Here is a 144,179-nt window from a genome sequence, read left to right on the forward strand (position 1 = left end):
ACCATGTGAGTGCCATGGCATATTTTGTTGCTTCACACATAAAAGAGGGTGTTCCAATCTTTAAAAAGCATTTGTTAGAAAAGTCAGGCATTTTTCAGTCATCCCCATTGTGTTTATGGAGGGCTTGTGGCAGCTTGCAGACATCCTGTGTTTCCACCCAGGGTAACAGGATAGCTGACAGCAGAGATGGCCATCGATGAGATCACCAAGAGTTTCCTCTTATAGTTTCTCTTGTTCACTAGCTGATATTGGAGAAAACATGGTTACATAAAGAGATGCAAACAAAATGCGTCAAAGGCTCATCATAAAAAGATTTAAAGGCTGTATAAGAATTGTTGCTAATCATGACAATTAAAGAGCATTCAAAATACTACAAATAAAAATATGAAATAAAAAAAAAAAAACCTAAAATGAATAATATAACCTCACATTTATCTGTATGTAAAACAATTGTATGGACATTGTATTTGCACATTTTACAAAATACTAGCAAAACTACTGACCAAAAAGTATTATGATGAGTTATTATTGGCTTCACAGATAATACATGACATTGTGACCAGTGTTTTGAAAGAAATGCGTTATCATTTTGCGTTACTTTCTATAAAAAAAAAAAACAACAACAAAAAAACCGAATTGAGTTATGTAGTTACTTATTATGGAAAGTAATGCGTTACTTTTGCGTTACTTTTCTCTCCTGGGCTGGGCTTGTTGTTGCTTGGTTGTTTTTTAATACCAATTATGTTTAAATTACAAATGTAAAGGCTCTTTCACACCAAATGTGAAATGAATAAGCCTCAGGCTGAAGGAAACATAAATTCACACCTATACAGAAGAGGGCACAGTTAAAACAAACCTTTCTGCTGCCATTATGGATTACAGAAGAATAAGATGCAGGAGAAGAAAGTTCAACACTCTTACTTCAGAAATAAAAACTAAAATAGAAACAGAGATGTGATGTTTATCTAAAGTCATTTTTTCTTATTAGTGTGGATGAATTAGATCATTGAAGGTCAACAGCAAAGACATTGATTAATAAAGTGAGATTAAATACATAAAGTATATTTCCGCAATTTAACATTTAATTAATGCAGTTTTGCGTAATATTCTGAGTTTGCATTTCACCGTTTTTTTGAGGTATACTAAATCTGTTTTTGTTCACGTGAGATGACTAAATGCATGTTCACATTTAGGGTACGTTTCCACGGCAACGATATGCTTGAACGGATACGTTTTTCCTATTCGGCGTACAGACAACACCATTGTCAAAACTATCCCGATTCACACGGATCCGCGAAAACGACTAAAAATCCTGTATTTTGCTTCCAGGCCATTAGATGGCGATGAAACACTATAGACTGAACACGTAATACTATGTGCATGACGACATCGTCTTCAGAGATTCGCGTTTTTGTTGTTTACACGGAGACCGTTTTCAAAAACTTGCACTTTGAAACACGTTTTCAAAAGTTTGCGTTTTCATGCACCCAAAACGCCGTTTAGTTGAAAACGGTGTTGTGTAAACAGCCCCTTAGTCTAGAACTAGTATGATCATGTTCATACAGCGCACGCAGCGTCTCTGCACTTACTCACGACTTCTCTCAACATGGGGACAGGAGAGCTGTCAGTAATACATGTGAATTTAAAGTAACTTATTTGGAAAAAGTAACTCTTAAAAGTAATTAACTACTTTACTTGTTACTTGAAAAAGTAATCTGATTACGTAATTCGCGTTGCACCCCCCCCAACACTGATCCTGACAATCTGAGAAGCAAAACAATATAGAGAGTTTAGAATTAGCTTTTCTCAGTCACATTGTTTAACCTCATTGCGTGTGTAATTGTGCATTATAATAAATAATGAATTGACTGGGATTCCTAATGTGTCCTGTGTGATAGTGAGGTAATGGACGATGGCCACATCTGCTTCAGTCTCTGTCCAGGACTGTGGCAGGTACCTGTGTCTTCATCTGCCTCTCTCTGCTGGTCTTGACCACCGTGCTGTGGATCTCTGCTTCATAGTCCCTGGCCTTCGCCCTCAGTTTGGCAATGCTACAACAGCGGAAGTCCTCCGCACTGGACACCTCTGACCCGTCCTGATCCCTCGACCGCTGAAGCACGTCGCTCGCGGGGCTGTGAATAACTGATGAGGAGGGTTTGGGCCAAGTGGGGCTTCCTCTGTCCTGTTTCCTGTCCCAGCACGGGCTGTTGCTGCTGTGGAGTTCAGGAGCTGTGTTCCGGCTGGACGACTCGGTCTGTCTGTCGTCACTGTCGTGCTGGCCGCACTGTTCCCCAGCCTGGCTTTGAAGCTTCATCTGTCTACGCATTTTAGCCCTGCGGTTTTGGAACCACACCTTGAGGAACAATAGAAAAAATATATATAGACAATAATGTCTTTTTTTTTCTTTTTTTTTTAGATTATATGAGCTAGATTAAATTAAGCAAATATTCACAATATTAATATTGCATAGTTTTCCAGTAAAATAAAACAATTAACATTCTTAAGGCAAGATTTTTTTTTTTCTTATTTTAAGAATATTTAGTAGAAAATAAATAAAAATGACTCATTAAAAAAGCATTAGGAAAACCAAAACACATTGATACAATTAAAAATATATATACCTTTTTTTCTTCAGTTTTGTCTCTCAAATAGATTTTTTTAATTTGATAAGTTTTTAAGTCATTTAAATATATATATATATTTTAATGCATTTTAAGTCATAACTCGTTAAAAAAAAATTCCCAGTTTTGCTTGTTATTTTAAGAATTTTAATCGAAAAAATATCAAAAAATGACTCAGGAAAATTAGTAAAATCAAACCTCATAGTGTAAAAAAAAAAAAAAAAAGACTTACATTTTTGTCCCTCAAGTAGATTTTTCTTATTTTATATGTTTGTCAATTTTTTTGTGGACACTAATATTTGTTTGCTCTTTCCGTTTTGCTTTCCTGAAGTACATGGCTCAAAGTAAAAAGTCATAAAGAGTCATAAAAAAAAAAAGACTCAAAGTATATGTATATATGTATATATGTATATATGTATATATGTATATGTGTATGTGTATATATATATATATATATATATATATATATATATATATATATATATATATATATATATATATATATATATATATATATATATATATAATTGTGTAATACATATATAAATAATATATTAATTATTGTATTCTTAGAAATTTCTAAAATGTTATGTCATTGCATCTCACTGAAAATGTTGAGGAGGACAATGCATGCTTATAATTCTGTGGAATTAAAACAAAACGATAAAGAAATTACACTTCTCAGCAGTGGTTCAGAGAAATATTTAGCTATAATATTCATATAACTGCCTGCATCACAACAGTCAAAGAGAGTATTGCAAAGTGACCTGCACTCTGGCCTCAATCAGGTCCAGTCTGAGGGCCAGGGCTTCTCTCATGAAGACGTCTGGATAGTGAGTGCTCTCGAAGGCCTTCTCCAGCTCTTCCAGCTGCCAGCTGCTGTAGTTGGCCCGAGCTCGCCGCTGCTTCACTGGCCGGGGTTCATCTGGAAGCCACATCGCAGCCACCAATTAGACAATTGCCAGAGGCTGACAAGGAACTAATGGCTCTAGATTGGATAATTAGCGCAGCGTTCATTAAGCCCTCTTCAGCAGAGCCGGATAATTGATTGTTAGTTACGAGCTGTTAGCCAATCCTTTGTAAACATTTTGAATCCTATTAAATACTGTAAAATGAGGATGGACAATTATGAGAGAATTTGATTCACAAATGGCCTCTCTTAATAAAAGCTACACATATGCATTATTAAGAGCAAATCACCTAAATAAATATACAACACCCATTCTTTCAAGCTTTCCCCCATACAACACACCTTATCTCAAAGGTTTTATTTACATATTTTATTAGACATATATTATTTGTATATTTTGTTACACAGCTCTCTGGAATAGTTGATTCTGATCAGTCAGTTACGGTTCTGTGGTCAAATATTTATTAAACTGTATAACGGATTGCTGTTGTAGGCAATCAATTTCCTAAATGTCTCTCATATGACTGTGGCCTCTTTCGTCGTACATAATAAAGTGATTTCAATGCTAAATAAATATTTCATGTACATATCTATTAATCTTGTAGCAAGAGGAATAATGTAAACCCTCCTTGTAACAGGGTTTATTTTGTGATAATGACAGGCAGATTGTACACACACATATATATATATATATGTACACTAATATATATATATATATATACACTAATATATATACACACATACATATACATATACATACATACATGCATATATATATGTATATATATGTATATATATATACACACACATACATACATACATAAACATACATACATACATACATACATTTTATATATATACATACATGTATATATATATATATATATATATATATATATATTATATATATATATATATATATATATATATATATATATATATATATATATATATTATATATATATATATATATATATATATATATATATATATATATATATATATATATATATATATATATATATATATATATATATATATATATATATACACACACACTCAAATAAAAGCTTCACATAAAATATAAGATGTCATATTAGATGTTACAACATAAATGACCAATATGGTTGCATTGAGCTCACCGATATTCTCAGCATGGTGTCCTGCAGACTGAGCGGCCAATAGCAGAGCCTGTTTGCAGGGCTCAGGGTGCAAGTAACTGCGCAGGAGCTCGTAGCTGAGCAGAGGCCCGGGGATGAGGATCTGCGGAGAGCTCAACCTTCTGGGGAACGCTGGGAAGAAGTGTGCAGCCGAAGAGTGGAAGACTGCAGAAGACAGAGGAGACAGAGGAGACACCAAATGCCCAGTGCCAAACATGGCCCAGGTTCAGCAGGTCCTTTTGGTCCAGAGAGAATTCCAGAAATAGACGGTCTAATGTATGTATATGATGAACGGTCTTCTTTATAGGCGTTGGAGGGTTACAGAAGAACAAACTAGAGATCCAGTTGGAAGAGAACTTCTTAGAAGACCTTCATGGCTCCAGAGTCAAGACTACTTTTCTCACCTGATTCAGGTGTGAGTCCCACCCTCTCCCTGAGTCACATGACTCACCTATGACTACTAATTCAAGTAAAACAGGGCCGGGTTTGAAGGAAAGCACCCAATCATAGGGGACCATTGATTCCATGCTTCATTTAAGAGGTTTCTTCAGCATCACTCTTAAGGAGCCATCCACAGTGACACCTAATGCCTCCAAATCCACACCTCGGCTGAAGGAGTAAATGAGTAATATCCCCCAGTTCCATTCGGGGAGGAGTATATGGAAAGACCTGTCATTCTGAAGTATTCCATAGACAAGTTTGGGCACTCTTCAGCTTCTGAGTTCGCTTATTAATATGACAAAGCAGACATTTGGAATTGGAGTGTGGTGAGAAAATGGGGGGAAAGCACCGTTCTTGAGCTGCAAACACTTTCAAAGACACGTACAACCGCCAACGAGACCCGTTTGCCGCTCTAGCTTTGCTGTCTGTGTAGTCGTGTACGAGGTTTAGATTTAACAGATGGATATTAAATCATTAAGGGAGAATCAAAAGGTTCACAGCTGAGGAACGTTCAGTAAGAAAACCCAATACAAACAGAGCTTTGGTTGAAATCTGCAGAGAGAGCAAACAAACAGCCTCTGTTTACACAGTAAACACATCACACTAATTGGCCCACATAATTGACATCCATTTACAAGCCCATTTGCAGCATTTGGGTGTTTGTATGACATTCATTTGCGATACAACATGACTAAATGAAAAAATCCTTCAGGAAAGGCTTTGATGAGTTTTTATAATCAACATGCTCGTCTTTGGCGAAAGCGTTTTTCCCTATGAAATGGAGAATGTGTGGCATCAACTGGGAATTCTGCTGTCAGATTAAAATCCACCGCCTTTGTTTCTAAAGACGTCTAAGCCTGTTATCTCACTCAAAGCCTTCTTCACATTAGGAATAAGATCACCTGTCTAAACAAGGTGTATTGTTCAGTCCTGAGCTAAGGACAGAGTTCACTAATAATGGTTTTGGGTCATGGATCTCCGGTCTTTGAAAACAGATCACTTTCCCAACTAAGACCAAATTGTACTTAGAGAGGAATGCCACACTATTCACTACAGCGCGTCAAAGAATTATACACTTTTCATGTAGATAATAGAGAATTGTTAAATGAATAGTTCACCCAAAATTGATTCTGTTAACATTTACTCACCCTCATGTATTGACTGCATGCCATGAACACAAAAGGTGAATTTCTGAAGAATATCCTCTTTTCTATAGAATGAAATTTGATGAGAATTGAGGGTGTCAAGATCCAAAACTGATAAAAAAAAAAAAAAAAGCATCATGAAAGTGGTTTATGACTCAGGAGTTCATGAGAGAAGTAGTGATGAATCAGCTCAGAGCATCCAAATTAATCAGTGATCCAATTTGCAAAACTAGCATGAATGATCCTTAAATGCTGGACTACATAACTCAAAATCTGAACAGATTTTAAATACACTAATTGGCAACTTTGTAAATGGTTTCAGAAAGAAAAACTGGGCATCATTCAATAAAAGACCAGTGATCACACAGTTGTTCAGAACACGACAAGCTCACGCAGAAACATGCGCCATATTGCTGATAGTCTGAACTTTAAAAATCTGAGTCTGTGCCTATCATACACTCCGCCTGCCCAAAATCTTCAAACTGACTGACTTTCAGCAACTAGTGTCCATTCTTCTGGTTGTATTAGTAAACAGTTCACTGGAAATAAAAATCATCGGCATGACAACTAAAAATGTGATCTGTTATGACGTCAGAAGACCCAAAACACGGTGCACAAGTCAAACGGACTTCATGATAATTTCCTGCAGTCTTTTTTGAATCTTAAAAACTACAGGCAGACCAGATCTCCATAATAATCTATACATTATTTTAATATTCTACAGTGTCCTATTCACTGTAATCGCTACCTTAATTTTTTAAGTACAATCAACTTGGATGTTTAAGTAATTTTAACTTAAATTACATTAAACTGACTTAAAAAATGAGTTGAATCTTGTATAACTTATAAAATAAAACTTATTTTGATGAGTTAAAGCAATGTAAAAACATGTTGTCATAACTTATTGATCATATTTTTTTTGACAGAAGTGTCATATGTGGGTGAACTTCAGAAACGACTTGTCACAACACAATAACGTTAAAAAAAGAGGCTAGTGGATGACTGATAACTTAGAATAACATAAATTCTTCCTGTTTCAGACATTCGTACTGAAAGCAGACAGCATCACACTCCGGACATCTGCATCCCTGTCGCTGATGGATGTGCGAAGTGTTGTCATGATCTCTCTGAGAACAAAACACAGGTGTGTGAATTAATTCCCAGGAACATTTCACCTCACAATCATCTTTATCCACCCTCTATCCGCTAATCAGATCAAACTGCGGAGAGATTCAAGAGCTGTCACCAGCATCGGCGCTAACCGCTAATCCTGCGCTAACTTTGATCAGATCCAGACATCCACGGTACACAGCTGGGCCGATCTTGGTTGAGTGAGTCACTGACTTTAAGGCCACAACAGCACAGGAGGACAAAAACTCTTCATGCAGCTGTCAAAACATCGAGGGATCTAAGTCCTATACCGACCTGCTTTTCTCATTCTTTCAGAATGGTAATTATTAGAGAATGCTCGCATATCCTTTTCCACCAACAATCTGGCAGGGTTCAAATACATCTGGAGATATAGAAATGCCACTTTTATCTGAAGCGTGGGGCATCCTGGGGTTACATTCCTAAGCGGGGCAATGGTGAAAGCTTAGAAATCACTCCTTGCTGGCGTTGAACCTACAAATTTCAAGTTGCCAGCACTAGTAACCACTAGGCCTAAATAAAATTGTATATGAAACCAAAAAAGGAGTCAAAGAGATTTCAGAGCCATTCCAAGTTAATTGAAGGAGGCATTAGGGCAACAATGGCAGTAGATCTTGCAGGCCTTTATTGATCTTTTCGACTCACACTTGTCCGAGACTCTGTGCCGTCATTTGAATACACAGGGGCTTAACAACAACTCACAGCATCAACAATGGCTCAAAGTGCTTCTGGGCTTTACTGAAGACATACGAGGAGATTGAGTTTTCTTTAAATCAGACAGAGGAATCAAGACAAGAGCGTGAAAATTCCATTGAGGGTGAAGTCCCTAAAGTCAGCGGTTTTAATACGGAATCCTAATTAAAGCAAATCACTGAAATATTAGATGGGAAATAGACTGTCTGAATGGGTCGTCCAACATCATCAAACAATAAACAGAATATACTGTTTGATAGGCTTAATTCAAGACACCGCTTCCCATTTCAAATGTTTCTTAATGTGGCATAAATTCTCTTGATTGATATATTTCTGATGCTGTTTATAATTTAGAGGGGTTAATTGCTTCTACAGCAACTGGAAATGATTCCTGCATTAATATGTGGCAGGATTGAACGTCTTGTTAAAAATTCAAAGAGAAAGGTAACTCGCTAAAGAAAATTCCATAGCCATATTCTTTTATTTGCATCCTATCCCAAAAATGAAGTGAATATAAACGTTTCTCAACTAGTTTTGCTTCAGGACCAAGATTTTACATCGGACAACATGTGGCGTTTTTTTTTTTTTTTTTTTTTTTTCAATAATCAACTAATAATATCTGTATACCATTCAAAAGTTTGGAGTAAGAAGATTTCTATTTCAAATAATAATAAAAAAACAATTCTTGAAACTCTCTGCTCACAAGAAACACTATTGCAGAAACACAATTCATTGCCATTTCCAACGGGTTTCATAATCATCAGAAAAGTTTCTTGAGCGTTATATCATAATTTTAGAATGCTTTCTGAAGGATCATGTGACACTGAAGACTGGAGTAATGAAAAGTACAGGAATAAATTACATTTTAAAATACATTCAAATAGAAAACAGTTATTTTAAATTGTAATAATATTTCACAATTTTACTGTATTTTTTTTAACCAAAAAAATGCAGTCTTGAACATAAAAATGTCCTTTCCATCTTATATCAATCCACGGCCTCTGATATCAGCTTTGAAGCGATCAAATTCTCCTGAGGATATGCCAGCACAGGCTCTTGGAACAATGCATAATAACATCAATACTCATTGGAGTGACACTTAAGAACACACAACACCTGAAACACTAAACATGATGGATGACTGTCCCCGAGTCATGGGAAAATGCCTTCATTCACAGACAAAACTGCTGTTGTACTCATCCAAATCCAAAGTGCAAGTGAAAATTAATCCATTATTTGAGTCACTAAAGTTACAACAGGATGTCGTTCCCTTCATTATGCATGCTTTACAAATACTAGGCTTTATTAGTCATGATATGGCCACATGGTCTGGTCATTATGGTGAGCCAACTGCAACCAAAAAAATTTAATCTTACCTATTCAAACAAAAATCACTATGTGATTCTCAACAAAAAGTGATATATAGGCAAGAATATTTTAGTCATCTTTGGTAACTGTATCTCCCAGGCAGTGAGCTGATTGCTTTAGTCCTGGATCACTGGCAATGGGATAAACCTGAGAGCCCAGGCTGCTTTTCATGTCAAAACCTTCAAGGGGAGCGGCCGCGATCCAAAAGCAATCACACTTTACACTTCAAAGCGCAAGGGAAAAGGGAGGCGAGAGCCGGTCCACATTTTTTCCACGCTAGCCAGGCACAACTCATGCGTGGAGGAAGAGGAGATGATCTAAGCGAAGGAGCTGTTGAGGAACACCGAGCCGACAGGTGTGCACAGACAGGTACTGGCACATCTCGGTCCCTCCCAAAGGTGAGACACAAGCAGTGCTTCACTCCTCTCTGCTCCACTGTGGCTCTCTACATTTATTAGTGGTCACCTGCTGGTACTTGTGGAGATTTTGCTATACCAGGGCAATTAATCATGATTAAAAAGAGTTTCTGCAAAAACAATAAAAGTTTGGGAATGTGTTACAGAGTGGGACAACATTGTCAAAACAATCCCCGTTCACACGGATCCGTCCGTGCCAGGCCAGTAGTTGGCGATGTCACTTTGTAAAGAAACACTACGCGCCTATGGACTGAACACGTGATGTGCATGCGCATGACGTCACCATTTTCACAAATTTGTGTTTTTGTAGTTTACATGGAGACGATAACGCTACCGTTTTCAAAAACGTGCACTTTGAAACCGGTTTTCAAAAGTTCGCATTTTCAGGCCCCCCTAAACGGCATTGTCGTGTAAATGAATGCCAAAAACGTATACAAAGTTCAGTTTTTAGTTAAAAAACAGTGTTGTTGGGACCATTAGGGTAAGAAAAGTGAAGTTAGCGCTTAAAGGAGAACTCCGGTCAATTTTAACATTTTTTTGTAAATTTGGAGTGCTGTCAGAACAGAGTACAACGACAAAAATCGGTGTTGCCTACAGCGTGTTATCCTCTTTTTAAAATTTGCACCCTGTTGACTTCAATGGGGCAAGTTTTAAACCTGCTTTTAGCCTCTTAACATCCTTGATGTGTCATTACAAGTGGCCAGCCATATTGAGTGATTCCTTCAGAGTGAACACGTGGTGAATCTGACTGCAGTAGATGTGAAAGATATGAATAAAAGTGATGTTAATTCAGCCAGCGCACATACCTGTATTTACATCCTGTTTTTGGTTGAAGTCCTAAAAGCAGGTTTAAAACTTGCCCCATTGAAGTCAACAGGGTGCAAATTTTAAAAAGAGGATAACACGGTGTAGGCAACACCGATTTTTGTCTTGTTCTCTGTACTGACAGCACTCCAAATTAACAAAAAAATGAGCTCAATGTTAAAATTGACCGGAGTTCTCCTTTAAGAAAATGTTTAGCATAGTTCATGAAGAACCATAAACATCCATAGAACCCTTCCATGTAGCTGAAAAGGGTTCTTTAGATTATTAAGAAGAAAGAAAAAAAAAAAAGGAAGAATTTTCCACTGAAAGGTTCTTTGGAGGAACCAAAAATGGTTCTTCTATGGAACCGCGGTGGAAACACCCTTTTTGGAATCTTTGTTTTTAAGAGTTATCCGCTACAGGAACAGAGAACCATCATGTACCTGACAAATACTATAACAAAGTTAAAACACAACACACTGCAGCTGTTTTACGGAGCAGCAAGGGCATGCCTGATGAAAAGGTTAGTGATTATCGATGTGTCAGTGGCTCATCACACTCACTCCTCACTCACACCCCACCCATGCTGTCACTCATCTCCGTTCCGCCCCAGCGCGAGCCAGCCTGGGAATCTGACCAAAAGCACAGGCAGTTATAGCGTCTGAGCCGATGAAACTCCACTAACAGCACTTCTGAAAGGAACCTGGGCTACGTGACACCTTACAGGTGCAATTAAGACTGATCAAGCACATCCAACACAAGAAAAATGACGGTGGAAATTGACTAGCATCTCCAAGGAAATTAGCGTTAAGTAGTCATAACACAGAAGAGACAATTATGACATCTACCCTTTACGCACAAATCAAAAAAGTACAAATTTGAACAAGTGTTCTGACAATTAACTGACAGCAGGGTGTTTTTTTCTTTTTTTTTTCTTGTCTAATTTATCACAGAATGTGAAGGTTAAGATGAATGGCAGCAATTTTCTTTGGCACAACAAATCAAAGCGTTTGTATGATTAGAGTAAAAAATAGGGCCAACATTTTTTTCAAGTCAATGAAAAGAGGTGTTTTTATCCTTTATTAAATGTTGACTCAACCTTGTTTCTATTTGTTTTCAATAAGGTTTGCAATTTGAAAACAACAAAACTAAAGTCAAAACAAAAATGCCTAAAATAAGCTTTTACCCGGTAGAATGAGATGGTTTCAGATCAAATTATGGTTTGTAATTGATAATCTTTTACGCTTAAAAATGTTTTAAGGTTGATCAAAAAAAAATAAAAAAATAAATAAAAAAGAGTCATCAGGTAAAAGTGATCTGTGCTTTTATTTGTTAAATGAAAGGTAATGTCAATTTGTTAACTACTTTGTTGACTAGCGGACATGCATTTCATTTAACTTGTCATTTTAAATAACTTTTGCAAATGCAAATTTAAAGTGAGACCCTTAGGGTAAGACTTAGTAAGACCCTTATTAAATTTCCTGTAATTATTATTTAAGGGTTGTTATACACTATTGTTCAAAAATAAAAAAAAAGGTCAGTAAGATTTTTAAAAAGAAATGAATACTTTTATTTATCAAGTATGCATTAAACTGGTCAAAAGTGAGAGTAAAGACTGATAATGTAACAAAATATTTCTATTTTCAATAAATGCTGTTCTTCTGAACTTTCTATTCATCAAATAATCCTGAAAAAAAACTAACTTTGCAACTACAAGTCAACTTCTATACAAGTCTATTACTTCTATTCCAAGTCTACTAATACTCTTATGACAGTTAGTTGACATGTAGTTGAAAAGTTTCTTATAGTCAGTAGAATGTCTAAAGTGGACTATCGAAGTAAAGTGTAACCCAATAATATTTCACAATATTACTTACCAATTCAGACGTATCTATTGTATAAGACGTCTATTTTACTGTAATTCTATTTCATTTGTCTGTCATTATTAAAATGCATAAATGTAGTTATTTAGCATTTTAGCATGTATTAATGTCACATTTTCTCTACTTTACGAATTTTCACTTGTGCTATAACAGCAGGGTTTCTGCAGGTTAAATTTAGGAAAGTAAAGAGAAAACAATACATCGATATGTCTTCTAAATGTAGTGTAGAGAACACAATGAGTTGTATTAGCAACATTTCAGAGCTTGAAAATAAGACTTTCAACAAATATCTGTAACTTTTTAATTACGTTTACAAAAAAGTAGCTTGAATCTGCTCTTAACCACTAGATTATGGAAATAACTTGTATAAATGTTCTTCCTCAGTATTTTTGTCAACTATCTAAAGATTCTTAAATCATACATTTACTTGATACAAAATGACATAAAATATGAAGTCTGAGAAATTGGCCAAACTGAAGTGAGTTTATGATTAAAACAAGAACAAATGTCGACCAATGGGCTCAGAAAAATCAACTTAATTTAAAAGAAAGCTTTCAAAACTCACATATATTTGATCTTGTTTTAAGCATAAACTCACTTAATTTTGTTCAGTTTTTCAGACTTCATTTTACATTTGCATCTCAAGTAAATGCATATTGTTTTAAAGATGCTTACATATTTGTATCAGAAAACACTTTTTATTTGCAATGTATGCAACATTTAATGCCATGACTTTATAAATGTAAGACTTTCTGCTATAATTTAAGACCCTTTTAAGGTCTTAATTTGAGTAAGAGTGAATTAAGACTTTAAGACCATTTTAAGCCCCAGAAAGCCTGTATAAGTTAGACAAATGTTTGTCTGTTTATTCTAATAATCCTCCTGTACATGCTAAACTCACGTATAACTAATTTAGCTGTAAATGTACACTGCTCTTAAGTGGGTGTGGGAGGGGGGGGGGCTTCCTGTACCTTATTTGTGGAAAATACCAGGCAAAGTTAAAAACACAGAAGAGATGAAGATTCACAAATTCCACTTATATGACATGTTAAAAGCAGAGCAGAGAGCATGAAACTGAACACAGGAAGAAGCACCTTTCATCAGGCGGACTTTGCCGCGCTCGCTGAGAGCCTGTCAGTCCTCCAGCCGCCAGTGCGGGCATGTCCACCGATCGCCCTCTACAAAACACAGATAACCCGCTTCCACAGACCCCAGTGTAACCAGACACCGCACACTCACTCTCAGCCCGGGCTCTGAAGAGCCTGCCCTCATGCACTCTTCAGACAGGGATCTTCGTTCTGTGTGATTGAACAATTACCGCCACGGTTAATTTAGCCGTGGCTGAGATCGGCTCTCACCGGCATGCCGGCGCGCTGTTCTCCCTTCTCGTCTCCATACAGATGAAATCTGTGACACTGGACAAGAACAACTTGCACTTTCATGGCAAATAGACTTTCCATCACAGCATTCACAGCATAGCTGCGATCTGTCAGGGATCAAATGTGAAAGGAAGGGGGGGAGGGGGCAAAAAGCACAGACTCACTCATTTGCAATCATGCAAAGGAGAAAGATCACAGCCTTCCCCTATTCTGCTATGGAAAGAGTTATTTTACAAACAACACCAATCTTGAAGTGTTAAAAAAAGAGAGGGAAACGAAGTAAAACAAAACTAAAAACTATTTTTGGAGCATTTCAACAACTCATTGTTTTATTATTCAAAGCAGAAGACAAAACTAATTATGACAGGCTTTACTCCCACAGACGTGAATATTACTAAAATACTTTTCATTATTTGAGGAATTTCAAGAAATTTGAACGTGGAATGCAATGTCTGAACAGGATCAACAGTGCATGACACTTCTGACTCAAAGCGAAACTCTGTGTACTAACATGTTTAAAGTGACATCTATGTCGTTGCCTCCATGCGTAAGACCTTCATGGATTCTGCTATCATGGAACTGGTGTCAATCTGACCGTAGATGCCCACTAAAAATGCCTTATGGAGGAGAATATCAGCATGTTCTGGGAAACACAAGACAGAGATATTTCATTAAAATCAAAGTTGAGCACTACTGACAACATCCATGGCATGCAGTCCATTATCACAGATTTACACACATATACCTAAATAACATACTTTGTGCACAGAAAAATGTAAATAATCACTTTAACAAAACACAGGTTGCACATTTCTGCTTAAAACCATCCGAAACACCCCTACAGGCCCGTTCACATCAAGGATGATAATGATGAAGATATAGTTTTAAAAATGCTTCTAAATATAAAAGAATGGCAGTCCACATCAAAACTGTAACGATATCGTTGGAATCACTATAAGAATGATTTTTTTTCAGCTGATGAACGATAAAAATATTGACAGCCAATCAGAATCCTTCCTGCTTTAAAGAGCTTGAGCTTTTAAAGCGATAGACGACAAAACTGAAGCGCGTGCTTATAATAAACAGAACAATATCATCTGCTGGTGTGGACGCTACTATAGTTATAGTTATACTTTATAGTTGTCATTCTTGGTTTGAACGTGCCTTAAGACTTCCACTATAAATGTTTTTAAATAACGTAGTTGTGACCCTGGACCACAAAACCAGTCACAAGTCGCACGGGTATATTTGTGGCAATAGCCAACAAAACACTGCATGGGTCAAAATTATCAATTTTTCTTTTATGCCAAAAATCATTAGGATATTAAGTAAAGATTATGATCCATGAAGATATTTAGTAAATTTCCTACCTTAAATATATAAAAAAAATATTTTTTTGTGAGTGAATGCAGCACAATCGCCAATAGAAATGGAAACCTTTAAAGGCGATTTTCTCAATATTCTGATTTTTTTGCACCCTCAGATTCACGATTTTCAAATAGTTGTATCTCGGCCAAATATTGTCATGTCCTAACAAACCATACATCAACGGAAATCTTATGTATCCAGCTTTCAGCTTATGTATAAATCTCAATTTTAAAAAAATGTGGTCCTGGGTCACATGTGTCAAAAACTTAGAGGTGAGTCAAAAAGAATTCAAGGTAATCAACAGCATGTTGCCAATAGAGCTTAAATCGTTTTGTAACCTGCAAAATTCATTTAATAAATGCAAAAAAATTGAAAATTATTACAACAACAAAAACAATTCTAGTGGTTTCTTAATGAATAAGGTCATCGTCTATTTGTGTACCTTGACAGAGCAGCACATATTCAGGCAGGTTCCTCAGGGCCGTCTGCACTACATCAAAGTTGCCGCTGCCCAGACAGTACATGAAAGTTGGCAGGAATTCAGCAGCCATACTAGAGTTAACAAAGATAATGGTGAGTGTATTTGCACATGACATTTCGATTTAATAGATGTAACATACTTCCCTGCAGGCATCTCACCTGGGGATGTTCTGGATGCACCGCAGGGCCAGACTGAACGCCATGTTGCGGCACACTTCCTCAGGGGAACTCATCAACCTCTGAAGATCATTCTGATAATACATGACAAGTTGGTTGTACTTGTTAAATCTTGCAATTTTGAGTACAATTGTGCAATGTACTTACAACAAAATACTGAATGATTTCTGGATTTCTTTTGGACTTCTCATCCACTTCAGTCAACCCGTCAAACACATCTAGAACAAAAGAAAAAAAGAAAAACAGCACATCATTTAATACATTAAATCTAAACTATATATATATATATATATATATATATATATATATATAAATATAAATATATATATATATACACACACACACACACAGTACTGTGCAAAAGTCTTAGGAACGCTAGTATTTTTCACCCCCCAAAAAAGTTTTTGAGCCAGTTATTTATACATTTTACTGTAGTGTCAGGGTTCATACACATTTTAACCAATACTTTTCCATGACTTTTCCATGACTTTTCCAAGACTTTTTGGCACATTTCCATGACGCCTATGTATTCCTGAAAATGTCAGTCGACATTATAAGAATAAAAATTTGTGTTAAAATTTACCCTCAAAATTAATACCGTACATTAGGGGTGCGCAATATTGACAAAAATATGTCTCGATATTTTCAAAATTTTTCTTGATAATAATTAGATGATATTTTACTGATTGTGTTTTTGTACTGGTATCCTGGCCGGTTTAGGCCTGTTGTTGACAGCAGACTCACGAAGATATTCATATTTTTTATATTCTATGCAGTGGTCAGTTCACAGCAGTGACCGAAATCAACATTTTTATTAAGGGGCAAAATTTGCCACATTCATAGAATTTTGCCAAATTCTAACATTCAAATTAAATTATATTAGAATAACACAGTACGAATGTCAAATTAAATCATTGAATTAAAATCCATCCTTGCAGTGCAGAGGTGACACAGAAGTGGCATCAAAACTGGCATTAGCCTACTATATTTATACTTCATTTACAATTGCATAAATAAAGCTATTCAATATTTAAATGATTTATAATTTTAACTTTTTAATTAAAGGATACTTTAAACATTAAACTAAAACCACCAGTAGGTGGCGGCAAGTCACTGTCTTAATAAGCGAGTTATTGGAGTCATTTATTCAACCGATTCGTTCAAACGGCTGATTCATTCAGAAAAACAAGTGATTGTTCATTGAATCGTTAAAATGATTCATTCAAAACGCGGATTTCATTAAATAAATAAATAAATAATCGATGTCTGTTGGACTACAACTTTATTATGAAATTCTCGTCGGCGATATAAAGTGAAAATTGACAATATTGTGTCCAAAAAGTAACTCGCAATGTTAACTTTATTGTTAATTTAACTGTTGTATAAAATAAATAGCACATTTGCAATTGTGCAAAGGAAAACGGCACTCTTGCTCATGTGATATTCTAATATAACAACATAATATGATATAAATATAAGACAAAAACTCATTTGGGGGCATAACTGCACTGACACATCACGCAGTGAAAGCAAGCATGAGAGACAAACGCGATGTCAGCTCGCACTCGCAGTGCCTCGTACATAGTTAAAACAATGATTACAATATCATCATAGTTCATAGACAACATCGCACACACTCCTAAGAACATATAGAATGAACTCACAATTGAACTGACTTTTACTCATTTTCTTCTCTCCTCTCGCGTGCAGGAGACAGACGTAGGCTAATATTCTGCGTATCGTTTCACATGCGGCCAGAGCAGCAATCCTCTTTCCGCTACATTCTCGACCCACCGGTGCTTGCAAAACTTTAGCATGCTCGTGCCACTTTCCTGCCATTTCAATTAAATTTCTGTCAGCACCGACTTCGCCTCAGCAACATCGCAACAAGTGAATCGGAAGTGAACTGAACGTTATGCCGCCCGAAATAAGGACGTTAAGACAACGCGAAATATTTTTTTTATTAAACAGTTTTTGTATTAATCACATATTATGCTGTGTTAAAAAAAAAAAAAAATCCATGACTTTTCCAAAACTTTCTGGGTCTTTTTATTTTTCCAAAACCTTTCCAGGCCTGGAATTTGCATTTTTCAAATTCCATAACTTTTCCAGGTTTTTTCAAAACGTACGAACCCTGTAGTGTGTCACATTCAGTTTGCCATTGATTGCAATAATCCAGTGAGATTTTTGTGTGATTACATGAAGAAACAGAAAAAACTGAGACAGACTAAATCCAGAAGAACTGCGGGAACGTCTCCATGATGCTTGAAGAAACCTTCCTGCAAAGCTACCTGAAAAACTGTGTTCAAGTGTACCTGGACAAAAGCTTTTTTTAAACGCAAAGGGTCGTTACACCATATATTGATTTGAATTAGTTAATAGAAGTTAATTGATAAATAAAATCTATTTATGACATTATTTTTGAAAGCATCCTCACTTTACAGCATTTTTACACAAGTGCCTAAAACTTTTCACAGTACTGTAGTTTTGAAGGAAGGTTTCAATGGAGACATTGCCGCAGTTCTTCTGGATTTAGTCTGTCTCAGTTTTTTTTGTGTTTCTTCATGTAATCACAGACGGACTCGATGATGGTGAGATCAGATCTCCAAGTGGATCATAGCAGGTTGTCAGACTCCTTGTGCATACAAAAATTTCACTGTATTATATATGTATATATTAATATTCATATACAATTTCTTTTTTGTTTTATTATTATTTAAAAAAAATCTGACAATATTAAAGAATATATAATGCATAAATTATTAAAAATATTTAATTATCTAAGTTAATATTTAAATGTAATTTCTTTGGTATGTTTAATTTATATTTTAATGATGTTGTAATAAATATTGATGGAACAAGAAGAAGAAAATTATTGCATACCTTTCTAAATTTAAACGAGTTTGTTATCATTTTTTATTTATTTAATTACCTTTTTTTTTTTTTAAACCCTGTCTTTCAGCTTCCAACATTAGTGTATTACTCGCTGCACACTTTACTGCACACTCCACAAAATTCTTCTGAAAATATGAAGAACATTCATGATTTACTGTGGGCCTATCTACCTCAAGGCAGCCCGCTAAAGACAGTATATCAGGAAGCAGTCTGGAAACGGTTTTATTTCTCTCACCCTCAATTGCTTCTCCTTTGGAGATCTTCTTCAGGCATTTAGTCATGTCGGCTGCAGTCAGAGGTATGGAGGCTGAGATGTTGACCAAAGAGAGGGAGCCTGAGGACGAATCCTCTGCTGAAATACAAAGAGTGAGAGGCAGGCTTCGTGAAGATCATCTCACATGTTACTCTGTCTCCTGTGATGTGAGGTGTTGGAGCCCCTACCGTCTCTGTCCTCAGCAGCGCTCTCAGAGGAACCAGACTTCACAGGCAGAGTCAGTCCGGCGAGCAAAGATTTGAGCTGCACCAGGTCTGGATTCTCAGTGGATAGTCCCCTGAGAGAGAGGGAAAAAACACAAGGAAACTCAAGACAAATAAGTTACAAAAAGAAAGTCAATTCGCACGGTTTACTGTGAGCACACATTTAAAGCGGGCGCACAGAATATACAGCGTGAATACTGAATTGAGTTCTCTTTCATGTCTTTTTGCGCTTAGACAAATACACACTAAATTATTCCAAAATATCCTTGTAAACACAGTATGTTTTGTCTTGAGTCAGGGGTTCTCAACTCTGGCCCTCGAGATCCACTTTCAGGTAGAGATTAGCTCCAACCCTGATCAAACTCAACTGCCTGTAGCTTTCTATTAATCCTGAAGAACTTGATCAGTGTGTTCAGGTGTGTTTGATTAGAGTTTGAGCTAAACTCTGCAGGAAAGTGGACCAAGAGGGCCAGAGCTGAGAACCCCAAAAGTGAGCGCAAACAGTTGAGAAAGAAAGCACATGTGCATCAGTATATTGGATCTGTGCATTTTGTCTTAAAGTGGCAGCAGCATAATAACCCTGCTGTCGTCTGTGTCCTTAATCTTAATTAAACAACAAAATAAATCTTGACTGAACAACTTTTGTAGCTTTATTAATGATTCATCTATATTTTATTTATGAAAAAGAAAACTATGCAGTGTTATTTTACATTTGATTACACTGATTTCAATTTCTGTTCCTAGATTTTGATCTGATTCTGATCTGATTTTGTTCAGTCTGTTGTATTTTTGTGAAAACCATTAGCAAAATTTCCTTAAGTAAGTGTTCTTCAGGCCAGGGGCTCTCAAACTTTTTGGGGCCTGGGACCCCTTAAAGGGTAGAACATTTTCCATGATTAAAACCAAATAACTGGTTTAATGATGTTATAATTTTCCCAGGGTCCCTGGAAAATGTTCTACCTTTAAGGGGTCCCTGGCCCCAAAAAGTGGGGACAATACACTTGTTATAAGGCCAATTCACATTGCATAGACAAACACCAACAAACAAGTTTGTTGGGTTTTGTCTGATCAATGGCGTTGGTCAGGGTTTGTTTTCACCTGGCTGACCATGTTCAATCCGTGTTTGTTGGTGTCTGTTGTGGCAGTGTCAACATATTTTTCATAAAATTCAACTGCCAACTTATTTGTTGGTGTTTGTCTGTGTGGTGTGAATTGGCCTTTATGGGTGCAAATGTTCCCCTGTAAAAACTATTATTATACAGCACAATTTTATAATTGACCTTTTGGAAAATAAGTAGCACCTGAGTATGTCACATCGTTGTTGTGAGAAAAATTTTGATAAATTAGGCAATATATAAGGCTATTACATTCAACACTAATGTAAAATACCCGTACTAACAAAATGTTTACAAACATTAAAAACATTTAAGTTCCCCTCACTCCAGACCCAGACGATATTAATCCGCTTTAGCTATGTTTATATTAGTCTGCATCAGGTCAGTAACTAGTTGGCATGTCTATTGTTAGTATCAGATTAATAAAAGTTTAAATGTGCTCATGTGAATAGCCTTTATATAGTTTTGTTGTGTTTGTTTTATGTTTGTTATGAGAATAGAAATTACTTTCTTTTCCTCACCAAAATTCCTCAACAACTTGTAAAATTCTAAAATAACATTCGGAGGTAATAAAAACTACTACTTAAATAGCATTCTATGCGTGCCCGTCAATCAACATTAGAGCTTCACCTTCAGCCAGAATAATGCAAGGATGTTAGACCTCTGCCAAAAATGTATCAAATGTTCAGTGATTAGAATAAAAAGCTTACAAAATGTTTACAAAATTAGAGCTAAGACCCAGAATCTACCCAACCTAAATTTACGGTCAGTAGTCACTACTGGTGGCATTCATTACAAACTACTTTAAAGCCTAAACAAATTTATTTAAACTAGCGAAACTAAAACAGGCGTTGGGCTTCTCTCTCATTGGGCGTGAATCCAAATGTTTCCATATATTGGATTCCATGTATTTGGATGCTAAACTGTTATTTATTGTTATATAAACAATGATTTGAACTTCACTCATGCCCCAATATCCACATAATCAGCATCCTTCACAAGCGCAAAAATAGTTTTGGAATAATACCAGTGCGACAGTAATGCAGTGATCTATGCAGCCTACATATTACACAACACACAATTAAAATTTGTGAGCCGAACAACGGTCTATGATTGGTTGACAGCAGTTTTAGTTCGATAATGATAAATAGGCTTAGATGTCCAGTCAGCAATGCTGGAACTGATATGTTGTGTGTTTGCGTGCACGTGTGACACCAGTGCGATCACTTGGATTTTTTCCTTATAGCAGCTGAAACAACTTACAATATCCTGTAATTTATGGTCATACAGATAAGAGTAAAACTTTAAAGGGTCTGTTTTTGTGTTCATTCAAAATAACAACACAACAATCAGGATGAGCTTCTGTCGTCTCGGTCTCTGTGAAAAGGAGTGCGTCACAAAAATGAACTGAAACTCAGTGTATAGCTACTTGTAGCACAAAAATGGGAAATACGACTATAAAAACCTTTAAGTGTCTAGACTACTTTTAGCTTATTTGACGTTAAATGCATTGGGCTATATAAATCACTTTGGAATAGAAGTTGCAGCACGTTTCAGGTCTGCGGACCCCACTTTAAGGACCGCTGCTTTAGGCTGCTGATTTTAGTTCTGTAGGCTACTGATATTTATTCATGGTATTCAGATGCAGCTTGCAAAAAGACAGAAGAAATATGTTTGATAATTCAAATTAGTACCTAAAAATCAGAATCGATCATCAGAATGATAATCGGAATAGATAAAAATGCAAACAATGCCCAAACCCAACTGTGAGTATTTGATAATGCAGAAAAGAGTGACGTGAACCCAAAAAAAAAAAAGCTCTTACTGTAGCACATCTGAGTGTTTCTGAAGGAAAGGCACAGCGGATGCTGCATCATGGGTTATGTATTTTTGGATGAACTGCACAAATTTGTTTATGATCGGCATACGGGATGATCTTCTGAAGTTCTGCAAGAAGGTTACATGAAAATGCTGAAAAAATATTCCCACAAGATTCTTTACAATTAGCTTGTATAGTTTCATTACGGCAAACTAATATTAATTTAGCAGATAAGCAAGTTTGAGATTGCAATTATAGTGATAAGAACATTTTCATTATCAAAAATTAAATGTCACTAAGTATTTAACTTAATGGCGTGTTAAATAGAAGAAGTGATAACTGTGGTGCAGCATAGTACATTACAAGAGGAGGCCTTTATACCTGCAGTACTTTGATAAAGGACAGCAGACAGTCCTGCAGTGCCCTCTGGTGGTCAGAGAGGAAAACCAGCGGCTGCAACAGCTCCAGGACAGCCAGAACATCACTGAAGAAGGTCAGATGGGTCTGCTGTCTGATCTCATGCAGGTTCAGATGGATGCGCCCATGCAGGAGTGCAGCGATCATGGACAGGTGTCTGAAAAACACAAACAGCTCTAGTATGTAAACCCTATTTACTTTCTTAATAAACGTCACTATTTTTATTTTACTGTCCGACGCGCGTTCACGAGAGCACCACGACGCATGCGTGACCTTGTGTGCATCTTCCTCTGCCTGTAGGTCAGAACGCCAGCTCCTGTGTCATCACCACGCGCATGCGTCCTGGTGCTCTCGTGAACGCGCGTCGGAGACTGATACAGAAGAGAAGAAATTAACAAATAAAGTAGATTTTTGGGGGTTTTTGGCGCACAAAAAGTATTCTCGTCACTAAGGTTGAACTGTAGTCACATGGACTATTTTAACGATGTCTTTCCTACCTTTTTGGGCCTTCAAAGTGTTAATTAAATAGCTATCAATGGAGCCCGCCCTGAGCCATCGGATTTCATCAAAAATATCTTAATTTGTGTTCCGAAGATGAACGAAGGTCTTACAGGTTTGGAACGACATGAGGGTGAGTAATTAATGACAGAATTTTAATTTTTGGGTGAGCTCTCTCTTTAAGCATGTGAAGAATTTTTTTTCCCACGTTTTAAAACAATTGTTTTATATTTTTTCATCAAAATGTAATAATTTTCTCCATTTCAGAAATGACTTTTCTACATGACCAAGGCTGTGCGAGCAGGGAAAATAATATTAATCAATTATTTAATACTTTTAAAATGTTTAAACCTGAGTAGAAGCACCGGGTGAGATACGGCCAGTTTCCTGCAGGCCAGATTGGCATCAGACACACGGTTCTCAGCTGATTTGGAGTCTCCCGTGTCAGCTAGCAGAGTGATGAGACGATGCACGAGAACATCCAGCTGAAGGTGCACATATAAACACAGAAAATAAACTATATAGTATTAGTCTTTCAGCTGCTGTTAACAGGAAACTCATGGCATGAGGCGGTTACCTTGCAGGTGCTGCCATCTGCTGCCCCCTCAGCACTCAGGGTGGCCTCTGGTAGGCGGATGTGTTGGATGACCTCTGGGAAGTGCAGGTAGATCTGCAGCAGCAGCGTCTGACACCTCTTACTCATTATACTGGAAATATCACACATTTGAAAACAATAAATACTTAATAAATAAGTACTTAACACAAGAACATTTTTTTTCCCCCAACATCAAGAGTATAGGTTAAAATATACATGAATGTGTAAGGTCCTGTGACTGACTTATATTTCACTTCTGCCTTCACAAGTTCCCTTTAAATGGTCCTGTGGATTTTTAAAACTCAATATGAAGACATACTTTTTTAATGCATAAAAAAACTATACTATTAGAGATTAATTATAATTTAAATAATTTAAAAACCACTATTAAATAAGCAATAACAATTAGATTGGATATATTATTCAAATATTCTTAAAATATAAATATAATAATAATAATAATAATATGAATTTTTGACTTTAACATCTATTATAGTTATTAATAAATAAGCAAAATACTATTTAAAATACTTTTAGACGGAGAATAGCATGCCACACGGCAGGAAAACTTTCTAAATTAATTATGACATAATACTAACTTTATGTATTTTTTATATTGAATATTAATACTAATTATTATTATTATTGACAACTATGTATTAAATACATAAGAAGTATAGTACATATTAATTATATGACATTTTTGGTCATTTTAACAATTATTATAATTATTTATAAAATAAAAAAATAGCAAAATATTTTTTAAATAGTGTTTTGACTTATTAACAACTATTATATTTCTTAATTAAATTCACAAAATACTGTTTATAATACCGAGAAAAGCATGTCACACAGCAGGACAGCTTTCCAAAAGTATTTCATGTCAACCATACAGAAACCATGAAGTCATAATTGCTTCATGCATACTTATATTGATGATATAGTAATTATAGTATATTAATAATAATTGTATTGAGAATGATGTATTAAATAAGAATTAAAATATTAAATATTTTGGGCCATTTTAACAATTATTATAATTATAAATTTAAAATTAAGTCAACTTTCCAAAAGTATTTTGGTCAACGAGAGAGATTAACATGGTCTAACTAGAAAAAGCAGCCAGTACCAATAACAGACTTTATTACCAATAGAAGAACAAACTCATAACTGCTTGTCCAATCAAGCAAAGGCCTTCTTACCGACAACTTTGTTGCTTAATTGTGGTTTATGCCCGCTAATCCGCTGTTGTGCTCACAAGCAACAGATACGGAGAATGCCAAACAAACACATGAGCGTTTATCCCACCAAACACGCGCTTTACATGCCAGTATTACTCGAGCCCATTCTCGACCATAAGACAGCTTAGCTAGACTTAAAAATATCGTATTTCTGGGGGTAATTTTTTGTCCGACCTTGTCCAAAGTTTTCTCCCCCTCATTAAGGGGGTTTAATAACCAAAGGCAAATTCATGAAAGGAAGGGGGGCTGCCACCACAAAGAGCCCCGGTCTGATCTCTCTGACAGCCCCAGTCTGAGCTGCGACTCACAACAGAAGCCAAAGGAAGAGCTGGAGCCTTAATCCTCACGCATTCATTATACTACACTGAGCTCTCTCGAAGATCACAGCGCTGAACGACTTCAGCTGCCTCTCATTTCACACCACAAGAACTAATTACAGCTCTTCCCGCTTTTGTGCCTGATGTAGTGCATTTCTGCTGTACGTAAAGCAACGGCACGGTATCACGCACATCTATCAGCCTCTTTAATGGGCTTTTTAAAGAAGAAGTTCAGTGCTTTGCGATGGTGGTGAGTGTGGCCGAGTGTTTGGTAACATGGTACAAACCCTGACCTCTGTCTAGCACTGTTGTCCTTGCTGTTTTGGAGGGGGGGGGGGCTTTTACATTCACTTTTTCATAGATAATTGGGAACATTGTCAGAGCAGAAGGCAGCAAGTTTTCTTACAGGATAAACTTGTACGTGGCTTGAGTCATGCGTCCTTCACAAAGATGGATCTGCTTGATTCTGATCTTCTCTGATGAGTCTAGTTTTCAGCTTTGCCCAACACCTCCTTCTGAAGTATGCATGGTTAACCTGGGAAGAAAAGCTGCTTCCTTCTGTTCAGACAATGTTCCCCAATTCGAAGGATTGTTTTTTCTCAAAGGACAATGCTTCATGTGACTGACTGATATGGAGCATGCCAAGACGCATGAAAGCTGTAATTGGAAATCAGGGTTATTCCACCAAATATCGATATTTTGAACTCTTCTGAAGATAAAACTTTAGTACTGTGTTATTTAAAAATGTATAAACTTGTTTTCTTTGCATTATTTGAGGTCTGAAAACATGTGTTTTTCACCAGTTCTGCAAATAAATGCTCTAAATGAGAATGTTTTTTAACTTGAAATTGGGAAGAAATGATGATTTTACTCAAACACATAAATAGTAAATCCAGAGAAACTGCTGATTTTGCAGTGGTCTCTTATTTTTTCCAAAGCTGTGTATGTTTTATGTGTGAGCGCCACAATGCAGCAGCGCATTAGTTTAGGATAGCGATCAAAGGCATAGTTCACCCAAAATGTTTTATTTTGTCATCATTTACTCACCCTCAAGTTGTTCTTGTAGTTTTTTTCTCCTGTTGAACTCAAAAGAAGATATTTTGAAGAATGTTGGTAACCAGACAGTTGATGGACCCCCATTGACCTCCATACTATTATTTTTTTCCTACTATGGAAGTCAATGGCTACCGTCAACTGTCTGGTTCCCAACATTCTTCAAAAACTCTTCTTTTGTGTTCAACAGTAGAGAGAAACTCGTACAGGTTTGGAACAACTTGACGGTGAGTAAGGGTGGACTATCCCTTTAACTTACGTGTACAATTAGCTGTTTAAAACGTGTATTCACCCGATCAATTTTGAGCATCCAGATGATATAATCAAACATATCTTGTGGAGCTCTTGAAGTACGCATTTATTTGCCAAAAAGTGTACTTTAAATATTTATTATCCTGTTGCGCCCTCTACAGGCCATGCAGGATATAGCACAAACAGCCTGTGCAACTCCTAATACAGACTCGAAGGATGTACCTGTCTCCCCACTTCTTAACACAGCTGATGAGGTACTCGGAGACTTTCTTTACATTGTCCAGGTCTGAGTGGAGACAGCTGTGCAGGAGGGGCAAGCGGGACTGGAGAAGAGAGCAGGAGACCTGGTCCAGAGCGCTCTTAGAGGTGGCTGAGTCACGACAGCTCAGCTCTGACTCAGAAAGGATGAGGTCCACCAGACTTATGAGCTCCTCAGAACACAGCTTTAACACAAACTGCTCTGTGCGCTTCTGCAGAGAAACAAAACACCATCTTACACACTCAGAGCCAATATAAACTGATCAAAATATACAATCTGTAGCCAAACATTACAGTTTAGACTTTTGGACCACTACAAATTAAGCTTTGGACTGGTTAACAATATAAATAGTCTTAAAGGGAGCATATTCTATATTCTTGCACCAACAATTTAGTTCGACATTGAATACTCTCCTGCTGGTCCTTAAAATAAAACCGTTGATGCTACTGTACATTTAAGAATGTAAAGATGTAACAATGTAAAAATTTCATCTGCAGGTTTCCGACACCTTTTGACTAATTCATTTCTTTAATTTTTGTTTTCAATGACATGAGGCGTTTAAGCTTATTTCTAGAGATTGCATTCCCAAAAGAAACTTCTAGCAGTTAAAATAATTTAAAGTCGAGCATCACCATGTAAATTACATTCCCAGCTGTTTCAAGACTGTGGGAAACCTATCCCTGTTATGGTTGTCTAAACTAACTACCAGCAATCTTGCCAAGCTGCTGAATAGGTGTTGATATGTAAATATATTCACAATTGCAATGTAATATTAACTGTGATCAAACCTGAGGAGTTTTCTGATCTCGCCCCTGCCAGATGCGGGGAATGTGACTGCAGGCCCACAGGAAGTCCAGAGCTGAGGTTGGGTCCAGTCTGGAGATCAGATGAAACACAGTTACACACGCAGAAGGTGCGAGAACAAAAAGAGCGGAGCGTGTTTGACAAAGCCGCTCACCTCTGCTCTCTCTGTTTGTTGAGCAGAGAGCTGATGCACTGATGTAAGGTGCTCCAGTTGGACTGGTGTGTAAGGAGGGCCAACAGATACGGCCTGTAGGAGGGGGCCACACTCACACCGCTGCTTTTAACCTGAGACAGACAATGAGAAAGTCACACTCATCTCATATAAAAGAAGCAATAGATCGCAACAGCAACCTCCCACTGTTTCAGTTTGCTTGGATCCAGTATTACTCCCATTCATTTTCTCTGTATGCATTTCACATTCCATTAAGCCATGAGCAAAACAAAACATTTGTTTTAAAGCGAAATATCGCAATATTTGAAAAAAGGACAAGACTTATATTATGTACTTATGAGCAGTGCTGGGGTAATTTACTTTGAAAAGCAATGCATTACAATATTGCGTTACTCCCTAAAAATGTGAATAACTATGTTACTTGGTTACGTTTCAATGAAAGTAATGTGTTGTGTTACTTTTGGTTTACTTTTTCTCACCTGGCTAAGGCTCGCTCTCTTCCAGGCCTTCTTTTAAATGGAGTAATGCATTCAACAATTTAGACAATATAACATACACCTTCATTTTCTTTTACACATTTCTTTTACTCAAAACACATTTAAAATAGTATTATATATAATTAGAATATATATTATGATAATTTAATAGATTATTAAAGTTGAAAGTGTTGTTACTTTTGTACTTTTTGTCTATTCCTGCGCACAAATGAGTGCACATGACTACATTATGGAGAAGAGAGAATTTTAATTTAGTAGTTTTAAACATGTTTAAGCAAATTAAATAAACTGAAAAGTACTGTGCAATTGTACTCAAACTTATATTAACCTGTTAAGCTGCAACCCCACTTTTGAAAAATCCCCAGAAATGACATACCCAAACTGAAACAGATACAGTTCATGAACCCTTTGTACTAAAAGCACAAGTATGATCTCATTTGAAAGCTGACACCTGGCAGTTTATTGTAAATGTAGAATTAATTATTATCATAATGACAAAAATTGTTATAAATAGCTTCAAAGTTTTGTAAAGTTATTAGAAATTAATTTTTATGAAACATCCTCATGAAAATAAAATTGAAGTTGGCACTGGAGCAATCTAGAAATGCACTACAGCTAAAGCCACATGTCTAAACATTTTATGTTTAAAATCTGAAGATAATAAGTCCAAAACTCTGTATTTAGTTAAATGTTTTTCAAGACCATGTCATGTGACTTTATTTTGATTTGACTCTAAGATGCTTCTGATGTTTATTGCCATCTTCTAACCATCTATCCAGTATATTGTCTCTATTGTTTTGTGGTGCAAACGAGCCCCATTCAGTCTCAGTCTCCCCCTGCACACATTCACACCTCTCCAGCCTGGTTATGGCTCTAAATATGCATTTCTTTTGTCTGCATTATAGTTACTAACGACTGGCTATTCACATGCTATTCACAGGGTTTCAGTCCCTAATTTATTTTCTCAAAGTTCACCTCACATTTTAAAAAAAGAATAAAGAACATTCTTGAATAAAGAAACTCTTAGTAAGCATTCAAAAAAACATAAGTATAACTTCTAGGTTGCAGGTGCACCTAGGGCTAGCTAGCATGTTAGCTTAGCACACCATCAATACACGACCATTTATGAGATTAAAACCATGTTTGTGCTCCAAACTTACTTTTATAACGCAAGTGGAGTATTTTAAATAATCTTCTGTGATCTAATTTGGCTTCAGATAAAAAAATCAGACAGAAAATATACTATTGTATACTGTTCTGCACAATGATAGTCTATATAGATTAGCATTACATTATAAATATAATCTATTATTATGAAAATACCTGGCATGTCTTGAAAAACACAGGTAACTCAAATATCATTGCAATCATGTTTATTATCTTCAAAACATCTGTATCTGCATTTTACAGCGCGAACTCTGTAGCTTTGTGTGTATCAGTGACGTCCTGGAATGTCACATGATCATGGCTCTTCTTCATGTTCAATATATGGACAATTATTGTGCATATAGCGCCCTCAGCCTGTTGGTATGGATTGAAAACACAGTATCAGAGTATCCAATCGCTCATAATGATTACATCGACGCATTTGGGTATAAATTCAATAAATATTATTCCTGTCTATAGAAATATGATGTGAATCTATGAGAATATATCAATATTTCTCCAAATCTGCACATTTTTTAGCTAAAGCCCTGAGGGACGTTGTTTTGTGTATCGCTGTCATGACGACAGCACGGGAGTTTTTTATGAATGAAAGCGGCTGACGCGCATAATTCATATCAAAGGTATCGACTCATTTTTTTCATTTCATAACTCCTGACACAAATTAAGAAATAACTGTCGCTATAAGTTTCTCAGAATACAATAGTGGTCAAATACTGAAACTTGAGTCTTATATCTTTTTAATGATGTATAGTTTGTCGAAGTATAACATTAAATCTGATAGTAACTTTGAGCTATATATATAAAAAAAAAAACGCTTCAGTGCGCCGACGCACTAGTGAGGCTTAACAGGTTAATATGTAAATTTATAAAGTATATGCATTATTTTAATCAAAAGTAATCTGATTACATAAAGTACATTACTTGTAATGCATTACCCAAACAATGCTTATGAGTGAATGAATAAACTACTTGTGCCATAAAACATTGAAACCATTTATGTAATTGAACTAGCCTGTATTTCATATTTACGAAAAAAAGAGGAATATTAGCTGTACACTGCTTTTTTTTTTTTTTTTTTATCTCTCTAACAAGGAGGAAGACGTGTCATTTGCACCCTCACATGTACATATTTAAATCTGTAGCCACACCCACGTGATCAGTTTAAGAGAGAGAAACAATTTTACCTTGTTTTGAGCAAAAAGCAGCTTCTGCTGAAGATCCGAGCACACAGAGGTCACCTCTGGGTCGAGCAACTCCAGCCAGTCCACCAACAGCCCTAAACACGAGCCAGGCTTCTTTGACTCAGTCCTGCCAGGGAGGACACACACAACCGTCATCAACCCAGAAAATACACAGTGTTTCCGGCAAATAAATAATACACTAATTAAGTTAGTGATTCCTAACCACTGGCATGTGTACTACCACTTAAAAGTTTGAGGCTGGTAAGATCTTTTCTTTATGTTTTGTAAAGAAGTCTCTTATGCTCACCAAGAATGCATTTATTTGATAAAAATACAGAAATAAAACCCAGTAATATTGGTAAAATATTATTACAATTTAAAATAACTTTTCTATTTGAATATATTTTAAAATTTAATTTATTCATGTGATGTCAAAGCTGAATTGTCAGCATCATTACTCCAGTTTTAAGAGTCACATGATCCTTCAGAAATCATTCTAATAGGCTGATTTGATGCTCAAGAAACATTTCTTATTATTATCAATGCTAAAAACAGTTTTGCTGCTTTATATTTTTGTGGCAACCCTGATACACTACTGTTCAAAAGTTTGGGTTAAGTAAGATGTACAATTTTTTTTAAAAAAATCATACTTTTATTCAGCAAGGATGCACTAAACTGATCAAGTGCCAGTAAGGACATTTATGCTTTATATATTTCAATTTCACATAAATGCAGTTCTTTTGAACTTTAAGAATGTGTCAGTTTCCACAAAAATATTAAGTAGCAAAAACAGTTTTCAAAATTGATAATAACAATTAAATTAATATTTGAACATCGATAATAATTGATAATTATTGAGCACCAAATCAGCCTATTAGAATAGAACAGAGATTTTAAAATATTTTTAAATAGAAAATAGCAATAGCTCTTTTAAATTGCAATACTATTTCACAATATTACTGTGTTTACAGTTTTGTTGATACAATAAATTCAGCCTTGCTGAGCATAAAAGGCTTTTTTCAAAAAAGGTGATCATAATAATGGAGATTTTTCCAGTATAATATTACCCATATTATACTGGGGGGGGAAAAAAAATCACCATTATTATGATCAAAAGGAACACATTTCTGGTTTGCTGTTGATGAAGGGGTACTTGAGTCTTTACAAAAGCCAAAAAAGTTGTGAAACACTAGTTAACATCATAGAGTCACACTGCGTATGATGCAGATTTGGTCTCACTGTGACTTACTATGGTAACTTTGGCTGTTCGACAGGGATATATAAAAAAAAAATGAATAAATCGTTAACCCAATTTTACTGTGTGTTCCTTCCCCACCTAGAAACAGTATCCCCAGCATACAAGGAAGGAAATCTGTGATGAGGCAGCGTAGAGTGACTCATGGTGCGCTTACATTTTGGAATCCACCTCTATTTTCACCCCTCGTTCCTCTGTTTCCTGTAACAGCAGTGAGATCACCATGGCAACGGGACCCGCTGTGTTTCCTGGGGTCCCATTCTCCGTACCGATGGTCATGAGCAGGGATAACAGCTCCTCTAGATATGGAGACTTCACCTCCATGAGGCCCTGCAACACTAAGGCACACAAGGTTTTTGTTTTATAATATCGGCACTCTTGTGAAACACACATGAAAAACAACCCATCGCAGCCAATCCCACATCGCAAAAATGAGAACTACCACACGCTTTGCTTCTAAGTAACCCTGCGTCTCTAGAACTCCAGCCCCACCACACTAACTTTCATGAGGAAGTATTTCAAAAGTACACCCTGGCCTTTGGAGCCGTCGGGACGTAAACAAGCCCTGGAGTGGATGTGTGGCCCCGTGTGAGGTTGTTTTTGTTTTGGTGAGGTTTCAGAGCAGAATGTTAAAATCATAAAAGAAACATTAAGGACAGCGTGAGTGATGATGCTGGTGCATGAGTCAAACGCTGCCCTCCGGAGAGACTGACTAATGCTGGCAACCACTCCAACACCAACACACAGAAACTTCACTGCCTCTGTAGAGCTGACTTACCCTTCGGTCCTCGCCTGTTAGCCTTACGTTTGCCACAAACCAGTTCAAAAATATTTTCCAAAGCATTGCTATAAGAGTACACTACGTAGTTCCCAGAGGAGCTATAATGAAAGTTAATAACATCATACAGAGATAAGTGCTGTGTAATGTAGGCCGCACAAAACATTCAAGGGATTATATCATATTTTTTTCCCCTCTGATGTCCACTTATGTTCCTAAAGTTTTTCTGGGCCACAAACAGTCATGATTTAGTTTCTTAAGACCATTTTACACACCCTCTCTAACTCTTAGGCCTGTTTCACACCTCTCGCATGAGGCAGTAAGTCACGCTGCAATGAAACTAGGCAGTTGACGCATATGTTTAAGAACTTATTTATAATAAACGTTGTGTAAATGCTTAAAGGCTTCAAGTGAAATTGAAAAACAAACTGGTGCAATGTCATTTGGAACAAAAACAGGCTAAAACAAAGTTAGTTTGATGCTCGTTTCGGGAAAATTCTAGGTTGGTGGTAAACACCTTCGAACCACCATTGGTCTGTGGCGATGATATAATAGATAGGTGTGGCTCTGAGGCTTTGCCTTGCTCAACGTGGAATCTTCTCTGGTTCATTTCTTCTGTTCAGTCCACTGAGGTCAGAATCTGAACTCTCCCTCATTTAGCCTTCAGTTCTTCAGATATTTAGAAATAATAACATCTAATCTACTTCCTCTGAACACCAAAAACTCTTTGTAAATGTGGACAGTCATATGTTCATGTATTCAGTTTGGAAAGAGTAGTTTTGGCAGCTTAGTTTCAATAAACGCACTTCTTGGATTTGGGAGAAAGCTGTGATTTCTAAACATTTTAGTATGTTTTCTCAGTACAATGAACTCTCTAATTTTAAAAGATCACAGAAAATTTGATTACTTGTGATATGACCCTTTAAGTGAGTACCGGAGGACCCTGGACAGCTTAAATACCTTTTCGTATGAGTTCAGGTTCAGCGTTGCATTTTTCTCCAGCTCTCAGAGAGGCAATAATGCCCCTCGCTGCCACTTCAGAGTCTCGTCTGTACGCCAGTGATTCAGCCAAGTGCAGAAATCCTGTACGAACTGATAACACAGGACACAGTCAACACCACTATCAAATGACTGTATTTTCTGACCTGATTCAGCTAGTTCAGTTGTCAGTTTGAATATGTGCTTGCAAATGTGACCTGCAACAGCCTAAAATTCAGGAACAGGAGTGACTCACCATCTGTGATGCGATGTTTGTGAGAGTACTGAGCTGCCAGAGATTTCAGCAGGCTGTGGAGTGGCCCCGTCTCTACCGCAGAGTTCTCCAACCACGTCAACATCTGCACAACGGCGTTGAAGAACAGCGATGAGAAGCCAACGTCTTGAGACACCAACCGCTAGAGGAGAAAAAGAGAAGTAGACAGAGTGAGCAAGCAAAAGGAAGCACCAGTGAGGATAGTGAATATGCAGGTATGAGTAAGTCAGGTGCCTGGTAAAGATGGAGTTGGCGCAGTAGGGGACAGGAGATCGTATGGCTGTGGTGCATTGCCATGACCAGGGCTCCAGCGTGGGTGGAGTTTAGAAGGGCTGCTAAGGCTTGTAGGAGTCGTCCGGCAGCGCCACTCTGCTGGATGTGACCCTGCCGTGCCCGCAGAACCTCCTGGGCCAGGGTCTGCTGCAGAGATAATGACAATGGTCGAACCGGAGTCGGAGGCCAGCGAGGATCCACCTTCAGAGGGAAGAGCTAGACGGGGAAAGAGAATCGTCACCATCACAGTCAAGTCAAGTAATAAAGATCTAAACTGATATTCATCACTGGAGTTGAATTAATGAACAACAGAACAACATTTTAATCACAACAATGAACTATGTGATTCAAATGTCTCAATCTGGGATTTGTCAGTGACACTGTCAGTGAGGGGTCGTGCCATGCAGAGTCTAAAGGGCCCAATATACTTCAAGTCAAATCAAAGACTGAATGGGTGTGACATCACTTTGAACAAAATCTGTCCAAAACAAAGGCATTTTAGAGTTAGTTTAGGTGATTCAAACAGCTTGGCTTCCAGAAAACTTCACAAACCAATGAAGTTTGTTCTTGTATGTGCGGTTGAGCTTCCGGTTATCATTTTTGAGTGCTCTATGTATGTGCACTGATCAATGTTTATATATGAATAAAAGTCTAAATTAAATCTCTTCATCATATAAAGCAACCGTGTGTCTCTTCAGAAGACTTGGATTAAACAGCTCAATTCATATGGATTACTTTTAGAATGTCTTTATGTACTTTTTAAAGCATAACATTTTTAGTGGAATGGACTTTAAATGGAGGGACAGAAATCTCTCAGGTTTCACTCAAATATTATTTGTGTTCTGAAGATCAACGAAAGTCTTTTGGTTTTGGAACAACATGAGGGTGAGTAAATTACAGAATTATTATTATTTATTTTTTACTATCTTTTTAAAACTGATTCAGTATTTCTTAAACATTTTGACAGTTTTAATCACAATCCAATAATGATATTGTGATGTATTATAACACCTTCACATACTACTGGAAATTTCCTAATACTTCCCACTTCTGAAGTTGTAATTACGAGCTTGTTGCATTCAAGTGTTTTGATGTCAGAAAAAAAAAAAAAAAACGTGAATCATGGAGGACACCAGGCTTATACTTGCCTTATTGGGGAACTCGTATTAAAGCAGAAATGATTTTTAGCATCCCATTCATTGACTATATAACAATATAAAAATTCACCCTGCTATCTAGTCAAATACAGGCTATTTTCGTTGCGTATAAACCATACAATATGCTTCAAATGATTTTGCATATATGTAAATATGCACTACTTAAACGACAAGACAAGGTGATGTAGCTGTTGTGGAAAAAAACTAATAAAGAATACCATTCACAGCAGCAATCGTTCTCCCCATCACCATGTTCAAAGTTTATGGCACGCCCAACTCGGAAACTCGGTTATCAAAATTATCTCTGAGTTTCCCAGTAGTAAATACGACTTGAGAGGGCCTATATGTCCAATTCTCTACTAGGAAACTCATATTTACGATAATTCCAATCGCATGGGAAGGCAGCATTAAACCATCAACAAAATCTAGATTCATCTCAAGAAATCTACATCATGTTATGAGGTAGTTGGCAATACTTATCCTTAGAAGAGAGTGACCCGGAAATTGGCGAAAGAAAGGGAAAATGTGAACAGGACAGACTGCGTGCTGGACTAAGACTGACCATGTCAGATTATCATATTATTATTAATAACATGGTAGAATTAAATCTTGGCAGGAGAAAAAAAACCCTCTAAAAAGCAGCATAAGTAGTTCAAAGTGAGGTGTCATACCTGTAGTAGGATCCCAGTGAGATCATCCTCTGGGCCGATCGCTGGCACCTGACTAACTGCTCTCATCTTTACAGAGCCATGGGGCGTTTCAACGGTAACCTTAGCCCTGTTCACCTCTGAGCTGTCTGTAACACATCAGATTAGCAAAGGAGTCAAATGAGAAAAACAGCACCATAATTCCCTGCTGTCTTAACCCTTGGTGTAAGGCATTCGATCCTGACCTCTGCGTGAAGGAAGTGAAGCACTGAGCAAACTGTGAAACGTGTGTCCTCCCGTGGCTCCTCTCTCATGCTGGACTTCTACTAAATGAGCCATGTAGTCTAACAGATAAGAGACATCCATGATGTTAGCATCATTTCACACACACTGAATGCCGGGAGAACAGCAAATGAAAGATCCTCACTCTTGTCCATGATGTTCTGCTCCAGTGTCTGGGGATCGTGGGACACGGCCTGGTCCAGATACTGCAGCAGTTTGCTCATGCTGGAGACGGGGATCCCGAAGGACTGGACGAACAACAGCAGCTGCGTGGGCTCCAGATCCTGTAGGGCTGCAAATGACAGAGAAACCCATTCGGACTTGTAAACAAACCTTCGGGGTGTGACGTCGGGGTTTAAAAGATACTTAAAATGCAGTAATATTATTGATTTGACTGCACTGACACTGTTGGATGAGAAGAAAACTGGAACTGAACTGAGCTGAATAATGACACTTATATGAACCCAAGACTAAACTGAATAGAGCTGCTCATAGCTCAAATTTAATTTGTCTCAAATTTGATGAAGTTTGCATCACTGATTCTGTTATTTTACTGATTATTAATGTGAAGCTCCTTTGAAAATCTGTATTTGTATAAAGTGCTATAGAAATAAAGCTATACGACTGTTCAAAAGTTTGGGGTCAATAAGATTTTCTTTTCGACAGAAATTAATACTTTTATTCAGCAAAGATTCGTTAATTTGATCAAAAGTGACAGTAAAGACATTTGTAATGTTGCAAAAAATTTCTATTTAAATTTTTATTTTATTTTTTTACTTTCCATTCATCAAATAATCTTTATTGAAGAATACAAGATATCTATACCTGCATCAACCAATCGGGCGACCTCAGATCGGATCATTCGTAATTTCAGCCAATCTGGCAAAAGAAGGGCCTCCTCAGACGTGTCAACCAGGAATGCAGTGGGAAGGGGCTTTTTATCAGGAAACCAGATATCCAGCAGTATATAGAACTCACTTTCCCCTAAAAAACACAATCACAGTAGCTGTTCCTCCAAGTACAGGCAGAATCAATCTCCACACACGGCAACAGAGGAGACACTCACCTTTGGGAGGTCCCAGTGTGAGCAGGATGACCATAGCATGGACTACCAGAATGTGCATGGTGGCTGTTTCTCCTGTGGTCCATCGCAGGAACACTTGATCCTGAGACTCTGACTGTGATGTTTAAAATTTGGTCTTTAATCATGTGAACAAGCAAGCAGTAATATGAATTTCCAGTTCAGTTAATAGTTCCTTACCCAGCTGTAGAGGTCCTCTCCCTCTTTTGTCTTCCTCATACGACGGATGTAGGCAGAGAAGATGGTGATCAGAGCGGAGAGAACGGCGTCAGACTCAGGTCTGCAGGAGTGCTTGGAGAACAGGCAGTTCATTATAGTGGAGCGTTCCACTATCAGGCGAGCTACATCCTGAGAAGAGGAGAGACGAAACAGGTTAGACTAGAGCTTTCCTCAGACAGATAAAATGCTGTAGGTTTAGACTAACCAAGGCCAGGTCATTGTGGAGGGACTGCTCCTCCACTGGTGCATGCTGGGATAGGTAAATCAGGTATGCACTGATGGTTTGAGGATCGGTCTCCATGTGAATGGCCTGACAAAAAAAGGAAAACCACACAAACATAAGCTGATCAAAGTTACCGATATTGATATTCTTGTAACTTTGTAGCTAGACTGACCTGCTGTAAGGCGCTGGCCGTCAAGCCTCTCACGCTGTCAAACAGAGGCAGTTTGGGGAGGTCTTGAAGGAGCCACTGGTAGCCTGGCAATAACTCTGCATCTCCGGAGTCCTCCTCCATGAGCTGATCCCTCTCCTCTCCATCTCTTAATCCTCCCTCCGTCAGCACCAGAGACAAACCCTGACACACATCACAATCAACAATCTTATTATAGCATCTAAATGAACCAAGCACTGGTGGATGTTTAATTAAGTCCGCACCTTCATGGCCAGCACTCTAGAGGCCACTTGAGAAGAACTGAGACGGCGCAGGAAGTAGTCCAAGACCTCGCATGTGGTCTGTTCATCAGCCTTAGGACCCAGCAGAAGGTCCTGCAGCCGCCCAAGAAGCTGCCTCTGTTTCTGCTGCCTCTGATGGGAAAGACGAGGAGGGAAAAATACAGTGAAAACGATAATATTGTGAAAAAAATAAATAAATAAATAACGTTTTCTATTTGTATTTCAAAATGTTATTTACTCATGTGATCAAAGCTGAATTTTCAGCATGATTACTCCAGTCTTCAGTGTCACATGATCCTTCAGATATCATTCTTATATGATGATTTGTTGCTAAATAAGCATTTCTTATTATTAACAATGTTAAAAACAGCTGCTTAATATTTTTGTGGAATCCGAGATGCCTTTTTTTTCAGGATTCTTTGATACAAAGAACAGCATTTATTTGAAATTGAAATCTTTTGTAAATGACTTTACTGTAGCTTTTGATCAATATAACATATTCTTGCTGATAAAAAAAAAAAAATCTTAAATTTTTTTTTTATGGTAGTGTATATATTCAGCATCTTTGCCCACCCTAACAATTTTCCTACAGTAGGGATTGGAATAACGGTCATGTAAAACTAAACTTTGGTTTAAGACAACATTACAAGATGACTTCAAGGGGAAAAAAAGAATTACATATGAAAAAGTATAGGAAAATAAAATATGGCCCTTTGAGGAGACACCAGACATGTGAGATCGAGACTGAGCTTTACCTGTCTTTTCTTCACTCTCTGCTCTTTGCTCTCTCCTTCTTCCTCATCATCAATGGAAGATGTGTCATCAGCGGCATCGTGGAGGAGGAATTCGCACAGGCACTGAACGGGCAGCACATCCAACGACCCTTCACTAGACTGGACGAGATCAGCCAGCCATGGCATAGACTGAGAGGAGGCCTGAAAGGGGGAAATATGAAATTTAGCGAGTCCCTTCAACATGGCTCTTAAGAACAGCATAGGAAAGTGTTTACTTGTCTCTGGATGATATTGAGCAGGAAGTCAGGGTTGCGGCTGCGGCAGAGCAAATGGCCCAGGCGCAAAGACTGGTTCAGAGTCTTCACTTGATCCAGGACAAGAGGAGGTGGCCTACGTGGGGGTCCCCTAAGTGAACCAAAGACAGGGTCAGTTTCTTTAAAAACACACTGGATTATTAATGCAGTGACAAACGGGAAGTCATACTTGGGGTCCAGGCTGGTGAGCTGGGACAGCAGAAGGCTGTTGTTCTCTGTTATGGTCTGCTTGGTGGAGGCGGCTGCCAGGTGGCTCTCAAAGGCCAGGATCTCCTGCCGCTCCTTCTGAGAGATCTGCAGCTCTCGATTGATCATTTCTGTTTTGGTCTCCTCGTCGGCCACCGTGCACGGAGGGTAGGAGTAGTTACTGAGAAGGGAGCAAAAGAAAGAGTCAAGTGCTGAAATATCCATAAAACCACATTTCCACACAATATGCAGAACACTTACTTTGTCATAACCATCTCCATGAGCATTTTCAGACTGGGGTAACCATCCCACGCTGCCAAACCTGAAACCGTCAGTGACAGCGATGTAATGGCGTTCTAATGAGATGTTATTATGAAATGCAAGTATTGCATCATATCTGGCCTCACCGATTTTCTGTGGGTTGAATGCTGCGACCACAAGCAGCAGGAGCCAGGCCTTCCAGTAAAGAGTTGATATGGCCAGATTAGGAGGTTGATACCTAAAACGGATCATTTAATAAAGTATTTCACCTCTCAGATGAAAAACAGCCCACAAATAGAGTAACAGATTCCAGGAGCGGACAGACCACAGTGTAGCTTAAACCTCAATGCAACTAATCCATGACACCCAATAATTATCTGGCAATATAAAGCTGATGAATCACTGCCTAATAAAACAGAAGTGAAATAACAGCAGGGAATAAACTCGGTGAAGGGTAAAGGTCGTACCCTGCAGGAAGTTGGATGTTCTCTGGGTGATGGTAGGTGCAAAGGTTCAGCACAGCATCAATGAGCTGGATCCTCTCGACTCGCAACACATCCAAGTCTACAGACGATGATGTAGGAAGACAAACAATCTCGCCAGCTTTAAAAACAGACCAGATCACTACTAAAAAGGTCTGAGCTATGTGTGTACTGTACCAACATTCCTCTAACCAGGAGCATTGTCTTACCATCAGACTGAACTCCTGCAGCTCTCTTCACCAGGTGATCGGCCAACTCCATCGCGTCAGCAGGGCCCAGGGGCAAATCACGAGAGAGGCCGATCACCAAGATGCGCATCAGTGTGTCCTCCAGCAGAGGAACCTCAGAGCACAGCCGGAGAAAGAAACTAACAAACAGGAGAAATGCTTTATCATCTATTAAAAAAAAAACACTCTTTCTGTACGATGTTCAATCAGAGATGATATCTCACTTTCTGTCACTCTCAGGTGGCCAGTTGTCCCATTTGTAATAGGTCTCAGGCTGCTCTGTGAAAAGCACCTTGTGAAGACTGTTGAAACACAACGAAACAATCAGCAAAATAACAATCTACTGTAGGCAAAGGTGTTTGCAAAGTCTTACAAGCAGCGCTACAAGTTTAACTTAAAGGTTACAATGAGGGTGTTAAATGGTCATGAAATATTAAATAAATTATGTTCTAGGTGCAAAAAACTTGACTCACATTTTTAAGGGGTCATGCCATGAGAATATAAGACAAATTTGACATACAAAAGGTCTTTGCACCATTAAAACATCCTGCAAGTTTCATAGCTTAAAATGTCCTTCTCATTATAAACAAATCATTTATTTAATCAAGATCCAAAAACTTTTTATTTATTTATTACTTACATATTGTGCCTATAACAATAACAAAACTAGTCCTAAATCCCTCTTATCCATACCAGTGCACATAGTCTTTAGCTCCCACTTTACTGATGGTGGGAACCACGGAGTGTAGCCACCACACAGCATCTCTCTGGATGGCAGCGATCTGGTTCTGAAAGGACCTCAGTGCTTCCAAATCTGAAATACAGACACATTCGCAACCTCATTATCATAAAATAAAACAGTTTTGAACGTTGGGGTCTGTTTACACCTGGTCACTTCCGATCATGAAAAGACCAGGTGTAAATGCCCTCCGAAACTCTTCCGAGACGGATTTAAACACGATCACTCAAACCACTTCAGGAGGGGGTCTTGAGGCCAATTCCAAACCAAACTGGACAAGTGTAAATGCATCTGGTTGTTGAAACCACATATGTAAACTTTACTCCTCCCAAAATGTAAAAAAATAAATAAACGTGTGAGAGCGTGTTATAGGATATATGACATGTTATAGCCAGATATGACAGCGCTACTGCAGCACGCATTGCCGCAGATGAGTAGCTGAGTATCTCTTCAGCAAGCCAACGCGCAAACTGTAGCAAATAAAACTGAAAGTAAGTCTTAGCACACAATCATCTTCATTAAAAGTAGTGAGACAAAATTATCTTACCGGTGCTGGTGCCGCTCTCTCTCCTATTGCGGCCTTTGGTCTTGAAATTAGCTGATGATAAATAAAATGCAGCTCATATTCGTTGCTTTCATTGACGTGAACTCCGTTAAATTTGCATATAGCGCGGGAATTGAAGATCGGATAAATATATTCGTTTTGCGGAGACACACTTATCTGGCTAAGTGTAAATGGAACCATTTTAACAAATCAGATAGCTATCCGATCAGTAAAAACCCATGAAGTGATCAGGTGTAAACAGGCCCTTGGATATAAGGCACTAAGAGTATAAAACATCTTACTCTTCTTCTCTCCTTTGTCCCACGCAATGCCGGCCTCTTTGACCTGAGCCGTGATCCCCAACATCATGGACACCGTCAAGAGATCCGTCACTTGGATGACAAAACGCTCCTGAGATGGATAAAAAACAAATTATGCACAGGCAATACATCAAAACATATTTTCTTTAAAGAAACTACACATAATAAATACATCTATAAAGTCCTCACTTTAAACTCCATGTCCACATAAGTGGCCTCTTTCCTCTCTTGCATGAGGCCTAAACAGAAGGACTGGAAGTTGATCTCATGTTTGGTCTGTTTAATGATTTCCCTAAGCAAAGCCCTTGATGCCCGCAGATAGTCATCCTTATTGGTCAGCAAGTCCTGGAACACCATTGCCAGAAACTAGGGACAAGACAAAACAACAGGGCTCAAAATAAATGTTATTAAACTTCTCGGGTCCATACTTCATGTTAACGACTGGAACACGTCAAAGTTTGATACTGAGAGTTAGGGATCTTGAATAGATATTCAAGTATGAGCAATACTAACAGTTGCAATCGCCTTAGAAAGCAACACTGAATACAGTTATTGTGTATGAAGCCAACAATGTTGTTTGAAAAGTCACCTTGGGTGCCTGCTCTGGGCTATGTTGCAGAACAGTATGGAGGACTTGCATATTGTTGGGATTTCTGGCATTTGACAGCTCGTTAAAGATCACAAACTTCACCATGGTGCCCAGATTATCTCTGTGAGCATTTAGAAGTTCCCTGCAGAGCATGAAAAATACAAAAAGGTACATAAAATCAAAAAAGCATTTAGACTTTACTTGGGGTGTAACGGTACATGTACTCATACTGAATATTTTTGGTTCAGTACGCATGTGTACCGAATGAATACAGTGTTGTTTTAACCACTGCATGTGAGGAACTTCTCTGCGTGCGGAAAGTAATTTCAAACATACGTACCGAACCATCATTAGTGTGTACCGTTACACCCCTAGAATTTAAATTACTAACTTATAATTTTGTGGAGAATAACCCAAGAGTTCAGGTTTGAAGGTGTAATGCAGACCTGACACACAGCATGTAGTGGTTGAGGAGAACTTTAGGTTTGAGGCGGATCTTGATAAGGTTCGAGATGACCTCCATGTCGTCTGAGCCGTGTGTATTACAGTTCATGCACAGAGACATGAGAAGATCCTGTGCTGGCCGAGTCAGCTGGAAAAGCATCAAACAAGAACAAACCTTTAGATATGTGGTTTCACACTCTCAGACAAAGACACTTCCTCTCTTTTGTCCACCTTGTTGTACCTTGGGATTCTGTAACCACATCTCGAGTCTCTGCACGGCCATCAGTCGGACCTCTTTATAACCACAGGTGGCTGTGAGAAGACGCAAAAGGTTCCTGGACACATTGTCCATGGGCTGGCGACGGTTCAGCTGGTCCCTCAAAACATCCAACACATACTCCTCCACACTTTCAGCCAGCTCTTCGTACCTGGAGGCAAAGCAGATAATGGTTACACACATCCCAATTTTTATTTTTTTTTACACATGTAAATACCTGTGCATATTGCGGTCGTAATTCCAAAATTTCAGTACCAGTGAAAATTCATAAAACCAATTTCCAATATCACAGAAAAAAATTAATAGGCTACTTAAAGACACTCATTTATATGTAAAATGATATATCTTCTGCTAAATATTTAACAAAATATTTATACAACATATTAGTTACATATACACTACTGTTTAAAAGTTTTGGAAAATTAAATCTTATCCAATCCTGCATTTATTATAAGAAAAATACAGTAAACAGTAATGTTGTGAAATATTATTTAAATTTCAAATAACTTTTCATACATATTTTAAAATGTAATTTATTCCTGAATTTTCTACAGTCTTCATGTGTCACATGATCCTTCAGAAATAATTATAATATGACGATTTGATGCTCAAGAAACATTTCTAATTATTATCAATGATGAAAATGTTTCTGTGGAAATGTATATTTTTTCAGGACTCTTTGATGAATATAAAAGTTTAAAAGAACAGCGTTTATCGATGTAAAAGTGTTTACTGTTAATTTATCAATTTAATGAATCATTGCTGAATAAATGGATTCTTACCAATCCCAAACTTTTGAAGTCAAAACAATGCAATGTAGCATTCTCAATTTAGTAAACATTACTTCAAGTTCTCAACATAATTATTCAATGTAATTAAAGACTACTACATTGTCTTGAGCATCTGTAGTTCCATACCTGGGCATGACCTGTCCATCATCCTCTGGACTGAGTTTCTCTTCAGCGATAAGAAGCTCAGTCTGACCTTCATCTTCATCTGGAGTGGAAGGATGAGGGCTGTTCCCTAAAACAGTATTTTGAGTCAATTACACTATTTGTTACTAGCCTACACATGACTGAATATAGTCTTGGACCACCAACCTGCACTGAGGTCGCCTCCTGACCGTCCTGTTTCCGTCTGGAGCAGCATACTCTTAGGAGGCATCTTTGTTGTGAAGGCAGTTTGGATGTTATCCACAAATGTTTTACAGTGCGAGCTGTCCACCCAGATCCTTTCACCGAGAGAGTCCTCAATGTAGACCTGGGGAACACCACAATGACAGCGTATCAGTACTATGATTACTGTGAGACAGGAAAGCTGGCCAGATTGACTGCTTACTTTGACAAATATCTCAGGCCAGTTTTCATCCTCCTCATAGGCGGCCATCAACAGGTTACAGGCCAGCACGGACACCAGGTTGTTCCCCTTGGCCTTAAAGTTAATTGAGGCATCACGGCGGAGCAAACTGCAGAGAGCCTGATCAAAGACGTTCAACACAATTAGCTACGTCGCCAGCAGCAACTGTGAAATTCCAGTACTATAGCACAGGAGATGAGATCTACCTCTATCACACCCTCTGTGGCAAAGACATTGGGCTTGATTTTGGCCAGAAACATGAGGCTGAGGTACAGTGTCATGTCCGGCTTGGCTCTGTTCATCTTCAGCTGTTTGACAGCCCCGCAGAGCACACCCTCAATGCGGTCATCATTACCCTCTGCCTCCGCTGCCTCGATCTCATCCAGAAGAACGGCAGGCGACACTGAAAAACAAGCAATAACATGTTGTGTGAATTCACATTGCGTGTAAAATCAAGGTCTATGGAAATATGAACACTGGATTCGGAATACGGATGTCTAAAGTAGCGCATAAATACTACGATACTTACTGTAAAATGGTCAAAAGCACTTCAAACAGGTAAAAATGGCAGTCTCATTTATAATGCAATTAGTTGTGTTTTTGACCCACTTAAGTAGGACTGAAGTGCATCTTTATATGTAGTTTCATTATTACTTCTATTGTCTTTGAAATATGATTTAAGTGCAATAATGTCAAAAGTATACGCATTTATGGTAAACTAAAACCTACTTTAATATTTTTTCTATTTAAACTTGCACGTTTTTAAATATATGTCTAATTACACATTTGTAATGATGAAGTTTAAATGTAATATCAAATAACACACTACAGTTAAAATTATAATCACGTACTTTACTTTGTTAATCAACACAAAGTGGACTAAATGATTAGAAATGTCCGTAATGTCCAGTTTGAATTAACATTACAAGGTAAAAAAAAAAAAATGTTTTAAACGTAATATATGCACAGATTAACTGTTCATAATAAGATCTAAAAGACGCATACAGAAAATAAGGTGAATTTTCATTTCATGTCGACTTCAAATATAATTAAGTGCAATTCTTTTTCAAACGGGAATACTGGTTCCTCCTGTTACATAAGCACTTGTTCTATTGTATAATAATATTTGAAATATTTTATTGTTCTTTTATTAAATAAAATAAATAAATGTTCTTTATTTTAGTTTACTTGTTTGTTTTAATTTTCGTTTTAAAGTTTGTGTTAATAATTACACTTTAGTTTGTTTCAAAGGGGTTTTTTTTTCAAACATTTTACATTATTACAGCTCCTCTCTTCCCAGTCTGTCCTGAACTGCACCATTTCAGGATAAGCTTTTATGAGTAGTTCTGGAAGCTGTTCTTCGTAAAATATGCAGCACACAGATAAACGTTGGGGTTCTAATGTTCAGGAACAGCGTTTAAAATAAATGAACCACTCTAAGTTCGTCAGCCTTAGGAAGAACAAACAAATGAGTTGTGGAAAAAACTGCGTGTCTTTGACACAGCATCAGCTCATCCAGGCCTCCACTTTTCTGCATATTCAGTGGGCAGAGATTATTTAAATGAGTAACATTATGACTTCATAAAGCCAGGAAAAATAGCGTTGTAGTCCAAACGAGCCGTTCGTTGTAGTTCTTAAAAAGTGGATTCTGCTAAATAAAATATCTCCCTTTGAAATGGACTTTGAGCTTTGTAAACTTGCAGATCTTTTTTTATGCTCAAACTGCAACATTACACACTAACTAAAGTTAAAAAAAGTAAAAAGCATAAAAGGACACCTTTAATTAAAAGAGTTTGATCATTCTGTTTCTCTTCGGCTTTGGTGTCAAAGTTGGTATTAATAATTAATGGATTTGACTGCCAATGGTATCAACTTGAAAATACTGACATTGTGAAACCCTAAATTAGAAGAAAGTGTTTCTGAATCTCACCTTCAATAGGAACTACAGATGGCTCTTTGATTGAAGGGGATATTGATCTTTTGTCAACAGCAGCCACCTCAGCGAGGCGTGAGAGGGCACTGGGTGGAGTACTAGAGAGCTTGGGCCGCTTGGACAGGCTGGAGGAAGAGGGCAGGGATGAAGATGCCTCTCTCTTGCGGTCTGGGGGCAAAACGGCGGACGGTGGCTTCAAGAGAACTGGGTTTGCTTTGGGCTCACTGCCTTGACTCTTTGCTCCAAGGGCAATGAAATCCCCTGGAGGTGGGTGACCTGTCACAGGATGATAAAGACATGTCCGAAAATTGTCATGAAATGTCCGAAAATTGACATAAAATGTATTTGTCATAATCACAGCTAAACACTCTTACCTGATGGTTTGGTGTTACTAGGACGCCTAATGCTTGTTGGCTTTGGTCGATTCATTGTTACACAATTTCCACAAGTTCCAACTTACAGTAACTGTAAGAGACTTAAACACAACAAACTTTGAAAAACATTAGAGGAATTGCAATGATATTGTCATATATACAAAAGCTGCATTCAGGTAAACTATACGAGCTGATATGTTGTTGATATGGCATATTCGGAGCAGGTAACGTTAACATTGATATTGTAACACTGAAAATGAATGTAAAACGCCTTTTTATTACCTTTAAGAGCTCTTAATTCAATTCGACTTGTCTTCTGTGTTTGTTTACAAGCTGCATCTGGTATGTGAGTCTTTCAACATTTGGCAGGTAATGTCTTAGCAAAAAAACATCATACTTTAGCCGCAATGTACTTTTTAGAAATACAATTCTGTGCTAACAGTAAAATGTATTTCATATAATGACATAGTAAGAGCAGAATATGAAAATAATATTTATAAACAACCTCATTCTTTCAAATGCGCTGCTACATGACTTGCCGTGTACAAATGTTCCTACTTCTTCTTGCTGCAGTGGGAGAGTTTCCTGAAAGAGCGACAGCGCCTCCTACAGCACTGGAGTCTGACTCAGTGGCCATTCGGGGTATCCGAAACAAAAATTAGTAAGCAAAATAATAGTACTGTAGGTACTGATAATAATAGTAAACTTTCATGAGTTATGTTAGGGATATTTTGTACAATAAACACAATGAAACATGATAAACTTAAGCTTTTATGAGCTTTGAAGAAATTAAAAAGACATTTTGTGACTTTTAAAAAAAAATACTAAAAAAAATAATAATAATAATAAATAAAACTTAATAGGCTTTAAGCTTTAAAAAAAATAAATAATAATAAATAAAATAAAATAAAATAAAATAAAATAAACATAATAAGCTTAAGCTTTTATGAGCTAATAATAATAATAATAATAATAATAATATAAAACATAATAGGCTTTAAGCTTTTATGAGCTTTGAAGAAATTGAAAAGTTTTCCAGTTTTTTCCAAAAAAAAAAAAAAAAAAAGAATAAAATAAAATAAAATAAAATAAAATTAAATAAAATAAAATAAAATAAAATAAAATTAAATTAAATTAAATTAAATTAAATTAAATTAAATTAAATAAACATAATAAGCTTAAGCTTTTATGAGCTAATAATAATAATAATAATAATAATAATAATATAAAACATAATAGGCTTTAAGCTTTTATGAGCTTTGAAGAAATTGAAAAGTTTTCCATTTTTTTCCAAAAATAAAATAAAATAAAATAAAATAAAATAAAATAAAATAAAATAAAATAAAATAAAATAAAATAAAATAAAATAAAATAAAATAAAATAAAAACACAATAGGCTTAAGCTTTTATGAGCTCTGAAGAAATTAAAAAGACATTTTATGACTTAAAAAATAAATAAATAAATAAATAATAATAATAATAATAATAATAATAATAATAATATAAAACATAATAGGCTTTAAGCTTTTATGAGCTTTGAAGAAATTGAAAAGAGATTTTGGGACTTTTCCAAAAACAAAACAAAACAAAACAAAACAAAACAAAACAAAACAAAACAAAACAAAACAAAACAAAACAAAACAAAACAAAACAAAACAAAACAAATAAAAACACAATAGGCTTAAGCTTTTATGAGCTTTGAAGAAATTGAAAAGACATTTTGTTTTGAGACTTTTCCAAAAACAAAACAAAGTCATAATAAACAAACAAACAAACAAACAAATAGATAAATAAACAAATAAACAAAAACAAAAAAAAACTTAAACAGGGTTTAAGTCAGTAAACCTGAATATATTATTAATGTATTTCACTTATTTCATTGCAATATTATTGATCTATGAGACTTTTTGTAAACAACCGCAGAATCGTATTTTCTGAAACACTATAGCCTTTCTCTTAAACCACATATACTCAGGGTGATTAGATGTCTCTGGGTGGCACTGTTGCTATGGAGCATTTAGGGACTATACAAGGAATAATGTTTCCAAGAATCTTCACTTTGAAAATGATGTCAGGCATGGAAACAGACATTACTGTGCCTGCCAGACAAAAGAAAACAGAACTTTCACCCAGAAAAAAAAAACACCACAGAGAACGCACACTGTAAGGTACTCAGCAAAAACAACATGTGCTTGTAATCAGACCTCTACGGAGAAAATACACATATGTGCCTGGTTACAGTCGCTGTAAGTATTGTTGAAAACATACTTCTCCGACAGGAACAATGAATGGCCGCTTAATTCTGAAAGCCTTCCAGATATGAAATATGCATGCCACTTCTAAAATGTAGCGAGTGGAACAAAATATTCCATGTGTTTCCATAAACCCAGACAACTCAAAGAAGATTTGCTGAGCATTTCAGTTGTAATGGACTTTCAAAAGAATCTTCTCTGCATCTGCCCTAATTAATGTTTTGGCCAAGTCAATATACAAAACCATTAGCCACGCAAAACTGCCCACTTGTTATATAAAGTGTTTTTCATATTAACCATACGTTTATGAAGTCAATGGCACACTCACTATTCCAAATAAAAATCTAATGTCACAGGGGAAATCTGGAAAAATAATAACTTTTTGTTTGCTGTATTTTTAGGTAGGCTGTTTATAATTAAATAAATGATCAGGGCTCGTAATAATATGAATAAACTGCCATTCTTATATAAAAACAACATCGTTTAGACATATTTTTAGTTTTGGAAGATTCGAGCAGGTCTGTCTAATGTTTGGCTTAAGCCGGCATGATCTTAAGAACACGAGGATGCATGTTTCCACTTAAAATCTCCTTTTTTTTCTCCACTTCCACATGGTGGTTTCCCACAAGTCCCACAGGAAAGCAGAATGACAGTTCATCACTTCTTTTATGTTATTTGAGCTACATTTGTCTTTTTCTCTTTTGAGGTAAGAATGGTCCAAAGATCAGGTGTGGGGTTTTTTTGTAAAGTGATATTTTTCACCTGTGGACAGAGAACTTTTTTCATCAAACTTTAATTGTAAATATTTAAGATAATTTACTTTATTTGAAAGATTTCTTAAAGATTTTTTGAAAAAAGTGATTTTAGTACACGGCACGCAGACACACACTCAGTGAGTAACTCAGCATAATTAAAGATTTAATGCAAACAAAAAGCATGTTTTCAGTTGCCGTTCAGTAAAACTTGGTGAAACAGATTGACAGAGAGAGAAGTTATTAAACACCACCCAGAATTCTGGGCATGAAAGAATCAAGAAGCCAGAAGCCCAAACATTGATATCAAACCCATATGCTTTCTCAGAGAGTGGATGTATTTGTGTTGAGTCACTAGAGACTGAGAGAATGACTGAGCTATAAGGAGGACTAAACTATAACCAAAAGTCCACATAATTATGTAGAAAACACACACACACACACACACACACACACACACACACACACACACACACACACACACACACACACACACACACACACACACACACACACACACACACACTGTACACATATATTATATATAATATATATTATATTATATTATATTATATTATGTTATGTTATGTTATGTTATGTTATGTTATGTTATGTTATGTTATGTTATATTACGTTATATTATATTATATTATATTATGTTATGTTATGTTATGTTATGTTATGTTATGTTATGTTATGTTACGTTACGTTACGTTACGTTACGTTACGTTACGTTACGTTATATTATATTATATTATATTATGTTATGTTATGCTATGTTATATTACGTTATATTATATTATGTTATGTTATGTTATGTTATGTTATATTATGTTATGTTATGTTATATTATGTTATATTATATTATATTATGTTATATTATACTATGTTATATTATATTATGCTATGTTATATTATATTATATTATATTATATTATATTATATTATATTATATTATATTATATTATATTATATTATACTATGTTATGTTATGTTATGTTATATTATATTATGTTATGTTATGTTATGTTATGTTATGTTATGTTATGTTATATTATATTATATTATATTATATTATATTATATTATGTTATGTTATGCTATGTTATATTACGTTATATTATATTATGTTATGTTATGTTATGTTATGTTATATTATGTTATGTTATGTTATGTTATGTTATATTATGTTATGTTATGTTATATTATGTTATATTATATTATATTATGTTATATTATATTATACTATGTTATATTATATTATGTTATATTATATTATACTATATTATATTATATTATATTATATTATATTATATTATATTATATTATATTATATTATATTATATTATATTATATTATATTATATTATATTGTTATATTATATTATATTATATTATATGATATTATGTTATATTATATTATATTATGTTATGTTATATTATTTATTTATTTATTTTATTTTATTAGTTTATTTGTCAGGGACAATGTACAAAATACATTAATCTTTCGAAAAGATGTTTTGCACCAGAGTTAGCAAAAGCTATTTTCCATCTGCAGTCCCCGGGCAGGTGCACAATATTAAAACATTAAATAAAAAACGAATCAAAAAAACCATAACATCCTAAAATATATACAACATAGTCAAAAACATTTACTTCAATATTACATTACATATATTATATTATATTATATTATATTATATTATATTATATTATATTATATTATATTATATTATATTATATTATATTCTGTTATGTTATGTTATGTTATGTTATGTTATATGTTATGTTATATTATGTTATGTTATGTTATGTTATGTTATGTTATGTTATGTTATGTTATGTTACGTTACGTTACGTTACGTTACGTTACGTTACGTTACGTTACGTTATATTATATTATATTATATTATATTATATTATGTTATGTTATGCTATGTTATATTACGTTATATTATATTATGTTATGTTATGTTATGTTATGTTATATTATGTTATGTTATGTTATATTATGTTATATTATATTATATTATATTATGTTATATTATACTATGTTATATTATATTATGCTATGTTATATTATATTATATTATATTATATTATATTATATTATATTATATTATATTATATTATACTATGTTATGTTATGTTATGTTATGTTATATTATATTATGTTATGTTATGTTATGTTATGTTATGTTATGTTATGTTATGTTATGTTATGTTATGTTATGTTATATTATGTTATGTTATGTTATGTTATATTATGTTATGTTATGTTATATTATGTTATATTATATTATATTATGTTATATTATATTATACTATGTTATATTATATTATGTTATATTATATTATACTATATTATATTATATTATATTATATTATATTATATTATATTATATTATATTATATTATATTGTTATATTATATTATATTATATTATATGATATTATGTTATATTATATTATATTATGTTATGTTATATTATTTATTTATTTATTTTATTTTATTAGTTTATTTGTCAGGGACAATGTACAAAATACATTAATCTTTCGAAAAGATGTTTTGCACCAGAGTTAGCAAAAGCTATTTTCCATCTGCAGTCCCCGGGCAGGTGCACAATATTAAAACATTAAATAAAAAACGAATCAAAAAAACCATAACATCCTAAAATATATACAACATAGTCAAAAACATTTACTTCAATATTACATTACATATATTATATTATATTATATTATATTATATTATATTATATTATATTATATTATATTATATTCTGTTATGTTATGTTATGTTATGTTATGTTATATGTTATGTTATATTATATTATGTTATGTTATGTTATGTTATGTTATGTTATGTTATGTTACGTTACGTTACGTTACGTTACGTTACGTTACGTTACGTTACGTTACGTTATATTATATTATATTATATTATATTATGTTATGTTATGCTATGTTATATTACGTTATATTATATTATGTTATGTTATGTTATGTTATGTTATATTATGTTATGTTATGTTATATTATGTTATATTATATTATATTATGTTATATTATACTATGTTATATTATATTATGCTATGTTATATTATATTATATTATATTATATTATATTATATTATATTATATTATATTATATTATATTATATTATATTATACTATGTTATGTTATGTTATGTTATATTATATTATGTTATGTTATGTTATGTTATGTTATGTTATGTTATGTTATATTATATTATATTATATTATATTATATTATATTATATTATGTTATGTTATGCTATGTTATATTACGTTATATTATATTATGTTATGTTATGTTATGTTATGTTATATTATGTTATGTTATGTTATGTTATGTTATATTATGTTATGTTATGTTATATTATGTTATATTATATTATATTATGTTATATTATATTATACTATGTTATATTATATTATGTTATATTATATTATACTATATTATATTATATTATATTATATTATATTATATTATATTATATTATATTATATTATATTATATTGTTATATTATATTATATTATATTATATGATATTATGTTATATTATATTATATTATGTTATGTTATATTATTTATTTATTTATTTTATTTTATTAGTTTATTTGTCAGGGACAATGTACAAAATACATTAATCTTTCGAAAAGATGTTTTGCACCAGAGTTAGCAAAAGCTATTTTCCATCTGCAGTCCCCGGGCAGGTGCACAATATTAAAACATTAAATAAAAAACGAATCAAAAAAACCATAACATCCTAAAATATATACAACATAGTCAAAAACATTTACTTCAATATTACATTACATATATTATATTATATTATATTATATTATATTATATTATATTATATTATATTATATTATATTATATTATATTATATTATATTCTGTTATGTTATGTTATGTTATGTTATATGTTATGTTATGTTATATTATATTATATTATATTATGTTATGTTATGCTATGTTATATTACGTTATATTATATTATTTTATATTATGTTATGTTATGTTATATTATGTTATGTTATGTTATGTTATGTTATGTTATGTTATGTTATGTTATATTATATTATATTATATTATATTATATTATATTATGTTATATTATGCTATGTTATATTACGTTATATTATATTATTTTATATTAGGTTATGTTATGTTATGTTATATTATATTATATTATATTATATTATATTATATTATATTATACTATGTTATGTTATATTATATTATGTTATGTTATGTTATGTTATGTTATATTATATTATATTATGTTATGCTATGTTATATTACGTTATATTATATTATTTTATATTATGTTATGTTATGTTATGTTATGTTATGTTATGTTATGTTATATTATATTATATTATACTATGTTATGTTATATTATATTATGTTATGTTATGTTATATTATATTATATTATATTATATTAAACTATGTTATGTTATGTTATGTTATGTTATATTATGTTATGTTATATTATGTTATATTATATTATATTATGTTATATTATATTATACTATGTTATATTATATTATGTTATGTTATATTATATTATATTATATTGTTATATTATATTATATTATATTATATTATGTTATATTATATTATATTATGTTATATTATATTATATTATGTTATGTTATGTTATGTTATGTTATGTTATGTTATGTTATGTTATGTTATATAGCCTACTTTGACTTTACTCCACTGAAAACAATGTTGTGAAATCTACATACATATAATTAATTAAAGTGTCTATAGCTCATAGTGTCACTTGACACAGCAGTTGCCTTCCATGTGGAAGTACAGTAAATGAGGTGTGACCACACAGACGGTGTTTGCTACTGCTTTAAGCTTTGAACAGAGTTTTGTGACAGACAGAGGGCGCTTTCGAGTCCCTTCACTGATAATATGTGCAACTCAGAAATGTGTGATAAACATAGACGTTACAGAAAGACCGAAAATGAAGTAAATGTGTGTATGAGCTGAGCTCTGATAACAATCATGTCATACCACACAGATGTATTCTGGGATATTCAATTCGACCTTTTGTCAGTATCTAGCTAAAGATTATTGAAATAACTCGTCGTTGTATGTATACACAATCTGACCCTTAAACGCTCATTTCTAACAATGAATACAATAGACTTTGCAAAAGTTTTCAGTTGCGTCTATTTCTGGCCTCCACTAGTTTCCCGCCTGACTGACGTCAGCATAAAGTTATTTTCATGAATGGAGGGGGCGGTCACGAGGAATCGGTGACGTCAGTGCTTGCGGAAGCACAGAGTGGAATGTTGATACATTGTTGTTGTTTTGTAGTTAATTTAGTTCAGAGAAACATTTCGCTTCGGTTGCAGGACGCGAGACAAGGCTCAGCCTGTTGATTCCAGGACACTTCTCAGAGATTTTGCGCATTCCCGACAGAGATTCCGCGCTCACAAGGTAAAGTGTGCGAGCTTTTCTGGGAGATGTTTTGAAATTCCTCTCGAAATTGCTGATGTTCTCACGATGACGGACAAGAATTCAGCCTATCCGTAGTATTTCAATGCATAGCGTAATAAATTCTTCTCTTAAAATTCTAAAGTTGTATAAAGAATTAGGATTCATTTACTATGAAGGTGGAACATAAGTTATGTAATGGTGAAATATTTGATTATAAAAACAAATAGCGGTCTGGTTTGGACACGTGTTAAAGGTTGCAGCTCGGAATTTAGCCTACTAATGCTTTTTCGGTTTATTATTATTATTATTTTTTACTTTTATATAAACAATCGCATTTATAGACATACTTATATCACTGACTATCCTTAATGTTGTGTAAATTGGAAGTTTGTTTTACTTGCTTCGTACATTTTAAAGGGAATAAGTAGCTGCTTATAGACGGTGCATTTTTGACAAACTAAATAACGACGTCTGTAACTTTTAAAGCAGTTTGGCGATACTATTCCAACTTTTTTGTCGCTTTTAACAGCGGGCATGTTTCAAAAGAATTAATATTACGCCATAAGGAAATAACACGTGGTTGGCATTTAGGAATTCTGGGACAAAGGGCATATTTGTGCGGCGAGCACTTTTTGAAGTAACGACAAGCGACCAAAAGAGTGTTATGATGATCCCGAGTCAGCTGAGCCGCGCGGAAAGATTCCGTTCTCTCGCGCTCTTTAATCAACACGAGGATTCAAGAATAGGGTGACGTTATGTCAGATTCTCAGTGCACGGCGGCGTGAACGCGCACAATGTGGTGGATATTACTTTAAAGCAAAGTAATGCATTGTACCTTCAGTAAAAGGCTCACTATATTTGGAGGGTTTTTATCGTTGCGCAGTGCAAAAACCCGTGATAGATGAATAGCCTACTGTATGAAATAACATCATCATGAAGCAGCATGAGCCACCTTGATGTCTATCAAACCCTAGGACATTTAATAAGACATATTAACAAGTTAGTGATCTTTATGAAGCTCACTTATGAAATGAAATTGCCTATGTGTGTGTGTAGGTGATTGGAAATATTTATTAACACATTGTTTTATGATTGTGTCCACTCTATTCTGGCAGGTTAGCTCTAAAGCAACGCCCTCACAGGAAAAATGAGTCATAACTGGATAATGTGATTCATTTCCACATTGGGTGATACAATAGCTGTCCTGAACCAATTTAATGTGATAAAACAATATTAAAGTGAAGTCCATCCATTGTAATTAGAGGAATGCTTGTCAAACAGAGTATGAAGTTGGATTTCTTTTGGTATGTAACGTTACCATTTAAGGGCACCCATGGTGGGAAATGAACTTTTTTCAGCTTACAAATCAGATATTAAACTCCTTTAAGTGGACCAGAAATGTATTCACACTGTTCCACATTAGTTAGGATCTAAGTAAACTTTACAATCACACTGTTTTTGCAATTCACCTAATACAGCACCATTGGGGTAATGGTGCTGTATATTAGCTTTGTATAGTACTTAAAATTACACAGTGTTAGTTTGGAGAGCTTTGCGTTTACATTGATATAAGTGAAGCAAGTCAAGTCAGTTTACTTAAAGCGCTTTTCATAATACACATTGTTTTAAAGCAGAGCTTTATAAAGTTAATAACTAATTGTCCACATTTAGCAGTTTAGAGCTGGATGACAGTATAGATTACTTTCGATGACGATATAAACAATCACGCAGTTGAGATTTGCTTTATGTACTATGTTGTACAATTGGATATACTTATAGGAGCTATGAATTAGAGTTTGTTTGAATTTGTTATATGGCAAAATGGAGGATTATGAGAGTTTTTTTTTTATTTTTTTTTATAACAACCACACCATAGATTTAAATTGTATTGTATTTGGAGCACCTGTTGAGATTGTTAATTTAGAGGTTTACATATAAGGACAAATCTTGTGGTTGTAAGGAGAAAATTCATGTGGTAGGCTATATGAAAAGCACTCGTGCAGCATGCATGACAAACAGAAAATCAGGCATGCAGGTTGACAGCATGTCTTTCATCTATGTCTCAAGATAAAATCGAATGTGTGCCTCTTGTTTTTTTTTACATGGCATGACATTTTACATGGCATGTGCCACGGCGACTGGTAGATGAGCAAAAATATCCACCAGTGTGTAAAAAAGTATCTGCATTTGGCTGGTGGTGGGTGTTTCATTTCATACCCTGGAGAATATAACAAGGCCACCATCCAAGTTTGAGGGGCCGCTGTGGTCCAATCTGATAATTTGGCTTTGTTTTTCCAGAGTCAGCAGAAGATCAGTTGTTGAGGCTGCTAATTCAGCACTGGTCATTGCCCAGAAAGAGTCTTGAGAGCATTGAGTGCCTGTCATTACACTGAAACAGTTGCTGAGGTCAGATTACGTTTGTGTTCTCATATGTTCCATCGGTTTAAGAGCGTATTGCAGGAGATGGCACTGATAATAGAGCACATATTGAGTTATTTTGTCCCATCTTGATCAATGTGGAAAATCATGGAGGAGGGCAACCTTGTCATGTCTCCTTATTCACTGTATGTGGGGTTGTGTGACCTCGTCTGACTCAGAGTTGCTGAAGTATCTGTGGCGATGGCCTCCCACATGTTGTGCGTTGTCTGCTCGCTGCATTTAGAAACCCAGGGGAAGTGCACTGCGCACACTGCACTGTCATGAGACACACACGTGGGATCACAGGCACTCGTGGCCTGTCACTAAGCAATGCTCCATGAGTAAACAGTTTACAAGTATTATAGTAATCACATGATGCCAATTTTGAGTTATATATGGTTTAGGATTAGTTGTAGTATTGATTATCTCACACATCTAAAACCAGCGTACGCAAATAGCAACAACAAAAAGAATCCTGTGGTTTAGACTGCGCGTTTGGAGAACAGGAACTCTTACAGTACTCTTTGTGGTTAGGACAGTGGGTTTTGAAAGTGAATGAGACAGCGGTAGTTGGTGAGTTAATGACTCAAAATGAAACACGGGGGAACTCCAAACCCAATTCTCACGTCAAGCGCACCCGTTGCTTTCTCTTTGAGCGCCACGTCTCGACCTAGGTTGCAACATTATCAACAGTCATAGTGAATCAAAGTCTTATTGAGTCTCTACAAGAAATGCAAGGTCACTGCACTGCCACTCGAAATATTGCAGTTAAATAAAAAGCCTGTGTTTGATCTGGCCGTTTCCAGAATTTGGAAATTGTGTGATGTGGGCCAATGATTAAATACATTAGAAATGTACTCTTTGTACACTGTAAAAAAAGATATGATGAATAAGTAAAAACAACATTTGTTTTTACATTGCTTTAACTTATCAAAATATGTTAAGCAATTTTCAACTTTTTTGTGTTATACATGATTCAACTAATTTTTTTTAAGTTAGTTTAATGTAATTTAAAGGAATAGTTTGCTTAAAAATGAAAATTATGTGAATGAAGTTGTTTCAAACCTGTATGAATTTCTTTCGACTGCTGAACGCAAAAGAAGATATTCTGAAGAATGTTGGTAGCCAAACAGTTAATGTACCCCCATTGACTTCCATAGTAGAAAAAAAAAAATACCATGGAAGTCAATGGGGTCCATCAACTGTCTGGTTACCGACATTCTTCAGAATATCTTCTTTTGCGTTCAGCAGTCGAAAGAAATTCATACAGGTTTGAAACAAGTTGAGGGCGAGTAAATGATGACAGAATTTTCATTTTTAAGTGAACTGTTCCTTTAAGTTGAAATGACTTAAACATCCAAGTTGATTGTACTTAAAAAATGTAATGCAGTAATTTACTTTATTTTTATTTTAAATTTACAGTGTAGTGGTTTTCACTTTAATACCATGTTTAACAGAAGTTTAATGACTCTAAAAATGCCATTTTAAAAGGTTAAAAGTAGTATATCGCTTACACCTAGAATACAGATTAGTGTACCCATCTTAATCATTATTTTAAAAACAGTTAAAAAGTTTTTTATACATACAAATATGTTTTTATTATTATTGCCATGTCATAAAAAGATAAATTATTGACTGACATTTTAACAGACTTGTTGACCTTAACACAGAGTCATGATGGGTCTTTTCTGTGATGAAATTTCCTATTTTGTTTCCACTTCATGTTTCTGCATATTGGTCCCACCACATGACTTTTATATGACGGACCAAGATTTCAAGATTTTCATATATATACATGTATATGTAAATATCTTACATTTATATAAATGTTTTATTATATGTTTTGTCAGAAATAAAAAAGTAATTCTTTTCAGTAATTTTTTCTTTCATAAGGCTTTTTTCCCCATTATATCAGTGTTTTTTTTTTTTTTTTTGCCACAATTATCTAAATACATATTATTTCAGAAAGTAAATATACATGAATTGCATTTTTAATGTTTGTATTACTTTTTTAAGCTGTATTTTTTTTTCACCTTTAATGCACTGTGCACTAGAGGAAACAATGGCTGCCCACATTTTTTAATTTATTGTTGAATAAATGAACAAACCCGGACAAAAAAATAAATAAATAGGGTCATGTTATTGATCCATGTATTACAGAATCAGACTTTATTGGCCTATGGGATGTCTGGACCACAAAGAAACACCCTGCCCTTTTCGTGGTGCCCTTTACCAGTTTCTGGTTCGGACAGGACTGACCTCACCACCACACTGTGGTCAGGTCTGTGGAAGAGCTTTCTGGGACTTATTTCTCAAGAGCTTGAGTAACTGGATGTTCATATGTCTATGAAGTTTAATGCCAAGTTGTGCAATCCTCAAGCCTGTCCTAATTGCTGAAGACCATTAGTTAAGCATAGTAAGCGTAGGCTGGAGAACTGATGTTACGTCATATACGTGTTCGGATGACTGTTGACGGTTATAACAAATTTGGTTATGTCATGATTTTCCTGCAAAGAATTGTGCTTGTTGTTCATTACTTATTAACCACGTTGCACTGGCTTCTCTGTTGTACATACTGGGGCGGGTTTGTCTTTGGTTAGCACATACTTGACATTCCTTGGAATTCCTGTGTCCCCAGTTGGAAAGGAGCTTTGCGCTCGCTACCTCTCCTCCCAATCCGCAGAATGTTCCGGCGGTCCCGCCAACCATTTCCAAGGTTCCACGTACTTTTCCTTCCACCCCTGCGAAACAACAGGATTTTCCAGGAAACGTCAGTTCAGGAGGGTGTGATTCCCTGCCGATCGTCCTCGCTCTTACCAGTAAACAGCATGACTAACGGCTCTGCTATGCTCTCCATTTCCTTTACATAATATCCCTGCGAACGGGCCGCTGCGCCGTGGAAACGAGTGGGCCGGGACCAAAGGAGACAGAGCTCTCCACCAAAACAGAGACTCGGAGCAAAGCCTTCTCCGGCTCACTCGCGCAGGAACGTAGCAGCTGGCCATTCGCTGCTTAACTAGTGGAGCAATAACAAAAAAAAAAGGAAAAACAAACAGCAAGGACAAGCCAGGCCTCCATTTATCATGGGAACACAAGCACACATGGCTTTGAAGTGGTGTTTGGCTTAGCCTAAGGCCTTGTCTCAATTCTCTACCTTTCATAAGTGGTCAAAACAAGAGAATCTCAGATTCTCACATGCGTTAACATGGCAACGCTGGCGTCAAATTCCATAAGAGGGGAGGTCCTTTGTGGGTTGTTTCTGAGAAAGTTCACAATCTCAAGACTCAAATATGCAGTTACCCAGCCACATTACTCAGGAAGCCTAGAAAGAACGTCATCGCTGTAAGAGCCAAAGCATGCAATGCTCTAGCAGATATTGTCCGTGCGGGCCAGAGGTTTAGTCAGTTATAATCCGCCTCGTTTGGTTTATTGGGATCAGATGTCATGTAAGCAATTAATTGAAACGCAGGTTATGTGACGCAGAGGCCCGTTGTAGTTCACATCATGGTTTGTAATTCATGGAAAATGATTGCGCTGTTTGGCGGAGCTTCTTGACGCAGGCAATCCTTTCCATTGTAACTGAGAGTTGAGTTAACATTATGTATAGTGGAGGAGGCTGACCCTTGAAGTTCAACAGAAAGGTTGTTGACGGGCTTAATGCCGTGACCAGCATCCACATGATGCCTGTGACATGTCTGAACAGCTTCAACTTGTGATTACTGAATAGTTTCAGTTCTGTTTGTGCTTGTATATTACATCTAGCAATGCATATCAGGCACGCCATTATGCAAGGCAAGACATATTCATTTGATAAAACGTTATATGGTTGATGTGAAATAATAAGGCAACTCTACCACGTTAACCGGCCTCTGTCAGAGATGTCTGCAGGTTTTTGCACAGTATTGTTATTGTTGATTCTTAGTTTGACTCACTAAAGGAAGTGGATGTTGGGGCTTCCAGTTCTGTCCCTTACGTCCATCTAATCGTAGCTTTACCACAACTGCAACAAGCTACTATATAAATGCCATGCTTGCAGAAATATAGTGAACTTGCTCAAGTATTATTCAGTAGTCAATTTAGTCAAACGTGACATGAATAGACTTGTTTTACACAATTTTAGTGCACTGTCAGAACAAAAATATGTAAATTGAAAAAACTGAGGGCTTTCCAATAGGAGATCTTATTTACCCCTAAAAAGTTCGTAATACCTCAAGGTTACATATAAAGGTGCAACTTGTGTTTTCCTGGTAGTGTGTTTAACACTTACTCATTGATTTATTTAGATTTGTTTTACATTATTTTGTACAGTACCACTATTATGAATGCTATTTTTTTTTTGGCAGTGAGTACTAAATATTGAAATATTGCACACCAAAAAAAAACATATATTCTGAGTTGACCGTACTCAACGATTGTACAAGTTTCAAAATGAATCGCATGCCTTTATATAACATTTCAATTTATTATTTCAGTGTTGTTGCTGTGAGTACATTAGCAAGTAAAACTAAATATAACGTGGAGTAAATCTGGTTATATTTAGATGATTGTAATCATGTTGTAAGATCATTATGCATAGTATTAAGTATGCGGCTCTCTGAATGGAAAGTGGGGCCCCTTTGCTTTTCTCAATGTCAGTGTGTGAGAAAAGTTATTCTGTTATCTGCACGTCACACTCTCTTTGTGGCTTCCTTCACAGGGCTTTGTGCTCTAACATGGATTCATTTTTTCCCCACTGGCTTCAGAATCTATGATAAGAAGACTAGTGTTCAGATGGACTATCAAGTGTTCAGCATCAAAGGCGGTGTTCAGTCCTATAATTTATGTCCAGGAAACTATGAAAACCCGGCTCTGGCCTTGGGACATTAGGGCTTTTCCTCTCTGTGAGGGCTGAGCAGGAAAGAGGGGCCCCCTGTCAGTTCACCCCAGTTCTCAGCACAAATGGAAAGGGGGACCATGTGCTGAAGGAATTTCAGGGAAATGTGTGTGTGTGAGAAAGACCTGAAAGGCTGGAGGCCCCATGAATAGAGAGGGAAGCATTTAAAGATTCCATGGTCCTCGTTGGAAAGAAAGGCAGGTCCTCCCCTGTCAGAGACATTTTAAAATCACCCATGCTGAGCCAACTTGCTGTCTAGGATAGCTCTTCTTGTCAGAGCTGACCTTGTTTGTCACAGTTTTAGATGTGTACGCACGGGACAGTGTGGATTTGATATCCAGTGTTAATTCTGATTCAATTCATATTTTAAAGATTGCAATTGCATTTTCACTTAAATTTTTCAAAATATAAATATTGCATAGTTTTCTTGTTGTCAGTTTGACTGGAGCAAAATGACTTGAGGGGCCCTAAATGTAGCCCTCACATCAAGGGCCAGATGGTATGAATCAAGCCTTGAGTGATTTTTTTTCTTTTTTTTTTTTTTCTTGGTATTTGGTTTCAACTGCTCAGTTCATACCCAATCTATACACTTTTGTTCTGTCATAACGAAACATTTAAACCTGCAACTAATGCACGTCTGGTGTGGTTTACTAAGACCAAATCAAAAGAATGACTCAGAATTTACCAAACATGCCAAAGGCAGTGAATCTGCTCACTGGTCAAAGATACTTATTGTAACAATTACTAAAGAATTCTTAGTAAGAGAAAATGATCACTTAAAATGGTTGAGGTATGCAGAGGGTTGAAGGCCAGATGACTGGACCGGAGAAATAAAGTGCGGAAGTTGGAACATGGGCTATCTGTGCCCCAAAGAAATCCATTCTGAATGGAATGCACGTTTCATCCTGGAATAAAAGAGGAATAGCCCAAAGGAATAATCATTCTCATTGAGAGTGTTGCTGTTGAAAATGTAGCTTTAGGATTCCACACGTATTTCACTTCTTAATGATTTGCTTATAATATTTCCACTTAGAATTGTGTCACTGGCAACTGGAGTTTTGTGTCAGCATGCTGGGCTAAATATAACAAGCACAGTTAAATAAGGACATGAAACAGGCCAGGAAAGCCTAGTGTAACAGGATCCGGTCTTTCAGCCACAGTTCTAAACCTGATAAAGAACATTGTCTAAAAGCACAAATATAACAGTGGCTGTATAAGGGAAACTATTCCCATGTGACTGACGGCCTCCTGGAATGTTCCATTTACTGAAGAGCAAAGGACCGACTTAACTTGATTAAAACTCAACATTACATTCAAAAAGGTTTCCATCCGTGGTCTATACCACTTTTATATTTAAAAGGAATCACAGTAATTTGACAGACAGACAGACAGACAGACAGATGATAGATAGACCGACAGATAGATAGACAGACATACAGACAGACAGACAGATGGTTGGTAGATAGACAGATAGACAGACAGACAGACAGATGGTAGACAGACAGACAGACAGACAGATAGATAGATAGACAGACAGACAGACAGACAGACAGACAGACAGACAGATAGATAGATAGATAGATAGATAGATAGATAGATAGATAGATAGATAGATAGATAGATAGATAGATAGATAGATAGATAGATAGACAGACAGACAGACAGACAGACAGACAGACAGACAGACAGATGGTTGGTAGATAGACAGATAGACAGACAGACAGACAGATGGTAGACAGACAGACAGATAGATAGATAGACAGACAGACAGACAGACAGACAGACAGATAGATAGACAGACAGACAGACAGACAGACAGACAGACAGACAGATAGATAGATAGATAGACAGATAGACAGACAGACAGACAGACAGATAGATAGATAGATAGACAGATAGACAGATAGATAGATAGATAGATAGATAGATAGATAGATAGATAGATAGATAGACAGACAGATAGATAGATAGATAGATAGATAGATAGACAGATAGATAGATAGATAGAGAGATAGATAGATAGATAGACAGATAGATAGAGAGATTGATAGAGAGATAGATAGAGAGATAGATAGAGAGATAGATAGAGAGATGAATAGATAGATAGAGAGATGAATAGATAGACCGACAGATATATTGATAAATATAGATAGCCTACATACACTGTTAAATAATTAAATGGCCAATAAGTTATGACAACGTATGTTTATACATTGTCTTAACTAATCAAAATAAGTTAAGCAATTTTCAACTTTTTTACAAGTCAGTTTAATGTAATTTAAGTTGAAATGGCTTAAACATCCAAGCTGATAGATAATTAGGTCAATGTAGCGTCAGTGTGGGTGTCACTTTAACGCTTTAGCAATTTTATTTTTTATAAAGTCATACTTATTATTTTGGTTTATTTATTTTCTCAGTTTTTTTTAAAGTTATCTAATTTTGTAAAGGGGCCACTTGAGTATTTTTTTTTTTTTTTAAGAGTGGTCCTCCTGTGCGTCGAGCTTATGAATGAAGCTTGTTTACCATTTTTCTGGTCACGTGACGCACTCCCACTCCCATTTGCCGGGTGTCTCCATGGCATCGGTCTTGAACAGAGTTCACGCATTCTGACGCTCCTGAAATGGAACCCTCAACGGGTGTTTTTTTTTTTTTTTCGTTTCGTTTCTAATTTGTCTGTGGTGGGTGTCTCGAGGCCGTGAAGCTCGACTCACAGAAGTGGCCTTTTTAAAAATAGCTCAGTGGCCAAAATAGTCTTGCATGAACGGCTAAGCAGAGAGATCAGACAAAGAGAGCTGACCTGCTTCTATTATTGCACTCTTGCAACGCTCTAGTGAGCTACATCGTGAGAACGCGAGATCAGCAAGTAAACAGGGTAACCCTTGTCTGAATGATATTACAGTACACAGCTCTACTGGCCTCTGCTGCTCGCTCTTGGTAACTTCACTTAACTCGGCTACATGATGACAGGTGCCCTGTGCTGTGACTGAAAAATAATATTCAACCTTTCATGCATTATATTTGTTCATTTCTTTTCTTTTAGATTTTTGAGGAGTTCTGATTAGCTGCTTGTATGCAGGGCATGACGACTCATTTTACAGAGGGCAAAGCTTTAAAGGTAAGATCATTTCCCTGTGGTTAATGAGATCTATATCTCTATAGGACATTATTTCAACTATTATTATCTGGATGGTTGTTATCTAAACATTTAAGATGTAAGAAATATTTCTTCTCATCACCTTTATGGATGCCCCCATGTATTGCACATCTGTCACACCATATTTTTCAGTAGTCACTTCAATATAGATAGATAGATGGATAGACAAACAGACAGATGAATAGATAAGATAATAGATAAGTTGAGAATAATCTTTATACAAATTTTGGTTGAAAAAATCCTGAAAACCCCCAAATTTATTGGTGATTGAAAAAAAAATCCCATTGTTTTTGCCTATACATATAATTTCATGTCATTTTATTTTTTAAACAACTTAGTCCTGGCGTCCACTACAGAGGACATAGCATAACGTATGAATAAAATGTTATTTTTCAAAAATGTTTTTTTTTTTTTACCATTTGCTTATTGTGCTATAAACAGTGTGATGACATGGAAAAAAACTAAATTCACAAAACTTTTTTTTTCTGGGTCTCAGGAGGATATCATTAACCGAATTACTTGAATAAATGTTGAATGATGTAGAATATTTGCATGGTGATTTAAATTGCTTTAACAAAATAAATAATTATAGCGCAAACAAAAAACAATAATTATATATTGTTATATTTTTAACAGTGCTATATTGTTTATTGGTTCTGTGTGGGAGATTTCAGAAAAGATACAGATGCAGTAAAAACTGTAATATTGTGAAATATTATCACAATTTAAAATGACCGTTTTCTATTTGAATATATTGTAAAATGTAATTTATTCCTGTGATCAAAGCTGAATTTTCAGCATCATTACTCCAGTCTTCAGTGTCACATGATCCTTCAGAAATCATTCTAATATGATGATTTGTCATGACACACACACACACACATTTGGAAACTGTGATGCGTTTTGTTTTCAGGATTATTTTATGAAGAGAGTTCAAAAGAACAACATTTAGGCTATTTGAAATCTTTTGTACCATAATACTTTTGTTCAATTTAATGCATCCTTGATGAATAAAAGTATTCATTTCTTAATTTAAAAGAAAAACAAATTTTACATTGCCCAACATTTCGAACGGTAGTATATTTACTGATACATTTTTTCTCTATTAAACTGCAAGATGAAAACTGACATCAAAAAAATATTGATTTTGCTTAAACGTTCTGTTGTCTCTCCGTTCTGTGGTCCAGGTAAAGAAGGAAGCGGGTGAGAATGCCCCGGCGCTCAGTGATGACGAGCTGGTGGGCATGTCGGTGCGGGAGCTCAACCAGCACCTGCGCGGGCTGTCCAAGGAAGACATGGTCCGGCTGAAGCAGCGGCGGCGCACGCTAAAGAACCGCGGCTATGCTGCCAGCTGCCGCATCAAGCGCGTCACACAGAAGGAGGAGCTTGAACGGCAAAAAACAGAGCTGCAAAAAGAAGTGGACAAGCTGGCCCGTGAAAACGCCAGTATGCGACTGGAGCTGGACGCGCTTCGTGCTAAGTACGAGGCCCTGCAGTGCTTCGCCCGGACTGTCACCCGCGGGCCTCACGGTAAGGTGGCCGCCACCAGCGTCATCACAATTGTCAAGTCAGCCAATCACAACCCCAGCTTTTCGGCACCCTCGCAGTGCTGATCGACAGCGCCTGCCCAGCTCCTTTTGGTCCAATCCGGCTCTGAACCTTGACTGACCCGCCGGCCACCGCTCGACCCACACTGAGAGGAAGCTCAGTGGTAAGACTGAGGGGAGGGTGGAGGCCTTAATCTGCGTGACTACAACAGGCTGCATCTATTTTCATATCTCTCTTTTACACACTCACTGAACACACATACTTACAAAAACATTTCTTTTTTGTCTGTGCACTGTGCTATAAACTCCGGCACCGGCAGGGCGCACTGACCGCTCTTTCCACTTCAACACAGGCTGAGATTTAGCAGAGATGAGCACTTGTTAAAGTGTGAGAAAGTACTTGACTTAACCTGCCATGGCAGCACTGATGCCCCGTGACATATTATGCATCAGAAACTAAAATAAATGTTTAGTATCATTATAAGATATATATATTTTTTCTTTTGAAGAAATTAATACTTTTATTCAGCAAGGATGCATTCAATTGATGGGAAGTAACAGTAAAGATAATGTTACAAAATATTTCAAATTCTTTTGAACTTTATATTCTGGATCCTGAAAAAAAAAAGTATCAGAATTTCCAAAAAAAAAAAAAAAAAAAAATTATATATATATATATATATATATATAATAATTTCTGAAGGATCAGTGACACTGAAGACTGGAGTAATGATGCTGAAAATTCAGCTTTGAAATCACAGAAATAAATTAAATTTTACAATATATTACAGTAGAAAACAGTTATTTTAAATGTTAAGAACATTTCACAATATTAAAGTTTTACTTTAGCAGAAGAGACTAACATTCAAAAAATCTTACTGACCACAAACTTTTAAAAACATTTTTTGAGAAAGATTATGTGGTCATCTTGCATCATGAAATACATTAGCATAATACGTCACTATGAAATGATATCAGTCATTGTGAAAGAGCAGTGTTTCTGATCCTGGACAAAAGTCAGGTGTGACCATCAAAGTCCAAAGTTGACATCAAGGGCAAATCCTTATCCTGAAGCGTTACATTACTGATAAACAGAGAAAATTATCCAATTGGAAATCAGCCAATCCCCTCTTAGTCGGCAGTTTAAACGTACAAATCCCAAATGGGAAAACTGCACTTATCGTTACTGTTGAATTACAGTCTAATACTATGAAGCACTTGCAGAGCAGACCAACACATGTAAATATTCAAGACTGAAATTACAGATTAACTGAGTTTCTAGAAAAGGGCACTTCATGGTGGGTTTTTAAAAAATGATTATATTTGTTTTATGAGAGGTTAGTTAGCATAATGTTGATTATCCGGCACATCTGTGTTGTCCGTTATCTCAAAGATACACCGTTTTCCCTGACCTGTCTCTATACGACACCATAAAATGGTAGGTAATCCATATTGGATATAGTGATAACAGGAGCTGTCTAGCAAACAAACAAACAAAAAAGTTTAACAATAACCTGTATATTACAGAACTGAGTTAACATCAAAATCAAACGGTGTATATACAATTCCGTCCGCTCAGAAAGCATTCCTCACGAAAGGTGCCACTGCCGGTGTTGGTAACCCTGATAAAATGTATACAAAATGCAAATATTTGTTCTTTCGACGCAGACTCTTGGGTAAGGAGAATCCTGGTGTCCAAAACAAATGAACTTAGCATTCATATTCAGTAAAACTGATCTGTCGTAAATGTAAGATGGCTGAATCAGGATTGTCTCTTACCTAAGTGGCTATGACCGTTCTTGTGAGCTCTTCCACCACTGCAAGAAGCATTAGAGGGATGTTGTGCTGCACTAATATCCCCAGCTCTCTGGGCTACTGTACTTGTAATGTTTCCCATCGTCTCTAAAACGTTTCCAGGACACGAAATCCCTTCAGAGTGGTGTGATTGTCGTAACTGTCTTTCATTTCAGTGGCCTATTTAACTGACTTAGTTCAGACGTCCAAAATTTGCCTTGCAGAAAGCCATGCGTTAGCCTTAAACTCCTCAGTTCCTTTTTATGTACATAATGTCAGTTTATAAACGCAACACACTATTAGTTTTCATGGTGAATGGTAGCATTCAGATGCTATTTTCATTTTGAGAGTGCATATTTTAGGAACATTTCATTTCAGTATTCATCATTTTATTTGCCTTTGTTTGGTGATTTGTGTCCTGTGCAGTTGTTTTTAAATGTGACCACAGTTCCGGTTGGCAGGTCCTCTTTTCTGGTCGTATGGTTTTTAAATTGCTGATCCGCTTTCCCTTCAGGCCACAAATCCGTTTAGGGTGAAAAAAAGCCCAGAAATTTTCCATTTGTCATGTTGCGGCCAACTTTTGTTCCCTCTAAGATACCTAATGCGTTACGTAATATTAGAACTTATCAGAATTCAGTTCCCTTGATAGGAAATGCTACATGTCACTTCTTCTTCTTTATTGAATTAGACTATACAGTGACAGATTATACTTTTTTTTTTTTTTTGAGAAAAAGAGAACTTGACAAAACAGATTTTCTGTGCTTTACACTGACATCTGGTGGTGATCTGCATTTTCCTTTTTTTTTTTTTTTTTTTTTTCTCCTTCTTCTTCAAAATGCTGTGATTGAATGCTGATGACACCAAGATCTGCTCTTTGATTTCTTGGACTATTGAGGCATTGCTGTTTTGCTTTGTGTTCATTTCAGCTGCCACCAAAGCCATAACCCACCCATGTGCTTTCTTTAAAATAAACTTCATATTCTTTGAATTTGTATTGCGAGTTAAACAAAACGACACCCTCCAGTAACCAGATCGTAACGCCCTAAGAACAGAACACGCTGTCACAAAATTATTCTGTAATTTTACAGGGTCGCCAGTGTTTTTTTGGCCAGTTAGCAAAATCAGTAGTGACAGAGGCATTACCGGTGACTGAGGCCTGTAGACATTTCCCTGTTTTGAAGCAGTTCAGCGCAGTAAACGTTCCTCCTAACACAGTTTGATGGTGAAGATGGTCTTTAAACTAAGTGGGTACTTGTTTTTTTTTTATTCTATGTATGCTGTATGTGGCCTTTTGGGCTGAATAGGATAAATTATTCTATATTTTACATATGAATATATCTATTTTTCAAAGTATATAATATGTGCTCAGTCAGTCCTTAAAGCTATTTACCATGAACGCACATAGGAATTTTAACCAGTGCTCTTTCAAACACACTTGCCTATAAGAATCTTATAGTAACTCCATGACATATAAAGTATGCTGCTCCAAATTATTACTTTATATTTGTCAATGTTAAGATGAAACTGTAAGGTATTAGGAGTAGTCCTGTTAAATAGTGCCTTTAATATTGAGCTTGTCATCATTTAAGTACTGTATGAATGGGTGTGGTTGTTTTGTAAAATCATATTTCCACATATGCAACCACGTTGAACAGTTTTGATAGATCTCGTGGGCGTAACTGTCGTGCTATATATAAAATAGCAATTGTAAATACGGACACCATGAAAGGCAGCAAAAACTAGGCTTAGATTAATCCTATTCATGATTCTCATTAATCTGCTTGTATCACATTGATCTCTGATATTTATTTTGTTTGTTTTTTTTATTCTCATCATCTAAATTATTTTATTTACACTCATTTGTTTTCTTTTCAATTAACTACCCTCATGTACAAATGAAATCATTCTGTTTTTTTCTTTTTTCATTCTGGCTAAATTTGAGGTGGTAAATTATTCCTGTACAAAGTCTGCAGTGTTTGTTTTGTACTTTTAAATAAAGCTTTTCTCATGTAACCTTCTTTGAATCTGAAGTCTTGTTTGGTGTTACATCAAAAAAGAAACTCATAAAAACCAATCTCACTCCCTTTCATTTATTTCCTAAGAGAAAAGATTGTGTCAACATAACCAACTGTACAGGAAGCTAAAATATCAGAGAGATGACTAGGTCTAGATATCATGCAATATACTATATACACTTTCTTCATCCACAGTTAAAAGGCAGCAATCATTGGCACAAGTCATACTCTTATAATGCTGCCTCCAAACCATTGTTTAACAAATGACTTATATGGCTAATTTACAGACAAAACAGGTCAATTTATTTTGTCTACAAAGTGAATAGAACAACTCTGAATCACATAACATGGTTTCACATAACATGGTTTAACATTTTGAAGTCCATAAGCTTGATTATATTATTTTCAAAACACAATCAATTGAACTACCAAGTTAACAAAAGGTAGATTAGCAAATACATTAAAGGAACATATTGAAGAAAATTCTGTATCCAGTCAAAACAAGGGATGCACTCAGAAACTTCAAGACAGGACTTTGAAGACATTAATAGCTTTGCATGATACTAAATACATCTCACCTTGGACTGTTAAAAACGATTTAGGCAAATCATTAAAGAGGTGAACAAAACACCCTTGAAAGGTTAAACAGTGGATAACTTAACAAATTAACAGTAACACTCGTGCCACTTTACACTTAAGATGCCACAGGTTAAAGCTTTAACCAACCAAACAATGGCTGAATACACATTATTTGCAATTAAATTACGTGATGATAGCTGAGACTCGCCTTCTTGCATCAGATCTCACTGTTTTTGAAGGCCTGGTGTGAAAATGAATGAACCTCCAAATCAAAGCACGGACAGTGCTCTGTCCTTGCGGCATGACTGATACAAAGGTTTCAAAGATCCGCAGACAACAGTTTGAAGTGCGATCTCCAAAGCCAGGGCATCTTTGAGAGCCGGTTCAATTCGTCCTGAGACCCAGCAGAGAGCCGCTGAGCAAATACTTCAACCAGATGCAAGAATGGCTCCCTAAAGTGTCAGTCCCTGATTCATTCCATCTGAACGGCTCCACGTGCCTCATGTTGATCAGCCATGCCTCAGAAAGGTTTGGAGGAGAGAAGGGAATCTTCTTTATAGGGCAGGATTACCCACGACTACAGGATGAGCTCGGGACAACAGTAAGGAAAACAAAACAACCCTTACATGACCCGGTCTACCTTCATTCCTTGTCAGGAAACAGTCCAGATCCCTTTTATGAGCTCTCTTTTTTAAAAATCACGAGCTGATTTACATGATTAGTCTCCTCATTAAAGTTAGAAAGAGTCAAATTAGTTCCGGATTAAATAAATAGAAAGATCAGGACAGATGGGGCACTAAAACTCATCATCCGTGTCGATCAGCATCACTTTGTCAGATTTCTTAACACTCTTGGAGGTGCTGGTCCCTGGATTGCCATTCATGTTGGGTTGCACCACTTCCTGGGTGGACTGCTGGGTGTACTGTTGGTAGGCCGGGGAGAAGTTGTGGATTGCATCCTGAACCATGTCTCCAGGGTTCATGGTCTCCTTCAGGCCACTGGATATGCTGTGCATAGGTGCTACATTCTCTACAAAACAAAACAAAAGATGAAAGCGTCAAATATCACGAGATATTTTTGATGACATCCGAGACTTAAAATGAGCAAATCTGAAAGTTTTCGTTCTTTTAAAAATTAGGACATGAAACTCGAGGAAGATGTAACTAAAACACTCTACAAAGGAAATAAGAGGCAGTTTGGCACACGGTCTCGTCATTAAAACCCATTACATCACAACTATATATTGAGGTCAACATATAGGCCTTTTTCTAATCTAGAGGTCTTCACTCCCATAGGACTAACACATTATCCACAGGACAGGGAGTGTGGCCTGGGACAAGTTGAATTGCTCAGTGTAGGAGGGAAGATATTTATGTGCACACAGAAAGCAGGGGAAAGAAATTACTTGTGGGACTCCCGTGAAGCATAAATATCTACTTAAATGTATTTTGATTTTAAGGTACAGAATGTACTTATATGAGGGTGTTATTCATGTTATTCATTTATTCAACAATAAAAACAAATGGCACAGGGTTTGATATTCTCACTGTTTTTCAACTGTAGGCAACAGCGAAGGAAGGCATCCTTTTGTCTGATAACACAAATGCAACAAGCTGAGGTCTGAAGTGTTATCCGTGGGGAGGAACTGGAAAAAAAAATGGCTTAAAATAGAGAGGGAGTGAAAGTTTGCATTGACCTCTACCTGCAGCCTTTTGTGGGTGCAGGACAACATACACACACACACATACATACACTTTTTTTCTTTCTTTTTTTTGGCGGGAGCGGGACAGAATCTTGCGGAAAATCCAACTAAAATCCACTAGTCCATCCCATCCACTTTCAACAGAATGACAATGTCTAATGAAGAGTAAAAAACATTCCCAAGTTAACTTAAAGCAAAATGGCCATATTTCTGAGGTATTTTGTTTGTCTGGATTACACAATCCGTTAACAGCCAGTGACTTTGAGACACAATGCAATCTTGCTATTATCCTCACTCTTGTGAGCACATCGCCACAGGCACCGCCAAGGTCCAACCCAGCTGTTCACAAAATAGAAACCGGGATGTGACCACTAGCAATGCCCTGCTCCCCTCCACTGATGTGTTTGCCAAATCACTGTTCTGCTTCCTTTATCTACAAAAGGCTGGAGAAGCCAGGAAAGAAATTCACAATCCCACAATTCCCAGATTTATCTCGGCTGTGGATGTATTAAACGAGGTTACAGAGTACACCCTGATACACTGCAATATGATGAGTTCCAGCTAACTGTATCTTGCCTTGTGGATGATGGATGAGAGCTTGCACATAGGTGACGGCAGGCTGCCACTAGAGGGGTGAAAGTTTCTGACCTCCTGTATAAGAAACACTTGAACTGTGCTTGTTGCTCTCCAGCGGCCAGCCTGAAAACTGTACAGTGAACGGATGGATGTTTTGGGACCTGGCCCCATGGAGGGTGAAAACTCTGGATCAGCAAACTGTCCTAAGCTTCTTCACAGGTGGTCCGCTAGGGAGTAAAGGCCATCCCGGAAGGTTGCTCTACCTAACAGGCTTCATGACAGTCGTGACCTTTTTATTAACAGTGAAAGGTTATGAATCCAGCAGTGACTTCACCCTTTGAGCTCAGGTGTTAATCTATGGTTAAAAACACAAGGGAGTTCTGAACACATTTGTACGTTTTCTCCTACAACGGTTAAGTAGAATTCTGCAATACGTCCACTGTGCGCTTAGAATATTAACATTCAAACTGACAAGGCTTGAAACATGCATATCTGACTGAGTCGAGTTATATTTCATGGAGGCCTCTTGAAGTCAGAACACAAATCTAATGCAGCTTTTAACATTCAGCAGCTGAACTGACATTACAGCTTAAATTGGTGGAAATTGAAACCGAACTATTCTTCACCACCTTGAAAAGCACAAGCGACAGAATATGACTAACCCGTTAAGCGTGGAGAGGCTTTTGTAGCTCTAAGGATATGATCAGAATGATAGACTACGAACATACTGTTTTCTGCAGTGCATACTGCCTGCTATTAGGTAATAGTAAATTCAGCGTCATCTGATTGACACTCCAATATAGTAGAAGGCAGTATTGCACCTTAACACTAATTGCTATCATAAAAAAAGAAGAAAAAAAACCCCAGAATGACAACGAAGCAATGTAGCTTCCTCTGATGCACGAAATCATGTCAGAAGAGATGACAGACGAAATTGAGCCACTCTACCCACACTTGAAATATTAGGTTCTCCAGTGTGGGAGTTTTTTGTATTTCGAAAAAAAGACAGGGACTGCGTCTGAAATCACATACTCTTGAGTAGGTGTTTACCACCGTGATGACTCTGATTTTCAACCAGATGGAACTGGAGGATGTTCTGATTGTTCCAATCCAATCCGACTTCTGACCTGTAATGATGCCTGGATCATAATCTTACACTGTTCATTCGTTAGCCAGAGAAGAACTGGCCCCCGACTGAGCCTGGTTTCTCCCAAGGTTTTTTTTTCTCCATTCTGCCACCTGATGGAGTTTTGGTTCCTTGCCACTGTTGCCTTTTTCGCCTTTTTTCACCTTTGTTGCCATTGGCTTTTGGCTTGCTTGGTTGGGAACATTAAATTTAACATTTAATTTAATTTTCAACAATAATATTGATCTGCCTGCATTGACACCATTATATGAGAACTGAACTGAGCTGGACGATGACACCATGGTTTTCTCCAAAACGGCTATATATAATAACTAAATATATATATAAGAACTAAATTAATAACTTTTTTACAACAAAAATGAAACATCACTGAACTTAAGCTGGACTGTGATGCCATTTTCTTCTGGAAACAAACTTTGTTGCATTATTTTCCTGTTATCACTGTAAAGCTGCTTTGAAACAATCTGTATTGTAAAAAGCGCTATATAAATAAATGTGACTTGACTTTAGTTTGAATAACTAAACTTGCATTTTGAGTGCGATTCATTGAGCAAAAAAAAGAGAACAATATATTTAACGGTGAATTTGATCAATAGCACTATTTTCTTCAAAATTGCTAGTTCTTGCGATAATATCGTTACCATGAATTCTTTTTCCCATGATAATCATGTAGCCAAAATCTGACATCGTGACATCCCTACTGCGAACTTGACTGTGAATAACAGAATTGTAATTTTTGGCTAAACGATTCCTTGTCATCCGACCTCATTATGCTGCAAGTTAAATTCACAACAGAAAGTTTTACAGCAAGAAAAACACCCGCTGAAGATTGTTGAAATGGCATCATTCGACATGCCACAGGTCTGAGTTTTTATGATGATCTGTGTCTTGCTGGTATGAAGGGAGCTTTCCAACAGTCTTCTGAACTGTGAGTCATAACGCTCCTGAGGAAGAAAACTTCAAGTTGCCTCATAAAGGCTTGCTGAGACATGTTTCTAAGATCATCTAGACTTCCCTAGTTCTGCTTTGTTTTTCCAAAGTGTCACATTTTCAAGCTTCTAACCTGGTGTTTCACTCTTCTTCTCGCGGTACACACTGGAGGTGAAGGCGTAGCGGAGGGCGATGGCGCCGAAGAACATTTCGATGCAGATGATGAAGTTCTGCCAACCAGCTGCCACTGTACCAGCACCAACCTCATGACCATCAATGACCAGAGCTTCTGGGATCACACCACAACGCTCCAGAATGGCCAATACCATACCTGAGAAAAAGACAACCAAAGAAAAACATTTGCATAGGGCAGTGGTTCTCAACCTTTTTGACTCCAATGGCCCCCCACTAGCTACGTTTCCATCCAAAGTTGCATATTTAACTTGTGCACAAAATTGGTATATCGTAAAAACGAAAAAGAATTTGCAGCGTATCATCCCACATGTTCAAGAGAACAAAATTCCTGGGAAATTGCCGCAAAATATCTGTAATGAAACTGGAATTTGCTATAATTGGGGAAGCCACAGTGGCTCTTTTTTCCTACGTCATACAACCCTGTCATGTTATCTTACATTCGGATGCTGGTGTTTGGAAACACAATCATGTGAGACGCTTCTGTGAGGGAATTAAACCAAATCATTCTGATGACAGACTTTAGCTAAGGCATTTCAGAATGACCAAACCAACATTTGAGAAGCTTTGCAAAGAAATTGGTCCGCTTGTTAGCCCCATGACTTTTCTAGTTGTTCATTATTTACTAGATAAGGATAAAGGATAAGGGTTGTAAAAAGTATTTTTTTTTTACACACAATTTACCCGGCAAAAAGTTATCAATAGAAAAACATATATTCATAAAATGTATAAACATGCTTTATTTATAGGATTTATAAGATTTCAATTAATAAGACTTTTTCCAGGACCAGAAATTACAATTTAATAATTTCTTTAAAAAAATAAGAAAAAATAAGTTGTTGAGAGGGTGAGTTAAAATAAGAAATATCTTATTTTAATGCTCATTTAATTAAAGTAATCTTGAGGCCCCCTGGTTGAGAACAGCTGGCATTGAGCAAGTAGAAATCTAAAAATGCCTAACTAAATCTAAAACGTATTTGTTAAAGGTAGAGCAAGTAACTTCTGCCACATTACATGTTTTATGCAAAAAACAACAACAAAAAAAACATGTTTGATTCCATGTTGAGATCGCATGACCAACCACTTTGACTATTAGTGACAATTTTTGTTCGTAGTGTACTTGTCTACCAAAAGTGTCAATGAACAGCTTGAGATGAATACTGAACATATAAAATAAGAATGCAGAGTAACCAACCTTGCCAGAATGAGAGGAAGATGACGGATTTGATGGTGAGGAATTTGAGCACAGGCTCAAAAGGTCTTAGAAGGTCACTGGTGGCGAAGTAGAAGAGGAAGAGGGCATAGAGAGCCAAACTGACAGAGATGTTGTAGATGATGGTGATGTAAAGGTAACCTCCCGTTACACTATATGAAGAGAAACAACACAAGGAGTGAAGCACAGCTCATTTAAAAAGGCAGATGTTGTGTTATTAAAGGATGCGGATACAAATGAATGACAGGGTGGCTCACTTAAAATCTCCATCGTGGTATTTGCCAAAAGCCTGCAGAAGGATGGTGATGACAGCCATGATGGGCTTGATGACACAGAACTGAAGTGTGGCCTAGATGACATTAGTAACATAAGCCAATGAGTAATGGTGATGGTTTGGTTTTTACACCTGTTCTATTTAGTCAACATGGCCCTTTAAAATAGTTTGAGTGATAGAGAACTTCCAGTCCTCATTCTTTTCAAAGGCATGGTAATGTTACATGCTTATTTTTGACAGGCAGTGCTTATTTCTTACATAATCAACACAAAGTTTGACATGACTGACAAATCCACTCATTGAGAATGACGCAAAGGAGAATTTCCCCCCAATCTCACTACATGCAAGTCGGAATCGGCTGCTTGAAACATCAACGTGGAATTCAAGTTTTAAATCGAAGCTGTCTGTGTGAAAAGCCGTCTCAAAATAATCAAAGCACGCTCTGTCTCCGCTACAGTCTGGCATATCGCGAGGTGATGCTTTGAAAATCCCACATGTAGGCATCCGGTCAGACAGATTTATGTGTTTTGAAATTTCACTTCCTATTAAAAAAAAAGTTCAATTCACATTCTTTTCAGAATGGGGGATGGGGCTCTCAAGTCCAATTTCCATCAGTATTATTCTCAAAGTACGAGCGAGTTCCTCAGCTGCCGCGCAGACAGCATCAGTCTGGCGGCAATAGCTTTTTTTTGTGCTTATTATCAAGCTACTTGCACCTGCTTCCTACCGTTTGCAACCCTACATTAACCACTGGAGCTGCTCAGGAAAGACAATGTTACAAAGATAACAGCTGCTACTTCAGGATAATTCAGGTAGAAAATGTACATAAAGGTTGTGGAGACAGAAGTCACAGAAATTCTGACCCTCTTATTAACATTTACACTATTTACACATCACCATTTTCTTTATACAACTGCAGGTCAAAACAGAATGGGATATGATACATAAGTGAGGTCTAAAAGTATGAGACCACACTTTTATAAGTGAAATAAGCTAAACATTTCAGATTTTTTTAAAAGTACAAAAAATGCTGTGAAAAATGTTGAAGGAAAAGTTGGATTTTATAGAAAAACAGGAACAAACCTGCTTGCAGAATCTCAGGAAGCCAATGGAGTAACTAATTCCTCCTAAACAGCATGTCCCGTATAGGCAACTGGACCTGTTAAAGGCAAATGAAGAGGAACATGTAAAAGGTAATGCTATTCTTGAGAGTAGTTTGATGAATTGCTCTCTTAAGACACAGGCAGGCGAAAAATGATGTTGCACAAAAAATAGAAAATGCTGTCAGAGCTTTAACCTACAGTAGAGGTTAACACACACGCTCTGACACACTGAGTCATGGTGGCCATGTGGGCGATGACAACCAAATTTAAAATGGCGGTCACCATACTTCCAGAGGAGCTTCATGAGGTGTTTAATTATATCCAGTGCATTTTAATCAAATTCTGCCCACATTGTCCACCATGTTTGATTTTTTGTTTTCTCCAAGCACTTTACACTGCATTGTGGGACTAGAATTTTGCAGACCTTTGAATTTGGCCAAAATTAGGTATTTTAGGAGGCAGCATAATTAAAGGGTTAGTTAACCCAAAAATTCTGTCATCATTTACTCACCCTCATGTCGTTCCAAACCTGTAAGACATTAGTTCATTTTCGAAAGACAAATTAAGATTTTTTTATTAAATCTGAGCTCTTTCTGTCCCTCCATTGAAAGCTACGCAACTACCACTTTGACCTTCAAAAAGTTCATAAAGAGATCGTAAAAATAATCCATATAAATATCTTCATTTGTTTCTCGAAGATGACCGGGAGTACTTGAGGGTGAGTAGATGATGAATTTTCATTTTTGGGTGAACTATCGCTTTAAGCCTTTGCAAAGGGAGCACACCTACCATGCCTTAAATGCTGCTCACTATGTTTATTCACCTAGCAATTTTTTTTTATATAGATATATAGACACTCACTGAATGGGTTTTCCTCTTATTTCCGACATGATGGCACTCTCTCCACCGAGGTACTCAAAAGACAGACTCAGGAAGTTGTATATCACAAATGCTTGAATAATAAAAAAAAATAAAAAAAAATCATACATGAGAGCCTAACTTAAGCAATTTGCAGTAAGAGCTTTAAATGAGAAGCATAAAGAACATGTTTGACATGACAGAACATCTCATCACACATCAAGATTGAGGAGTTGTTTGTGTCCAGGAAATCCATCTTAACCTAAGAGGTCTATTTAAAGACAGATTAGATGGTCAGATCTCATTGTCTCTCAGTGTGTACAACTATTACTTGTGGTAAGATTTTACTGATGGTCTATGACTAAGACTTAACATCTTTTAAATTACAATTATATTTATATTATAGTGCCTATATTATATTCAAATAATTTAATACTTTATTCCGAAAGGATGCATTAAACAAAGTGGCAGTAAAGATATTTACATTGTCACAAGAAGATTTCTATTTCAAATAAATGCTGTTCTTTTAAACTCTATTAATCAAAAAAAAAAAAAAAAAAAAAGGGAAGAAAAATGTATCATGGCTTCCACAAAATTATTAAGCACCTGTTTACAACACTGATGAGAAATGTTTCACCAAATCAGCATATTAGAATGATTTCTGAAGATCATGTGAAACTAAAGACTGGAGCAATAGTTTATTTTTGATCAAATAAATACAGCCCTGATGAGCAAAAAGGACTTCTTTAAAAATCGTACCTACCCCAATAAAGAATACAACAAATACTTTTAACTTTATAAGTATATGGAATAAAATGGTTAAGGTAAAATAAATCCCCACCCTGGAATTTTCCCATGTAACAAACAGAAAAAAAAAAAAACTGTTATAAATAGTCATTGTCTAGCAGCAGTGGGATAGGTCTGAAAAGATGATAACAGAGACATTTGGCCTGCCTCCTTTCTGACTGTGCCATGACCAACAGGTTTGTTCAGTTACAATGAACATGTATCCATTTCCCCTCTATGAAACCTGCAACCCTATGTCTGTAAAGCAGGCTCTCCTCCCTCACTGCAGGCCAGACTTAAAAACAACAGCACACGTCATTCCACCAGCACTATATTTGTGCTGAATAATATTACGCCCGTGAGACAGAAGAGGATGTAAGGGCAGAGAGCAGCTCAGATTTACTGTACCTTCATAGCAGTCACGAACAGAGTCGAAATACACATAATACTGGTCATTGCTGATGAACAGCAGGCTGAGCCAGGAGTCGAAAGAATAGATGGGGACAATGAAGAGGATGCGGATGATGTAGCGCTGCTCGTTTGGCACCGTGTACGACCTCAGGTGCAAGTATATCTATAAAGACAAAAAGTGTGTTAAGAAAGACAAAGTGCTCATGCTCGACTACAAAAATAAATAACAAGTCTGACTTAAATAGCAAAAACAGTGAAATGCAAATGATTAAAATGTGCACTGGAGCAACACGCTGCAGAGCAGATGAAAAAGTGGCAAGAAAACAAGTGAGGTTTCGTTTCATCAGACACTGCTATAGTAACATGTATGGGGAAAGTGAGCTGGACAAACAGGACGCGGTAATACCAGTGTTGTTCAATAACAGTAAACTGATATGTCTATAACAGTTTATGGATGGTTAACAGAGCAAAAGCAATGTTTACCACACTAATGCTGACCGGATATTAACTACACACTTCAAAATGAAAACGTTGAACACCACTGACACAATACATGCATTTTTTTAATGATGTTTGGCTACAAACTGTCGTCATCTTTTTTATTTTTAGCTTTATGACAGGTGGCAACCAGGCATAATATATATATATTTTTTCATTTCTAAATATTGCAGTTACCATACAACACATTAAGTTTATTATTATTTTATTAGGTGTATATTATTATCTTAAGGTGCTACTATGTAACAGACAGCCATTATTGTCAAAATAGCTGGCAACAAAAGTGAGTACACCCTAAGTGACAAAAGCCGTACGTCGTTTAACCATGCAAAACCACATGTCCTATTCATCATTTTCATGTTTTTGTCTGCTTGACAGGATCAAATTTGTGTATCTTGTATTAGAGCAGTTAAAATTTGTGCTTTGAGTACAATTCTCTCATACTGAGCACTGGATGTTCAACATGGCACCTCATGGCAAAGAACTCTCTTAAGGATTTGAGAATTAGAATTGTTGCCCTCCACAAAGATGGCCTAGGCTATAAGAAGATTGGTAACACCCTGAAACTGAGTTACAGTACAGGCCAGGGTCATACAGAGGTTTTCCAAGATGGGGTCCACACAGAACAGGCCTCGCAAGGGTCAATCAAAGAAGTTGAGTCCTCATGCTGTGCGTCAGGTGCAGAAGCTGGCTTCAAAAAACAGACACATGAGTCCTGCCAGCATTGCTTTAGAGGTTGCAAAGTGGAAAGTCAGCTTGTCAGGGCTCAGACCATACGCCGCACACTGCAACAAGTCGGTTTGCATGGTCGTCGTCCCAGAAGGAAGCCTCTTCTGAAGCTGGCTCACAAGAAAGCCCGCTAACAGTTTGCTGAAAGCAACCTGTCCAAGAGCATGAATTACTGGAACCATGTCCTGTGGTCTGATGAGACTAAGATAAACTTGTTTGGCTCAGATGGTGTCCAGCATGTGTGGTGACGCACTGGTGAGGAGTACCAAGAAAACTGTGTCTTGCCTACAGTCAAGCATGGTGGTGGTAGCATCATGGTCTGGAGACTGGTACTGGGGAGCTGCGCTGCATTTAGGGAAACATGGATTCCAACATGTACTGTGACATTCTGAAGCAGAACATGATGCCCTCCCTTCAGAAACTGGGCCGAACGGCATTGATAACGACCCTAAACACACCACCAAGATGACAACTGCCTTGCTGAGGAAGCTGAAGGTGATGGAGTGGCCAAGTATGTCTCCAGACCTGAACCCTATTGAGCACCTGTGGGGCATCTTCAAGCGGAAGGTGGAGAAGTGCCATGCATCTAACATTCATCAGCTCCGAGATGTCATTATGGAGGAGTAGAAGAGGGTCTCAGCAACAACCTGTGCAGCTCTGGTGAACTCCATGGCCAGGAGGATTAAGGCAGTGCTAGATAACAATGGTGCTCACACAAAATATTGACACTTTGGATACAGTTTTGACATGTTCACTTAGGGTGTACTCACTTTTGTTGCCAGCTATTTTGACAATAATGGCTGTATGTTGAGTTATTTTCAGAGGCCAGTAAATATATACTGCTACACAAGCAGCACAATGACTACGCTAAAATCTATCCAAGTTTAATTTCTATAGTATTGTCCCTTGAGAAGATATACTAAAATGTTTGCTGAAATGTGAGGGGTGTACTCACTTTCGTGAGATACTGTGTATGTGTGTGTGTATATTATATATATATTTTATATGGTTTAATCAAACTTGTCGGGTCAAAAACACAAATATCCCCTCTGGACATCACTTTTGGCCACTACTGTAGAGTCACATGTGTGCATATATCGGTAATATAGTTTCAAAGTTTATAATCTACATTTGAGATGCCTGTGCATGTCCTTAAAGTCCCTTTTGAACTTCACAATATTACTAAGGGGGCTCAATATTCGCTGGGCTCTTTAAACTCTTGGATACTCAATCATTTGAAATCAGATTATTTGAGTCCTTCATTCCACGGGTGGAGGCTTGATGCATTTGTGGGCTCTCGGAAAAGCTAGGGGAGTTGCTCTCTGAACTGATGTCCTCCATTTCACCTAGCCTGCAGGGGAAATAAGTTCACAGTCTCCCAGACTCCATAACGCGGAGCTGACAGTGAGAGAGAGCCGCGCTCACAGTAATGGCTCTGGCCATTGACTGTCTGACGCAGAATTGGAGCCAAAGCTAATTACAACCTGTCTGAAGCAGAGAGGAACTGCTGGTGGAACTGCGAGGCCCCCAAACACACTGTTCTGAGAGCCGGTGAATCACAAGGTGTACCACCAACGTTAAGACCATAAAGCTTGTAAAAACTAGAGAGCTGAGAAAAGGCAGACCCAAGAGTGCTGTTGGCGCCTTGTCAGTGCCATATATAACAATTCACTTAAGAGGGGCTGGCCCAGAAGGTGCTTATGGTCTAAATAGCTGGTTTTCAAAGACTCCTTTGATATCCCTGGCACTGATGGGAAAGTTTTGCAGGCAAATCAGTAACTTCAGAACAGTGTGTTTTAGGAACGCAATCTCAATTTCTGCCTTTAGTATGCAGAGCGCAAGGAAAGCTCCGCCGGGAGAATCTTTTGCAGAGAAGTCGAGAAAGGCTGTGAAATACTAAAACAATCCTGAGGGTTCCTTTAATCTCCTCAGGATTTACAAATGTTGCAGTTTGCAAAGCCGCGGAGGAGTCGTCGTTCAGCTGCTAGGCTGAGGGACAAAAACCAGACTGTTTGGAATTGATTATGACTTGAAGAGGAAAACCATGACACAGGGACTCCTTTTCAGTCTCTATATAGCATCCCGGCGTTGCTTGGCCGCTTCAGAACTGTCAGCTTCTCAGAAGTGTTGGCTTTCGTATGGCACACAAGATGCTTTGGAGGCAATCAAATCAAAGTCCATCGGGGACACTGCAATTCAGAGCTGAAGAAATACCTTTCCTGACCTCTGCTCTCCATCAGTACGATCCCAGTAGTTCAATTACATAACGGATGCTTGAGAAACATATTCTATATTAAATTTCTTCATGGGTCATATAGGCTGCAATGAAAAAGGATTCAAAACATACCAGCAAGAGCAAGGGAATTAGATTTCAACCTTTCCCGAAACCCAACAATGTCTGCAAATATAATTGGTAATTCGACACACAAGATGGGTATATTCATACTGTGCCGGCACTTCACCTGACAATTACTTTTACACAAAACTCATCCACCTCCAACTGATTTCACCTTGCCATAAGCAGCATAGTGAACTCATTCATATGTGACGGAAATGGATATTCAGGTATGATGCGCTTTCAGCTGTAATGAACGGGAAAATATAAAGGACATGGAAATACCAAAGCAAATTAGAACTGCTCAGCATGTTTATATCTATAAAGAAATGACCAAGCCTCAGCAAGAAGACTTATTGAGCAGTCTGGTATCTTAAAAAACGGCCCTTATCACTCTTTTACTGATACAGCTGGTGTAAAGGTTAGTGAATGATGGTCTTTCATCAAACACAAAAGAACTTCCTCTATAAACAAAGGCTGGGCACACAAATATAGCTCTCGCTATAGTTTCTGCTTTAAACTAGTGAACATATACTACCAGTCAAATGTTTGGACGGACGCACCTACTCACTTTAATCGTACTGTTTTCCACATTTTAGAAAAAAAAAGCTCTTTTAGAAATAAAACTACGAAAATAAAACAAATAACACGGAAATAGCTATCTTTTGCACACACTTTCTCAACCAACTTCATGGTATCCAACTTGGATGCTTTTTAAACAGCTAATTTACATTTGTGTAAAAAAACAAAACAGTAATTATATATGATATACAGTTGTGTGTGTATTTTTTATATATATATATATATATATATATATATATATATATATATATATATATATATATATATATATATATATATATATATATATATATATATATATATATATATATACATACATACACACACACACACGTTTGTGGTCGGTATGTTTTCTTTAAAGAAATTAATACTTTTATACAGCAAAGATGCATTAAATTGATCTAAGTGTCTGTAAAGACACTTATAAAGTTATTGCTCATTCCAACTTCCTGTTCATCAAAAATCCTTAAAGCATCCGTTTTCACAAAACTATCAAGTAGCACAACTGTTTTAATCACTGATAATAATAATAAGATTGAGCACAAAATCAGCATATAAGAATGATTTCTGAAGAAAATGGCAGCTGAAAATTCAGCTTTGCCATCATAGGAATAAATTTGAAAATATTCAATTTATTTAACACTTATTTCAAGCAAAATATATATTTCTTAATCATGATCAAACGAGTCAGTTGACTCGAGTGTATCCAAATGTTTTACTGTTAGTGTATAAGACCGAGCCAACAGATTTATATCTAAACTACTATGGCTATAAAAAACACAAACGACCACTTGAAATACTGCCAGGCACTAACACACACACACACACACACACACACACACACAAGCCTGAGAAATATCTTGTCATAGAGACAGTAATTTCCCTTAAAAAAGTTCCTGTTTCTAAAGTGCACATTGCAGATGGCACATGTACTACTGGTTACGGTATCCTCGCATTAGATCACCAGAGTACACTATAGCCATATTTCTGTGTTTACACAGCACTCTTATCAGCTCTGGGAACAGGGACCACTCCGCTCTGTAGTTAAATGTGATTGGTCAAGGACGGCTAACAGTGCTCTAAACGGAACATTAGAGCAAAGAAAACATGGATGACTGTTCAGAACAAACAGCTAGGTATTTATTGATCTCCGATGATCGATAAACAGTGGAGGCAGGGAGTGGAGGGTTAGTTATTGCTGTGGTTTTTAATGACTGTGTAACAGAGATTAACCTTCTAAAGTGACAGTATTATCAAGATCTGCAGATGATGATGAGCCTGAGGTCAGGTATGAAGGAGGAGACGGTGTGGAACAGCTTTTGTTTTCCCCGCCTAGGTTATTTGCGTGTGCTCTGAATGAACCACTGCTATTAGTGTCTCCAGCTTTCCCTGGGCCAGTCCATTTAATGCTGAGATTTGCTCCTCACATCATGGCCCATACTGGCTATACCTCGGCAGCAGCAATGCCTTTCTGTTGCTAAATAAGCAGCTCCATGGCCTCAGAAATTGTGCTAGATGTGTGAGTGGTTGGCTGTAAAAGGATTTCTATGAATTTCTTGTCTTCAAACGCATTAGAGACATTTAGTTCCTGTAAATTAGCCTACCTGATGACAGGTGATGATGAGTGCGGACCAAACGAAAATGCCGGACAAGGCTTGAGCAGTGGGGGTGTTGAGGAAGATCTTGTCGTCCCCCACTACTTCAGTTCCATTATTTGTCCTGATTACGGTCATGTTAGACATGCCAGTTATATTTGACAGGATTGAGTATGACGACAAAGGAACTGAGTTATCCATGTTTTTATCTGAACCCACTGACAGAGTGGTGAAAGCAGCTGTAGTAGTTCTGGACTCATTCATCTGTGGGGGAAAAAAGAAAAGAAAAAAAAAACATTTTTTTAAAGATTTAATTAAAACTAACTGATATTACATTAGTTATAAATATTTATTTTCTCTTTCATTTACAACTTACTCATAAAATACCGTTCAAAAGTTTGAGGTCAGTACGATTGTTTGTTTTTTTACTGTTTTTGAATGAAGTCTCCAGCTTGCTCAACAAGGCTGCATTTATTTGAATTACAAATACAGTAAAATACTCTTCAGTATAATTTTAAATGTAATTTATTCCTGCGCTGTCAAAGCTGAAATCACTCTAATATGATGATTTGCTGCTAAAGAAACATTTCTTATAATCAATGTTGAAAACCGTTTTTCAGGAAAACCATTTCAGGTTTCTTGTAACAAAAATATTTTTTTTAACAATATAAATGTTTTTACTCTCACTTTTAATTAATTTACTGCATCCTTGCTAAATAAAAGTATTAATTTATTTTTTTAAAATAGAAATTATACTGACTCCGTATAAACTATGCTTATTCTCTAATCTATATATAACCCATCTATAGATTGTACTATTTCTATTCCAATGACAAAGACGTCGTATGTAGGGTAAGTTATATAGTTTATTTAACAAACATTTACCAGGGAAACCATGATTACTATTTTCTTACTAAATTAAACGGGTGTTACCTTTGTAACTACAGACTAGCGTCACCAAAAAAAGAAAGTGTTTTTTAAAGAAGGCCTCATAGCCTATCAATGTATTATGGTTTCATGATTACCAACAACATTTACCATGATATTCTGTCGGAAACTATGGTTTACATGTTGATTTTTCATTAAGTAAATGGAGCGTCAGAGTTCATAATTTACAACATATGTTGGGTTGCATTTTTTAAACTAAGACATACGAGATAGAAAAGCTGTCTATCAATCATTTAAATCAAACCTATTATTGTAACACAAAGCAAGACGAGAGTTATAGATATTTATGAAACACCTACCTTGATACCGTCAACACCTGTGAGAAGTTCAGTGCGATCAAACTCAAATCAGTTTATCATAAACGTCACTTAACTCTGAACATCGTAGGGGGACTAAAACAATAAATGCATTCCATACATAAGTGCTTACAGAAAGATCAATATGCGACATGTAGCCATAGGTAGACACTGGACACACGGCCCGCGCGACGACACCGATGAGTCAAGCGCGCACTTCCTCGTTTAACTATTGACAGGTCTGATGGAACTCATTCAACTCGGTGAAAACAGCCGCGACGGGAAACTAATTGATTGTGATACAAATCCCGAAGCAAAGAAAAGTATACACGGCTATTTTCCTAAAGCCTTTTCCCAATTCCACGCCAACAAGCTTGTTCCGTCTCAGCAGGTGTACGTACTTCGCGACACAACAGCACACCCAGGTCATGTGACCTTGCCTTGCGACTTCAGTCTTTGGTCACGTGACATGACAGGCAGAGACGAGCACCTGTTGATCAAAGGTAGACTATTCCTACTGCACACGTGCAATCTCAATTAACAAACTGAAATTTATTATAGAGCTCAATAAAATAACAAGTACCTGAGAAGAGAACATAAATGTGAATTACTGATATAAATAATATAGGATTAATTCAGGTAAACTTGGGCACTGTGATATTTAAAAGGAGCCTCAGATCCAATTGAGTGTAAATGTCAGCAATGGTTTTTTTGTGTGTGGGGTCAAAATGCTCCCATACATCACTGATTGGGTAAAAATGTGTGCAGGCATTTTGAAAACCCTGTAACGCAAGATGTGCATGTTTATGGATTATTCTAATAAATATAATTTACGTTTTTCAGAGACGTCACAGTTGCTTTGGGGTAAATTAGACACCAGACATAATAAGAGGCTTGACACTGGATACAATAGTGATTAGTAATAAACAATAATTTATTCTCCAACAGGAATAGAGTGTAAGAGTAGCATTCAGGAGGTAAAAATCCCTTTCACTTTGTCCTTAGAGGAATTGTTTAACAATAACTTAAAAACCTTTAAAGGCAGACCTTCTGTGAGGAAAGAGGTTGTTAATCGATGGTGTATAAAGCCATCAGCTTGCATTATTTCACCTTATTTTTATTTTTTTACAAATAATCATGTTTAACAATGAACATTTTGTAAAATATTATATTACTATTATATTAACCCCCATGAAGTACTGCGAATGACATAATTGAGTCAAGTCTCTCTTTGCATTTAGCAATAAACTTGAAGTATATTGTTTCTAAATCTTTAAATAGTTTATATTTATTCATTGTTGTTATATTGATTATGTCGTTCATAAAGCTTCATGGGATTGTAGTTCTTTCTCTCATTGAAGAAGCTAAGTAAACAGTCTTGTACCTGTCTTTTTGTCCGATTTTCAAATACTTCTTGTTTGATTCAAATCAAAGTTGTTAATGTTGTGATTCACATCATAGCTGGTTGGTTTGGTTCATGGCCTATAGCTTTTGAACAAAGACATAAAAAATAAATACTTCCACAACCAAGGCTGGTAAAAAAGTGGGCGGACACTGTTGCAGTCTATAATGGTTTGGCAGACAGTTCATGTGATGCTAATGGTGCATGTGTTTAGCCAGGTCCCTTTTCAAAGGCCATGGGATTGGTGCGAGACATTTAAACACCACTAAAATATTCAAGGTAAGAAAATATAACTTTTAATCTTTGACAGCTGAAAGACATCCATTATACAGAAGCAAAAAGTAATGATCTTGAACAGTACTCTGTTTTAATTTAAAAAAAGAAAATCAAGCATTTCAAGCTTTGTACAGATTGCAACTAAGATTGTCTGCACAGGTATCTTGGGTACGTCTAAATTCACAGAAGACAAGCCATGTGTTTTTTTTGTTTTTGTTTTTTTAAATTCCAGATACGTAATTTGTCCTTATCTAGTGCGTTTGCAGTTTAGCATCCTTTTCACCAAACTTGACAGCCTTTGATCATATCTTTAACAGTTTTCATAGTTGCAGCACTGTTGTCTTTAAGTGAAAGGCCCAACAGAACCGGTCGGTTGCCGGATTCCTGTGAGACAAACGTTGTGACATTCTTGGCGTAGACGTGTGTAAGAGGCTGCAAAAGAGATAAAAAGCTCATGGTGAAATACACAGATGATTTTATTTGCCATATTGATAATCCAACAAAAACATACAAAAACCGTACCTCATCCTTTCCCAGCAATACTCTAGTTGTGAACATGGGTACACTGATGTCACCAGACCTTGTGTCAGGTGTTATCGACACAAGTGTCCCAATTTTACCATACTGTGTCAGAACTATAAAAATATAGTTGCTGAATTCCGTGCAGACAACTTGAGTTGGTATTCCGTTTATTGCTTTTTCCATTTGTCTTGATCGGATGACGGGTTGAGGAGCCATTATTTACTTAGTTACACCTGAAAATAAATAAGTTTAAGTTAGTTAGAAACATCCGACCAAATAGTGACAAAACTCTCACAACTGAAAAAGTTAAAAACGAGAAAGACATAGGATTGGTTATTTAAGTAATAAGCAAATAGAAAAGAAGAAGCATGCTTCGCTTATTCATTCATCTCTGTATAGGAGAAGCACGAAGCTACAGCGATAGTAGGCCGCATGATATCGCTGCTGTCTAGCTTGACAAAAGCGGTCAGACGACACAGGAAACACCGAGGCTTCAGAGTCTCAAGCGGAGAACTAGATATTACAACCGTGATATCTGCAGTAGCCGAATGGTATTCAAAAACACAATGCAAACTGTTAAACAAATAGCGCAGAAGTAACAAAGCTTTCTCACCGCTAGTTTAAAGTCGTTAATTATCCTCTTAGGTCGAATGTGAATCCGTTTGCTAACATCCCTCAGCGAAGACGGAAAAGTGGATGCGCCTCATCTACGCATGACAAGGGAAAGATGAGAGAAGTTGAGATAAGCTGTCTGTTATGGAAGCCCGTTTCCGCCACGTTGAGTAAAAAAAAAAGATTCTTTAAGTCATAATAATGAGAAACTTTCTCATAATAATGACTTAACATCTCATAATAATGAGAAACTTTCTCGTAATTATGACTTAAACATCTCGTAATAATGAGAAACTTTCTCATAATAATGACTTAACATCTCGTAATAATGAGAAACTTTCTCATAATAATGACTTAACATCTCATAATAATGAGAAACTTTCTCATAATAATGAGAAACTTTCTCGTAATAATGACTTAACATCTCATAATAATGAGAAACTTTCTCGTAATTATGACTTAACATCTCGTAATAATGAGAAACTTTCTCATAATAATGACTTAACATCTCATAATAATGAGAAACTTTCTCGTAATAATGACTTAACATCTCATAATAATGAGAAACTTTCTCGTAATAATGACTTAACATCTCGTAATAATGAGAAACTTTCTCATAATAATGACTTAACATCTCATAATAATGAGAAACTTTCTCATAATAATGAGAAACTTTCTCGTAATAATGACTTAACATCTCATAATAATGAGAAACTTTCTCGTAATTATGACTTAAACATCTCGTAATAATGAGAAACTTTCTCATAATAATGACTTAACATCTCGTAATAATGAGAAACTTTCTCATAATAATGACTTAACATCTCATAATAATGAGAAACTTTATCATAATAATGACTTAACATCTCGTAATAATGAGAAACTTTATCATAATAATGAGAAACTTTCTCGTAATAATGACTTAACATCTCATAATAATGAGAAACTTTCTCGTAATTATGACTTAAACATCTCGTAATAATGAGAAACTTTCTCATAATAATGACTTAACATCTCGTAATAATGAGAAACTTTCTCATAATAATGACTTAACATCTCGTAATAATGAGAAACTTTCTCGAAATAATGACTTAACATCTCGTAATAATGAGAAACTTTCTCATAATAATGACTTAACATCTCGTAATAATGAGAAACTTTCTCGAAATAATGACTTAACATCTCGTAATAATGAGAAACTTTCTCGTAATAATGACTTAACATCTCGTAATAATGAGAAACTTTCTCGTAATAATGACTTAACATCTCATAATAATGAGAAACTTTCTCGTAATAATGACTTATTTTCTCGCACTTCTACGCATGCGCAAAGCAGCGGAGCAGAAGGGCGTGCCACACTAGCGACATCCGCTGGTCAAAGCCGTGTAAATGCATCACAGCAAACTTGGCACGCTCTGCAAAACAGTTGTTTTCATTAAAGTCAGTTTGATCTACTAAGTGCAATCTGTAGTATCATTAAATAACATCATCAGTAGGCCTATCTTCCATACTTTTCCATGCGCACGATAAGGTGTAAAAGTGGAATGCAGAAGCAGGACGGTTACCATGGTAACGAAGGACGCCTGCTTGTGCACACCGATGGAAATTGTAAACATGAATTTACAAAACTATCAGATTAAAGTTGGAATATTACATTTATTCGTCAAGTTTAAGTGTAACACATATGTGTGTTAATATAACACGTATTTTGCAGATGCTTCTAGGATATTTGATGTGCAGGTTCATCTGGAAGATATCAATACAGAAATCACCTTTAAGATGTTTATGACTTTGGGGACATTTAAACATAAGTGGGCAGTGGAATGGGGGAAAACGCAAGGTCGAGACGTGTTTTTAAAAGCTGAACTTCTTTTCAATTTAGAACGCCGTGTCATGCGCAAGACGCTGCAGAAGAGCGAGCGCAACGTCCGTCTAGTGCGCGTTTGCCTAGAAAAGCAATGAAAAAGCGCGTTCTGTATGAACGGACCCTTACACAGATTTCCAGATGAAGTGTTCTTAAACAGATTTGGAAAGGTGTGCTGTCATCCCTCCGTCTATTTGAAATCCATGGATCACCCTTGTATTGCTGCTTGTTCATACACAAAAATACAAATGAATATTACAAATGAATAAAAGACTATCTAGTATGGAAGCCTGTCTCATATACTGATCATTTATCTTTAATGTTATTCACTGCAGAGCGTGCCAAGTTTGCTGTGATGCATTTACACGGCTTTGACCAGCGGATGTCGCTAGTGTGGCACTCCCTTCTGCTCCGCTGCTTTGCGCATGCGTAGAAGTGCGAGAAAATAAGTCATTATTATGAGAAAGTTTCTCATTATTACGAGAAAGTTTCTCATTATTACGAGATGTTAAGTCATTATTATGAGAAAGTTTCTCATTATTACGAGATGTTAAGTCATTATTACGAGAAAGTTTCTCATTATTACGAGATGTTAAGTCATAAATGAGAAAGTTTCTCATTATTACGAGATGTTAAGTCATTATTACGAGAAAGTTTCTCATTATTACGAGAAAGTTTCTCATTATTACGAGATGTTAAGTCATTATTACGAGAAAGTTTCTCATTATTATGAGAAAGTTTCTCATTATTACGAGATGTTAAGTCATTATTACGAGAAAGTTTCTCATTATTACGAGAAAGTTTCTCATTATTACGAGATGTTAAGTCATAATTATGAGAAAGTTTCTCATTATTATGACTTAAAGAATCTTTATTTTTTTACAATGTGGCGGAAACGGGCTTCCATAGTCTGTGGAGGAGATGGTCTGTTGAATTTATTTTCCGTGACAGTTTTGTCACTTTTGTATAGCATTGTATATAATTACGATTTGTTAACATCAAATAGTAGGTATATTACTACTTTTTTACTTGTATTATTGTTATGACATCAAACATCATAAAAAATATGTAAGCTATACCGTAAGTAACGTTAGCCTTTTTTTTTGAATGAATGAATGATTTAGCAACGCAATAAATTGATCAAAAGCGTATAAAGACATTAATGTTACAAAATATTTATATTCCAATGCTGTTCTTTTGAGCTTTCAGTAGCCTACACAGAATTAAATGGCACAACTGTTTTCAACATTGATAATTATATTTAAAAAAATTCTTGAGCAGCAAATCAGCATATTAGAATGATTTCTAAAGGATCATGTGACACTGAACTGATGCTGAAAATTCAGCTTTGCCATGAATACTAATTTATTAATTTTAATATTTTTAATATTTAACAATAATACTGTTTTTATTGTATTTTTGATCAAACAAATGCAGTCATGGTGAGCATTAGAGACTTCTTTCAAACATATGCCTATGTATGTAAACGTTTTTTCCACTAGAAACAAACCTTGTTGTGTTATTTTGATTTAATACTGTGAAGCTGCTTTGATACAGTCTGTATTGTGAAAAGCGCTATACAAATAGCCTATACTTGACTTGACTTGACTTGACCTAGCTAAAATGAAAAGAAACAAGATAGATGAGTGACAAGAAAACAAAATGTAGTCAACTAAATGTGTATTAAAGGCAGTGACATATTTACTTTACACATAATTTTTAACGGAGTCACATTTTTCAAATCAGTGATTCCTGAGAAATGGGACATTTTCTTTAGTACTTTAGTAGTTTTATAGTTAAATTCAGAGTAATTTGTACTTCAGTTTGTGTAATGGCTACATTTCATATGTCGCTTGGGTGCTTCGTAAACGTTACAGCACTGCTCATTTTGTCTATTTCAAACATGGCAATTCAAATGAGTCGTGCTTGATTCAAGTCTAAATATTTTGATCACGAAGCTTTGCTCAGTTTTTTTTTTTTTTTTAATAGACAAACAGACAAACGCGTAAATCTATTTCAAAATGTTCTGCATTATCCTCTCTATCCACCTGGAACAGCCTGATTGTGTGTGGTTTGTCTGGATAACTTTATCCTCTGGCTGCCTCGCCCCTGTCAGTGGATCTAGTGTGGATGTGTCATACTTTTGCTGAGTCTAGTCCATTTGACAGTGTGTGCCATGTTCACTGAGGCTGCTCTTTGTGTTCCAGACTGTAGCTACTCTGCCAGACTTATCCTGAAGCCTTTGAGCTTTACATCTGCCTGAAAGAAGTTGCCATCTTTGCACTTTCGTCACAAGGTTGACTAGAAGTGCCAGTGTGCTCGCTCTCTTTCTGTTTCTCTCTCTCTCCGCAGACCATCTGGATAGAGCAGGTGAATGGAGGATTAGTTCTGTGAAATGTCATTTAAAATGTCACTAATTCACATTAACATACTTGCTTGTTTTAGAATGAAATTTACAATGCAGTGTCAGCCTGTCATGACTGTAATTGTAGGTTGTTTTCAGTTTGTTTTTCATCCTGTCGTTTATTGAAGCCAGAACCTAGATTAAAGCCAGGTGTACACTGTATGATTTTTACGGTCCTTTGTGATTGTTGCTTGTCAGACTGTACAAAATGATCCCAGTGAGATCTGACTGATAATCTCGGACAGATTCGGACGGGATTAGTTTTAGTCTGGAGAGGTGGGGTAAAGTCATTATTACCAGAGCTTCTCAGTGATTTTAGTCCCGTCCGAATGTGCCATCTCAGTAATCATTACGGACGATGTCAGTAAAGATTCCTGCGACATTTAGCTTCTGTAAAAAGGTCCGGAAAAATTACCTCAGGTAATACTAATCCCGTGCGAATAGACCCACTGTAAATATGTATGTAATTATTCCGTCATTTCCTGTTTAAAAGTAGTGTTCTGCAGTTTTTCAAGTATGGAGGCACTTGAAAAAGCATTCAGTTGCGTTCTAGGCGGTGGGACAAGTTTGTGGCAAAACTCAAGTGTTTTCCACACCATTCAGATCAAAAAGAAGGTCGAAAGCACTTTTTTTAGCGTTAGGTAAATTCCTATTACCATTACCAACATAATCCAATCTGAATTTAATTAATACATTGTTCGACCGGACCTAACTGTTTTATATAAATGTAGGTTATATGTGTTTGCGCACATGATATCAGGAAGCAACGTAATTCGCACATGACAACAGGAAGGTGACGGCGGTTTGTAAATCGAGTCACCTCTCCCACTTCTGCGGGTTTTACTGAGATTTCTTATCCCCATCTACCCTTGTAGGGTAGGGCTAGCATGCATTAGGGAACGCAACATGCGCTGGGGTTTACTTTATTTACATATATTACATATATCGCATCATTTCCAACATCACACAAACTTCTAAGTTTACAGCATTCCACCATTATCTGCCAGAATAAAAGCTTGGTGAAGTGAAGAATTTGAGACAATAATGGTAGTATTGTAATGTAAACTTAAATTATTACATAGTTCTGGCATGAAACTCTGAATGGTGCAGGCTGATAGGTCTTTAACTTATTGGTAGCAATCATGTCGTTATTTACATAGCACAAGCTGATTGGTTACCGTTTAATCAGCGACCAACACTGTAAAAAGTGAACAGCTGGATCAACTTAAAAAAATTACTTCAATTGGTAACACCTAAAGAAATCACGTAAAACGTGATAATTTAAGTTGAGAAAACTTAAATTCTTTAATTTTTTTAAGTTGATCCAACTGTTCACTTTTTACAGTGAATGAGCTTCCTGCTCAAACATTCAAATACTTGGCATTGTTTTCTGTTACTGTCTGCAGCGCACTTTCAGAAACCCTCCACCTCCCCAGCACCACCTGTATAGATCTGCTACGGGGGTTAATTCATGTATGTTACATGTGCAGCAGCACAGAGATGATGATGGTTCCATGATCTTTTGCCATCATGTAAAGGGAAACTTGTTTGCCAAAACAAATCTCAAATGTGGCATTTTTCCTCTAAAGCAGCTTAATCACTCTCTGCTATTAGCATTAGGTAAAATGGGCATGCATGCATGTTATAAACATGCTGAGAAGTGATTTGCTGCTCAATCAGAAGCTTTATGGGTTTTGTGCTCCGGAGGCTGAGGAAGAAGCAAGCGAAATGCCTATCATGGTCGATAAAAGGAAGGAACAAGCACATTCATTGTTCATGAACACCTCCCACAGAAGAGGACTATCATTTTAATATCTCTTTTATGTTCTGCTGGAAATATGCATGTCGTTTGGGTTCTTTCTGTTCCCGCAGCAGGAAGATAAGTCTGATTGGCTGGTGGGATTTAATTAGAGGTACATTTTATCCTTGTGTAAGCCTCACATTTTGCCACATACCTGCACTCTTTTGTTCAGACTCCCTTTCATTGAAGTTCTGAATGAGAACAAGATTATATACAGACGTGATGGACATCCGTTTTTCAGGTTGGGAGACGTGACTTAAAAAGTGATAATTAAGATTTTTGTTTCATGCATGCCGTGAGTAATTATTCACATTGATTTGTCAGAATCGAGACATGGGAAACATTAAGCTCCAAATGTTGTCTGTACTCCCTACAGTTACAGAATTTAAAGGAATAGTTCAGCCGGAAATTAAAATGTCATGTTGTTGCTGGATACAACCTTTGGGTGAGTAAAATAATGACTGATTTTTTTTTTATTTTTGATTGAACTGTCCCTTTAATTTAATCAAAGTAAACTGATGTAGATAAAGAAGATACATCTGGATGTATGTCTTGGACATCTTGATATGTCTTTCATATGTGTGGAGTGCAGCTTCCTGTCAGAATGTGTGTTGTCAGATTCAAAGAGTCTGAGTTAAGGCTCGGGGCGCAGCGCAGACCCACATATCCCTGAAAGAGTGCACTCACCAGGGGTTAATGAGAGCTGCCATGGGTCGGTTACCTCACAGAATACTTTCTGCTCCATTGATATGACAACCCACCCCTGGCAACAGTCATCTGTGTCTGTCCTGCACACCCACAGACACGCATAGAACAGTTGCGGGATGGGGAAGAGCCAACACATTCACAATCAAATTTACTTTGTGATTAATTGTTTTATTTATTTTGAGTTAAACATGATAAGGGGGAAAAAAAATATAGGGTTGGACTAAGAATTGAGAGAAAGTTTTGGACTAGTGGTTAATGTAGAAGCCTATCTTCGTGTAGAGCCACTTATTTTTTTTATTTTTTTACTAAATACTGGCACTAAATGATTTCCGTGATATTTCATGTACATCTTCATTTCTTTCGCCAGTGTGGATGGAATGCTATAAAATACAAAGTGAGTTTTTTTTGCACTGTTGGCACAAATCGTAACACTGCTGTCCGTTTTCGGCCGATTGAGTATGTTGAATTTGCGATTGAGCTCGTTGATAAGAGAGATCATTCTGTCAACCAGCACGCGGTAAGAAGAGTGGAAGTGACGGAAGTCAGTCCTAGCTCTTCCGGTTTCTCTGGCAAAATATCAAGTACAGACTACTGCCACCTTCTGGTATGGAGAGTTGAACCAAATATAGTTTTAGAGTTTTTAGCAAAAATCGATTAATTTCGGTAATTTTATTTTGATTATGAAGACAAATTATAATGATTTTTTTCTCTCTCTGTAATAACATGCACAGAATCATGCACAGAATCATTCACAATAAGACCAGGAATGTGCATTAAAAAAAGTAAATGGAGTTGATTTTGATTTCCTGTTGACTTTAAATATCCAACAATCATCAGAGTTACTTCCTTCCTCCTCCTTTCAGTGTTATCGCAAATAGCCTTATGCATATTCATGGGCATCTACGTCACATGGAATACATCATCAGCACTCTTTGAGAGAGGTTGAATGCACCAGTTCATCCACGGCATCGGCGTCTCAGTCGCTTAGAGTCTGATTCATGTTGATCTGTAAGGCTAGATTCATGATGTGAGTGGAAGTCAACAATACATGTAATGAAAATTGCTCTTCTACCATCTGGAGCCTTATGTCAGGGGCTCATTCATGAAATAAGTGTACCAACGAAGACACACAGACACATACCCACGTACACACACACACACACACACACACACACACACACGCGCGCGTACACACACACGCCCACACACACACACACACACACACACACACACACACACACACACACACACACACACACACACACACACACACACACACACACACACACACACACACACACACACACACACACACACACACACACACACAGAGAGAGAGAAAGAAATGCATATGTTCCCCAAGTGACCACTAGAGTGCTGTGCAACATTACAGATAGCATTCCCACAATGTTTGGAGAGTTAAACACACTGACTGTATTAGAATTGTGGCCTTTTAAAAGCAGGCTTCACATTATGGATTTCCCATAATGCTCATATGGGAGTCTTGAGTATGGAATCACTCTTAAATTAATGCCTGACATTTAAAGGAGGGTTTTTTTTTGTGACCATGCACATCAGATTTTCTGTGATATTTAACTACTGTATAAACATGAACATGCTTTGAATAATTGTTACAGGAATGCTTTTTGTTGTTTTTATTGTTTTATTGCCATTGTTTTGGAAACATTTAAAGTACCCATAGTCTCTTTATAGAAATAATTCCATGGGCAAACTAATAGTCCTTGAAACATAAAAAAATAAAAAAATAAAAAAACCTAATTGAGATTCATATAAACACAAAAGCAGAACAATTTTGTTATATAAGCTACATGGCCAATTTATAATTAAAGACAGTTGGAAAGATCCAGTTCAAATGAACTGTTGCCAGACCATCTTAAAATGCAAGTCATAGCAAAGCCTAGGGTATGGAACGAACATATTTAAAAGAAAAAAGAAAGTAAAAAGATAGTACATGTATACATGAATATGAAAACAGGAATAAATTACATTTTAAAATATATTAAAATAGAAAATACTTGTAATGATTTTTCGCTTTCATGAACGGTACGTTTACACGACAACAATGTACTAAAAATCTAAACGTTTTTTTTTCTTATTTCCATAGTCAAAAAGATCCCAGTTCACACAGATCGGCGAAAACGACTAAAAATTATTAGTATGATTCATGCCAGGCCAGTAGTGGGCAATGCCACTTTGTAAAGAAACACTAAGCGCCTATAGCCTGAACACATAATATGCATGCGCATGACGTCACCGTTTTTACAAATGCGCGTTTTTGTAGTTTACACGGAGACGATAACGGTATCGTTCACAAAAACTTTGAATCCTGTTTTCAAAAGTTTGCATTTCCAGGCCCCCAAAATGTGAATAAATGGACAAAACGCATAAAAAAAAGTTTTCGTTTTTTAGTTGAAAATGGTGTTGTGTAAATGGCCCCTTAGTTTGTATATCTGCGTTTCCTTTTTGTTTCCATTGTTCCTTATGTTTTAATTTGTTGTCATGGCGACTCAATTGCTTAATTGATTTGATTCACCTGCTCCTTGTTTAGCTATTTGGTTTCTGTGTATGTATAGCTCTTATAGTTTTAGACATTCTTGGTCCATTGTATAGTCGGTTGTTTGCTCCTGTGTTTGCTGTGAATAAATGTAACTGCTGCGAACAGATCCTGCTTCAACTACTCTTTTGCTGCAACAAACTGTGACAATTACTTTTTTTTTTTTTTTTAAATCTAAAATGCAGCCTTGTTGAGCAAAAGATACTCCTTTCATAAAGAAATCTTAATTATTTCAACCTTGAAATGTTTGTGTCTGTTCGTTCGATCATTTTTTTTTTATGTTTTATTTTATATTTTGTATTTCTTCTTTGCCTTGGCAGTCAATGCAGTGTAGGTGAAACTGCATCACTGATCTTTAACCCTCTCATCTATTTCAGTGACTGTGTTCAGTGGTGTGAGGTGACTGTATCTCTGGTTCTGGCGGGCAGGGCAGGGCAGGGCAGGACTAGTGGAGGTGGATTTAGACACACTGATTAAGAACCTCCGCAGTGAGAGAGCAGGGCATCAGCCTACTCCCATGCTACCGGCTGACCTTGCACAATTCAGCTCCATGAAGCCAAGTCACAGTCATCCCTCTGCAAGAAAAGCTTGCTGACCATATGGGTCATGCCTAAAAACACTGTTTCCCTTCCTGTCACACAAACTGCCCCCCACCTACAAAAATGCACACATAGCATTTAATGTACCAGCAGCCCATAACATGCTCTGAGCCATAGGGAGAACATTTTGTAGAATCTGACATCATTATTACCGGATTATTGTTTGTTTTCTAAACTATAGCCTCAAGGAAAATGAAAAATTTGCCATGACGTACTCACCTTCATGTTGTTCCGAATCAACCCGATGTCATGGCAGTTCGTATGAATTTTACGAGGTGACTAATTCGTACAAATTCGTACGACCTCACTCGTACAAATTTGTACGAATTGGTTGTGAGATAGCGTTTTCCAAACCCATACACTGTTATCTTTTCAGAAGAACTTCACGTGAAATCTGCGTGAAATCTGCGTGAATTCAAAAATGTGTGAGGAACAGTCCTAAGTTTAAGTAATTATTCACAGATAATCGTCCTCTCCAGTGAGCTGTCAACTCCAGAACTCCGGATCAATTTGAATTTGTGTGCAAAACCCTTTTGTTAACTTTAGGTAACACTTTTTAATATGAATCCCCTTTTTAATAGGATCCATTTATTAATATGAATTAACTACAGTAGTTAACATGACATAAGATTAATAAATGATGTAGAAGTATTGTTCATTGTTAGTTCAAGTTAGTTATTAATACATTTTTAAAACAAATTTAGCTTAATGTACTTTGAACTAACATGAATAAGCAATGAACAATGGCATTTTTATTACCTACAGTAACAATGACAAAGATTAATAATTGCTCTAAGAAATTGCTCATTGTTAGTTTTTGCTAGCTAACTATAGTTAACAAATGGGAATTTGTTTTAAAGTGTTACCTTAGATTCAAGTCATTTAACACCATGAACCACGGAACACTTTTACAGCATTTATTAATCCATAATAATAATGTTAATTTATAAATATACAGTAACACTTTAGTTTTGGGTCCAATTCTCACTATTAATTAGTTTCTTATTAGCATATTACTAGGATATTGGCTGTTTATTAGTACTTAAAAAGCACATATTAATGCCTTGTTCTGCATGACATATTCTACATTCCTAATCCAATATCTGAGGTGCTTTCACACCTGAGTGTTTGTTTCGGAACCTGGTGCGTTTTCTCCCTTGGTTCGGTTCGTTTAGGAATTCTTTCTCGCTGTAAAATTATATAGGTCTTCTGTAGTATATAATTTAACAGCGAGAATGACGTCTACATTTGTATAGCGTTTGTGTTTGTCTCGACAGTTACAAATAAAGCCACAATAAGCTTATGGAGCGAACTTGTCAATCATCTTGATGGATGATGCAGAGGAAACTCTGCCCAATAAGAGGACAAATGTACTCGCAAATGTACTTAATTGTAACAAATTAAGTCCCTGTTTCGGAACAAAACAAACAATCTATAGGTGTGAAAACGCCCTTAAATACTACCTTATTAACTAATAATAAGCAGTAATTACGACTTTATTGAGGCAAAAGTCTCGTGTCAGTTTGTTAGTTCATAATGTTAACAAAAGAAACCTTATGATTAAACCTTATTGTAATATGTATGTGTGTGTGTGTGTGTTTGCAATTCAGACTGAACATTTTGTTTATGAATCAGATGGATCCAGTTCCCAAGTTCATCTCACTGTAATCTGTGCCAGAATTTAAATGTTTGATTATGCCTTTCAGGCAACACAGTTTTTTTTTCTTCTTCTTCTTCAGAATAACTTTTTGGAAAGTCTATCCTCATAGCATGAATGTTCAGGGTGAATATAAATAGATATATTGATTTGTGCACAGGGGTGTATTAGTGTGGATGGTAACAACAGACACAACAACTTGGCTGATTAGTTTGTTGGTCAGAGTACGAGAGGAAACCAGTGGAAGTCTGAATAATCAAAGCCTGCGTCCCTGTGTGCTGTCTGCCAATAGACCCCCTCATTACTGGGATGTTGACAACCAGCTACAGCAATGGTGACACTATTTCCTACTCCATCATAGGCATTGCAAAGCACTTGTACGATAGAGAGACATGCTTTGTATAACAACAACAGCTTGTTTCTTCCATCCCTTTCACATATGAGTTTGCTGGCATATTCTGTCCTGCAATGTTCTTTCCTGTTCTCTTTCTCTCGTGGCACTAATTACATGGTAACACTATTATTAGGCATCCTCTTTGTTTACTTATGGCTGTCTTTGTGTGTGTGTGTGTGCGTGCGTGTGTGTGTGTTTTATGTACCGTAGCCTGTGTCCAGATGAGTACAACCAGGCACATTTGTACAATCACTAAAAAAAGACTGATAATAACTTTGAGAAACTATCATTGCTCAGAAGTGTAATGAAATTCAGAATCAGAATCAATATAATTCTACAGCCTTCTGGACTGCTGCGTTTTTCAAAATTACTGATTTATAGAGCCAGTGATTTGCACTCTCCATTATGAATAATGAGTTAACTTCAGAGATGAAGCTGTTACATAAGGTTTTGACAGATTTTATAATAATCTTTCAACTTGGTCAGATCATTTTTCCAGCATCATTGAGATTAGGCATAGTTTAGTTAACCTGTGACCACCGCTTTCAGTTTGTCCATCTTATGAAATTCAAAATGATCTCTTCAATGCTTTTGTTTTTCAGTGTTGAATTGAAATATCATTAAACATTTGATATGATTCACATGGACCCTGAAATAACCTGCCATGGGTCTGTTCTATTATTGACCAATTAGACAGTAATTTAATCAGAGCATTTATTTATCTATGTGTATAATGGGAAGATTTATCTGGGTGCTTTGTAAGACACTGAGAAAGTGCCTTTAATGGAACCATTTCATATCCATTATGGCCAGTGCTTTGCTCTAATTTAAAATAAAGACATGAGACTTTAAAATTTAATTTCATTATTATTACCTGCACCATTTGGGGACTTTACCATTATGAGCATATTTGCAGCGAGGGAACTAAAGCATGACGACATTCACACACTATAAGCTGCCGGGGTGTCATGCGGTGTATTCATTCAGAAAATGACATTATTAAAATTGATCAAGTGTAAGAGAAAATATCAGGATCCATGGGGTGAACCCCTCTTTCAAACAAAACCCTCATATGCAGTCTAACATATCTCCATCAAACCCCTGTTGTCATCTGACTATGTGTTAGCCAGATATAAATGAGCAGCTATAAATGAAACGAGTGGTGCTGATGAAATTTGGGGAATATGAGAACTTCATGTGAACTACTACAGCACAGATAAGGCTATACAGTGTGGAGCTATTCGATGTGACAATGTCAACGGGATGAAGTAAATTATGGGGCGGTTTGTTTTGTTTTTTAATTTTGCTGTTGATCTATGAAGCAAACTGGTTTGTAAGAAAGGGGGCATTTTACCCCACCTTGGGGGGCATTTTACCCCACCACAGGGGCAAAACGCCCCCTTTGTACAAAAATATTTTCAGTCAAAATGCTAATTAATTAAGAAGGCTGAGCAATTTTAATATTTGGTGAATAACTCCTGCCATAGTCACTCAAAACCGGGATGGCAATTCTAGTCACATTTATGTTTTGTTTCACTGTAATGCCACATTTTCCTTAAGGGGGGCATTTTCCCCCACTCTACCCTAACGTTAGGGTTGTGTTTTAAATTTCGTTTTGTTATAAATAGAATAACGTATAACGTGCAGTGAATAATCAATATGCGTTGCGCATGAACCACATTTGTGTCCCTATAATGTTTAATTTATTTAAATGAAAACGAAAAGAGGCAGAGTGGTGTTTTATAACATATTTCGTTTTATTGTTGCTTAAAATGTACATACAGAGTAAGTTAACAGAGATAACCGGAGTAGCGAGCTGAGTGACGCTTTTAAGAACGCGCTGTAGGAGTCGCACATGGCAAGTACAAACTTTGCGACGTACTTGATATTGAGAAAAGCCTAATGTCGGCGCTTGTCTTCTTGTGACAAACATGTCGAGAAGCAAGAACAAGATCTGCTGTATGTCATCCATTGTAGTTTACTATGTTCTTCTTCGCGCGAAAATGACGTCGATCGAAACACCACGCCTATCAAGTAAGGGTACTGTTGGCAGTGGAAACGCTAGCCAGATCATGGTTAACAGACCCGAACCGTACCGTACTGTCCCGTACCATACCGTACTGCTCAGTGGAAACGAGGCAGTGGAATCCCGTTTTCAAAAGTTAGCATTTTCAGGCCCCAAAACGTTGTTGTTGTGTAAATGAACATCTAAAATACATAAAAGGTTTTCCGGTTTTTTTTCGTTTGTTTGTTTTTTTTGAAACGGTGTATTGTGTAAACGGCCCTGTTATTGTCTCAGTTTAAAACTACAAAAACACGAATTTGTGAAAACGCCAAACGGTGATGTCATGCGCATACGTAGCCTATTGCGTGTTCCTTGTATTACGCATAGTGTTTCTCTACAAAGTGACATCGCCAACTACTGGCCTGGCAGCAGAATACAGCGTTTTTAATCGTTGTTGCGGATCCTTGTGAACGAGTACGAGTGTATGTGCTACGCTATTGTTATATGCGATCAATAACCTTTTAGCACCACTCACTGGACATTTTATTTCCGAAATGCTGCGATACGTACAACAACCAACATAATAAATGTGCTGGATTCACCTTCATCTGTATCTGAAATAACAATGCACCTTTAGGCTGCTCATTTCACTTTGAAAGTGGTGTGAAAGACAACACGCAACATAATATCATTTTGCTTAAATGTCACCACCAGCACGGTTTTCCATTGAGCCTGTGTTGACTGTTGACTGGAAATTTAATCGGGAGACCATTAAAGCTTTATCTTTGTCTTCTAGGGCTACCCGAAAAGGAGGAGGAATCCAATGCATCTCGGTGTTCGGCAGTCTCAAGGTGACTACACTTTGAATGACTTCTGATTTTTAATTGAACACGCAGAGACATTCACAAGGCCCAGGAGAATCCGTGGTCGAGGTGTGCATGAATGCGTAGTGCTATGCAAATGGATTCATTCCCCCTCTCACGATAATTAGAATGTGTTCCCTAATTCCACAGAAGTTGTTGCTGACTTGCAGTGGCTTCCTCTCTAATGCAAATGTAGCTAGCAATATCGAGAGCGACGCATCAGCCAATTCATGCGAGACCAGAGATCAAAACGCGCATGGACCGCGTCATGCATACTTCATAGGGCGTATCCTTGCAGAATCTTGTGCTGCTATTAAGAGGAGATAGGCTTTTGGATCGCATCCCATGAAGAATGCATTTCTTCAGAATCCCATTATGGAAGCTACAGTGCGCACAGAGAGTTTAATGGCAGGATAAGATCAGCCAACGAAAGTGAAGCTGTAAATCAATCAGTGATTAAAACAACACTGCTGGCTTCTCGGGTGGATGGCCTGGCTGCTTTTAATTTCGAGCCCAAACGAGCCTCCTTTTCAAAAGCGACCTTTTCAATTTTTCAGCGATCTCTCAAAGTTGCCGCTTCGCCAACGTGTCTCCAGAGAACCACTGCTGTTGTCTTGCTCGTCCCGCCGCCAGTTCGGGAAAGTGGCTGGAGGGGCTTCTCCTGATGATGCCAGTGGAAAAAAAGCCCCTATTAATTACTGATGTGGTCTCAGAGCAGGGACATGACAGCAGGTAAATGAGATTCAGGAAGAACAGCTGCAGCTCCTCATCTCCTGTGCCGGCTATTCTTAGAAGATAAAGAGCAGGCCGGATGGCCACTTGCCGAACGAGCCGATAAAATTAACGGTTTCGAAATGTCCTCGGATAATGGACCTTTCCGCCCGTTAAGTGGCGTGATTCTGTGATTATTTTTTTGCATGTCGTGCGGAAATGGGTGACTGGAGACCGAACAAGGGCAAAGAAATTTGAGGCGAATTCGAGGAAACATCCAAACGCCGAAATATAGCAGATTCTTATTGATCATTTCAACACCTGAGAGCACATCTGATGATTCCAGAGTTTTGAGTTCCCACGCAGAGGTCGCATCAAATATTCATCAGCTTTCTTTGGTCTTTACTGAAGGATGATTCAAAAGATGGATTTGTTCTATAAGCAAATTCATCTCCTCGAAGTGTGACACGGGTCAAACCCTTTACAATGATAATTGATTTATGCGTCTCCTGAAATGTGGCTCATTTGCTTGTAAAGTTTCTTTCCCAAATTGTCCTCTGGGCGTTCATCCGTATGTTTGTGGTGTAACGCATTCGCATTAACGCTCCTGTCACTCATCATTCAGCCTGATGAATTCGTCGCAATATCTGTTTATTTTTTGGGGGGGAAATAATGGGTTCAGCATTTTGCAGCAACAGTGATGTTTTTGTGGGCGGACTGAGCTGAATTTGGGCATCAATCTTTCCCTCTCCCTGCTGATGATGGGAGGTGCAAGGCGGATGCTGAGCACAGGTTAGTTGAAAGGTCCCAGATTCCAGCACGGCATTATTTACTGTGGTGGGAGACACACACATACATTACAGACATCTGAGGAAAGGTCATAGAGAAAGATGGAGAGCTGCGGTAAATTGCCTCTCCATCACATTATTGGGCTTTCATATTGCCAAGTCAGTCATGCTGGCACACGAAGGGCCCTGACCTGACTGGTTATTCTGCACACTAGTAACATCAGCCTGGATGTTTGATAAGTGAAATCTGAAAGCCTAATAGCTAGAGATGAGACTTTATGGGGGCCGATTTGTCTGAGATTATTCACACTAGTATCTGTTTTCCTTTTCTGTGAAACAAATCTGGATTGAATGAATGTTGGTTTTGCATTTTAAAACTATAGGGCTTGTTTCATTAAACTATTAATGAATAAAAGACTTCTAACTCAACCTTTTGATTCGAATTAAGATAATTAATCAGATTGATCAACATTTGTCTGTTTATAGACAATGTCTATATATAAATGTCTAGTCATTAATTAAGGTCTTTTTAATGCTTTTATCTGCCACAATAATATAATATCTTTTTTTTAGTTGCTTTCCTTAACAAATATATGGAATTCTATAAATCAATTAAAATAAAAGACTTTCTTTAAAAGTCAGCATTATTTTATCTATCATGTCCTTCATACTGTCCTTTATTGTCTTTATATACTTCTAATTTGGTGGCTTATATGTATGTATGTATGTAGGCTATGTATGTATGTATATATGTATATATATATATATATATATATATATATATATATATATATATATATATATATATATATATATATATATATATATATATATATACACTCACCTAAAGGATTATTAGGAACACCATACTAATACTGTGTTTGACCCCCTTTCGCCTTCAGAACTGCCTTAATTTTACGTGGCATTGATTCAACAAGGTGCTGAAAGCATTCTTTAGAAATGTTGGCCCATATTGATAGGATAGCATCTTGCAGTTGATGGAGATTTGTGGGATGCACATCCAGGGCACGGAGCTCCCGTTCCACCACATCCCAAAGATGCTCTATTGGGTTGAGATCTGGTGACTGTGGGGACCATTTTAGTACAGTGAACTCATTGTCATGTTCAAGAAACCAATTTGAAATGATTCGAGCTTTGTGACATGGTGCATTATCCTGCTGGAAGTAGCCATCAGAGGATGGGTACATGGTGGTCATAAAGGGATGGACATGGTCAGAAACAATGCTCAGGTAGGCCGTGGCATTTAAACGATGCCCAATTGGCAGTAAGGGGCCTAAAGTGTGCCAAGAAAACATCCACCACACCATTACACCACCACCAGCCTGCACAGTGGTAACAAGGCATGATGGATCCATGTTCTCATTCTGTTTACGCCAAATTCTGACTCTACCATCTGAATGTCTCAACAGAAATCGAGACTCATCAGACCAGGCAACATTTTTCCAGTCTTCAACTGTCCAATTTTGGTGAGCTCGTGCAAATTGTAGCCTCTTTTTCCTATTTGTAGTGGAGATGAGTGGTACCCGGTGGGGTCTTCTGCTGTTGTAGCCCATCCGCCTCAAGGTTGTGCGTGTTGTGGCTTCACAAATGCTTTGCTGCATACCTCGGTTGTAACGAGTGGTTATTTCAGTTAAAGTTGCTCTTCTATCAGCTTGAATCAGTCGGCCCATTCTCCTCTGACCTCTAGCATCAACAAGGCATTTTCGCCCACAGGACTGCCGCATACTGGATGTTTTTCCCTTTTCACACCATTCTTTGTAAACCCTAGAAATGGTTGTGCGTGAAAATCCCAGTAACTGAGCAGATTGTGAAATACTCAGTCCGGCCCGTCTGGCACCAACAACCATGCCACGCTCAAAATTGCTTAAATCACCTTTCTTTCCCATTCTGACATTCAGTCTGGAGTTCAGGAGATTGTCTTGACCAGGACCACACCCCTAAATGCATTGAAGCAACTGCCATGTGATTGGTTGATTAGATAATTGCATTAATGAGAAATTGAACAGGTGTTCCTAATAATCCTTTAGGTGAGTATATATATATATATATATATATATATATATATACATACATACATACATACATACATACATACATACATACATACATACTGTATATGTATATTCTGTTAATGAATCTGCATATTAATTTGATTTTCATTTTCTATCAATTGACAGCCCCAATTAAATCCCATCTGGATCCATTCTGAAATTACATCACTCGAAGTACTCACATACAACAGAATGGAGAGAGATGACAGGATCAATTGAAAATTTGATCAAGTAAGTCCCTAAAAGGGCCTGGAATCATATGTAACCGAACAGAGCGATTTATCACCGCTGACTTTTATGTCCATTGTTTACAATCCTTGGGTCCTGATTGAAATAAAGTGCAGGGAATGTTTTCCCAGGACATGTAATTTCAGAGATGAATGACCCCGTCCTCATTTGCTCCCAGAGATCGAGATCCGTAGTGCATCTAAGTTCTTATGTGGCCATTACACAGAAACGTTCGGAAGCATCGGAGACGTCAGAAACTGGGATTTCACCTCAGGCACCGTCTGACAAAAGACTGTGACTAACTTTAAATCCGACTCTGTGGGAGCCCTTATGACTTGAAAGGAATAAATTTAGCATACCACGCTGCACGCCGTTGATGAACCTGCTAATGGAACGCCTCAACTCCATTCTCATTTATTCCTTTGTCCAAATTGACTCGGTCAACTGCTGATTCAGTAACTTCCATAAATACTGTATATATCCGTGAAATTTTATGAGCGGAAGTCGAATTAAAGGCTTGCTGTTTATCATCCTCCATAAAGACATTTCACAGATGTCATGCTCAACCAAAAGCCCGCTTTTTGGCTCCACCGGCTAATCACACATGTTCAGACGACATCTATGAAGATGTTGCAGACGGGTTTTTGGATGTTGAACAGTGTTTCGGATTTGCTTGGCTCCGTGTTTATCTAACGGTAAATTATTTACAGCCCAGTGCCCTGAAATCCCATATTCCAGATGTAGCCGTGCATCAATTCCATATATGAATGAGCACAATCTCTCCATAGGGACGGTGTAAATTTGTGTAACTCAGCAAATCAGCCCCTCTCCATCCGGTAGCTTGAGGAAATGAACAACATAACATCACTTCAGAACATGAGTGAAAAGACTTGTCGTCAACCACAAAAGGATCGGGACATCTGTACGTGAGCGTGTTTGATGGGGCGCCGGGGTGCATGCAGTAGACCTGTGCCGTGTTTGCTTTAGTTAAGGGTCTGTTTTGGAAAGATTCTCTGCTAAGCTGAACACAGCGAGCTGTGGTTTTTCTCAAGTGTACTTAGTGTCCAATGCCTGTCTGACAGAAGGAGGATAAATATGTACATTTAATGTGCCCACTGAGCAGGAACATTATGTTTGACTTCACCTGTTCTTATCTGGCCCACATCATGATTTTTTAGGCTCTGATTTACTTCCTTTCAAAGGTGGGTTGAATGCAGTCACGTTGCTCAAACAAACAAAACCACAAATGGCAGTTTATCGTAACTCGCCACTTTAGACAAACATGTCAAAAAGAGAATAACATTTTGAGTGTGTCCTTTATGCCATTTAAAAAATAAAGAAATTTTGTATATATATATATATATATATATATATATATATATATATATATATATATATACATATATATATATATATATATATATATATATATATATATATATATATATATATATATATATATATATATATATATATATATATACATACATACATACATATATATATATATATATATATATATATATATATATATATATATATATATATATATATATATATATATATTAGGGCTGTCAAAAGATTAATCGCGATTAATCGCATCCAAAATAAAAGTTTGTGTTTACATAATATATGTGTGTGTACTGTGTATAATTATTTTGTATATATAAATACACACACATGCATGTATATATTTAAGAAATATTTGCATACATGTACTTTATATATATTTATATAGTTTATATTATATATAAATATAATTTTTTTATATATAAATAACACATTTTTCTTAAATATATACATGCATGTGTGTGTATTTATATATACAAATGTAATTATACACAGTACACACACATATATTATTAAAAACAAACTTTTATTTTGGATGCGATTAATCGTGATTAATCTTTTGACAGCCCTAATATATATATATATATATATATATATATATATATATATATATATATATCCTTTCAGCAGGACACAGAGGTTTCACTATAAATGTTCCACCTCCACTATCAGTCTTCAATTATTTCTGTTTACTGCATTCTCTCCCTGCTGGGAACCCTTGTGGCCTCTGGCTAAAGAATCAAGTTTGGCTTCAGACAACACCCACAGAAAGGCAAAGCTGTTGTTTTCCAGCTTGAAATTCAGTCAGTGCGTTGCTGTTATATGACTTGCTGTCTCAATCTGTCTTCTTTTTTCTTTTTTTTTTAAACGCAGACAATTATGCCCTTATCTTTATCAAGAATTAACAGTATTCATCTTTTCTCTTCTCAGAGATGAAGAATATGCACATGGATATTTCTCAAACTACAATTTTAGCCTACATCAAATAAAGTCCAACACTGGACATATATGCATCACTGAAGAACTGTTTTGTTTTCTCATTATTTTTCTTAAAGTCAAGAACATTTCCGCCATATCTCAAATGATGTATTGTCTTCAATGGCATCCAGTGATAAAAATTACTGTGCTGTAAATTACACTTTTGTCTCGCTAAGGCTAATTTCACTGCTAGCATTTTATGTGTCTTAAATACACACTTTAAAACTTAATTACACAGTTACAATTTATTTCGATGGGCCATTTTACATTCTACTAACTACAAGTTACTTTGCAACTACATGTCAGCTATCTCTCATTAGAGTATTAGTAGACTGTCTGCTTAAAGGTGCTCTAAGCGATGTCTCACGTTTTTTAGGCCGAAGCATTTTTTTGTCACATACAGCAAACATCTCCTTACTATGCGCTAGCTGCCTGTCCCCACTGTTAAAAAACATAGTCTCTGTAAACAGCCCAGCCTCCACAAACGGCAAGAAAAACAAACTGGCCCAGCCTGGACCACGAAACATAACAAACAGTGTTCCAGCCAATAACCGACAAGAATGATTTGGGGGTGGGGGTTAGTTCGCGTGCACATGAAGGGGGGTGTGGGGGGTGGAGGAGAGAGAGAAGCATGAAGTGGGAAGTTAGCTAGAGGAGAGATGTCCTAGACAACGAAAACGACTAAATTTAAAATTTTACATTCTTGAGAATTTTGATATGGCTGACACATGACCCTGACACACGACCAAAGAGACGACGTTCCGATGAACACAATAACAAAGAATAGGGAAAAGGAGAAGGAACGCGAAGTCCTGAATTTACATTGGAAAAGCGTTCAAAAGGTGGCGAGAAGTCTGCCGGCAGAAGGGCTTCCAATCCGACATTCAGGTGGCTCTGTTTTGCTGTTTGGTTTTCTAAATGGTTCATGACTGTTTCAGAAGCACGGGAGGGAGGGGGAGGGGACGGGATGAGGAGGAGAGAGGGTCGAGCTAGCCTCCGTTTTGTTTGACAATACTTCGAGCGTCAACAAGAAGTGACGTCACTCAACATTTTCCACTGACTAAGTAACTTTGCAACTACATGTCAACTTATTCTCCTAACCTAAACAGTCTACTAATACTCTAATGAGAAGTTAGTAGACATTTATTTTGCAAAGTTACAAGTAGTTGCCAATTTATTTTTGGATTTTTAGCACATAAACTTTTGATAAAACGTTGTGTAAAAATTGATGACTATTAGTGGAAATGTCACACTGCAGAGAGGTCGTAATTTCTGTAAAGATTTTTATAAATCATTTATTAAATGTGTATTGAAGTTGTTAATTTTATTCTTCGCTTAGATTATCATAGTTTTGTATATAATGTAATCATTTTTTCATGTATTTTCAAGTCTGAGTTTGGAATAAGGGAATACTTAAAACTATATATATATACAAATATTTTCATGAGTAGTAGCAAAAATAAAAGTTATTTTAAAGTTTCCAAGATTATTTAATGTGACATTCATATAACAGAAAGAAAACTGTTAGTTTGAATAAAAATCAACCCCTGGGACATTAAAGTGCCTGCAGTTGAAGAAACACCCACATGTTGTGTGACTAATGCTGCATTTATCTAGTAAAACTCAAATGCAAATCCCTGATGTTCTTTTTTTTTTTTTTTTTGTATGCGTGATAAATTATGGGATGACAGAGTGCAGACTTGCATCTCTCATGTGTCGTTCATCACTGTTCTTATGAGCCCACAAACTCAGAGCCAAAAACTCTTTTGTCATAATCATAGAATTCCATTTCACTCATATGGCGTTTTGTGTTTGACCCATTAATATACAGTGGTGGTCAGAATTAATGGCACCCCTGGTAAATATGATCAAAAATGGCTATAAAAAATAAATCTGCTTTGTTTATCCTTTTGATCTTTCACTCAAAAAATTCGCAAAAATCTAATCTTTCATTGAAGTAAAATAATTGAGAGTGGGGGGAAATCACATGAAATAAATGCTTTTCTCCAAAACACGCTGGCCATAATTATTGGCTCCCTGTTATTAAATACTTTTTGCAACCTCCTTTTGCCAAAATAACAGATCTGAGTTTTCTCCTATAATGCCTGATGAGTTTGGAGAACACCTGACAAGAGATCAGAGATCATTCCTCCATACAGAATCTCTCCAGATCCTTCAGATTCACAAGTTCATGTTGGTGCTTCTTCTGTTCAGTTCACTCCACTCATCAGGTCAGGGAACTGGGACGGTCATGGCAGATGCTTCATTTTGTGCTCAGTGACCCATTTTTGTGTTGATTTTGATGTTTGTTTTGGACCGTTGTCCTGATGGAAGATCCAACCACAGCCCATTATAAGATTTCTAGCAGAAGCAGACAGGTTTTGATTTTTTATCTGTTGGTATTTGCTAGAATCCATAATACCATGTATCTGAACAAGATGTCCAGGACCTCCAGCAAATAAATAGGCCCACAACATATAAGATTCATCAGTATATTTAACCGTAGGCATGGGGTACTCTTTATCCCTGTTTGCACCAAACACATCTGGTGGGTTTGCTGCCAAAAAGCCCTTTTTTTGTTTCATCTGACCACAGAATCCGGTCCCTTTTGAAGTTCCAGCCGTGTCTGACAACTGAATATGCTGGAGTTTGTTTTTGGAGGAGCGAGGAGGATTTTTCTTGAAACCCTCCCAAACAACATGTGGTTGTGTAAGGGTTGTTTGATCAATTGTTTTAGTCTTTCTGACCCCAAAGACTCAACTAATCTCTGCAATTCTCCATCTGTCATCCTTGGAGAGTCTTTGGCCACTCAAACTTTCCTCCTCACCGTCCATTAATACAATATAGACACACGTCCTCTTCCTGGCAGATTCGTAACATCTTTAGTTGATTGGAACTTCTTAATTATTGCCCTAATGGTCAAAATGGGGATTTTCAATTCTTTAGCTATTTTCTTACAGCCACTTTCTATTTTGTGATGCTCAACAATCTTTTGATGAACATCAGAACAATATTCTTTGGTTTTACTCATTGTGATGGATGATTAAGGGAATTTGGCCTTTGTGTTTCCTCATATTTAATCTCCTGTGAAACAAGAAGTCATAGCCGGACAATTTCATGTTCCTAGTCACCCTGGTGTGCTAAATAAAGGTAAATATTAATGGGAATATACTTCAGAGATATTTTACTTGTAAAAAATTCTAGGGGTGCCAATAATTGTGTCCGTCACAATTATTGTGTTTTGGAGAAAAACATTTATTTCATAATGTGATTTCCTCCCCACTTTCAATTATTTTTCTTCAATGAAAGGTTAGATTTTTACGAATTATTTTAATGAAAGATCAAAAGGATAAACAATGCAGATTAATTTTTTTACAGCCATTTTTGATCATATTTACCAGGGGTGCCATTAATTCTGACCATCACTATATATATATATATATATATAATATATAAGCTCAGTATAAAAGCATACAAAGTCACTTGAAAGTCTCCACCATAAAACCGTGTGTTTGTGTATAGTCTTATTTGTCTATCCATCTCAATCATAATGAAACCTGAAAATTGTGAGACACTTCCTTGTTTGGTAAAAATGTATACCTTTTTTTATATTGCCCTAAAATGGAATAAATCAAAAGGTTATTAACATAAATGTAGATTTCATAATGATGTGAGCATAGTAAAGGTTCTGAAAGTCTCTAGAAACTTTTGTGGTCGAGCAAAATACAGTAGCACATTATGTTAGTGAATGCATATTAGACACGGAGGCATATTTTATTTTGGGATTTGATACATTTGATCTGACCTGTAAAGTACTAATACCCTCCCTCCCACATTTTTGGCTTCTAGTAGCAGGTAAAGGGACTGTTTTTCAAGAGTAGACTGTTCATCCTAGTTCTATGGTGCAGATAGATAACAGCCGAACTGAGAGGGGGCGGAAAAGTAAAGCTCAGGAAGCTACTAAGAGAAAGTAGCTTGATAGGTCACAATTCATTTTCATGAGCGGGTCGAGCCAAACATTGAGCGGGCGCAATTCTGAAATTGTCCTGAATATGGAGCTTGTTTCTGATGTGTGTGTGTGTGTGTGTGTGTGGAGGCAGCGCACATGAAGCCTATGCCAAGATCCACCACTGCCCAGAGCAAATGGTTTCAGATTCAATTTACAGTATTTATTAATTTTGTAGTGTATTCCAGTAACTGTAAAAAAGATATGTGGTCAAATATAACATCTTCTCTGTGGTTAGCTTGAAATAATGTTAGTTTGCTTAAGGGTAGTTAGTTCAACCAAAACTGTAAATTGTCTTAATTTCTTTCTTCTGTGTTGCCCATACAATGACCCATCATGTCCATTGTGGACGCTACTGACTTATATGGATAAAAACAGTTAAAGCACTCTTCAGTTCAAAACCTGATTTCACTAAGTACAACATGTTCCTGGATCAGCATCCTTGTTGATTCCGGAACAACATTCCAATCAACCAATCTGGTTATAAGCCTAAACTTGACTGTAAACTAATCCCTCAAATCTGAGTTACGTGCTTCTACATCAGTGTTATTCACCTATCATTTCCCTCTGTTTTTAGGGATTGGGATTTAAGTTATGAGTAGGGTTAGATTTAGGGGTAGGGATTGGACAGGAATGTTGTTCCGAGATCAACAAAAATATGTTGACTCAGGAACGCGTCCAACTCTGCAAAATCAGAAAGTGCAATTGTCTTACTAGACATGGAAGAAATGGCAGTGTAAACATTCTACAAAGGAAAAAACTCAATTCAACAGAATTTTTGTGAGTGTGAGTAAATGATGACAGAATTTGTATTTCTTTTAATGATATTATTATTCTCTCACCTCTTTATTCATTATAGAATGTTTGATATCACTGCCTGAACTTTCCATAGTAACTTTTAACACTAGAAGTGAAAAAGCATGCTATTGTCATGAATTCTTCAGCTGCAGTCCTCATCTGTAACTGAAAACACAACATAGCCAAGAGGAATCCATCAGTAATGTTTATTATATTTCGCAATGTCTGCACATCACCTACTGCTCTCCACCTTCTAATAAAACTTGCCCACTAGTAATGGATGATTTTTTTTCTTTCTTTCCTTCTTTCTGAGGGCTCAGGAGACTGATGTGTTAGCATGAGGTAACTTGTCACTACAAATAAGGGAGACAAGTTGGAGCCTGTGTAATGAAGCATCTCTCTCTCTCTCTCTCTCTCTCTCTCTCTCTCTCTCTCTCTCTCTCTCTCTCTCTCTCTCTCTCTCTCTCTCTCTCTCTCTCTCTCTATCTCTATGATTTTAAGAAATCATAACATGCCATAATCTTTCAGTTTTTCTGCTTGTATTCTGAATGCCAAATTCTAAATGTCGGGACATGAGGGTAAAAATCCACATGGATTATATAAATCAATGTTTTGGCTCGTTTGAGGAAAGGATTTCATGTTACAGTCAAACTCCTGTAAATACAAAAACAGATGAGATGCATAATGTAATGCCAGGTTGAAAGGGACAAGGCAAATTAATGGTTGCATTTATAACTTCCCTCGAAAACATTGTCAGGATTGACTTAACACATTTCCATTAGCCAATTGCTTGGTGCTAAAGCACTAAAAGCCTATAGGCATGTAAACATCTTTCAGGGATTGAAATTCCCCTCATGATATGATCATTTTGCTGTATGGAGGCACCTCACGTTCCATATACTAGTCAAAGAAAGATGGATACCTGTCTTAGGATACGTTTACACCACAACGATGCACTAAAAACGAAAAGGTTTTTCTATTGTGTTTTTCACATACAGACGGCAACACTGTCAAAGCAATCCCTGTACACGGATTCGCGAAAATGACTAAAAACGCTGTATTCTGCTGCCAGGCCAGTGGTTGGCGATGTCACTTTGTAAAGAAACACTACGCACCTATATACTGAACATGTAATACACATGCATGTTTTTGTAGTTTACATGGAGACGATAACGGTTGCACTTTGAAACCATTTTCAAAATTTTGCATTTTCAGACCCCCAAAACACTGCTGTCATGTAAATGAACGACCAAAACGCCTAAAAAATATGAGTAGGGCTGTCAGCAGTGTACTAGACATTTCACCTTCAACTAGCATATGAATGAATAATTCCTCAGATAATCATGGTTATGCAATAATCAGCTGAAGCTTTATTTGAAAAGACTTAAGTCACAGCTCAGCCGCAACTGTTATCAAACATTTGAAAATTTGTATTGTATTATTTTCTAATCAGTGTGGGAATTAAGCATCAGGTTGAACCTACGTTAATGCTTTATTAATTACTTGATTAATTTGTGTGTCGAGAAGACAATAATTATGACCACATGTTGACTTTTTTAATGAATACAATTCATACAGTTCAATTGTTGAAAAAGCTCATGAAACTGAACATGGAGTTTTGCTTAACATCTGACTCATGGGAAAACAGGAACCGTACAGGGAAAGTTTTTGTTCCAGACATCTGTTAAAGCATCTCTTTATGATTTATTCTGTGCTTTATTATTTTGGTAACTTTATTTTGATGTACCACTTCAAATACGCTCCACTAGACATTCAACTAACTAAAAGTACCTTTGCAACTACATGTCAACTACCTCTCATTAGAGTATTAGTAGACTGTCTGCTTAATATTTGCTAACTCTTTATTTTGATGCTCCACAACAGACATTCTGACTAACTTTGCAACTACATGTCAACTTATTCTACTAACCTAATGAGAGTTAGTTGACATGTTGTTGCAAAGTTACTTCTAGTTTGTAGAAAGTCGGCATGAAATGGCAAGAACAAATGTAGGGCAGGACTTGATTTTGTCCATTGGGAATTGATTGGATGTTTGTGGTTTGCTATTGGTTGATCTCATGTGAGTGACAGGTTGCCCCGCCCTCACGCCAGTAAACACATCATCAGAGAAGAGATTTCTGCTTTATTCTGACTAAAGATTACAAGGCCACATTCATTTAAAAAGATAATGCTGTGCACGGATAAATCACATAATAAATGCTGCTGAAATGTCAATTTTGATTTCATGGTGACTTTCATTTTAGCCGCATATTTATTCACAAACCATGTGGATGGATTCGAAAACAGAGGATTTTGGCGACACAGGGAGAGAGAGAGATTTCTGATATGTACAAAGATTCATCAACCCACACAAACGGAGCTAGGCCTGCTGTTTTAACACTATGGCACCTGTAACATATCTAAATGATCACGACTACATGCATTATTCAGGGCTATAATCTGTGTGCAACATTAATCAATGTTCGTTTTGACAGGAAGTGTCAATTTCTGGGTGCCTGGTTTGACAGATTGAATGGGATTGTTATTGTCTGTGGTTGTTAAGATTTTTTTGCAGTCTTGCTCGGTGGCATTTGTATTTCAGTACAACAAGGCCCGCCGAGGAGTGACATACGTTCACACGCAGTGAGTCTATTAAAAGCACTAGAAGAAACATCTTAGACCTCCTACATTGTCTCACAATCCTTAGTGGACATTCTTTGGTTATTTCAGGTAAGAAAACATCGAACATAACCTCCACCCCCCCCAGCACTTAGAATGATTAGCTGTTGCATAACCTTTAACAGTGCCAAAGGGTTAAAGCCCAGTTTTAATGTAACACGTACATTAATGAGCCTCGGAGGGTTTCTTGGGCTTCAATCCAAAAGAACAATTTAGAAGAATTATGGGAAGCACATTAAGTTGTCAACATCACCATTCACTCCGTGAAAAGCTGAAGTAACGTGTTATTAAAACAAGCAGAAAATCAGCGCCTCACCTGGGCGCAGTATGAAGAGGTAAGACACAAAAGAACTGTCATTACCTTTTCTGTTGGTGTCCATTTCCTTATGCAAGCTTGAGGAGATCTCACCATTTAGAAATGTTGGTGACTTGAAGATTCATTGTATTGATAACACACAGGTTGTGAGACCAGCTAACTTGACGAAATGCTCTAGGAATGGCTGTATTGACCCTCATGGCTAATAACAATAAAAACAGATTCCAAATTAACATTCACAGCATCATTCTGTTGCATCTTGGTAATGATCCCATTCCTGTACTCGGGGTACTGAGCGACACGAAATGCATTTAGACATGACCGCACATACCAAATATCAGTGCCAAAGGAGTGAAATACGTGCATGCTTTGAAAATATATGATAAAACATTTATGGCGTTAGATTATCTTTTGTAATAATAAAGTATGCTTGTTCTGACAGTGTCATAGTGGGAAAAAACAATGCTAAATGCAAATAATAATAAGCATTTTAATTATATATACACACTAATACTATTTATTAGTATATAGTTATAGTTATATCATTTTTTAAAATTATTTATATTATTTCATATATCAGGCTTTACAAATTTTAATACTTTTCAATGTTTGATTTTAAAGACATTGTTTACTTTTGTACATACAACAATTTTGGCACTGTAATGTTTAATGTAAAATGTGGGATCTGCTGCAAAACCAGTTGAGATCCAATGCTGTATAATAACTTTAAAAATGAATACATAAATCAATACACATTTCAAACAATAGTATGTTGCAATGTCACATGACCTCATTACATTTTCATGTAAAGTTCAGCAAGTTACTGTCTCGGAGATAAAACTGTTTTATGTACAAATGGCTAACATTTTGGTGGTCTGATCAAGTAATAAGTTAAGATGATGTAAAAAAATGTCAGCTGACATAAACATTAAGTCTATTTGAGTCAGTAGTATTGTGCAATGCAGTATTCTCTGTTGTATATTACACTTTAAAAAAAAAAAAAAAAAAAAAAAAAAAAAAAACTATCTCCGTAAGAAACATTTAAAATAACGCATTAACTAATGCTGAACAATTATTGTAAATATCACATTCTGTTATTGTTTTAGTTTCTTTTTCAGGGACTTTTTTCATTATTTCCTGTGTTTCCCTTGGGTTGTCATGGTGACATTGATTTTCATTGATTTCAACCACCTGTTCCTTGTTTAGTTCATTTATTAGCTTTGTATAATTGCTTTTGCACTGTTTTTCTCTTATTGGATTACTCTGTTTTGTTTTGTTTTGTTTTGTTTAATAAAGTGTTGCTGATATTTAATCCGTTACGTTTTACCTCATCTTCTCGGATTTGAATGTGACCGTAAAGTCTTACCATTTTATTTTATTTTTTTCATACTGCACAGAGTGTGTATATACTGCAAAAATAGTTCTTGTATGGTAGTATGCCTGTGTTTCACCACCATATCAGTGACCTTGTGCCTTGAAGCCTGCAGACCACATTTCTGTGTTTGGTTTACATTTCATCCTTTTCAATATATGTTATTGCTTTTTGTGAACACCATGAAATATATTAAATCATTGACAATAACTTGCTTACCACCTGAGAATATCTGGAGGGACTTTTTTGCTTATTACTCGTTCACGATCCAGGCTTGCCCAAAGTTTTTCTCTATCAAAATGCTGGGCTGAAAAGTCGAAAGAAGGAATGTGGTGGAGGTTTCCTTTAATAGAACCCCCCTCCCCCCAAACTCCCCTCATGATTATTATTTTCTCCCACGCACCTGCTAGTAACGCAGCATCTATGCAAATGCATGGCACATTCTTTTCAACAAATCAGTGTCGGATTGAGGCATCTCTGCCTTTGAAGTGACTAGCAAGCAGTTCCCCTGGTGATCCAGCCGCTGGTAGTGAGGGACGCTACAGAAAATTGTCCTTGTAGGACGATCTGATCTAAACTCAAAGTGTCACAAAGTGCAGCTCTTTGGTTTAGCTGAGAGAATTAGATGAGCCGGCGCTACTCATGAGGGAGAACCCCGGGTAGAATGGCTACTTAAAAAACATGAAAGCACCCTCAGAGGTACTGGACATGTCAGAGCTGGACATCTTCAGTGAAGTACCAACCAAACAACTGATCCTCCATGTTCTCCGCTACTCTATATGCTATCGGTAAGGTCAGTGTTGACGACTCAAAAATCCTGCTCAAGAATCTGTACATGGAACACTGAAAGTCAGAAATGAAAATGTGCCAATTTTTTCACCCTCGTGTTGTTTCGGACTGGTATGACTTTGTTTTTTTGTGTGGAACATAAAATGAGATATTTTGAAAAATACCTTTGTGGGTTTTTTTTACCTTCCAAAAATATTCTTTGAAATATATGTTGCGTTCCACAGAAAAAAAAGAAAGACTGGTTAATTAGTAAATTGTGATACTTTTCATTTTCACTAGGCCTTAAGGGCATTTGCCTCTGCACTTTGTCCCATTCACTTTAATATGGAAGCTTGTTTCCGTCGTGGAATAAAAAAAGTGCAAGTTATAAAGTTAGGCTTGTGACATGTAAACTCTCAATTGCGAGTTATGAAGTCCAATTCTGAGGGACAAAAGTCAGCTCACAATTCTGACATTTTCTCGCAATTTCGGGTTTATATGTCGCAATTCTGACTTTACAACTCGCAATTGCGACATAATATTTTGCAATTCTGAGAAAAAAGTCAGAATTGTAAGATAAAAAAGTTGCAATTACCTTTTGTTTTAGTTATAAACTGTGAGTTATAAAGTCAGAACTGTGAGATTTAAGCCAGGTTTCACAGACAGATCTTAGATTAAGTCAGGATTAAGCCTTAGTTCAATTAGGACAATTAAGTAGCTTTTATAAACATGCCTTAGAAAAAACATTACTGGTGTGAATCTTGAGACAAACAATGGCACTGATATATTTTAAGATATGTCAGTGCAAGTTGCTTTCAGTTCAAGTCACAATTACGATAACAAATTTAAAGGGATAGTTCACTTTGAAATTAAATTTTGGTATGTTTTAGCTTACCTCAAGGGCATCCAAGATGTAGGTGTCTTTGTTTCCGCAGTAGTTTCAATTTTGATATTTTTAGGTATTTATACGTGTTCGCGCATTCTGGCTTAGTCTGCGCAAGCGCCAGAAAGCGCTGGATGAGTTTGCGCGAGCATATGTACTTGTTTTCTTTTACGTCGGTTTAAACATCCCGGATAAGCGCAAATTAGTACCATTTCTATTAGCCGTCTTACCTACAATCTCTGTTCTGTGTAAACAATGAGTGACGTACACGCACGAGAGATCACTTCCGGCGCTTTCCGGCGCTTGCGCAGACTAAGCCAGAACGCGCGCACGTCACTCACACACCAGGAAGCACGCGCGCCCTCAGATCACTTGGATGTGGTTGTGTACAAGAGGTAAAAACGATATAAATACTGTTAGTTTTCTCACACAAACCGCTCGTTTCGTGTCTTAGGCCATCAATGTGTACTTACGATGGGGAATTGTTTAATTTGGACTTCTCTGTGCATGCTCTTTGAGACAGTGACCACAGACCTGCATGATATGACTGACAGACAAGAACGGTTTGACCTAAAAATATCAAAATTAAAACTACTGCGGAAAAAAAGACACCTACATCTTGGATGCCCTTGAGGTAAGCTAAAACATACCAAAATTTAATTTCAAAGTGAACTATCCCTTTAAGAATTTCGAGTTTATATCTCACAATTCTGACTTTATAATGCAACTTTCTATCTTGCAATTCTGATAAAAAAAAAGTCAATTGCGAGAATAATGTCAGAATTGAGGATAAAAAGTCACAATTACTTTTTATCTTTTTTTCTTTTTTTTTTCTTCAGTGGTGTAAAACAAGCAAATTCTCTAGGAATGCGCCTAAAGTTAAATTATTTGGAAAGACACAAAAAGTCGGTTTAAAACAAACAACAGATTCTATTGAATAATAATAATAAAAAAAATGTTTTTATCGTTCCCAAAAGTGAACACTGTTCATTATATTCCTGATGAGATTCAAGCAGAAACATTTGTAGCTCACACACTGTATTCTGGCTTGGAAGACAATAAACACACCATCGCAGTGCTGTTATACTTCATATGTACTTTTTAGAACGTTGCTCAACCAAGTTAATTCAAGGACCGGAACTTATAGGGTTTATAACTTGGACATCCACTTATATTTTCTGTAAATTCCATAATCATTGCTTGCAGTCAGATCTTAATCACGGGCCTGTAAGCAAATAATTACCGATCTGGGCAATGATGACATTTTGTTTTCTCTGTGCTGGAGCAGAATCTAATTGTACACAGCATCATTCCACCATTTCACTGCCCTTCTCATCTGCTCACTTTAGTTCATGAGAGCCCTAAAGCCATTGCCTTTACAAGAAAATGAACACAAATCTAAAAATGCATCTGAAAACATCAGAAATTAACAGTTTTGTCTGTGTCTAACTTCTCGATTACAGCACAGACTATTGTGCCATGAGCGAGTTTTGAAATTATGATCTACAAGATGTTTTGTGCTCTTATTGTCGATTAATTATTTAAAGGACACAGATTGGCCTGATTGTAACTCCATTGAAAGCTTCACATCCAATTCTCAAACACTCAAAACAGTTAAAACAGTAAAACAACCCTCTCAGTTTACAGCAGACTAGAGGATTGTGCATTGCCACCAATTAGCATCTGTAAGAAAATACATTACATCTCAAACAAACATTTCATTCATTACGACCGAGTAAATATTGGCAGTTTGAATCCATTGAATCCATTATGTGGGACACTCTGAAGAAGTGAAAGCTTAATGCATCTTAGGAACGTTGAAGGATCCCGTAGCCGTAGATGTATACGGTTTACACGGCATGCTGTGTTCCTCAGTCTCCCCTTAATTGGGATTGATGCTGCACCAAATCAAGGGGAACATTATAGATCTGCCAAAGAACTAGAGATGACAAGATTTACTGAGAGGCAATCTAGCCTTTCCTCAGTAGATTTCTTATACACAGATGAGCGAATCGTGCAACAGAAAGGAATAACAGCCAAAGTAACAGCATTGGAAGTTTTTATTTGGACAACCAAGCATTTAAAGGTTTATAGGGTAACTTTATATTTTTTTCAGGGGACTGCAGTGCTTGTCCTCATTGGCTGTTTGTGAACCAATGTTGTCACAAATCCAATTTTCAGAATGGCTAGTCACTATACTAACTGAACTCTTCAATGGATGGTCATTGAACATAATTGGAGGTGAAAGTTCAAAGCATATTTTATGGCAGCCTCTTGCTCACGAAGTGTGAAAGCATGGCTAATCTCAAAGAAGCATATGGTTCAAAGAGGGGATTTAATGTTTACCGGATGAAATTAAATGAACAAGCCCGAATCAAAGCCCAAAATGTCTTCTCTAGTATGTCTTTAATTTTCAAATGTTCACTATTATGTCTGTGATGCGTTTCATGTGTGTGAGAGTAAGTATAGAGGGGGGAAACAACGAAGACTTTGTGCATTTCATTTAAGTTCGTCCCTTTTATATTCGCTTCAGACAGGAATATTAAAAAGAGCTTGTCAAATGCATTACCTGTTCAGAAGTATATTGGTCTAAACTGTTTACGAGTTCATTGTGGCCGTGCCACAGTGCGGTCAAGGAATTGACTTGTGGGACATACTGTGTTAATATGACTATATATCTGCAGCATGCTGTTTGGTGATTCATGATATGCTCTTTGAGGTTAATTTGAATGATTTCTGGAGGGAAAATGTACTTACTCAAAGTACTTTTACTGGTTGTGCAAAAAGCACACAAGCTTATCGTCTTCATTTATTCAAGTCCATATTTTGCTCTTGAAATTACCATTCAGAATGCTTCATATTCACAGACATATTCACCTTATGACCCTCTCAAAAGAGCATAAATTTCCATGGAATTTTAAAGTGCCAGTAATAAGATCTTTTTGTGGCGAGGTTAGAAGGTCCTTTTCTTAATTTAACCATTATGGCAGCAATCAATTGCTGGTCTGTCATGATATAGCAATCTCACTTTATGGTGACATATAATCAAAGTACAAATGGGATTTATATGAGAAATGTGACCAAATCCATGAGTCAGCTTCTAAGATTGACAAGGTTTTGTGCCATGAGCTATTATTTAGGTATAAAATTAATTAGTAATGAAAGATATATGATCCTTTTTCATGGCCTCTGAATCATTAATCTTGGAAATACGTTAAAAATTTATTCTGATGATTTTTATATAATATTGATGAAAGCATACGAGAAATACCTTGCGGCACAAGAGCATTTGTGAATGAATTTAGAATCAATTCTCATCTTTTGTATTTCCAGGAAAGCTTGTTCATTGTTTGAGAATGACTGACTGTACCTGGATCATATTTCTCATCCTCAACAGGAGGAAGAAACAACCTACTGTGCTTTCTTTGATAAATGTATTTTTCTTCTTCTTTTTTTGTAGTTCAGTTGCATAACACGTTTTAGAATCTCAAATAACACAGCCTTAAAAATAGCCAATGTCATAATGACAGGCGCAATTTATTTACTTTCAGAGATTTCATAAGTCTGCGTCTGTGCTGATGTCAGTTGCTAGATGAATACAGAGTTGAATTCATTGCAGCTCTTGAGTATGAATCTTAGATGAAGAATCTAGACGTGTTCTCCCACAGATATGAAACTTTATTAGCCCCCAAAGTCATTGATAACAGAGATGATTCAGCTGAAATGACACAAGAATGAGACTTGTATATCAAATTGATCTTCAGTTTACTATCTTTATAGGAAAACGTTTTGAACTTTTGATGAACTGACTGGTAAACAACAATGGCTTCATTGATTTAAAAAAAAATAATTTATGCTAGCTTTTAACTTGCCTAGCAATTTTTCAAAATCATGAACATTGCTTGAGTTCTTTTGTAACATTGTTTTGATGCATGACTCACATTTGGTAAACTTAAATCTTATATTGAGTCACCCTGACATTGTCCTTTTTAAACTTAATGGTAGAATGGCGAATTTGATTGCAAGGGTAATGAACCTGTCATCTTTAGAAATTGTTTTGTAACCTCTGAACAACAACAAATCATTTTCTTTTGTCTCAAGAAATCATTGTCTTTTAAGATTCAACTTTTAAAGGCCCCCTGTGGTAAAAATCCAGTTTTTAATATGAATTTGAACATTGTTTGTCTTAAAGCATAAGTCAACACCATTGCTGAGTATTTTCTCCTTAAAGGGTTTAGTTCACCTAAAAATGAAAATGAAAGATATTTTTGATGAAATCTGAGAGCTTTCTGTCCCTCCATTGACAGCAATGTCATTGCAACTCTCAAGGCCAAGAAAGGTGGTAAAAACATTGTTAAAATAGTCCATGTGACTACTAGTTCGACCTTAATATTATGAAGCGACGAGAATACTTTTTATACGCAAAAAAAGCCTACGTTCTGACGTAGAACCCAGAAGCGCTGCACTGTTTACACTACGTCAACAGCATCTGAGAATGACATGGAAGAGAAGAGATTGTTGAATAAAGTCGTTATTTTTGTGTTTTTTTGTTTTTTTTGCCCACAAAAAGTATTCTCATCGCTTCATAACATTAAGGTCGAACTACTATTGTTTTACCACCTTTCTGGGCCTTGAAAGTTGCAGTGACGTTACTGTCAATGGAGGGACAGAAAGCTCTCAGATTTCATCAAAAATATCTTCATTTGTGTTCAGAAGATGAACGAAGGTCTTACATTTAGCAATATAACGGATGAATTAGGTATATAATGTATATTACCATGTTATGATGAACTATTAACTTTCTCCACTGAGTTGTTCAAAGCGTTTCTAAGGATACTGATTGTTAGAAGGCAGCTGTCAGACTCTGAGATGGCGAACGCAAACATGGTTTGTGTAATATAGTAATACATTATTAGCTGTTTGATTACAATACATTAATCTTAACCTAAACCTAACCTAAACGGTTAACCAAAGCAAACATGAGATAACAACACATTTGCTGAAGCAATCATGCCATTTTAGCACTATGTAAAAACGTTTTGAGGTCATAACATACTATTGTGCAAGGAACTGCATGAAAATAAGCCTTTATTTATTGATGATCTGCCTCTGTAATGATCATTTGTGTGAAAGGAATAAAAGTGTTTTACTGGTCATTTCAGCTGGAAACTGCACTGATTTGTATGTATAGGCACATTTTTGGAGTTTTGCAAAAATGTAGAAGCATTTGTTTAAAGGGTTTATATGTAGAATTCAGAAAATCTTGTTATTAGCGTTAAGTGAACTTCAGCCAGCGACTTATTACTTGTGCTCGTAACGTACAAGAGAAAATGATTCAATGCCCCGATATACTCACGCCGAAGTTCTTTTTTTATTCTTCTTCGCTTAGAAGTAAAAAGATGTTGGAAATACCTTTGCCGTGATATACTGTTAACGAACATAACAACGCCGTCCTGAGAGACACATTTAGATCAATATGTAAATATGTGGCCACTTTTATCTTTTGGCAGTTGTAATGGTTGCTTTGTTAGACCTATAAAACAAAAGCAACATCTTTCTAAGTATTCCCTGAAGTACATACCCTGGGAATCACGGTAACAAAAATAAACCAATTTAATCTTAAATCACCAACTTTCTTTCACAACTTCATGTGGCTTTATTCAGGCAGAGGCGAACTGACAAACAGCAGCCAACGTTAATTCTACAGGTCAGGTGCCGACATGCAGAGCATTTTAATTTTGCAATTATAGCAAGAGAGCTGGGGACTCAGAATGACTATCTAATTATTTAGCTGTTCTTGAAGGGATATTGTCTGTCGCGTAACAAATGTGCGGCAGCAGAGGAAGAGCATGTTCCAGGTTGCTGGGTGTGTCATTTTTCATTAAATCAGTTTTCTGTCCAGTCTACTGCTACTTATTTGTGTTAATGGGCAAGATGTAAGAGGGTTTTACCTCTTGTTCCACAGTCACTGGATTAGAATGTGACAAACACGGACATCAATCCACATATGATTGTAAATTGTGACCCAGTGATCTCTAATAGGTGTTTGGACCTAGTGACTAAAGCATGAATGACTGTAATCACAATTGCTCAAAAGGCAGGGATTTGAACATCTTCTAACATTTAGAGTTAAACTGCTGTGTTACTTATCCTGCATCATTTCTGCTGCAGACATGAATGATACAGCAAATCAAGTGGCTTGCTGAGAAGTGTCATTACATTTCTCAGGCTCTGTTTACACCTGGTATTACGATGTGTTTTGTTCGATCAGATCACAAGTAGACGAGGGAGACACATTCCTGTTTACACCTGATGTTTTAATTCATCTCTTTTGTCCACTTTCAACCACTTCCGTCCTGATTTCTTCAAGGGGGGTGTCTATGGGGAGGTAAATGTATATTTTTCAGATCTTTCATTCTAATGGATGAAATAAGCTCGCCCAATTTACATATGAACGAGACCGGAGATGACAGGAAAAGACGACAGAAAACATACGGAGAGCAGCAGCTTTCGTTTCTGCTCTGACAGCCGCAAGATCATGCCGAATGCAGTGAGTGCGTGTTAGAAATCAGGAATGGCGAGAGCACATTATGCTTGGTACATTTTCCATCTTCAAACCAATCTTGGGTCTTCAACTGACAAAGTTTAAATCCCGTCTGGCTAGCGCGCTTCCCATAATGTTTATGCATTAGGTCAGTAGGCGGAGAGTAGGCAACCTTTTATGGTTGTGAGTGTTTACACCATGAAAGCAATCCGGTCAGATCCCTTTTTTGACTACCTCAAGTGGTCAAAAGTGGAAAACGTTTTTAGACCCCGTCCACAAATGAACAAAAGCAAGAGTTCCAAATAACAAGGATTTCACAGGATTCACCTAAAAAAGCAGCCAACATTTCTGTTTTCAAAGTCATTTACATAAAACAACTCTACGTTTTGAAAAATAAGGAATGAAGGCTTTGGAAAAACAAGCTGCAGGGAGAATATCATCCTCCCCCAGATGAGGGCTTATGATGCATGTACGGACAAGTAGCAAAACACAAGAAGCATAACTAGAAATTGCACTGAAGCCAGCAGCAAAGTCCCAAATACTAATAATGTAAATTCACTAACTAATTGGCCCCACACCATCTGTTTCCTGATTAGAATAATGAGAACTATTGTGTTTGCGTTTCCGTGCAAGACGTTCGGGGGCTGATATATATTCATTCATTCAATCCCAGCAGAGTGTGCTCAAGTTATGCAAAAAAAGCCAAAATATTGGCTGTAATAAATCACAGTGCCATTATGCAGGGAGTTGATTTCATCTGCTTTGAGGGGTTGTCTTTGATAAGTAGACAGTGGTGTCACATTCTCAGCGCCGCTGATTGACTGATAATTTCCCGCCTGGATGTTCCGGTGGGTGCTGACTCCTCATCAGTCTTGCAGGTTGTCCTAATCCCTGCACCTCTTAATGGCTGGCTGCACCGTATGATTGTATGCAGATGAAGGAACCTGATGAAGTCATTATGGGCTTATGCATAACTGCTGGCCCTTTGCCGCTTGAGTCCCACGTATTAATGATCTGTGTGAAGGCAGTGCTTATTTAACAAAGTGCAAGACGAAGGAGGGAATTTAATATAGAGTGAGTTGTGCCCACTGATGGCGCCGTTTATGCACACTTACTGTCTGGGTTGTTGTAGCTCCTGAGTCACTGAAGGAATTATGCAAGTATGGTAACAATGCAAACACATCCACAACAATCTGTGCTGGGTGCAATTTGCACAATCTTGTTTTGGAGCAGGTTGTGCAGGACGCAAACTACCGATCTGACATGCTTCAATGGGACTGTAGAGCATCACTTCACCACTGCGATCCAAGCACCTAAATCGGCTCCTCTTTAACATGCAGAGAGAGCACTTGTCTACACCGCAAGTCTGGATATATAGCCGCCCAATGCTGTTCTTCATAATTGGATCATCATTTGATGAATAACTGCTGCCACGATCAATAGAAAATGTAAACAAATGTAGACAGGAGGCGTTTGAGCTGAAAAGAAAGGGCTTTATTCACTAACACTTTTTTTTTTCAAATCTGCATAGAAACATTTTCAAACAGATCATGATCCATCAAGCTTGCACTTTTTTTTCCCTAAATTTCCAAACTGAAACCACCACATGTACTGTACATATGCGAAAATCACATACTCCTGGTGGTCTTTTCAAAAATTAGCTTATGCACAGCTGGCAATTTAATGTATGCACATATCAAAACTTGGGGTGATGTACAGAAAGCCCACATTGACACATTTTGGGCACAATGGTATTATGTGCAGCAGGGATGACATATTTTTGTAGATCAAAACTCAGAAACAAGTGACATTAAACGTCATCACAACGAACAGGTAAACTCATCTACTCACTAGCCTATACGTTTACAGCCTCATCAAGTTAATAAACACTCTTGCAAACTATTCTAGCTCAAACTTTCAGGATTTTATTATATTTTTTTAAAATAAAGACTGAAAGAATGTCGGAAGCTATGGCAACCTTGAAGTCATGTGACCATAATGTCAGTTGTTTATAGCCTACATTTAGCTTTTTATTTAGCAATTGTATTTAGGCTTCAAAATTCATAAGATTATCATGAGGAACAAAACATGTAAGATTCATAAACTTTTGTAGGTCACAGAGCTTATTTTCCACAATAATCCAAAAGCCAATGGAAGAGTTCTGTTGGGTTTTTGTCGAGGATACCTCCGGGTTGGTCTACAAAAATATGTAATCACTGCAGAACTCTGCAAATTAGCTGCAGGCATGCACTTCGTTATTTAGAATAACGAACAAATTTATGCGCATACACACCTGTTGAATGAGGCCTGATGACGGTCCTCTGTATTGAATAACTATAGTTATTTAGTGAATTCGCTCCAAAAAAGTGAGTAAAAGAATTACACCTTCCTTTACTGAGTTTATTAAAATCCCTTACCTGTCCTGCAAATGCAAACGAGAGAAAATAATATATTTGTATATTTCTGTTGCAGCTTCAAAATTACTCTCGTTTCTTTGGAAGGAATTTTACCTCACATTTATTTTGATTATTGAATTTAAACAAGGCTGTTTATGCAAATCACAGTATCTGCAAATCCTTGGGTGTAACTGCACCGATGCCGACTGCAGAACGACAATGCCACCGTCAAAGTACCAACAAATACTGACAGAGGCATGTTGAAACAATGATAAAGAGTTTGAACTATTATTTGGCATTTGGGGTGGATGGAGATACTAAATTACTGTCATTATATGTGCACAGACAGCACATGTGTTATATTTGCATATTAATGAAAGCTAATGTTTCATGGACTTGTGCAGAATATTTTAAGATTAATGCATATTTGAAATGAATAGCACTTGTTCTTTATCTCCACCATATGAGTTTTAATCACAGAGAATGACTTTGTAGTGACCAGGATGTCAGGGACATAATGAAAGCCAGCTTTCCTGTGCATGACCCTGTTTTAATTCATTTGAACAAGCTACTTCACATTGTCATTAAGGATTGTAGCTGTGGTGTGCGGTGTAGCAGCTTGTAACAAACTAAACATGAAGACTCATAGTTAATGCATTACATTTTAATAGTAAGAAAAACAACACAGAATAATGACTACGCTATTGTATTAATTTGAATATGCACACTTAAAGCATTTGCATGTGGAGTGGATAAGAAAGTGAAGGTCATTCTCACATTCAGAGAATGAATAAAGTATAAGACGGGATGCCAAAATCCTGTGCACTTCCCGTGAGCACTTCATAGTAGTCAAGTCAAGTCAAGTCAAGTTTATTTATATAGCGCTTTTCACAATACAGATTGTATCAAAGCAGCTTCACAGTATTAAATTAAAATAATACATCAATGTTTGTTTCTAGTGGAAAACGTCCACATTTGGTAATGCTGATCAATAGTATTGTTGATTGATTAATTAAATTAAATATCCCCAACTGAGCAAGCCAAAGGCAACAGTGGCAAAGAAAAAAAACCTTGGGAGAACCCAGGCTCAGTCGGGGGCCAGTTCTCCTCTGGCGTCTATGAACTAGAGGTCGGATTTAACTGTAAGATTAAAAGTATTATATGAATGCCTGGCTGAAGAGATGCGTCTTTAATCTAGTTTTAAACTGGGAGAGCGAGTCTGAGCAACGAACAGTATCTGGAAGACTATTCCAGAGTTTTGGAGCTAAATGTGAAAATGCTCTCCCTCCTTTGGTGGACCTAGATATCCTAGGTATGACCAAAAGCCTCGAATTTAGTGATCTTAAAGAGCGCGATGGATTATAGGGCGATAGAAGGTCCGTTAAATAGACTGGAGCTAAGCCGTTTAGGGCTTTATAGGTCAGTAGCAATACCTTGTAATTAATACGGAACTTTATAGGTAACCAATGTAGTGATGATAAAATTGGTGTTATATGATCATATTTTCTTGATCTAGTAAGAACTCTAGCGGCGGCATTTTGGACTAACTGTAGCTTGTTTATTAAGGATGCAGGACAACCGGCTAATAAAGCATTACAGTAATCTAGTCTCGATGTCATGAATGCATGAACTAACTTTTCTGCATCAGAAACTGATAGCATGTTACGTAGCTTAGCAATGTTTCTAAGGTGGAAAAAGGCTGTTCTTGTAACATATGAAATATGATTTTCAAAAGACAGGTTGCAGTCTAGTATAACACCCAGGTTTTTTACTGTAGAGGATAAAGTAACAGGACATCCTACTATGTTAAAGTTGTAGTGTGAGAGGTTTTGTGGGCGGTTTTTTGAACCGATGATTAGTACCTCTGTCTTGTCTGGATTTAATAAAAGAAAATTGTGCGTCATCCAATCTTTTAAATCTTTAACACACTCTGTCAATTTGGATAATTTAGCGTTTTCATCTGGCCGTGATGAAATATAGATTTGAGTGTCATCAGCATAACAATGGAAACTAATTCCATGTTTCCTTATAATATTTCCAAGTGGCAGCATATATATTGAGAATAACAGAGGGCCTAACACAGATCCCTGCGGCACTCCATAGTTTACTGGAGTTATGATAGATTTTTCTCCATTTAAATAGACAAAATGGTAGCGGTCATAAGTATGATCTGAACCAGCTTAAAGGGTCATTTCACCCGTGGAGACATGAATGTGTATTGAAAGTGGGTCATTTATGTAGAAGAAATGTGTAATTATTTTTGAATTTGGAGCTTTCTAGACTGAGAAAAGCCAGAAAATTTATTTTTGGCTTATGTGGATGAAAGACAACAACTCCCAGAATGCACTTGCTTCGCTGCCCTACAAGGCCACTCCCAAGCCACGCCTACCGGTAAGACATCAAAAACATCAAGGCAAGGCTAGGCTACGAGTGAGTCTCCGTGACGAGTTTGCCCAAAATGTCCGGGATTCGGCTTTTGCGTTCTACAGTCGCCATTCATCATGTTTACTGTGGCGAGCAGGACGAGGCTGAGGGGCGCGGGAGAACGGCGCGAGGCCGGTGGCGTGATTACTGACGACCGACACCTGTGAGGCACTGTTTTCGTATCTCGCACGGAGGAGCAGGTATTTTCTTAGCAATGGTAAAACACACATCAACCGATCACGCCACCGGCCTCGCGTCTTTCAACCGATCACGCCACCGGCCTCGCGTCTTTCTCCCGCGGCGCTAGCCTCGTCCTGCTCCCTGTATTACTGTGATTACTGATGAGCGCGCCTGTGAGATGCACCGGTCTCATGGGCTATCTCTCACGGAGGTGCGGGTATTTTCTTAGCAATGTTAAAACGCAAATCAACCGATCACTTGTTTAGCATTCATGTTACATTCAGATTCACCAATCGGGGTGAATTCAGTTAGATTGAAACAAAAGGTGAGCATGTAAACAATGGATGGCGACCGCAGAAAGCAAAAGCTGAATCCCGGACATTTTTGTCGATCTCGACGGCCGGACATGTCCGGGAAATAGAGTATGGTAACCCCAACTACTCAGCTTTCTTCGTCCCTGTTTTCTGCAGGTTTCTGCCGTTGAAATCAAACGCACTCGCACTGATCTGTGATAGGTCTGTTAGCGCATTAGGTCCAACCCCCTATGGGCGGGTTTGAAAGGGTGGATCTAGTGCTTGTAGTCTTAACAGAAATCCCCCCCTCTTACACTTCCTCCTACAATGACGCAAAATGACGATTTTTGCGTCATTGTAGGAGGAAGTGTAAAGAGGTAAATATTGATGTTGATTGACCATTCAATAGTATGACTGGGTTTCTAACAATGCAAAGCTTAATGCAAATGGGTGAAGTGTCCCTTTAATGCTTGTCCTTGAACACCAGTATAATTTTGTAGTTGATCTAAGAGTATTGTGTGATCTATAGTATCGAACGCAGCACTAAGATCAAGTAAAACTAATATTGAGATACAGCCTTGGTCAGAAGCTAAAAGTAAATCATTTGTGATTTTAACGAGCGCAGTTTCAGTGCTATGATGCGGTCTGAATCCAGACTGAAACTTTTCATAGATGTCATTTTCTTGCAAGAAAGAGCCCAGTTGGGCGGATACAACTTTTTCTAGTATTTTAGACATAAAAGGAAGATTTGAAATGGGTCTATAATTTGCTAGGTTATTATGATCTAATTGTGGTTTCTTAATGAGTGGTTTTATAACTGCCAATTTAAATGTTCTTGGAACATGACCTAAAGATAAAGATGAGCTAATAATATTGAGGAGAGGCTCTTCCACTACAGGTAACACTTCTTTCAGTAGTTTAGTGGGTATAGGATCTAATAAACATGTTGTTGTTTTAGATGAAGTGATAAGTTTATTTAACTCTTTTTGTTCTGTAGTTGTAAAGCACTGCAATTGTTCTTGTGGGGTGATAGTTGAGGCTGAATTATAAGGCGCGATTGAGGACTGAACGTTTACAATTGTGGTTCTGATGTTTTCTATTTTCTCAGTGAAGAACTTCATGAAATCATTGCTACTAAACTGTAACGGAATATTTTGTTCAGGTGACATCTGTTTATTTGTTAGTCTAGCCACGGTGTTAAATAAAAACCTAGGATTGTTTTGGTTGTTTTCTATTAGTTTGCGGAGGTGCTCAGCCCTGGCCGATTTTAGGGCCTTTTTATAACGTGACATACTGTCTTTCCATGCGATTCTAAAGACCTCTAAATTAGTTTGTTTCCATTTACGCTCTAAATTACGGGTTTCTCTCTTTAGAACATGCATAGTATTGTTGTACCAGGGTGCTTTACTTTTCTCTCTGACCTTTTTTAATCTAATGGGTGCAACAATATCCAATTTTCCAGAGAGAATGGTGCTCATAGTGCTAGTTAATTCCTCTAGTTCATCTATTTGTTTGGGTTCACTGAGCAGCTGAGACAGATCAAATAAGCTATTTGAAAAATTATCTATGGTGGATGGAAGGATTGTTCTGCCTGATCGATAACGTGGCGCAGCATGACATATTACAGGAGTACGTAATATGCAAGTTACCATGTAATGGTCAGTGACATCATCACTTTGTGGAATGATGTCTATATCGGTTGGATCGGTTCCATGTGATATAATTAAATCGAGTGTATGATTAAAACGATGAGTTGGTCCGGTTACGTTTTGCTTGACCCCAAAGTCGTTTAATAAATCTGTAAACGCAGCCCCTAACGCATCATTTGGATTATCTACGTGTATGTTAAAATCTCCAACAATTAATGCTTTATCGACATTGACTAATAGGTCTGAGAGAAAATCTGCAAACTCTTTTAGGAAATCAGCGTAAGGCCCAGGCGGTCTATATACGGTAGCCAAGGCTAGAGATAATAGGGATGTTTGTCTAACATCTAAGAGCGTAACATTTAGTACAAGTACTTTAAACGAAATAAACTTATAACCCGTTTTCTGAGTAACATTGAGAATATCTCTATAGATTGTTGCAACACTGCCGCCACGACCAATCAGACGGGGCTCATGCTTATAGGAGTATCCTGATGGAGTAGACTCATTTAGACCGAAATAATCATTTGGTTTAAGCCAGGTTTCAGTAAGGCAAAGTACATCGAAGCTATTATCTGTGACTATTTCATTTACAATAACTGCCTTAGGTGTGAGTGATCTAATGTTTAGAAGACCTAGCTTTAGAAATTGTTTTTGTTTACTAATAGCAACATTTTCTGTTTTAATAACAATTAGATTTTTCCTAGATCCTGCAGTAGATTTATTATTTGATCTCACTAAACGAGGAATAGACACAGTTTCTATGCAATGTTCTACACTAGTATTTATATCAGTTAAATTGGTGCAGCAGAGACTGTGATTTGGACTTTTGGTTACTAGTCAAAAGGTATTTAACATTTTGGAGATGTTATCCGACAGAAGATCCGCTCCGAATCTGCTTGGGTGTAAGCCATCAGCACGGAAAAGCCTAGGACGCTCCCAAAACAGATTCCAATTATTTACAAAGAGCAGTTTCTGTTCATTGCACCATGACATTAACCATTCATTTAGCGCGAATAATCTACTAAACTTTTCATGTCCTAGTCGGTACGTGGGAAGCGGTCCTGACACAATGATCGTTGTTTCAGGCGATGTGCTGCGTACCGTATCGATCAGAGTCCTGAAGTCTTTCTTCAGAACCTCCGTCTGGCGCAGCCTGATGTCGTTCACTCCCGCGTGCAAGACCACAGTTCCGACGCGCTCGTCACCGTTCAGAATCTCGGGAACGCGAGCAGCGATTTCAGAAACACGAGCACCAGGAAAGCAGTGACTGTGCACCTTACTTTTACCTGATGTAGCGTGTACGTGCCGAACGATGGAATCGCCGATGATGACAGCATCGCGTTCTGTTTCGCGAAGAGGGGAGAAACGATTTTGGGTGGATATCTCGAAAACCGGGAGGGTCGGAGAGAGTCTTGGTCTAGACCTGACTCGCTTCTTCCGCTGCGGAATCATCCAGGCTTCGTGGTGGCATGTTGGAGTCGGAGTGAACGAGACAATGGCTGATCACGACCTCGGCGCTCGAGGAATATGAGGAATAATGCATGGAGACGCATAGGCTTGGAGCTTGGAATAACTGGTAAGCATGATACTGTTTTACATTAATGTTTAGGCTATTAACTGGTATGTCAGTCATGCTAGCCGTTACTTTTTCTTTGCTAAGATAACATTTTCCAGTGTCATGCAAAATGCACTTTTTTCTCATCAATAGTATTTCCTATAAGTATTATATATAAAATGGTAGAGAATAATGCTCTGTCAGTCAATGACAATTGTTGCTAATCATTATGTTTATTCAGAGGATGAGGGCAGAAAGAAGTGGAAATATTTGAGGGATAAGTATATAAAGGAGAGGAAAGCAGAAAGGGAGAAGAGAAGTGGCTCTGAGGGAGGAAGTCAGAGGAAATGGAAGTTCACGAATGCTCTCAGCTTTCTGGAGCGATTTGTGAAGGAGAGGCCAACGTCATCCAACATCCCACAGGCCTCAGATCAGCTAGGCTCTGAATGTAATGAGGTAGCTTTCTATAGAAGTTTGAAGTCAGAAGTTTGGATACTATATAGAAAGTACGGGTAGCTGTCAGTATTTGGATAATTGAAATATGCAAGTCAGTGGAGACAGAGGTGATTGTCTAACTCATTTCCTTAGTCTAATCATTATTGTGTTATTGTTATTTTTTATTTACTTTTTTTGTTAATTTTTTAATTAAAAAGTGTATTTTTACAATGTTGATTAATAAATGTGAATGTTTCTAAAACAATTGAACTGATCAATAAATTATAATTCGAAAATAAGGCAATGAGGCAAGTTGTATTAAAATATAAATAGTTTATTAAGTAGTATATTACAGATTAGTTTATTCTTTGGTTATTCATATAATGTAACATCAAATAATGTTCTCCTGCCATGGGACTGCACCCTCGGTAGATGAGAAATACTGGGTAAATTTCTCTCTGATGGTTATAGCTTCGCGAGAGGAGTTGTTGCTGCTCATCCTGTGGAGATCTCCCATTGCCCTGGCAGTGGAGTCAGGTTCTGATGACGGTGCTTGTGGATGATCCTCTGCCTGATCTACCCTCAGAAGGTTGTGGAGGATGCAGGTAGCCTTAACATCTTTCTCTGCCATTTCTGGGGTCACTCCTAGCACTCTTCTGTACAGCCGCCATTGTGCCGCTAGTATTCCAAATGAGCACTCCACCATTCGCCTGGCCCGGGAAAGCCTGTAGTTGTACAGCCTTTTCTCTCTCCCAATGTTCTGGCCAGGATGTGGACGCATCATGTGGCGTCTGAGGGGAAAGGCTTCATCCGCAACGAACACATGTGGCATAGGCCCCAGATGTTCTGCACCAGGGAGAGGTTTGTCCTCTGGTATGCCAAGGCTGCCCTGACAGAGAGCTCTTCCAAATGCTGAAACAGCCAACGTACCACCATCACTACTTCCGCCATAAGCCCCAACATCCACCACCTGGAAGCGATACCGAGCATCAACAACAGCAAGGAGAATAATTGAGAAGGAGCCTTTGTAGTTAAAGTAAAGGGAACCGCTGGAGGCAGGGGCCTGGATCAATATGTGCTTGCCATCTACTGCCCCAACACAGTTAGGGAAATTCCACATCTGCTGGAAATCAGCTGCGATTTCTCGCCAGCGTTCCCTGTTAGGTGGTGGCATGTATTCTTCCACAAGGTTGTCCCATATGGCTTCACACACATCTTTTATGATGCCTACAACTGTAGAGTGACCCACGCGATAACTGAAGGCGATGGTCTTAAACGAATCCCCAGTTGCAAGATATCTGTAACAAATGTACATTTATATATTTAGTGTGTGTAACGTATGTAGCCTATAAAAGACCACAATTAAGTTATTCATATATAAAGTAATTTACAAATACTTGTAGACCTAATGCCTATGTCAAAGCATGACATCACAGTGGTGGAAGAAGTATTGTCTTTAATTTCAGTACAAGCAGTGTTGAGTAAGTTACTCTAAAATATAAGTAATTTCTATCAGTTAATTACATCTTCAACACTGTAAACTGCTGCACTAGTTACTAGTAAAAAATATTTTTACTAAAAATATTAATGCTCACAACTGATTCCTTGTTAAATCCATCATACAGAATTGTTCTATATTCTATACATAAATGTGTATGTGTTTGCTATTTCTGGCGTTTTATGACCACTTCAGTTATAGTCTAACCTCAAGACAAATGCAGAGCCCTTGCGCAGGAGAGATAGTTTCACGGCAGAAGCTCTGTTTACTAATGTTTGGTCCAACTTTTCTTAAAATATAATCAAACTGGTCCTTGTCCACTCTGAAATAGGCTTTGAACCTCCCATTGTCCAGGCGGAGCTCCTGAATCAGCTGGTGAAATTCCCCATGGTTTTTGCGTTTCTGTATCGGGTGCACCCAAACACTGCGGCGTTTTTTACTTTTCTTAGTAAATAAATTTTGTAACAGAGTTACAGCAAGGGTTTTTCTGTGGTGGAAATCCATTGCTGAAATTTCCTTGCTGTAACGGAGAGCGCAGCTGATGGTTGCTTAGCAACGACAGACGCCTCCGGAGCGCAACCACCCGAGCCGAGCGCTTTGGAAAAAGGAGAACGCGGCGCGCCTAGCGTTTTCTATGCGTTTTTAGGCGCGATATGTGAACGCCGCCTAACACTACCTTCATCAAAAGGTCAAGATTTGGCTGATGCATTGCCCCATTAGTGTCCGTTGGTAGATGACTTTACCATCTGACAACAAAAAGCTGAATGGTTTCAGATCTCTGCCTTGTAAACACCACCAAATTAATGGCATTAACATATAAAAGAGCAGCAGTCAACATTCACATCCTTTACTAGAGAACGGTGAGTGGCAAGAATGGCTTAGATTTCCAAATGCCTGCCGTACTCCGACCTTCTGCCACAAGGAAAAGTGCGTATACGTTTTCTCAGAACCTGGCGTTTTTTTTTTTTTATAAATATGTTGGCGTGGCTTTTTGCGTACACAAACTCTAAGAACAAATCTGTGCGTACGCACGTTTATATATAGTCTTTAATAATGTTCTCAAAATGTTCACACAAAAACATTATCATTTATGGAATATTTTTTTCTGAAACATTTTAGTTGCACGTTCTTCTCATGTTTTATTAGATGTTACCACTTGTTTTGGAGTGTTCACAGAACATTCAAAAGTAACATTCTCATAATGTTTGCAAAATCATCAAATGTAATTAGGGCTGTCAAAAGATTAATCGCGATTAATCGCATCCAAAATAAAAGTTTGTTTTTAATAATATATGTGTGTGTACTGTGTATAATTAAATTTGTATATATAAATACACACACATGCATGTATATATTTAAGAAAAATTTGTTATTTATATATATAAAAAAATATATTTATATATAATATAAACTAAATATATATACAGTATATGTATGCAAATATTTCTTAAATATATACATGCATGTGTGTGTATTTATATATACAAAATAATTATACACAGTACACACACATATATTATGTAAACACAAACTTTTATTTTGGATGCGATTAATCGCGATTAATCTTTTGACAGCCCTAAATGTGTTTGCAAAAAAGTGTTTAAAAGATTGACTTTTTGAAAGTTCAGTGAAGTTTTAGAAATATCTTTGTTCACAACTTAATGGGAACCTTAACAAAACATTCTTTAGAACATTTTTTTAGTTGGTGTTAAACAATCAACACTGTCATGAAGTCATTTTCGAGTATTAATCACATGGCATTTAAGGCTCAGAGGAAGTTGCACCATCAAACCTAGTTGAAACTTAACTCTGCATATACAATATTTAGTTTATACCAGCAGTTACTTAGACTATAATAAAATAAGACTGATCAAATAACATCAGTAAGTTTTACCTGACTTTACCTGTTTAAATTTATGCTAGTTTACATTATACATTATAAAGCCAGTGGGTAAGGTACTATAAAAATAAGATACAAAATGAATTACTACTACTAATTACATCTTCAACAGTGTAATTTGATTACTGAACTTATTCCTCTTTCTAAAAAGTATTGCATTATATTGTTAAATACTTTCTAAATCCCAAATCAACCTCGACCAGTTGAACAATACAAGGGTAGGCACATTCTTTCTAATAATTAATATAAAATTGCATAAATGTTTCTGGAAATTCTTCTTCTCCCTATTTAAAGGGAGAGGGTTAAAATAAAAACATACTTTAACATTAGATGTTAAATTTTTATGTTAAATCCACAATTGTTTTATATAATTATTTATTTAATGCAATTACATCAGAAATAACTAATTAAATTACAGAAAAAATAAGAGTAAATCGTTAATTACTTAGTAATGCTTTACACCCAACACTGTTAAAGCGTAATGCATTATATTTGATACATACGAATTTCTAAGGCCTCTAAATGATCAACATGGTCAGACCTTTGCTGAAAAAACATGTTGACAATCTACTGCATGATTTCTGTTCTTTGATTGATAGTTTATACTTTTTTTTAGAAAGTAAAAAGTATTTTAGTATGATTCAAAATGTCCATTCTTAGTACATGTGAAATTAACATAAGTATATTTATATTGTAAGTAATATTTCAAGATGAACTTTCTGGACTGAAGCAACTTACTTATTATCCATTCATAATTGTTCAAATGTGAGTATCAAATATGATACATCAAGCATTTGAGGAACGTTTATTTGTCATTGTATTGCATTGTGTTATCTTAAATAAAAAATAATAATACAGAGCTTTGATCATAAAACTAAGCATTTAAATATCATCTTACTAAGACATTATTATGCATTTTATGCATATAAAATAGTTTGCTTTACTGAAAAAAAAAAAAAAAAAAAAAAAAATCTAATTGATTTATATTACAAGCTATCAGAATTTCATTTTGCTTTTTGGCATATACATATCAGCAAGTGCACCAACAATGTTCTGCCTCTTTTAATAAAACGATTTTTAATGATGTTTTGTCCTTGAGTCCGAGCTCCATATTCTCATACTATATGAGACATAAAAGTCTGATCAATTATGATACAGAACATAAAACCAATATGCAAACTTCTTTTATATATATATATATATATATATATATATATATATATATATATATATATATATATATATATATATATATATATACACACTACTGTTTGATTTTTCTGTTTATTATTATTATTATTATTTCATGTCATTTTAATTCAATTCAAGCATTCATTTATTTGTGTTGCACTTTTCACAATCCGTTTCAAAGCAACTTAAACAAAAATAATTATTTTTAAAGTTAAAATTTTTCTTTAACAAACAGCTGGTGCAACAATACCCAGATGACTGACTCAAAACGATTAGTGTCCATGAGGAAAGATGGCATATTTTAAATTGTGTACACTCAGAAGATGAATGAGTGTGTAGAGATGAATGGGAACGCTTACAGTAGCTTTCTCCATCTATTATAAAACTCTTTGGCCTCCACAAATACTCTTTCAGTTGGTGATCAAACAACAAACACATTCCAGCACATGTATGAACTGTGAAATATTCAGGAAGAGAAAAACTCACCTCCAGCTACTGGCAGTGTCGAGGGAAGGTGCAACAGGCTTCAGGCTTTCTGTGATCAAACCTATCTTGCACCAGCGGGCCACGGGGTCCGTATTGTTCTGAACTGATGGGCATATCTGAACAGGATTGACCACCTCTTGGCCTCTTTCTATTCATCAGACACCAGAAGGCTTGATCCAAATATCCCCTGACACTGAGAAATATGTCTGTCAAGTGAACTGCCACCTCTTATTGTTTTTTTTGTTTTTTTCTCAGAAAAGAGAAAACCTGTGCTGTTTCCATTACAAGCCAAAGGGCCACTGGGTAAATAAATCCACAGCATATTTTAATTAGCACTTGTGCTATTAATGATCTGTTGGTATTTACCTTTTTACTGAACTCCAGCCAATTAGGACAAGGGCAGTGCAAGCTAATACAACAACTATAAAGAAAACAATATTTATGTCGTTTTAAACCTGTATTTTCATGTCCATGCATTAAACGGGGCTGACACAGTCAAGCCGTCAAAAAGGCAAAACATATTCACTATTCAATATATTATAAATCTTCTCATGTGGGAAACATACTGGTCAACTTTCTTTTCATCGAAGAACATAAAATAATCACTGTTTATATATAGCAACTCAACTTTTTTCAATATTGATATTAATGATAAATGTTTCTTGAGCAGCAAATCATCATATTAGAATGATTTCTGAAGGATCATGTGACACTGAAGACTGATGCTGAAAAATCAGCTTTGACGTAACAGGAATAAATTGTATTTAGGCGATAGAAACAGTTATTTAAAATGATATTA

The 144,179-nt window shown here is 36.6% G+C and overlaps 6 protein-coding genes across 14 annotated transcripts; 2 read left to right on the plus strand and 4 right to left on the minus strand.

Annotated features, from left to right (window-relative positions):
* Positions 1–307: 307 nt before the first annotated feature.
* LOC307169396 (uncharacterized protein) lies at positions 308–5,158 on the minus strand. The gene is made up of 3 exons (XM_079890019.1): positions 4,674–5,158; positions 3,389–3,546; positions 308–2,353 (listed from the first exon to the last, which is right to left on the minus strand). Exons 1-3 carry the CDS (start codon positions 4,906–4,908, stop codon positions 1,928–1,930), a joined length of 819 nt encoding a protein of 272 aa, XP_079746145.1. The 5' UTR covers positions 4,909–5,158; the 3' UTR covers positions 308–1,927.
* A 6,486-nt stretch (positions 5,159–11,644) lies between these two features.
* ints1 (integrator complex subunit 1) lies at positions 11,645–47,786 on the minus strand. 9 transcript variants are annotated; one of them, XM_079871191.1, is made up of 50 exons: positions 47,656–47,786; positions 47,433–47,526; positions 47,151–47,251; positions 46,774–47,052; positions 45,050–45,246; positions 44,826–44,963; positions 44,588–44,747; positions 44,405–44,510; positions 43,452–43,638; positions 43,213–43,358; positions 42,767–42,908; positions 42,367–42,543; positions 42,160–42,268; positions 41,861–41,911; positions 41,268–41,388; positions 40,799–40,876; positions 40,557–40,714; positions 40,333–40,429; positions 40,012–40,103; positions 39,866–39,926; positions 39,588–39,785; positions 39,380–39,509; positions 39,126–39,305; positions 38,353–38,502; positions 38,093–38,272; positions 37,903–38,007; positions 37,659–37,826; positions 37,464–37,575; positions 37,223–37,381; positions 36,543–36,689; positions 36,361–36,459; positions 36,140–36,264; positions 34,273–34,527; positions 34,021–34,180; positions 33,747–33,878; positions 32,166–32,346; positions 30,757–30,880; positions 27,891–28,021; positions 27,721–27,808; positions 26,896–27,143; positions 23,793–23,922; positions 23,567–23,700; positions 22,682–22,874; positions 22,307–22,428; positions 19,331–19,440; positions 19,125–19,241; positions 16,142–16,212; positions 15,977–16,068; positions 15,780–15,889; positions 11,645–14,612 (listed from the first exon to the last, which is right to left on the minus strand). In XM_079871191.1, the coding sequence occupies exons 3-50, from the start codon at positions 47,203–47,205 to the stop codon at positions 14,497–14,499; spliced, it is 6,621 nt and encodes a 2,206-aa protein (XP_079727317.1). In that variant the 5' UTR covers positions 47,206–47,251; positions 47,433–47,526; positions 47,656–47,786; the 3' UTR covers positions 11,645–14,496. The 9 variants fall into 9 exon arrangements, with proteins under 9 accessions (XP_079727317.1, XP_079727313.1, XP_079727319.1 ...); XM_079871187.1 differs by having other exon boundaries at positions 40,333–40,468; XM_079871192.1 differs by having other exon boundaries at positions 14,274–14,612; positions 19,125–19,238.
* Positions 47,787–55,450: 7,664 nt separating this feature from the next.
* On the plus strand, positions 55,451–71,157 carry mafk (v-maf avian musculoaponeurotic fibrosarcoma oncogene homolog K). Its single transcript, XM_079874710.1, has 3 exons — positions 55,451–55,643; positions 65,975–66,049; positions 67,276–71,157. The coding sequence occupies exons 2-3, from the start codon at positions 66,005–66,007 to the stop codon at positions 67,699–67,701; spliced, it is 471 nt and encodes a 156-aa protein (XP_079730836.1). The 5' UTR covers positions 55,451–55,643; positions 65,975–66,004; the 3' UTR covers positions 67,702–71,157.
* Positions 71,158–72,696: 1,539 nt separating this feature from the next.
* tmem184a (transmembrane protein 184a) lies at positions 72,697–88,626 on the minus strand. The gene is made up of 9 exons (XM_079874700.1): positions 88,202–88,626; positions 86,964–87,218; positions 81,213–81,378; positions 80,022–80,112; positions 79,141–79,216; positions 78,041–78,132; positions 77,766–77,935; positions 76,512–76,709; positions 72,697–73,052 (listed from the first exon to the last, which is right to left on the minus strand). Exons 2-9 carry the CDS (start codon positions 87,216–87,218, stop codon positions 72,820–72,822), a joined length of 1,281 nt encoding a protein of 426 aa, XP_079730826.1. The 5' UTR covers positions 88,202–88,626; the 3' UTR covers positions 72,697–72,819.
* LOC307160563 (uncharacterized protein) lies at positions 88,443–109,638 on the plus strand (the record flags this gene model as incomplete). Its single annotated transcript, XM_079874721.1, has 4 exons — positions 88,443–88,701; positions 89,815–89,879; positions 105,814–105,868; positions 109,578–109,638. 4 exons carry the CDS (start codon positions 88,443–88,445, stop codon positions 109,607–109,609), a joined length of 411 nt encoding a protein of 136 aa, XP_079730847.1. The 3' UTR covers positions 109,610–109,638.
* On the minus strand, positions 89,874–91,147 carry psmg3 (proteasome (prosome, macropain) assembly chaperone 3). The gene is made up of 3 exons (XM_079874735.1): positions 91,012–91,147; positions 90,399–90,631; positions 89,874–90,308 (listed from the first exon to the last, which is right to left on the minus strand). Exons 2-3 carry the CDS (start codon positions 90,612–90,614, stop codon positions 90,156–90,158), a joined length of 369 nt encoding a protein of 122 aa, XP_079730861.1. The 5' UTR covers positions 90,615–90,631; positions 91,012–91,147; the 3' UTR covers positions 89,874–90,155.
* Positions 109,639–144,179: the final 34,541 nt, after the last annotated feature.

Source organism: Squalius cephalus (genome assembly GCF_949319135.1).
Source record: "Squalius cephalus genome assembly, chromosome: 1".
NCBI lineage: Eukaryota > Metazoa > Chordata > Actinopteri > Cypriniformes > Leuciscidae > Squalius > Squalius cephalus.

What these genes read in the sequence shown, in the direction of transcription:
- mafk (XM_079874710.1), top strand. Translation starts at nt 66,005, where the DNA reads ATGCAGGGCATGACGACTCATTTTACAGAGGGCAAAGCTTTAAAG. An exon ending in CAGAGGGCAAAGCTTTAAAG is followed by an intron (nt 66,050 to 67,275) that starts GTAAGATCATTT and finishes TCTGTGGTCCAG; the next exon opens with GTAAAGAAGGAAGCGGGTGA.
- LOC307169396 (XM_079890019.1), bottom strand. Translation starts at nt 4,908, where the DNA reads ATGTTTGGCACTGGGCATTTGGTGTCTCCTCTGTCTCCTCTGTCTTCT. An exon ending in ACACCATGCTGAGAATATCG is followed by an intron (nt 3,547 to 4,673) that starts GTGAGCTCAATG and finishes TGTGGCTTCCAG; the next exon opens with ATGAACCCCGGCCAGTGAAG. An exon ending in TGATTGAGGCCAGAGTGCAG is followed by an intron (nt 2,354 to 3,388) that starts GTCACTTTGCAA and finishes TTGTTCCTCAAG; the next exon opens with GTGTGGTTCCAAAACCGCAG.
- ints1 (XM_079871187.1), bottom strand. Translation starts at nt 47,205, where the DNA reads ATGAATCGACCAAAGCCAACAAGCATTAGGCGTCCTAGTAACACCAAA. An exon ending in CAGATGGCAGCACCTGCAAG is followed by an intron (nt 23,701 to 23,792) that starts GTAACCGCCTCA and finishes GTGCACCTTCAG; the next exon opens with CTGGATGTTCTCGTGCATCG. An exon ending in CACCCGGTGCTTCTACTCAG is followed by an intron (nt 22,875 to 23,566) that starts GTTTAAACATTT and finishes TGTGTTTTTCAG; the next exon opens with ACACCTGTCCATGATCGCTG.
- tmem184a (XM_079874700.1), bottom strand. Translation starts at nt 87,218, where the DNA reads ATGAATGAGTCCAGAACTACTACAGCTGCTTTCACCACTCTGTCAGTG. An exon ending in TGTTCGTGACTGCTATGAAG is followed by an intron (nt 80,113 to 81,212) that starts GTACAGTAAATC and finishes TTATTATTCAAG; the next exon opens with CATTTGTGATATACAACTTC. An exon ending in CTTCCTCTCATTCTGGCAAG is followed by an intron (nt 76,710 to 77,765) that starts GTTGGTTACTCT and finishes TCTTTTTCTCAG; the next exon opens with GTATGGTATTGGCCATTCTG.
- psmg3 (XM_079874735.1), bottom strand. Translation starts at nt 90,614, where the DNA reads ATGGCTCCTCAACCCGTCATCCGATCAAGACAAATGGAAAAAGCAATA. An exon ending in TATTGCTGGGAAAGGATGAG is followed by an intron (nt 90,309 to 90,398) that starts GTACGGTTTTTG and finishes TCTCTTTTGCAG; the next exon opens with CCTCTTACACACGTCTACGC.